The following is a 143,543-nucleotide window of genomic DNA, read 5'->3' as shown; positions in this document are numbered from 1 at the left end:
TATGTCTGTCCAGCTCCTGCACCTTCACCCTCCATCTCTCTGTGTCCTGAGCATGCTCTGTCTCCTTCATCAAGCAGGGGCTCCAGGAGGTGGACCAACACTGGTGAGACTGTGGAAGCTTCTGGACAGCACCCCATCTACCAGGGGCCTTTGAAGCTTCCTCCACCTGAGCTGTCCTGCAGCCCCAGCCAGCACCAGCTCCAGAGGCCTTCATCTCCACCAGATCCTGACTGTTCGCAGGTGTTTACAGCCTCTCTCCCGTGCTCCTGGCACATTGGCCCTCTGCCTGGATCCTGTCTCCTTTTTCATCCCCTGCCCCTGGTTCTTACCAACATTATTCCTCTAGTCCTGCTGGCAGCGAGCAGTCTAATCTAAATCATCTCACTGCAGTTTTACGGGCATGTCACCTTACCTGCCAGGTTGACAGCCTGAAGGACCTGGCGGGTAGATCTGACGTAGAACTATCTGGTCCAGGGGAATATTCTTATGCTAGTCCTAGAGTTTCCTTCAGTGCCTTCCCAAGGAGGGGATTTTTTTGTCTCCAAGAATTAGCTCATTGCCAGGAGAAAGCTTCTCTCCTCTTTACAGGTGGGAAACCCCGCAGTTTCCCCAAGAAGTCACCCTCGACACTATCCTCCTCCCCTTATGAATCCTCTGCCAACTCCTAGTTCAAGCCGGCATCAGCCCTCACCTGGACCACTGCTGTCACCTCCTGACTGGTTTCGCCATCCCTACTCCCGTTACCCCCAGTCTGCAGCCAACCTGAGTTGCTCCTATGACCCCCCAATACAACCCCACAATGCTAAGTGGCGGTCTCTGCTCTTAGATCAGGTTTTAAACATGACCTAGAAAACTCTGCATGGTTGGCCTCTGCCCACCTTTCACTCTACCCATTCCCCTCGCTCTTTGCACTGCAGCCATGTCTGTTTCTTGCAGCTCCTCAGAATGCTCCCTCCCACCACTGGACCTTTGCATATACTGTCTTCTCTTCCATTCCTTCAGATTTCAGCTTGGCCATCACCTCCTTGGGGAAGCCCCCCAACTTCCCTGGCTGCTCAAATGCTCTAAATATCCTCTCAGGGTATTATGTTCTTCCTTTTTCTTTGCTGACCACTGACAACTGACCACAGTTGTCACTCTGACTGCATCTGGCTGGCTATTTAACTGTGTCTGCTCCCCGCTAGATTGTGGGCTTCATGTGGGCAAGAGCCAAGTCGACTTTGCTCTCTCTGTATCCTCAGGCTAGCACAATGCCTGGCAGTTGCCGTATGAATCACAGTTGCTGTAGGAATGAGTGGGGCCCAGGCAAGTGATGCACCTGGTGGAAAGTCACCCAGTGAAGCCTTAGCCAAGCCTGGACTGGGGACTCAGAGTCTGTGGGCTAACTCCCAGGGGCTAGCTGGGGAAGCCATGGTCCCATGCCCTACTTTCCATATCTCTGCTCAGCCAGCAATTAGTCGCTATTTGAAAACAGAATTTGCTACATGGCAGGCAGTCTCCAGGGACTGGGGGTCCAGCTAGAACAATGAATCTCACCATAGTCCCCACTGCTGCTGCTCCCCCCTCAGTGGCCTGGCTCTCAACCTTTGAAGCCCAGTGCTTGCTACATATTTACCTTTGAAATGGTGCTCCCCAGGTCTATCCCAAAGTAGAGAAGTAGGAGACTTCAGTCCCTCGCTGCTAGGGCAGAGGAAGAGGAAGAGGAAGGATGGAAAGGAAGGAAAGGAAAGACAGAGCCTCCATGAAGTAAATGGGGTGGAAGGGCTCTTGGGAAGCAGGATATTGGCCATTTGTGGGGAGATATCTCAGGAAAGCAAGTTACCTTCTCTGGCCCTTGGGTTGCCTCAGGGTGTACATCACAATGTTCTTCTTTAGCATCTCTCTCATGGGAAGGGAAGAGGCAAAGAAAAGGTCATCTATTGTCCAGACTGAGCCAGAGAGGCCCCTCCGACAATCCTGGAGGGCTTCCTGGAGTAGAGGAGCTTTATGGAAGCCACAGGCAGCCTGGTAGGGTGGCTGGGAAGCAGTAGGCAACAGGCAAGGAGAAGTGGGGTGACCAGAGTGTAGGGGAGCATACAAGGGAGGCAGGAATCACCCTGTTGCTTTAATATGTCTGGTCATGTCACTGTCTGCTGAGAACCCTCCAGAGGCCCCCATGTCACTGAGAGAAAAACCAAAGACCTTGCTCCCTGCCTTCATCTCCTATCCCCACCACCCTGACTCCCACTGCTTGGCCACACTGTCCTCGTCTCCAGTCTTCCAGCACTTCACCATGCTTCTCAGGCTGTTTCTTCCTTCTGGCTTTATTCAGCCCCATAAATCACTCCCTCACCCCCTGCAAGGCTTTGTTCACATGTCACCTTCTCAGTGAAGCCTCCCCTGAGGATGTTACTTAAAATCACACTCCAGGTACCTGGGTGGCTTGGTTGGTTAAGCATCTGCCTTCCACTCAGGTCATGATCCCAGGGTCCTGGGATCGAGCCCCACATCGGGCTCCCTGCTCAGCAGAGAGCCTGCTTCTCTCTCTCCCTCTGCCTGTGGCTCTGCCAGTTTGTGCTCTCTCTCTCTCTCTCTCTCTCAAATAAGTATAAAATCACACCCCTTTCCCAGCCCCCTATGGCACTCCGCATTCCCTTCTTCCTCCCCACAGCACTTAAAACACCCTAACCGACTCCATGATTTACTCATTATCTCTCGGGAGAAAGCAGGCTCCACAGAGCAAGAATCAAACTGTCTGCTGTTTGCTGCTGTCTCATCAGCACCTGGGACAGTGCCTGGCACATAGTAGGTGCCCCTTACAGATTGGTTGAAGAGCGAAGAGGGGGCAGGCCAGGTGGCTCAGTGGTTGAGCATCTGCTGATCTCAGGTCGTGATCCTGGGGTCCTGGGATGGAGTCCCACGTCAGGCTCCCTGCATGGAGCCTGCTTCTCCCTCTGCCTGTGTCTCTGCCTCTCTCTCTCTCTGTGTCTCATGAATATATAAATAACATCTTTTAAAAAAATAGCAAAGAGGAATGGAGGGTAGAAGGGGCTCTGGCAGCCCAGGAATCAAGTGGGAAATCATTTCCTCAGGATCTTTGATCAGTTGGTGGGAAAGAGGCCCAGAGTGGTTGTTCAGCTCACGAGTAGTCACCCAGCATGCCTGTCCCCCTTGTTGTCAGGTCTAGCTCAGCTCTCCCTCCTCTCTCTTCAGAGTCCTCCCTGGGTGATGGCAGTGATGGCGCTCCTGGCATCTGGCATCCATCAGCCCCTTCCAGAAGTCCCTGTGAAATAAGGGGGAGTGGCTAAAACGATCCCAGATTGGGGGCAGGCAGGAGTGTGTGGGCGAGCCACTCCTGTCCCCAAACCGCCCCCGCCACCCTCAACAGCCCTGCCCAGAGCTGCCAGCCCACTGCCTTCACTACCCCCAACACCCATGGGCCTGGAGGAGGTTGTTGCCAACCACACACAACTCCTGGCTCCGTATTTGAGGGAGGAGGAGGGGAGCTGGCAGGAGGGAACCAGGGCAAGCAAATGGGACCTGACAGGGGCCGGGCACCTCGGGCAAAGAATGTAAATAAAAATCAGTAAATATTTAGGGGAAGTGGAACGGGAAGTGGGAGAGGGAGGGGTGGAGGGGACGTGTTGGATTTCCAACAACATCTGGAGGGCAGTCCCCTCCACCTCCTCCCCCACGTCCCACTCCACCCCACATGGGGGCTCGAAGCGTGAGAGAGGGCGCTGCCCCGCGGGTGTGTGTCTGTGCCGGGCTGTCTGGATGCATGTGTGCTTGGGGGCAAGTTTGATTGGAGTGTTTGTGCGGCCAAGCGCACACAAGGCCAGCCTAACCCAGTCCCAGACTGACTGCTTCCCTCTGGGTCATTCACGTTCTTCCTTCCACAAGGCCCTGCTGTGTGCCACGTAGTGGACTCTCTGGAATGAAAAGACGGGGTCCCTATTCTCAGAAAGCTTCTAACCAAAAGGATGTGGCAACACATGAGGAGGGTGTTGACAGCCCTCAGCTCAGGGAGTCTAGGAACCTAGGCCAAGGGAGAATGACATGAAGTAGAGATCAAGGAGGACTTCCAGGAGGTGGAGGATTATGAAAGTATAGGGTGACATGGATGAGAAAAGAATGGGCATATTGGAGAGAAGTTCATTTTCAAGGAGAAGTAGGACTAGAGAACATCTGTGGGCCAGGTGACAAAGAATGATAGAGCAGGGGGACAAGTAGTGTTGAGGGGTCGCCCAGCCCCAGGAGAAAATCTAAGCCAAGAACCCAGCTGTGCAACCAAAGACACAAGAGGTGACCCTGTAGGGTGGGCCAGGCTCTGTCTTACCATCCTTCTCTTCTATGACTTCCTGATGCACCTTTTCCTGGACAAGGATTATGTCTTTCCCATTCTCTGTAGCCTCCCCTTCCAGCCTGGCAACTATCTCTGGGCTTTGCCCCCAGCCCCTGTCCAACCCTGGGAGCAGAGCTCAGAACCCCAGAGCCTGGAGTATCCCATCAGCCATACTCTCTCAGTTTTACAGGGGAGGACACTGAGGCCCAGGGAAGGGAAGTGACCCGCCCAAGGGTCCACGGCAGTAAATGGTAGAGCCAGGGCTAGAATCAGGAGCCCCGTCTCATGTGGGAAGAAGTGGAGATGGGTGGAGAGTTCCTCATTGCTTTGTGACGCTTCAGGTTCTGCCCTCAGGCTCCCTCTGTGTCTGGGCTGTCGGCAGATTATGTGCCCTAACCAGCGTCCAACCCACCTCTGCACACTTGTCAGCTTGCTACTCAGCAGTCCCCACTGCTATCTTTTGCTCTGGGGACCTTGGATAGCTCTGGCATAATCAGGAAGGAACCCCTGATCTGGGGACAGACATGCCAGGATCCCAACTGTGTCCAGAGTAGAGACAGGAGAGAGGCCCCAGCCCAGGCTCTTATGGGAACTGAGCACAAAACCTCTTAGCACATAAGTCAGGGAACAGAGTTTATTTACCATCTAGATTTCAAGCACTTACTGGGGCCTGGCTCCTGGATGCTCGGGGAAGAGCAGGGAATACAAGTGTTTAAAGCGGTGGTTTTTAAACAATGCTTTGTGGGCTACCCACCCCCCAGATGCTGCCATAAATGGGGTGAGAGGGAAGATGGATGGGAGGTCTCTGTCTCCTGCTTCACCCTTCCCATCACCTTAACCAAAGTAGTTGCCACTTTCATCTGCTTTACATCAGAGTTCTAGGAAGATTTCATTTGAAGGCTCCCAATACTATTAAAAACAAAACAAGACAAAACTGAAAAACACTGCTCTTCCAGGGAACAGAAGAAGAGCCCTAATCCTGCCCCCCAAAGAGAGGTCACTGCTGGAAAACCAGAAAGCAGAGAGTGTCTGTCCCTAACTTCAGAGCCCTGGGCTTCAAAGTCTTGAGATTGAGGTGAGATTCTAGGAAGAACTTAACAGATATTCCAAGCTTGTCTCTTGCCATCCAAATGGGATCAGCCTCCCTTTTAAGGGCCTGCCCCACCGCACTGGCCCACCAGCCCCCACGCTGAGCCAGCGGCAGCCAAACGTGCAGGGTGTCTAAAGAGGGTCCGAGGATTGAAGTGTCATCCTCCTACCTCCTGCTTCTAGGCTGGGGAACAATCGGCTCTTTGTTCATCAGGAGGATGCCCAAAGGGTGAGGTCACCCCCAACATGGCTCTCTTTGTTTCACAGCCAAGGAGACACCAAAGCCGAGTCCAGGCCCTGCCCCTACCCCCGTCCCTAAGCCTCTGGGCACCTCCCCACCAAAGAAGGGCTTTCCCGGGGGGAACACAGGAAGGACTCCCGACAAGAAAGGACATTGGTGCGGCGGGCATCGGTGGAGAGGAGGAAGGTTTGAGATGGCTACACCTAGAGACGGAGGCCAAGAAAAAGTCCCAGTCTTTGAGGGTGACCCTGCCTCACAAAGCTCTCCAAGCTTTCCCATGGCTTGGCCTACAAAGATGGTTCCAAACCCAAAAGGCGAGACTAAAACTGATTCTAGAAGCCTCCGTAGCTTGCTTTGGCTTATGACAAACAGGCCTTTGAGAAAAGGGGGTGAACTGAAAGTCCCCACAGATATAGCCATGGAGAGGCCACCCCAGCAGCCCCTCCATAGAGGAAGAGTCTGGAGTCCAGAGAACAGGAAACCCTGGGGGTGGAGAAAGCAGGGGAAAGTGTTTGTGGCCCAGAAGAGCAACAGAGCCCAAGTTTGAACCAGAGTTCTTAAGTTGCTGAGATGGGAGGCCTCCGAGAGGCTCTGTTGTCAGGGTGGGGTGGAGGCGGGCCAGAGGAAAGGGTAGTCTAAAAGGAGTTTGAACCATATGTCATTGTGGTGTCACTGAGCACCAGGCTAGGAATCAAGGGCACTGGGTTCTAGTCCTGCTCTGTCTCTGACTCACCCAGGAACTCTAGACTTATTGTCTTCTCTGGGGGCCTCAGTTTCTCCCATCTATGCAATGAGATCCTTCTGGAGCCAAACTTCTAGTAGTCCTGACTAAGAAGTTCTAGGAAGCAGGGCACAGGAATGCAGATCTGAAGAGCATAATGAGGGAGCCTCTGCAGCCACCTGATGAGACAGGGCGTATGGTGGTCACCCGTGAAGGACCCCCTCCCCACCAGGGCTTCCCCTATTGGAGCAGCTGCCTGTGGGGAGGGAGGGGGGAAAGCTCCGCAGGAACCAACCATGACTGAGGAGGGCTGGCCAGGAAGACAGTAGTGCCATTGGTGGAGAGTGCAGTGTCTGGAGGCCACCAACGTTGGGAGTGTGGAGGGGTGGGTCCACCCTCAGAGCTGAATGAGTGGCCATAGAGGGCCAAGAGCATGCTGGGAGCAGGGGCCAGTGACAGGGCACGGAATGGTCTGACCAGGTCAGCCTCTAAATAAGGATTCTGAGACTTTGGGAGCCCCTCAGGCTTTGGGAGCCCCCTGCCTCCCCGCCCCGCCTCACCCGATTCATTCTGGATCAGGCCCCACCCCATCTTGGGGGAATGTTGTGTGAGCTGAGAATAGTCATTGCTGGGGTCAAGGAAGGGAGGGTCACCAGGGACTAATTGCCCTAAATAAATGAGCAATTAAGGCTGTTACAGGAAGTATCCAGGGCACCCCCCCTCCACCCACCACCCCAAAGTCCACCATGGCAACCACTGCTGGCTCCGCCCCAGGAAAGGCTGAGCCACTTGGTTGGCCCACGTGGTTGTCATTCAAACAGTGGAGGTGGAGGGGCGTGGCCTCATTCAAGGAAAGTGGAAAGGGTCAAGAAAACTGCACTGAAGGGGACACAGGGGGTTGACTGGGGTGACCTCTGGCTGAGGTCAGTGAGGAGGAGAGGAAGAACCTGGAGTGTGCTCCGTGACGGCAGCCCGCAGGACAGCTGCCCCCGTGGTAGGGGCTGGGGGTGGCCACCAGGAGAAGTCAACCTTGCCAGGTCCCCATCTCCCTTCTGCACCCCGGCCCCTCCCCCTACACTTCCTGTAATGGCGTCTCCAATGGGGAGGCCATTAGCCCTGCTCAGGGCAGCGCCTAAGTACTGTGGCTGATAAATATAACATGAGCCCATCGATTAGAATCCTCTAGTCCTGCAGCAACCCAGCTCCCTAATGGCTCCCCCTCCCCTCCACACACCAACTACCCACCCCCACTCCCCACCGGGGCGGCTTTTCTTGCTTACTTGGGGCTATGAGGCAGTCCTTGCTGGAGGAGCAGAGTGAGGGGAAGGAGGAACACCCAGGGCCCAGCTAGCCACTGTTTGGAGACAGGCTGAGCCAGCCTGATCCCTAAGGCGGCCTGGAAACCCCTCTGTCAGTTGGGCGAGCAAGGGGAGGAGCATCCCTGGCCAGGCCCACAGGACATGGAGTGCCCAAGGCAGAGCCAGACCCCCCACCCCCCAGGACAACAGCACAGATCCTGCTTTTGGGGCTCTCCTGGTGACTTTTAAAAGAAGTCTGCAGTGAAACCAACTTAAACCCTGTCACCATGCCCTCTTCTTCCCTGGCATCTCTCAGCCCCCCCAGACCCCCCCACCACACCATCACACCTGCTCCAGACCAACAGAGCTATCGCCTCTCCGTGTCGCCCAGCGCTGCTGTTCCTGCCTTCATTCCACCTGTCTTGGGAATGTCCACACTCCCTGGTCAGACTGGGAGTCCTGAGTGCAGAGGCTGCATCTCTCCCATAAGCCTGGAGCCCCCTGAGCAGTAGGAACTGTCTTCTCGGTGTGTGTTTGGGGGGGAGGTTGAAGTCATGTGCTCCCTGCCCAAACCCTCAAATCAAGTCTGGGAGCTGCATGGAGTGGCATGTGCCATCCATAAGGTAATCAGACCAATTTGCCCTCTAGACCATGTTCAGTATCAGTACCGGGAGCTGAGACAGCAGAGCCCAGACTCCACACACCAAGACAGCCCCCCCCCCCCCAGTCTGAGACCCCTCAAGGCCCTGACCAGCTGCTCCAAGACATCTGGAAGAGCCTTGGCAAGAGGTGCGGAAACAGTTTCTACCTGGGCACCAGAGGGGGCTTTGGTGGGAGAATGGGTGGCGGCCCAGGCCTGAGAGGGGGCTGTGGTTTTACAGAACTGTGTCTCTGGGCAGAGGCTGCCCACAGAATCCTCTAACAGGAAGGCTAAGCCAGGCTGGCTGCAGCCAGGAAGTTAATCCTTAATGTGCCTCTGGCCTCACTGCTGTGCAAATTCACCACTTAAACACTCCAGGCCGGTGGGGATGAGCCACAGAGCCCACAGTCCTCAGGGTGGGGTTTGGTACCAAGCTGAGTACCAGGGATATAGTACGTGCTACAAGGGTGCCTGGCTGCCTGAGTGGCTTTGTATAAGAGGAGTGGCTGAGCAAGAGGCCAGGGCTGGGTCTGGCCCCACCCTCCAGGAGGTGGGCAGCTGTGTCCCCCACCCCCACCTCTGTGCCTGTCCAAAGCCTCTGGTAGGCACTTCAACAAGGAAATGTGTTTTTAGGGGTTAGGCAGTTGAGCACCATTCTGCTTTCTGACATATCTAATTGTAGCTGTAGAGATGGTGGCTAGACTGCAAGAACTTCCTCATGTGCATTGAGTGGAAACCACAGTGAGTGTCCTTAAGGGATGTGAAAGATTCCTCTTTGAAGAAGTTTCTGGAAGGAAAGTTGACTCTGGAAGAAATGGGTGAAGCATGGTAAGGGGATGGGCAAGCAGGTTATGCTTCTAAGATATCTTAGCTCTGGAAGCCATGACAAAATACCACAGATGAGGTGGCTTAAAGCAACAGAAATCTATTTCCTCATAGTTCTGGAGAAGAGCAAGGTTCTGGCCATTTTGGTTTCTGATTTGGAGAGGGCCTCTCCTTTCCTGTGTGCATGCAAGGGGTCCTATCAGGGCCGAGCTATCTGGTGTCTCTTTTTACAAGGGCACTAATTTTATGGGAAAAGGGCCCCACCCTTATGACCTCATTTAACCTTGATTCCCTCCTTACGGGCTAAGGATAGATACCTCCAAGTACAGTCACTAGGGGTATTAGGGCTTCAACATATGAATGGTGGGAAGGCACTGTTAGGTCCATAGCACAAGGTGAGGAATGCCTCTCCTTTTTTCCCACATCCTACCCTCATTTTTGAAGATGAGATAACTCAGATCTCCCCTTTCAACTTGACAAGCTGACGACCTCCTACTCATCTGCTCTGTCTCCCACGGTCTGTCTCCCCGTCCCGACTTCCTCCTCTCCCAGCCTCCTCTTCTCCAGCTCTTTGCAGCCTGGGCCTGGGGCAGGGCCACAGAGAGGCCTGTTCCCTCAATAGCCTGAATTCAGCCCCCAGCCCAGGCTATATTTAGCTTTGGGCCTCAAACACTAGACAAAGCCACTTTCCATGGGGCTGGTGGGGACAGAGTTGAGAGGGGGCTGCCCTTCCTGCCCCTACCCCTTCCTGAAATGGATACCCCTTAGTTGCCCTTCTGGGGTTACCAGGAATGCTCTTCATGGGGCCATGGGCTAGGACTTTGTGTGGCTTGCATGCTATTTCTAGATTATCCGCTGAGAAGGGAACTCTGAACCTCTTGCCCCAGCCTGAATGGGCATATTCTGGAGCAGTTATTCTTTCATGTCATTACTGTGCACCAGGATCATTTAGGGAGCTTTAAAACGATGGATGCCTAGGCTCCACCCCGCAAAATCCCGATTTAATTGGTCTGGGGTGAGGCCCTGGCATCTTTTTTTTTTTTTTTTTTTTTTTTTTTATCTATGATAGTCACAGAGAGAGAGAGAGAGAGAGAGACAGAGGCAGAGACACAGGCAGAGGGAGAAGCAGGCTCCATGCACCGGGAGCCTGACGTGGGATTCGATCCCGGGTCTCCAGGATCACGCCCTGGGCCAAAGGCAGGCACCAAACCGCTGCGCCACCCAGGGATCCCTCTTTTTTCTTTTTAAAATCTCCCCAGGCGACTGTAATGTGCGACCAGGATGATGAGCCACTGTTTTAGACCCTTGCCACTCAAAGTGTGATTCCTGGGTCAGCAGCATCGGCATCAGGTGATCAGCCTCACAAGGAAGGGGGGATTTCACTAGAAATGAAAATTCTCAGGCCCCACTCCGCCTGCTAAGTTAGAATCTGCATTTTCACAAGATGCCCTGCGAATTCCAAGTCAGGTCAAAGTTGGAGAGTCACTGTTCTGGAACTTTCTGCAGCAGCAGGCAAGACTCCAAGTCTGTACTTCCAAGCTGTTTGGGGAGCAAATGATTCTATCAGGCTACAGAAGCAGAGGTGCTCACCATCCCTGTCTCTGCTTTATTCATGGGAGAGGATTCTGGTTTCTTGAGATTCATTCCTTGCAGAGAGATGGCTGTGTACACCTCCCTCCTTCACTCCCCCACATGTCCTCACCCTCATACATGCACACACACATACAACTCAGGTCGCAGTCCATATCCCCAAGGCAGACAGGATCTCCACTACCCACAGTCCATGTAGAGAAGTCTGGGAATGTGTCTCAAGTCAAACTCTGCTCCTATCAGGAGCAACTTCCAGTGCTCAGCTCTCATTTCCGCCAAAGAGCTGTCTACTTGCTCCTTCAGCATCAACAACAGTCTCCCCTCTTTCCCCTGTAAGAAATCCCTAGGGTCCCTAATCATCAGAAATTCTTTCTCGTGTCCAACCTAAATTCTCAGGATCTACTTCTCTGAGAGCATCTTATATATAATTCAGTCCTTGCCTATACTTAAAGCCCTTTGCTGGTTTCCCTCTGTCTGTAAGAGAAAATGTAGAGTCTTGGAGGAGCATCAAAGGCCCAGCAGGATCTCAGAGGCACTGCCCCTGTATAGAGCCTCACCTCTTGCTGCTATTCCTACCTCACACTTAACACTAGAGCCAGACCCGGCTCCTTCTGGCTGTAAAACCATGATGTTGTTTCTAGAGCACTTTACATGTGCTGTTCCCTTGCTGGGATGGCTTTTCTCTTCTTTGCCTAGCTCCCTGGCAGGCTTCAAATCCCAGATAAGGTCACCTCTCCCAGGAATCCTTCCTTAATCATCCAGGCACAGTAAATGTATCCAAAACTGTTTGTACAGACCCCTCTCCTCATAGCTATCACACCATGTCTGTCCATGTCTACTTCTTCCACTAGTCTCTTTCAGGAAGAGGCAGCCCATTGGTCTCTGTAACTTTGGCACCTTAGACAAGCACCTGACAAGGAGGAGAAGTAGCAATAGTTAACATTTGCTGAGTGTTCATTCTCTCCTAAGCACCATGTGAACCACTCCCTGTGTTGTATATCCTAGATTATGTATAACAAGCCTACTTTTTCATTGCTGCCTTTGTTTGTTTGTTTTAATGTGCCAGGCACACAATTAAATTTTGTTTTGTTTTGTTTTTACATGTATATGATGGTTAATTTAAAGTGTCAACTTGGCTGGCCCATAATGCCCAGAATATTCAGCCAAATGTTATTCTGGATGTATTCTTGAAGGTATATATTTTTTAGATGAGATTTAACATTTAAATCAGTAGCCTTTAGGTAAAGCAGATTATCCTCCATAATGTGGATGAGCCTCATCTAATTAGCTGAAGACCGAACAGAACAAAGTCAGACATCCATGAGCAAGAACTACTTCTGCCAGCAAATGGTCTTTGGACTTGAACTGCAAGTCCTCCCCAGGCCTCCAGCCTGCCAATTTTCCCTGCAGATTTTAGATTTACCAATTCCTTAACACAAATCCCAATCATTATCCTTCTCTTCCACAGAAACACACACACACACACACACACACACACACAGTTCTGTTTCTCTGGAGAACAGTGATTAGCACAATGCATCAGAGAGTACACCAAAAAAAAAAAACCTGTAAGGTAAATATTATTGATAGTCTGGATTTACTAAGAGACTATTTAACCAACCCAAGGTCACAAAGTTTCAATTTAGGTCTGTCTACATCCAAAGCCTAAACTTTGGTTGCTATACTATGTTGCAAAGTAAGCAAGTACATATATGAGTATATGTGTAAATGAGCAAGTGTGTGTGTGTGTGTGTGTGTGTGAGAGAGAGAGAGAGAGAGAGAGAGAGAGAGTATTTTATTCATGCAGAATCTGAGGCTCAGAGAAGTGAAGCAACTTGTTCGAGATCACACAGTGAATCATGGCAGAAATTTGGACTCAGTCTGTCATGTCAGGCTTCCAGAGCTCATGCTCTTTACCACTGTACCCTACTGAGCTCATTGGATGGATGATAGAATTAATGAACAGCTTAATGACCCCTTAGGCAAGAATTTTCTAGAATCACCTCTTTATTGATACACCATTCTTCATTGGTGTCAATCTCATTTTTCGGTCTTCCTTGTCATACCTTCATCAGGAGCCAAGCAACCATGGGTCCTGGCACAGTTGGCCTATTGCAGAGATTAGGACATCATCCCGGGGCTTCTGCTTCAGCCGGGTGAATCTCAGACTGCTTGGGTCCAGATCCCAGTTCTGCCTCTTTCTATTTGTATGACCTTGGGCGAGTTGCTTAATCTCTTTAAGCTTCAGTTTTATATATCAGGGATAATCATGCTACCTACCTCCCAGGACCATCAGAGGATTAAATGAGGTAATGCACAGAAGGCCTGGTGCTGCACAGTAACATCTTGGTAAATGTTAGCTAGCCACTCCCCAAGGGAGACGGTGCTATTAGGGGGAGGTGGACTCCCTGTTCAGACTTCTCTTTGCCCTGCCCAAGGGTAAGGAACGTGGCTATCTAGATGCTGACTTGGTGAGGAGAGAGGCTTTTCACATGTTATGGAATTCCTTTGCTAACACTGAGTAGAGCCTCAGGAAACCAACCCCTTGATTACTCCAGGAAGACCTGAGGGGGAGAGGAGAACTTTGAGAATGATGGAGATGGTGTCCAAGAGACGGTCCAGAGGCTGAGGACTGAGAATGCAGGGAAGGAGGCCAGGACGATGGGCCCTGGATGGCTGCCTGCCCTGTGTCCACCTCCCCACCACAGTGCTGTGGGTGCTCTATTCCAACCTGGAGGTGACCCCCTACCACACACCAATCTCCTGTCTTCCTCCTTGGCCCTGGGACAGACCCTTGTTGGCACCATTCCCTGGTGGGCGCCAAGAGGACAGAGAGCAGGAAGAGGGGAGCTTTGTCCAAGCCCCCTTGGGTCAGGGCCAGGCCGAGGGGCCAGTGTGCAGCCCCCTCCCTTCGTCCTTCCCTGCCCCTTGAGGAATGTGTCCTCTGAGGCTCACCAGCTTGGCGGTCAGCTCCAGTTCACAGAGGGGGCTGTGTCCTGCCACCCGTCCCCTCTGAAGCCCCCATTGTCAGCCTGGGGGGGTTGGGGGCAGGCTGGGGCCATGTCTCAAAGGCCTAATGTTCTCAGAGGTGGGAGGGCCGAGGGGTCTCCCGGAAGGACTAGTCCACGGGACACCTGGCTCTTCTCCACCTCCCTGCCTGAAGCCTGGGCTGGCCGGAAAGAAGGCTTCCCAGGAAGTGGGACAGATATTGGTGCATCCTCGGCACTTGCCTGCCTGGTGCCAAGCTGTTCCCATTGCCTGGCAGAGAGGCTAGAGAGAATTTTAAAAAACACAAAAACAAGCAGACAGCTAAAATAATACAAGCTCATTTCATAAAGTCCTACTGAGAGCCGGGCATCATGCTATGGGTTTTATAACCATACAGCCCACCATGAAGGAGATGAGATCATTACCATCATCCCTAGGTTGCAGGTGAGGAGAAGAGGCACAGAGAGGTTGGGTACACTGTCCAAGGTTATAAAGGCAGGAAGGGGCGGAGCCAGCCAAACCCAGGCAGCTGAGGTGCAGAGCCCAGGTCCACAATGACTCCAAAAGCCAGGAGTGAAAGGATGCTTCTGGGGAAGAGTAAGATGGATGATGCCCATTTAACCCCCTCAGCAGTTCCCGAGGCACCTCCAAGGACCCCACCTCTCTCCCAATCACAGTAGAAAACACTGTTCTAAATTTTTTCCCAGGATCTTGCCTTCTTTGTGGTCTCCAATTCATAGCTTTTAGATTTCTTTGGTCTGGGGCCTGCTTGGGGGCCAGGAACAATGGGCTCATCTGCCTTTACTGCAGCCCCACCTGCTTCTACCAAAGGCCCCTCCAGGCTGGGTGGAAAGCTCTAGTGCCTTTTTTTTTTTTCTTTTTTCTTTTCCTGGGGCACGAAGCCAGCACTGCTGGAGGAAATAAAGGCCTGCAAGGAGAGCACAAGATGTCACTGATGGTTTCGATAAAAGCGCCAGGACTCATCGAATCACGTGTAATCCCGTTCAAAGCAATCTTCCGAGTAGCCCCCCACCATTTGGGGGGAGCTCCTGTTTACAGCTAGCCCCTCAGGCCTCTGGCTCTCCTGGGCAAAGGGAAAGCTTCTGGCTATGAGGGGTGAAGCTGAGTTTAGGGGACAAGCAGGAGCCACTGGGGTCCAGCGTGGTGAGCAAGAAGGTGCCTCCTGTGTTTAGGTGGGCCAGCATCATTCATCACACAACCTTGAAGCAGGCACTTACTGGGGGTGTGGTCCCAGGTTGGGGCGGCCAGGGGGGTGGCCCAAAGATGACCAAGGGATCTGGGACACTCACCATTTGGTGGAAGGAAAAGACCCATCCCAAGAAGTCCAGGGCAGCGTGGACAATGGGTGTAGGACCTCACACAGGGCAGGTCTTCCCCAGCTAGAGGACTCCAGGACAGGGGAAGAGAGGAAGAAGTGCTGCCATGAGGTTCGAAAGCAAGCACACTTGACAAATTACCTCCAGTGCGTGGAGAAGCCTTACAAAATCCAGGATGACCTCCCAGAAGAAGCATGCTTTGCCCTGGCTTAAAAGGATGAATATGGGGATCCCTGGGTGGCGCAGCGGTTTGGCGCCTGCCTTTGGCCCAGGGCGCGATCCTGGGGACCCGGGATCGAGTCCCACGTCGGGCTCCCGGTGCATGGGGCCTGCTTCTCCCTCTGCCTATGTCTCTGCCTCTCTCTCTCTCTCTCTCTCTCTCTCTGTGACTATCATAAATAAAAAAAAAAAAAAGGATGAATATGATGTGGACAGAATTGTAGAGGGGAGAGGATTCCAGGTGGAGGAGGCAAGCTGATTGGTGCTATAATAATTAAGATAAATTAATCAGTAGGACAAACCCTAGCCCAGAATCATTGTCACAGGAGGGTAGGAAGAGCTCTAAAGTCAACTTTAATTTTTTGGTGGAGCAGTTAGACCTCAGTCTGCATCCAGTTTTGGTCATTTACTAGCTGTGTGGCCTTGGGCAAGTGGCTTAATCTCTCCCAGCCTCAATTTTGTCATCTGAAAAATAAAGGAGGAATAGCAGCTTCCTCCTGGGATTATTGGAGCATGAAAGAAGGTAAATTGAGAAGTGGGCACTTGGTGACTGGCCTGTGATGGGGGCCCGGCCAGCGCCTATTCTTGTGACAATGGCACCATTTCCTTAAGAGGCTCCAAAAATGATCAGAAAGATTGGTTCTCAAAAAAGAGAGGCCCAAGCAATTCTGAGTCATGGGAAACATCTGAGATGTGTCTTGCCCTGCTCCTAACAGGGCTATTGAGGAAGGAGATGACCCTTTGTGGGTCATGGTAGCATGATGTGGTCTCCATCGATGACTCCTGCTTATAACTTGTTCAAAAGTCCTTCAAGGCCTTCTAAAACAATTCTCTGCTCTTCTCCTCCTCTCTACTCCAGCACTGAAGCAGTGGTGCTCTCCTTTTCCTGGTCTCTCCTCTCACCAGACCTCATCCCCCCCATGGTCCCATAGTGACCCCTCAGAGGAGGTTAGATCATGCCTCTTCCCACCCAAAAACCTTCCATGGCTCCCACTGTCAGAGCATAAACTCAACTCCTTAGTCTGCTCCCCAAATCCAGTCCTCCACTATCCGATCCCCACTTCCCTACCCCGCTGCCTCTCCAGCCTCCCTTTCCACATGCCAGACCCTCTGGTCACACTGGGTCAACCACCTCTAGGTCCTCGAACAGCCTTCGTTCAGCCCTGCCTTGGAGCCTTCTTTTACAAGCAGCCCCCCGTCATTCCCTCCGACTGGAACATCTTTTCTCCCTCCACTGCTGGTTGAATCCTAGATGCACTCCAGCTCCCAGTTCAGCTATCTCGTCCTCCCAGGAGCCCTCCCAGACTCCATTCCCAAGCAAGGACCATGGCCTGCTCAGAGCTGTCTCCTATAAGCGGGGGTGGAATGTGGGTGAAAGCTGAGGACACAGTCTTCAGCTGCCCGAAGGACTGCTGGGGAGCAGCTCAGGGGCAGAGCTCACTGCTGGAAGAGGCTGCACCCTGCAGCCCTCCAGAGCAGAGCAGGGTGGGGCTGCAGAAACCCCCACGGAGGCTGGCACGGATGCCAGCAGCCCGGATAGAGCCCAGGCAGTGGTGTTGGCACAGCTCTGCTGCCGGAGATGAGGGTGAGACAAACTGCAATTAGCCAAGCACAGGCTGGGCTCTCAAGGCTAATTACCAATTAGATGGGGCCGGGCGATTAGCGACATGAAAGAGACAGTCAGCAAATAGTCACTGGCTTGGCAAAGCGGAAGGGGGTGGGGAGGTGTCTCTGTTCCTGCCAACAGGTCTGCGCTCCTAGTGGTTAGTGCAGTGCTGGTATAGGGTGCGGGTTCCCAGCAATGGGGGGGCTGACTGAGCCTCCTGGGCACACTGGGGCAGATTTGGCTTCTTTTGGATTCCCAGGATCATCCTCAGAGGAGGGCTCGAGGTATCTGTTCCTTGGTTGTGTTGGAGTGATGGGTGACGAGTGCCCTGACACCTTGGCCAGGTGAGCCCAGGAGGACCTTAGAGCAGCTAGGTGCCAGACGCCCAGTGCATTTGTGTCTGGAGCTTTGCCTGGCACTGCCTCCGGGCTGAAGGAGGGAGGGGGTGTGCAGAGAGCCTCCTCCCTCTCATCTCGTGGCTCCATGTTCTTCACTCTTGGTCTCCATCCCCCCACCTCCCATCCCTTCCCTCTGCTCAGTTCTTCTTCCTTTCCTTCACCTCCCTCTCATCTCCTCCATCACCGCTGCTCACCTCTCAAGCTTTCTGTCTTTGTCTCTGGTTTTCTCTGCTTCTAGCACTTCCCTCCCTTCCTGAACTCCACACTCCATGGTCCCTGCTTCACTTAGGGTGGGGCCTCCACCACAGCAGGAAGGGCTGAGATCCGAAGTCCAGTGACTCCCTGACAACCAAGGCCTTGCCCCTCTGGGGTGAGCCGTCCCTGAGTGGGAGAAGGTGGGAATGGGGAACGAGCCCCTCACTTTTAGGAAGCTTTCGGGGGAAATAGTAATTTGTGTGAATGATCCTGCAAGTGGATTGTAGAACCCTACGTCATCCAGAGTCAGGACCCAATCAAGTTCAACCCAAACCAAGTAAAGCAAGAGTTTGGTTACTAGACTACCCCCTGGTCATCCACTTCTCTCTAGTTCCTGGTCGACTTGAAGCTGATGGTCCCACCTGCTGAAATTCTGGTGATCAAGCCTCCCCACCTTACAAAAGTCCAGAGGATCCTCCCCAGCCTGGGTCCTCGTGGTGGTGGTGGTGATGGTGATGGGTGCACTCTGTGTATGTGTGTGTGTGTGTGTGTGTGTGTGTGTGTGTGTGTGGTTTGGGGGTTGGGCACGGGCAGACCAATATAACCTATCTCGGCACCATCTCTGGGCACTGTATTGTAGACTAGACCTTCTGGGGCCCCCAGAGTGCAGAAGGAAAGAACGCTACCCTCCCACAGAGAGGGACTCAGAGTTAGGGTTAGCATAGGGGGGAATTCAGTGAGGAAAGGGAATTCAGTGGGATGGTTGGTTCTCTACAGCTAGGTGCTCAGGGAGGGCAGAGAATTCCATTAGTGGAGGGGGTTCTGGAGGAAGATGAGGACCCAGATCTGGAAACACGTTTAGGAATGCAGAGCTGCCCAAAAGACCTGGTTTGCCAATCTCTGTTTACCTTGGCAGCCCCCACCACAAACACAGCCTGCTCAGGAGATCAGGCCACCATGGGCTCTCATCCCCGTGTGGGCGGGGCTCCAGGGGCACCCCGGCCCCCAGGGACAGGTGCCACAGCCCTGCTTCCCCTCGCGGGTGCTATGTCCGGAGCCCCGGAAGGTGGGGAGAATCTGCCTCACTAGCACTGGGAAGGAAAGAATGGAGCACCTGCCATCAGGAACGCGGACAGAGCCGAGGAGGGGCTGTCATCAGTTCTGCTGGGCTGTCCGGAGGGCAGGTGTGTGCGCGTGCACAGGTGCTTAGGAGAGGATAGGCCTCTGTGAGGATGGCCATGTCCGTCCCGGCTTATGGTTCTGGCTGTGCAATTATGCGCACCAGCCCCTTTCCCCAGCAAGCAGCCCAGAGATATGCCCTGTCTCCCTCCTGCTGTGGTCAGAAAGCCAGTGACCAGCCCAGTGGTCAACCGACGTCTCTGGGCTCTGAACTCACCCCTCAGCTATGCCCCCAGGACAATGGGGCTCTTTCTGTACAAGATGGGCATGAGGGACCTTGTCATAGACTTGTGACCTGAGGGACAGAGCTGCCGCAGGGTGCACCCCAATCTTGGTCACACTTGTGGACACTGACTGGCCTCAAGCCAGAATAGACCAAAGAGAAAGAGAGGCTCTCCTTCCCGCCTCAGGCTTCCTGGGGGAGGGGGTCCAGTGCTGTCCCCAAGCTCCCTGATACACCCTGGTTCTGGTTGGCATGTGTGCTGGGGCTCCCCTCAGTGCGATCAGGAGCCCAAACGGGCACCTGACCTGCAGCTGACCTGTCTCCCCCAGTGCCGACACCCAAGTGTCTGCAGGTCAACCCCATGTAGAGAGCTGGGAGGTTCAGCTAGAGGAAAAAGCAGAGCCTAACAGGAGACAGAGTGCTCTGCCCTGACCCTAGAACGCTGAGCTGCAGGGAAGATGTGTCCGCAGCCTCCCTGGGAGCCTTGATCTAATGAGAGTCTCGGCCCCTCTTCCCTTCCTTGCTAAGTATCCCCCCACTCTGAGAGCACCCCTCCTCACTGAAGGAAGGGTCAGTATCATGGGGGGCAATTGCACACATGAGGGCACAAACCCTCTGCCATCCCGCAAAGGGGAAGGGGCAGGTGAAGAAAGGGCCGATTAAGAGGGCTTCCTGGAGGGGGGAGGGCACAGCTGGGCAGGGAACTTGGGCAGGGACCATCCGGGCCTGAGGACAATAGTAGGTTCAGAGGGGGATGAGGGTGCAAGGAAGGGCTTCTGGGGTGATCTCCTTCCTGTTATCTGGAGCCCCTCAAGCCCTGGCACAGAGAAGCCAGTGTCTGTCCCCCAGGTAGCACAGCTCAAGAGGAGGACCCGTACAAGGTGTTAGCCCAGGTTTTTGACTCCACACCAAAGGCCTTTCCCTTCCTCTTCCCCCTTCCCTCGCAGCCCACATCCCCGGGCAGCCTGGAGAGATCAGTGGGGGGCAGGAAGCGAGGTTCCAGCCGCTCTGCGCCCTCGGCCGGCCGGACAGCTGTTCTACGCAGCTGCTGGGGGCTCTGGGGGCTGCGGCGGATTTGATTTGATTCAGGCCCCAAAATAGCCGTCCTAGCAGGAAGCAGCCCCCCCTTCCACCACCCCTCCAGGACTCTGCATCCGGGGGCTGAATTGACACCTTAGAGGTTCTGTCCCCCTCCTCCTCTCCTGCCCTCACCCCCTGGTCTCCGGACCCACTCTGTTTGGCCCCCGTAGCTCACAGCCATTCTCCTCCTCCAGGAAGCCCACCCTGGTCATTCCTTCCCTCCCGCTAGGCCCGTGGCAGTTCTTTGCCCACACACGATCCTCAGCCCCTCCCCCACTCCAGCCCGGCTCCTGGGGGTGGGGGGGTCTAGGGCTAGGGGCCTGTGGCCAGGCACGGGCGGGCGGCTGTGGAGGGCACACAAAGACGCGGGCTGCCCTGGCCTTTGATGAGTAATCGCTGTTCCCTGGAGCCACGATTCCACTTGGCGGCCTAGGCCCCCTGCCCCCGCCCCCCTCCAACTCGTCAAATAAGACTCGTTTTTGTTCTGAGGACACAATGCGAGAAAATGTCACCCAGGGGGCGTGCCCCCTGGCCCCAACCCTGACAACCGGAGCTCTTAATCATCTTTCCTTCTTCCTCCCCAGCTTCCCTCTCCAGCTGGCTGAGCTGGGGGAGGGGGTGAGTCTGGGGGTAGGGGGACAGCTACCACCTTCTGGGCCTGAGACTTCTTCCAACTTGAAAGTCTAAAGCCTTCATGTTTCTCCCCTCCTGGGGTGCAGCCCCTGCACCAGCCCCTCACAAAGGCTCCATTCTTAGATCTCTCTCCATCAAAACCTGCCAAGGTCCCTAAAGCAAGAGAGATGAGAGGAGCCTCCAAAATGCACCAAAAGCTCTAGAAGGGGACTGCCCCAGAGAACTAGGCCAATACTTTGATAAGTACAGCAAAGAAAGTAAGAGTATGAGAGCACCTGGGTGGCTCAGTGCTTGAGCGTCTGCCTTCGGCTCAGGTTGTGATCCCGGGATCCTGAGATCGAATCTGGCATCAGACTCCCTGCAGGGAGCCTGCTTCTCCCTCTGCCTATGTCTCTGCCTCTCTGTCTGTGTCTCTCATGAATAAATAAATAAAATCTTTTTTTTTTAAGTAAGATTATGGAAGCAAGTGATCCTTGGAGAGGAGGGCAGAAGTCATCTCTCCAGCAAGGCCCTAGAAAGGCTCCAACAAGGCCCCAGCAAGGTCTCAGCAAGGCAAGGGCCTTCTGTGCAAAGACCTTGTCGCCTGTGGCCATGTTTGAGCGGTTTGGAGGGACAAACCCTCCCCCTCCATCATCTCCAGAAGCATCCCTCTTCACCTGCTCCATATAAATGCAGTCTAAATAAAAAACTGTGCTTGCCATGCACACAGGTTCTAGATAAGTTCCCCACTGCCCTTTTTTTAAAAAAAATATTTTATTTATTTATTCATGAGACAGAGAGAGAGAGAGAGAGTCAGAGACACAGGCAGAGGGAGAAGCAGGCTCCATACAGGGAGCCCGACGTGGGACTGGATCCCTGGTCTCCAGGATCACACCCCTGGCTAAAGGCAGCGCTAAACTGCTAAGCTACCAGGGCTGCCCCCCCTTCTAACCAAATGACTGCCCCCCCCCCCAAACCTCTCTATATAGAAATTCTAGAATCTTCATTGTTAAGATCTTTTTCTTTCCGGATCTTCACATCTCCTACTCTGGCCAAGCTGATCTGTTCTCCCTCCAAACCTATGCCAACAGGTCTCCTTTCTCTGTCTCCACCACTACCCTTTCAGCTCACTCCATCTCTCATTTGTGCCTCTTCCACAGCCTCTGCCTGGTCTCCCAGCTGCACTATGCCCCCTACAATGCATTCTCCAGAGCAGACACAGCAATCTTTGAAAAATGAAAATCATATTATGTCACTCCTTTGCTTAAAAGCCTCTGAAGACTTCTCACTGCTTCAAGAATGAAACTCAAATTCTCCTGTAAGTACAAGTAGGCAGAATAGAAGATCTGCATGAGATAAATGTTTGGGGGTTCTCACTGTGTGTGAGGGACAGACCAAGAACATAGTCAGGTGTTCATACCTGACCCATACCACCTCACCCTCTGAGAGTATGAGCTCATTGATTAAATATGTGTCCCTGAGATTCCAGTGAAGGAAAAAAAAATCCAAACTCCTTATTTTGGTCTGCAAAGCCCAGGCTGGTCTCGTCTTCCTAACTTTCCTCACCTCATCTCCTGTCACTCTTGTTTTTCCCTTGCTTAGTGGACTCCAGCAGAGAAAAAGGGAAGATTTCAACTCAGTGTGCAGTCTCCCAGGCTGTTCATTCAAACTCATGCTTTGGATCCTACCACCCAACAATCATTGATCAGATATGGAAATAAGATCTAAATAGGGGTTTACAGTCTAGCGAGGGAGATAGTAGGGATGGAGAGAAGTGTGATGGGATACATGGAAAGGCTTCACAGCCTTGAGCTTTGTCTTCAAGAAGAAGTCCAATTCACCAAGCAAAACTCAGGGGCAAATTCTTGGTGGAGGGGATGATGTCTGCAAAGCCAATGACCCTGAATGAGCACAGGCTGATGGGGGAGATGAGGGATAGGGTGGTATGGATGGATCAAGGGGCATGCTGGGAGATGAGCTTGGACTGGGAAACAAGGGGTCGGACCATGAGTGCACTTGGAAGCCTTATTAAGGACTTCGGATTTATCTTTCGGCCACAAGGCTACAGCCAAGATTTTGAAGCAGAGATGTGCTTAATCAGATTTGTGTTTTAGAAAGAGCTCTCTGGCAGCAGCACAGATGGGTGATAGATTGGAGAGAGGACAGACTGGAGTCAGAGAGACCAACTGGTTCCGGAAAGAAATGATGCAGGCCTGAAGTAGGGCAAGAGCAGCCAGAGAGCAAGAAGTGGACACATCCAAAGTAAAGGTGTCTGGACTTTTGGTCACGTGATAGGGAAGGGGGATTCTCATGCATGAGAAGGGAGGGATTGATGTTAACACCCAGACCTTGGGCTTGGCTCATTGGGAGGATGTCGGGACCATGCCTGACATGGACAGCTCAAGCAGAAGAGCAGCCTGGAGTCAGGGTGTGTGTTAGTGTGCAGGTGCCTGAGAGATGTGCAGGCAGAGATCCCGCTTAAGAGATGGGAACCCCATCTGCACTTGGGTTGAGAGGCCCAGGTGATGTCAGGAGCATTGATCTTGGCAGAGGTCCCCAGTGTCCCAGAGATTCTGTCTCTTACCCCTACACACAAAGGAATGTCCTTAAGTTGGGGCAGGGAAGGCAGAAAAGGAGGCAGGGAGCTCTGTGGTGGGAAGGGCTGGTGTGCACCTGCAGAAGTCACTAAAGGGGGAGGGGCCAGGGGAGAGGCCAATGCTGGGAACATGCAAACTGCAGGATCCCCATGGTTATGAAATCCTTGCTTTAACTGGAGCATGGGGCCTCAGAAATCATCTCACAGATCGGGAAACTGAGGCTCAGGTGAGTAGAAGGCACTGGCTAAAACTGCCCCCCCCCCCCAAGCTGCTCATGCTCTGGGTTGGAAAACTAGTGTAGGCTGGTTTTGATTTACACACAATCTGCCTATTTTCATAGAACCTGAAACCGCACTCCCCATTCCAACCATGTGTGTGATAGAGAAAGAGAGCCCAGCGTCAACAGAGAGGTGTTTGGGAGAGGACTGGAGACCTGTGATGCCATCCCTTCCCCATCCCTAGAGAGCACCACCCTGGAGTCCACATGAGGACACTGGCTCCTCCTAGCGGCCATGAGGAGCACTGTTCCCCGTCCCAGGTCAGCTTGGAGTCCCAGTCCCTGGAGCATCCGACTCCATTCCCTCTGACCAATCTCCACGATGGGCCCAGTACCAGTTACCAGTCCCGGAAAGATTCTCTGCCTGCCCCTGTAGGAGACATTCATTCTTGAGGCCTGACCCCAGCAAGACACTGTCTCCTCCAGGTCAGATTCCCGGGCCATGATGGATATGTTTCCATGGCTGATGACAAGCGGGTAGGATCCACATCCCACACCATCATATCCAAATACTTCCCGCTATACTGAGAGCCCCGAGAGGGCAAAGAACCACGCTTACTTCACCTCTGTTTCCTTAGGGTCTGACCCAGAGCCTCACAGTTACTGGTGCTCAACAAACTTCTACCTGGACTCAAGGCCACCCCCACGCAGCCGTCCTGGGACTTGAAGACCCCTTGCCCCATGTGCACACTCCCAGGATGGGGCTGTCTACACCCCTGAACCACTCAGTTTCAGCTCATCATCAATTTCTCCGTTTTACAAAGAAGACTGGTCACACATCATGGCAAGTGCCAGGTCGCTCCAAGCTTCAGTGGAGATGGAGAAGCGCTTCTAGAACCGCAACCAGCTTCTTGTTGGGGTCTCTACCTGGCCCCCATCCCTCCAGGCCCCAGCCTCTTCCTCTACGTCCTTCCACACCCCTCCACCCCACCTGGGAGGGCAGAGGTGATTGGAGCCCTCCACAAGGCTTCCTCAGCACTTCCCCCGGAGCCCATCTGTTTCTTTTTCCAAAGAGTATTTTAGAAGCGGAAGTTTCTTGCCTCCTCACCTATCCTGGGGCTGGGGAGGTGAGGCAATCTCATGACTCTCCCTTGCTTCTTCATGTGAAGGATTGGTTGCGCGTGGCATCCGATTAGGGTGAAATCTCACTCCCGGCCGTGACTGCCCTACTGAGGGAACAAGAAGCAAGGGGCCTCTGTGAGGAGGGCAGCCTGCCTGGGGACGGGGAATGGATGTGGTCATAATGGCAAGTAACATCTGCACAGGCACAGAGGTGCTTTTGTGGACCATGTGAACACGAGAGTTGTGTTCTCCTGCCTCCATTTAGCAGAAGAGAAAACTGAGGCAAATGCCTTGCTCAGGGTCACGGTGATTGGCAAGAGTGACAAAGCTGGGACCCAGTCCGGGCCTTCTGATTCTTAAGTTCAATGCCTTTGCACTACAACAGAGGTGCCGCCTTTACACGATCCGTGACCTTTCAGAGACTACTTTGGTTATGACCTCGGGCTTGGCAATGCGGAGAGAATGGATAGAAGGGACTGCTTCAGACACAAGGTCCCTCTTCTCTCCTGCCCTTTCTTTCCTTCCAACATATGCACTCTATGTGTTGGGCATTAGACCCTGAGGTCCAGGAAAGTCTGAAAGGCAAGAACCATGTATTTGTCACATTCTCCAAACACTGTCCCAGCACCGGGCCAGGCACAGAGCCCCTGGGCAGTAGCTGTGCTGGAAGAAGGGAGGAGCCAGCCCACAGTGACTGCCACTGCCAAGGAGGCCCCTGGCGCCTTGGCCACAAGTTTGAGATCCTAGGATACTCAGAAGAGTGTCTTCCCCCAATCTGTGTGTGTTGGTGATAGGCGCAGGGGAAGATAGGACAGAGGAGTGTGTTACCAAAGTCTCTTGAGAACCAGAGCCATAAGGAGGAATGGACCTATAGAGGCTGCAGTTGGGCCACTGCCAGAAACACGGTCCAAAGCAAGAAGCAATGAAGGAACAATGAAGAAATACTCCAATTTCCCTCCCACTCCATCTTCTGCCAGTGTTTCCCCATTGGCCTCCCCAACCTAGAAGTAGCTGGTAAACAAGTTGGGTCAACTCAGGCCAAATAGATGGGCCTCCCTTCACCCTGCCTATAGGGCAGGACAGAGAATGGATCTGGGAATTTGGGGTTAAATCAAGATGGACAAGTTTCCTTGTGCCTTATTTCCCTCTTCACCTCCATCCAACCAGAAGTCACCTCATGTCACCAGGACTGTCATCCTTCCTGCTGCCTTATATACCTCCATTGCTACCCACTTCCCCCCCAAACCTCATCCCTTTTAGCCCTCTCAGCTTCCCCATGGGGCCCTCTGTGTTCTGGTCTATGACTGGCAACCCCGCTTCTATCTCTACCTCTGCCCAGAACACCCATCCCTCCTGGCAGCCTCCAGAAGCCTTTTCAATGGAAGAATTTCTTCTCTCAAACTGAATATCTTACACCTTCCTGGGAGCTTGGAAGGAAAAGAAAAGTACTCCTTGATTCTCATTGCTTTCTCTTCCTCTGTCCCTTCATTAAAAATCCCAGATCCTGGGGCACTTGGGTGGCTCAGTGGTTGAGTGTCTGCCTTTGGCTCAGGTCATGATCCTGGGATCCTGGGATCGAGTCCCTCATTGAGCTCCCCATGGGGAGCCTTCTTCTCCCTCTGCCTTTGTCTCTGCTTCTCTGTGTGTGTCTCTCATAAATAAATAAAATCCTTGAAAAAAATCCCAGATCCTTTGAAGCCCCTGTGATCCATTTACCTTCTCCCCACTTTGTTCCTATTCTTTGCCCTATCTCCCTGAAACTCATCTTTACCAAAAACTGTACCCCCTCTGAAATTTATAATTTCAAAAACCCCTTCCCAACCACCACCACCACCACCCTGTCTTTCCAGCTGCCTTGTTCGGGTCTACCTGTGGCCATGCTTCTGCAAGCTCATTGAGACCTCCTGGACAGATACCACTTTCCAACTACCATCAGCTCTTCCTGACATCCCCCTTCTTGCCCAGCCTACATTCTAGGATTCTAGATTCTTGCAATGCTTCTACCCATTTCTGCTTCCCCTCTTTCTGTTTGCATAACTCACCTGGCAAAACCCTAAGCCTGGATGCAGTCTTCTGTATGCATTCTCCATGCCTGGCCCTTGTGGGAGAGCCTCACACGGTTGACCAGGGTCACTTGCATTTATGTTCGCAAGCCTCATACGGGCTGGACTCTGCCTGACAGTCATGCCGTATTTCTCAGTCCTGCTTCCATTCCACAGAATATCCCTTCCCTCTCATCTCTCCTCCAGCTCTGCCCTCCTCTCAACTGATGAGGTCTTTTTTTCTTTTTTTAAGATTTTATTTTATCGGGCAGCCTGGGTGGCTCAGTGGTTTAGCGCCGCTTTCAGCCCAGAGCGTGATCCTGGAGACCCGGGATCAAGTCCCACGTCGGGCTCCCGGTGCATGGAGCCTGCTTCTCCCTCTGCCTGTGTCTCTGCCTCTGTGTGTATGTGTGTGTCTCTCATGAATAAATAAGTAAAATCTTTTAAAAATTTTTAAGATTTTATTTTATTTATTTCTCTTGGTATTTCCTTTCATTTACTGAGTTTTCAGCTGTAAGTATTACTTGCTGCCTTCCTGTAATGGAAGATGGAGATTAAGCTCATCTCCATGAGCTAAATTAGATGGGGATCCTTCCCTTCCCTCATCTTCCCCATGGAGCTGCCACCTCATATTTTGAGATCATTAGTTACTTATGTTATTATGACTATGAAAATATTATTCATAGCTGAGTCACGTAGTATACTATGATACTATTTCCTGTCTTAAATCCTATCTTAAATAACCACTTCTCCTGGAATTAAATTTGTCTTTTTATTTTTTTTAATTTTTATTTATTTATGATAGTCACACAGACAGAGAGAGAGAGAGAGAGAGAGGCAGAGGGAGAAGCAGGCTCCATGCACCAGGAGCCCAATGTGGGATTCAATCCCGGGTCTCCAGGATCGCTCCCTGGGCCAAAGGCAGGCACCAAACCGCTGCACCACCCAGGGATCCCTGTCTCTCTTCTTAAAAATGTGCTTACTGGGGCACCTGGCTGGCACAGTCAGTGGAGCATGCTACTCTTGATCTCAGGGTTGTGAGTTCGAGCCTCACATTGGATGTAGAGATTACTTAACAATAGAAATCTTTAAAAAAAAATGTGCTTATTTTTCTCTGTACTTATTGCTAATTAATCCCCACATTCTCTGACACTAATTAAAATTGTCAGTATTTTCAAACAAAAATTCTTTCTTTGCAACATCCTTCCTGGAACCCTGTTTCCTTCAGCTTCCATCTGGTCTGGATGCTTTCTGGGGTCCTCTAAGCCCCCTCTTGCCTCTCTCATGTTTGGCTTTCCTACTTCCTGAATCCTATGTCTTATCTTTAAATTTTTGCTCTCTTTCTTTTTACTCCTTAAGTAGCTTCCTGAGAAATAATGCATGGGAGATAAAGTCTCAGGGACCTTGTATTCTGAAAAGGTCTTGATTTTAGCATCTCACTTGATCATTTGGCTGGGTATAGAAAACTAGGTAGCAAACTAGTTTCCCTTAGAATTTGAAAGCATTGCTTCTTTGTATCTAAGTTACAGTAGGGCTGGTAAGATGTCCATACCATCTTGATTCTAGTTCTTTCCTCTCTGTATTTAGAATCTTTTTGTCCTCATTGTTGGAAAAGTTCATGATGATGAGTTTTGGCGTCAGCCTTTCTCATCCCTTGCGCTCTACTTGGAATGATCTTTTAATCTGAAATTCATGTCCTTATGTTCATATTATTTATCTGATCATATCATCCTCTGTTTTCTCTTTTCTTATTTTCTGCAACTCCTATTTATCACATTTTTTTTAGTCAAAGGTTTGTGTTTTTGAGTTCTACAGAAGAAATTTTTACCATGGCCGTGAAGATTTTCTCTTGCTTTTCTTCTAGAAGTTTTATGGTTTTATGTCATTATTATTATTTTTTAGTAGGCTCTATACCCAACATGGGGCTTGAACTTATAACCCTGAGATCAAGAGTTGCATGTTCTACTGAATGAGCGAGACAGGTGCCCCAGTTTGATATTTTTAGCTTTTATGTTTGAGTCTGTGATCCATTTCAGATTAACGTTTGTGTATTGTATGAGATAAGGGTCAAATACTTTTATTTTCCCCAGGTAGATATTCAGTTGGTTCAGTGCCATTTTTTGAAAAGACTATCTATTCCCCCACTGAATAACATTGTTAGCTTTGTCAAAAATCAATTGACATAAATGTCTGGGTTTATTTCTGAATTCTCTATTCTGTTCTGCTGAGAACCAATACCACACATTCCAGATTATTGTAGTTTTATGGATGAGTGGATACTATCCTTCAAGCACACTAAACCTTTCAACCTTGTTCTCTTTTTCAAAATTGTTTTGCCAATTCTAGGTTCTCTGCAATTCCATCTAAATTTTAGAATTGTCAATTTCTACAGAAAAAAAAAACTTGGCAGAATTTTGGTTAAGATTGCTTTGAATCAGGGACCCTGGGTGGCTCAGATGGTTAAGTGCCTGCCTTCAGCTCAGGTTGTGATCCCAGGGTCCTGGGATCAAGTCCCACATCGGAGCTCCCTGCTTAACAGGGACTCTGCTTCTCCTCCCTCTCCCTCTGCCCCTCCCCCTGCTTGTACTCTTTCACTCACTCTCTCTCAAATGAAAAAAAAAAAGATTGCTTTGAATTTATAGATCAAAGTAGGAAGAATTGACATTGTAACAATATTGAATTTTCTCTTCAATGAATATGGTGTACATTTCTCCACTTATTTCAGTCTTCTTTCATTTCTCTCAGCAATGCTTGTAGGTGTTTTTGTATTGCTATTGTTTGTTGTTTTAAGTAGGCTCTATGCCCAGTGTGAAGCCAAACATGGGGCTTGAACTCACAAGACCTGAGATCAAGACTTGAGCTGAGATCAAGTGTAGAACCACCCAAACACCCCAATGTTTGTAGTTTTTACTGTACAGGTATCATTAAATTCATCCCTGAGTATTTCATGTTTTTGATGTTATTGTAAATGGTATTTTTAACTTTCAATTTCCAAATGTTTATTACTGGTTTTTGTAAATTGACTTTATGTCCTGCATCCTTGCTAAGCTCATTTATGAATTCAAATAAGTTTGTTTTTTGCTTTGTTTTATTTAGTTCTAATAGCTTTTTTAGTTTTTTATTTATTTTTAAAAATATTTTATTTATTTATTCATGAGAGAGAGAGGCAGAGACACAGGCAGAGGGAGAAGCAGGCTCTATGCAGGGAGCCAGATGTGGGACTCGATCCAGGGTCTTCAGGATCAGGCCCTGGGCTGAAGGCAGTGCTAAACCACTGAGCCACCCAGGCTGTCCTCGATAATAGTTTTTTAAATATATTTTTTAGGATTTTCTACATACACATACTCAGACTGCTGGCTAGCTCTCAAATCCTTTCTTCCTGGCTTCTAGGCTGCCAGCTAAAGAACACATTTTTCAGCCTCTTTTTGTGACTAGATGAGGTCATGTAACCAAGTTTTCATCCATAAAATAGAGTGGAATTTATAGGTGCTGCTTCTGAGTCATTTGCTTAACAACAAAATTGCTGTCCTAAATTTGTTTCTCCTTCCCGCAGGCTGCAACACAGATGGCCCATGGTTAGGTAAAGACAATCTCTTTAGGGTATGGCCAACGAATGAGATGAAAGGAAACTAGGTTTGTGAATGGCCTGTGGAGCAAAGAGAAATTAACTTATATCTTTCTTTCATCTACGCATTGTGTTTGAGGATCTCCTTGGTACAGCAACTTAGACTTTATTCTAAATAATATCCCAACTAATTCAAGCACTGAAGAACTGGTCAGAAGCTTTATGTGCATTAGTATTCATCCAGTGGTGGTTTTCTCTCTAAGGCAGCGAGTGACTCTCCAGATGCCAAGCACTGTTCTTCTGGGAATAGACCAAGGAAGACAGCTAGCTAAACCTTCAGCCATCATAGAGATTGCATTCTGGCAGTCAGAGAAAAGAATGTAGTTGGTGACAGCAAAATTATACCACTTGAAGAGTGCTGCTGTGGCTATATCTCGTCATTTGATTGCTCCAAGTGAAGACAAAGTAAGAGGACAGAGAAGAGAGAACTGTAAGAAAAGTTGAAAGAATCCAATCCTACTAGAATCCAGAAATGGGTCTAGTTTTGTTAAAATTAAGTGTCCATACACCAGTTAGGTAGTACTTTAGTTAAAAACACAAAACCTAAATCTAATCATGAAGAAACATCAGACAAACTTAAAATGAGAAATATGCTTTTTGTTTGTTTTAATGTAATAAAATACAAGGAAGGCTGAGGACAATTTTCAGATTAAAGGAGATTAAAGAGACATGAGAAATAAATACAGTACCTAATATTAGACTGCATCCTGTATGGGGGTGGGGGTGTGTGGAAATTGCTATAAAGTTCATTATTGGGTCAATGGATAAAATTGGAATGCAGAGGATAGGCTTACTTAAGTTATATAAGAGGATGCCCCTATTCTTAGAAAATACACAGAGATAAGATGGGAAATGAGAGAGAGAGAACAAATTAATGGAGGAAAGATGTTAGGGATTGAAGCCGACAGCCAAGAAAGAATTCTTACTACATCTTTGGATATATGAAAGCACAGGGGCAGGACCTGTGGGCAGAAAGAGCTGTACTGGGGTCCTGAGGAGGGGCCCATTATATGCTTTCAAGTTGGGAGGGGGTTAGGGATAGCGTGCGTCTCTATGGAATTTTGGAAGCAGGGTTTCCAGGATCTTGAGGGGGCTGCCTATTGTTGGGAAAAGTCATCTATTATTGTCTAATAAACCCTTAGTCATGAGACCCTTCAGATGTGTATCGGTGGGTCATATGCTTGGGGAATGATTGCCAGCACATATCTTGGGGAGGGGGGAGGGGGGAGAAAAAGGAAATTTCCAAAGGAATTTTTATATGTTAAAGTAGATTTACAGAGTCCTGGGGGTGGAGCTAAGATTCCCTTTTGCCCTTAGCAAAGTATTAAGATGGAGATAGTAGAGCTCTTAGAGGAACATCACTCTGCCTATTTTAAGGACTTATCAATGGACTGCAGGTAGTAAGGAAATTTAATAATTTCTCTTCTGCTTTTGTTACCCACATCACAAATGATAGAATATATGAAACAAAACGTTAGCCATAGATGAATGTAAGGGATATATGTGTTGTTTTATTCTTGCCACTTTTCCATTTTTTTTTTTAATAGTGTACAGGGAACACAGGACTCTAAGCCCAGCCCCTTTGCTAAATTGGTGCATGACCCTGAATGAATCCCTTCCTCTTTTTCTAGAACCTCTTTTCTAAGGTAGTCTCTGGCTGTGGTAACCAATGTCCCGCGACTCAGGACACTTCCTGACAAGGCTTTGGAAAGGTGGCCCCGTGTGCTTCCCCTCAAGGTCTCTAAGCCCACCAGTTATCTACCTACAACTTTCCCCAGGGTGTCCACCCGTCCTCCTTCGTCAGCCATAAACCTGTCCCAGCCCATCCCTGCCGCCACCATCCGCATGCCCAGCGACTCTTCCGAGGGCCCTAAGGTCCACCTTCCTGCAGGCTCTAGCACAGGTTCAGGACAAGCACGTGCATTTATCCCCAAAAAACTACAGCCCCCAAAAGGCTTTGCGACAACCTTTCGACGTTACCCACCAAAGAGGAAAGGCTTTCCAGCGCGGGCCCGACATTAAATGGCTCTTTGGGAATTGTAGTTCATTTGCGAAGACCAGGGGAACCAGGGTGAGGCCGCAAGCCACCCTTCCCAGAATGCACAGCGCTCTTTCCCACCAATCGGAGGCCCGGATCTTGGAAAGGGGGCGGGGAAGAGAAGGGGCTGCCCAGCGCATGCGCGGTACGTGTGGCTGGGGAATTCATGTGGAGGTCAGAGTGGAAGCAGGTGAGAATGGAGGGAACGCGTTCGGCTGGTGTTCGGGCGCCTCTGCAGCTCCGCTCCGCGTTCCCGTTCGCAATTTGGGCGGGCAGGATGCGTGCGTCGGTCTGCCTCGCGTCGGAGGGGAGGGGGGTGAGCCCGGGACCAGCCAGGAATTGCGTCGTGTAAGGGAGGCGTGCATGGGGGCGGGGTGAGGAATAATCCAGAAGCTGTTGGAAATGGAAAAGCTGAGAGGTCCGAACTGTGTGTCCTGGCCTCAGGTTAGGAACAGTGAAGCACACCGGGAGCGATCAAGAAAGCCTCAGATCTGAGAGGGAGGGAGGGGGGAGGATTTGAATCTAAGTGGACGACGACGCTGGGGCGGGGCATTAATAAAGTTGTGTGCGGGAGTAGATTGAAGTTAGGTCCGTCGTGACCTTAGCCCCGCCCTCTCCCTTGCAGTGCATCTCTGGAGAGCCTTTTTGCCCCATTGGTTCTTCCGGTATCTTGGTCCCAGGATGCTCCCCAGATCCTGCTACCATCATAGCAAATCATTCTTTTTTTTTTTTTTTTTCTTCCCAAGACTTTAATTTCATGAGACACGCACAGAGAGAAGCAGAGACACAGGCAGAGGGAGAAGTAGGCTCTCTGCGGAGAGCCTGGTGCGGGACTGGATCCCAGGACCCCGGGATCATGACTTGAGCCAAAGGTAGACGCTCAACCAGTGAGCCCCCCAGGTGCCCCATGGCAGGTCATTCCTAATACTGGAGCGGAGAAATACTCCTCACAGTATGGTGAGGAGTTAAGTCATACCTACCCTAGACTTAGACCTCCAGGTTCTAGTCCTGGTTCCACTACGAAATGGCTTTGTGATCTTCCGCTTATCTTGTAAGTTTGCTGTGTGCCTCGGTTTCCTCATCTGTAATAACCTGCTTCATAGGGTTTGGTGTGAGGGTTAAATAATTGCCATTAGAAGACTGCCTCCTGGTATTAAAGGTAGCTGCTAGTGTCACTTATGCTGTTGGAATCACCATGTAGCACATTCTTTGAGTTACTTTTCCAAACCAGAATTGCACAGACCCTACCATATACAACCTTCGTCTTGGGGCCCACTTGTCCAGGAAGTGGAAGGGTGGTTTAGTGTGGTGTGAAATTCTCTGTGGGTAGCAAGCCCATACCTCATTCCTGTTATTGAATCAAGTGTCCCCAGACCCCTTTTCCTTAGTGGTAGAAAAAGAAAGAAGAAATGGAAAAATTTTGAAAGCAGAGGAATTAATACTGCACTTTTCCAAGCTGTAGAGTTATTTATTAGATGTCCCTCCATGCGAGATTTAGAGCTTTGAAGAATGGGGAAATAGGGGCACCTAGGTGGCTCTGTTGGTTAAGGGTCTACCTTCAGCTCAGGTCATGATCCCAGAGTCTTGGGTTCGAGCCCTGCATTGGGCTCCCTGCTCAGCGGGGAGCCTGCTTCTCCCTCTCCCTCTGACTGCCTCTCTGCACAATTGTGCACATGGTTCTCTCTCTCTGTCAAATAAATAAATTCTTTTAAAAAAAAAAAAAGTGGGGAAATAAATAGCCAGTTTGAGAAGTGAATATGGTGTCTCAGGGCTTTCTCTTAGAATTTTGAGATCAAGATGTTTTGTTTGTTTTGTTTTTATCCCATAGGTGTGAGTGGGTCCAGCAGAAGGAGATATGGCTGCCAAAGTGTTTGAGTCCATTGGCAAGTTCGGCCTGGCCTTAGCTGTTGCAGGAGGAGTGGTGAATTCTGCCTTGTATAATGGTGAGGTACTGGGGGAAGGGAGTCACTGCCCTTTGTCGGAGGATTTCTATTGGCTTGCACAGCCGATGTGACACTCCTGGTGGCCACCACTGTCTGTGAATATGTTTGTGACCCAAAGGGTCACCTGCTGCCATCCTACACCATATGGTTGCATTGTCACTTGAGCCTCTGTCCTGTAGCCATTGGTTCTCTCACAGCCTCTCTTCCCAAAGAGCTTCCCAGCCTACTTGTTGGTTAAACATTCCCAGTTGCTCTTACAGGTTTGAAGTGATGCTGCAGCACAGTGTCAGGATCTCACTGGTGTGAGGATTAAATAATTGCTGGCTAAATTAAATAGATTAAATAATCTCACTGGCTAGCTGAAATGGAGATCTCACGTATCCCCTTCTGCTTTGTGTGGTCACCTTTGGTGACCTTACCTGAGCAGGAACTTTTACTCTGCTGCATTTGGATCATTCCAGACAAAATACCTGCATTGTCCAGCCTGTTTTTTTTTGTTGTTGTTGTTGTTTTGTTTTGTTTTGTTTTGTTTTAAGATTTAATTTATTCATGAGAAACAGAGAGAGAGAGAGAGAGAGGCAGAGACACAGGTGGAGGGAGAAGCAGGCTCCATGCAGGGAGCCTGATGCAGGACTTGATCCCAGGCCTCCAGGGTCACGCCCTGGGCCGAAGGTGGCACCAAACCCCTGAGCAACCTGGGCTGCCCATTGCCCAGCTTTTAACAGTGAGGCAGGAGCTTAAGCTGACTTTTCTTCTGTGACCTTAGGCAAGCCATTTCCCCCTCTCTAGGTCTCAGCTTCTTTTTTGGTCAAACAGTAAGACTCAACTGGTTTTACCTCTAAGACTGCTTCCAACTCATATTTTCTGACTTTCATGGTTGGGAAGCAGCAGTAGATTGATCTGCCTCATGTGTGACTGTCTGGCAAGAGGAAGATTACTTTTCAGAGTGAAGATATTTGGAGCAACTCTGAAGTCTAATAAGGCAGAGACAGCAGCTGACAAGAAAAGCTTACTTGGTTTAAGTGGCACAGCTCTGTGCTCTGTGCTATCTTTGTAGCCACTCTGCACAACTAGACAGTAGTCACCATCATTAATTTCTTTCTGAATCAAAAGAACAGCTCTGTAATCCCTTAAAACCTGAGAGAAACCAAGCTCTTGGAAAGAGTGGGACCTTCTGCATTTTAGGATTTCCATGGTGAGGGTGCTTCTTCTGGGAACACTGACTTAAATTGGAACCAGGATGGAATGTGGTAATGGTGAAGACTTTGGTGAGTTTTGGAAGGAAGTTTTAGGAGGTGATTTCCTGAAGATTTGTTGGAGGATGGGATAGTTAATCAAAATCAGCAGCCAGTTGTTTCAAGGAGAAAGGATGCTGAAGAATAGATCCTATTACCAGAGTCCTTGGAGAGACATTGGGATAGGAGGAGGGGATTGCTGAGTTTTGTAGCTATTTAGAAGCTGCTAGAGATCAGAAGTGCGAGAAGACAGCAGGAGAGGGGAGAGTTAATAAATAATCGGAAAGCACCAAGGAGTTTTCAAAGAGAGGCTTTTTGGTTAAAAGATGAAGGGATTTTTCTGACTTGTCATTATCCTTCATTCCTAGTGGATGCTGGCCACAGAGCTGTCATCTTTGACCGGTTCCGTGGAGTACAGGACATTGTGGTAGGAGAAGGGACTCACTTTCTCATCCCTTGGGTACAGAAACCTATTATCTTTGATTGCCGCTCTCGACCACGTAATGTGCCAGTAATCACTGGTAGCAAAGGTGAGTCTTGTGTGTGGGTCACACAAAGTAGAGTGTGTGAAAGGGTTGCTATAGGATCCAGAAGAAGCTGAGCCTCACCTAATAAGAATTCCTTACATATTTTTCTAGAAAAGTTTAGCACAGGTTCATAGGAATATATGTTTAAGGCACATGCACAGACAGCTGTACACATTTAGAGAAATACACAGAAGTATGTTTCAAGAGGTATGTAGTGTTCCAGATTCAAAGAAATTTAAAAGTGCCTCTGCACCCTCAGTCGACCCTTCCTGTCAGTTCTCATACCCCAGAGTAACTATGTAAACCAGGCTCCAGCCATTCTGTGTGCCTTCATTGCCAACCTGCACTTTGCCTTGTTCTCCAAGGCCTCTGTCTCCAGTGTGCTGGCCTCACACTGTTATCTCTTCTTTTCTTTTCTTTTTTTTTTTTTTTTTTTTTAATTTTAAACAGAGGGGGAGAGAGAATCTTAAGCAGGCTCCATGCCCAGTGGGGAGCCCAGAACAGGGCTGGATCCCATGACCCTGAGATCATGGCCTGAGCTGAAATGAAGAGTAAGCTGCTCAACTGACTGAGCCACCCGGGTACCTCTCACCCTGTTGTCTCATAGGCAGGGACCTGAGTCCCTGGGAGCAGTCTCCTGGTGGCTGACATGCCACTGTATTTCCAGTGAGCCTAAAATGAAGAGCCGTCCCCATTCTCGCACCGTCATACACAAAGAAGTACACAGGCAGTAAACGGATTAGCAGACACTGGGCTCAGTGACATTTCTGTGCAGCAGGATGCGAGGGTTGTGTAGATGTTGGTTTAGTATCTCGCTAACATCTGATGCCTTTGGTGCTATTCTCTGGAAGATGTGTGCTTACAATGACCGTGCCTGCTTTTGTGCTGGGTTGCGTGGTGGGGGTGGTTCAAAGATAACTGAAGCAGGAGCCTCTGGGAGCTCAGTTTTGCTAGCGATGTAGACGTGAACAAGGAGTTATAGTAATTGAAGTGAGTTCTACAGCCAAGGACGTGGGGCCAAGAGAAGCAGAGAAGAGAGCAATTAGCCCCCACAGGTGACCGCACAGGCTCCTGGGAGGAACTTAGTTTGAGCTGGGACTTTAGTAAGAGATGAGTGTCAAGCAAAAGAGGGGACAGGTAAGTTAGCATTGCATAACCTGGCCTGTAGCTCCTGGCCCGTCAGGAGTCTGGCTTGCCTCCCATAAGAGATCAAAGGTGGGGTGAGGTTAATCGAGAAAAATAAAAATTTAACTGAAAAGCATAGTTCTAAACTTGGCGCCTCTTCAGGATTGCTTTCCCTGCTATTTTACAACTGTTGTAAGGATACATTACTTCCTCGTCTTCGAAACTGTTGATAGGAATTTCCAGAAATCAGGAACTAGTGTGTCTGCATTTCGCACTTTTCTGGGTGCCTGGTTCAGAACTATGCGGTGGGCAGTTGGTCCATATCTTTGATGACTGCAAGCGCATTGACTGTGCTTTAGCCTCAGGCAGGCCTGAATAGTCAGGGGAAGTAATTAATGTCGTTCACCCTCCTCTTTCTCCTTTGCTTGGGACAAGTAATGAGAAGCATGCTCCAGATGAGTCTGATAACCCCTTAACATCTGTTGCACATTTGACATGGTGCTGTTGTATCTCATTTTTCCTTCACTTTACCCCCAATGTTCCTGGAAGGCAGATGAGACCAGGAAATGTCAGGGGGGTGGGGGGAGGCAATAAGCTGAGATTGGCTAAGTCTTAGGTCACATAATTAGTAAACAGCAGGGTAGGACTGCAGCCCAGGCCTTTGGACTGCTGGTCCAGCCAGAGTGAACTGTTTCTGCTGGACCCATGATAATCTCTCCAAGACATACTTCTGACTGGGGCCTTGGAAAGGCTTCACCAAATATTCTTGGTATTGGCTTGTTTTCTTAAAACATGCTGTTTCAAACATCCCATGGTACAAATTAGACAAGTAAGCTGTATTGCTTCTATCAGAGCAGCAGGAGAAGACCTACTGAAAGCTGTCTTCACCATAAACCTTTAAGAATTCTTAACTCTGGTGCTCTGCTGAGTCCCTGTGCACAGAAGCTATGCATAGGGACTCCTGCCCTCTAGGGTCTTAAAATCAACAACTTTACTTTGCAAATTATAGCAAATTTAGCATAGGAGAGGTCATCTGGAAGCCCACTGTGGTTTTAATTTGTAACTCCAGCATTTGTCCCCTACCCTAAGATTTACAGAATGTCAACATCACCCTGCGCATCCTTTTCCGACCAGTCGCCAGCCAGCTTCCTCGCATCTTCACCAGCATTGGGGAGGACTATGATGAGCGGGTGCTACCGTCTATCACTACAGAGATCCTCAAGTCAGTGGTGGTGAGTGACAGGGCCTCAGCCTGGAGCCTAGAGCCCAGACCCTAAGAGATAGGTGGCAGGAAGAGTGTGGCAGTGGGTAGGTTGGCATGTGGCATGCAGTACTTTTCCTGGCCTTTCTGCTTCGTCATCATCCTGACTGGCTCCTCTGCCCTTCTTTGGAACCAGGCTCGCTTTGATGCTGGAGAACTGATCACCCAGAGAGAGCTGGTCTCCAGACAGGTGAGCGATGACCTAACAGAGCGAGCAGCAACCTTTGGGCTCATCCTGGATGACGTGTCCTTGGTAAGATCCTTGGGGAGCCTGGGAGGGAGGGGCTGTGGTTCTTGTTCAGGTGCTTGGCTCCATTTCCTTGTGGACACTAATGGTCCTGCCTTCTATTTTCCTAGATGTGAGACTCAAAACATAGAAACTTCTTGACTATGAGGCAGTCTCCTTGGGTTTGTTTTCAGATGAAGGTTCTTTTGCTTCCCCTCTACCATACACATTTCTCTTTTGACTTCTAACCCTACCTGATTTAGGGTCCTTAACCACTAGATTTTTCACCTTCCCAACGCTATGAGTGTGTTCTCTGGAGCATGCTAGGAAGTAATGTCGTTAGCCCTGTTTGATGCAAGAAGAAACTGTCTGAGGAGGCTAGAGAGGACTCAGAGAGTCCTCTTCCCTGGTGCAGACCTCCCAGCCTAACTCCTGGGAATTTCCTAACACTTACAGTCTGAAGCTCAGCAGAGTGACCTCTGGAAACCCCTGGTGAAAGGTGATAGAGTGTAAATGAGTGGTTCTACTCCCCCAAAGCTGGTGTGAGGGGCAAGGGGCATCTCTGAGGTGTAAGCTAGCCTCTGGAGACTGTATAGTGTATATATTTATAGGACGTTGAATGCCATAACTCAGAAAACAATACAGGCAGGATAGCATTTCAGATCAAGGAGGGTGAGAGGAAGGGGTCGTGTTTCTGGATTCTCTGGGAAAAATCATTTGGAGTGATTTGTTCAGGTAGTGAGGTAGAGTGTTTCCTGTTGGTTCTCCTGTGCATCGCTAGGGAAAGGCACCATTTCCCCCCACAGCATCTGTGCAGCTGTTTAAACAGTCCTGCTCCATAACACCCAGCACTGACCCTCAGGGTGCTGCTCCACCTCACGTCAGTGGTCGCCAGCGGTAGTGGTTGTGGCGGCCGCGGAAGGACTTATGCGCTCCCTCTACTGGCAAGATGCCAGGCTGCAGCCATTCGGCTCTAACGAGCAATTCCTCAGGCTGCTCTTCCACTCACTGTTAACCTAAACAGGTTGACTGTGAGAAAATGCTAAGTAAAACCTACGGAGAAGCTTGGCATTTTGCTAGACTTTAACCACATTCTCTATTCTGGGGAAATGTGGGCTGACCACAAGAAACCATATCTAAGAGGTGTGAGAAGAAAATCAGATTTCATGGGGAATTTGCTGCCCTCACCTGGCCCTTTTAGAAAGAAACTTTATTTCTTAATTACACATTTCATTTTTCACTCTCAGGACTGTAGTTTCTTCCCCAGACTTTGAACACGAGTCCAGAAATGGGACAGGCAAAGTAGAACAGCTGCAGTTTAAGAGTGAGGCATGATAAAAGTTGTGGAAGACAGACTAGGATTTACTCCTGAGAAGTTTTGAGCTGCTTATGTTTCTTTTCTTTTTTTTTAAAGCAAACTTTGGGAGGGTCAGGGAAGAGAGAGGAAGCAAATAGATTTGATAGCAAAACCAATACTATCCTTCCCTTCACTTCTTCCTTTTTAATAAAAAGTTGGATAAATGAGTAAATTGCTCTAGACCAGGCATCAGGAGTTGAGCTCTATCCCATTTCCACTGTCACTGTGGACTATCGCCAAGTCTCAGTGGTATATGTTAGTAGGGAAGGTCTGTGGGTAGTCAGAGTTGTAAACCCTCACCCTAAACAATAGTTTTCCCTGCTTTCCCTCTTAAACCCTTTACCAGAAGCACTCACACATGGGGAATACCATGATTTGCGTTCCACTGTCTCTCATCCTCTTCCTGTTTTGTGGTGGGGCTGCTATGAGAAAGAAGTGGACTGGTTAAGCCATAAGCAGAGAGCATCACGCCCTAGAATCCCTGAGAACCAGCTGTATCCTTCCCTCTCAGGGGCTCAGTTTTCCATCTGGCCTCTCTGGAGGCTCCGAACAGGCCATCAAAGGACTTTGGATGAGCACTAGTTAGAGGCGGGGGTCCTAGAACCCACAGTCTCCTCCCCTTGGGAGGTGGTCGATTGAGCAGGTACCTTCCGGTGCCCAGGGGCTCTTTTCTGCTTGAGATCTCCACACTGCGGACAACAGAATGACGTGAGGGAGGCCGAGGCTTCTGGGGTGTGAACTGAGTTTGGACACGGATGTGTAGGTGGAACGGTGTTCTGGCCTCACAGAGGCCTCCAGCTGCTAGAGCCATTCCTGGCCTCTTCCGTCCAGCGGCCATGGGGGCCTCGCGGCAGTACTGCCCGAGCAATTACACGGCCTCATCTCGCGAACTCTCCCTCCCCTTAGACGCATCTGACCTTCGGGAAGGAGTTCACAGAAGCAGTAGAAGCCAAACAGGTGGCTCAGCAGGAAGCAGAGAGAGCCAGATTTGTGGTGGAAAAGGTGAGCGTTCAACCAGATGGCAGGAGCCTCTCTCCCCTTTCTCCTGTGCTCGGCCTCCCGGTTTGCTGGGTGGCCTGGAAATTCATCATCTGTCATCTCTTCTTCCGGGATCATCGGAAGGGGATGGTAGGGACCGTACTCCTACAATTGGTTCCAGAGTCTTTGGGGGCTAGTCAGGGATATGTGAAGTTATGTTCCTAAATCACCGAAGGGTCATTTTTCTTCCACTTCCCTAAGATCAAAAACACTCTCCTGCAAATAAAAATGTTTTCTCCTGGAATATTTTCAGCTTCACTGAGAAATCATTTTTAACCGTAGTTACACAGTGAAAGCTGACAGCGGGAAAGGATCAAACGTTGCACCAGATGCGCTATCGTCACTGGATTTTTTTTTCAAGCACTAAATCCATCCAGATGTGGCAGAGTGTGATGGGACATGATGTATTTGCATAGCAGCCTGGTCTTGTGGTCTCTGCAAAAGTATATTCATTTCTTGCTGTCCCTTCTCCCCACTACTAGCTTCTCTCGGGTTCGTTCTAATCCAGAAACCCTTAGTCCTTTGAAGCAGGAAAAAGAGCAATATGTGAGTGGCCAACATTTAATTTTAGAGAATGTAAACTGTGCAGGCAGGGACTTTTTTGGGTTTTTTCTTTTCTCTCCTGACTCCAGAGCCTAGAACATGTCTAAGATTGTACCTGGGAATACCTACTAGCTGCTCAGTTAACATTTGTTGCTACTGTACCCTCTTCCTGCGACCAAGTTGTGCCTTGCTAAGAGAGGGCATCCTGTTGATACGGGGTAGGGAAATCCTAGAGCGCTCCTTCTCTTGCTGGGATTCCTGGTCAGGAACCAGGTTAGCTCTGGGGCAACTCCAGGGAGCATCACATGTGCCTGCTGCTCCTCAGCTGCTCCGTTTCCTCAAACACGTGTGTTTGACTTGGGACCTGAGGGAAAGGCGAGCCTGAGGATGGATCCTACCTTTTTTCTCTCTCCTGTTTTCTTCGGTTTGGATCCTCCTGGCTCAGAGTAAAGTGGCTGAGCCAGATTGCCATTAGTGTTAACAAGGACTTTGAAATAAGGCAGATACTTGCACAGCCAACAGAAATGCGTCCCTGCACTGGAGAGAAGCGGGCATTGCATTGCAGGAAAGAGGAGCGGTGGGTGGACAGTGCTTGTTGAGCTCAGTCTGGAAGAGGCGGAGGTAGAGTCCCAGAGTCCCTGCAGGAGCCCATGAGGGTGTGTAGCCTGGTCCTCCCAAGGCCGCTGCCTGCCATCCAGCGCCCTAAGGTGTGATCTTGGTCTCCCCCAACCCCACTTCTTAGGCTGAGCAGCAGAAGAAGGCGGCCATCATCTCCGCCGAGGGCGACTCCAAGGCAGCTGAGCTGATTGCCAACTCGCTCGCCACAGCAGGCGACGGCCTCATCGAGCTGCGCAAGCTGGAGGCTGCAGAGGACATCGCGTACCAGCTGTCACGCTCTCGGAATATCACCTACCTGCCGGCTGGGCAGTCTGTGCTCCTGCAGCTGCCTCAGTGAGCCCTGCCTGGCCTGCCTGTCCTCGGGCCCCCACAGCCCTGACGACTCTTTATACCACCATCCTTCTGCCCCCACCCCAGAAATCACTGTGAAATTTCATGATTGGCTTAAAGTGAAGGAAATAAAAGTGAAATCACTTCAGATCTCTAATCACTATCAGATGAAGCCTTTTCATTGTTCCTATTTCCATCCACTTTTTGATCCACCACCCTCCCCCCCCCCCCCCCAAACTGCCAAGTGCCTACGTAGCCCAGGGCCGGTTGGCACTTCAGCCTAGGTACTGGTGCTTGGCAGGGGAGGCAGGGCTGTTGCACGCTGGGCCAGGGAACTCAGTGGCTGGCCTGAGCACGCTTATAGCCTCCAGCCTGTCATCCATGCAAGATTTGAGGAAGACGGCACACGCCCCTGAACCAGAAGTGCAGGTCTCTGTGCTTCCCAGGGGTTCTTCACAGACCCAGCTGAAGAGCTGCCGGGAGGGTCAGAGAGGAAGTAATCTGTCTCTCACCATAAGGCTGATTCTCTCTTAACTGCGGGGCCAGCGGAAGCAGGTGTGAACAGCGGGGCATGGACTGAAGCGTCTGCCCCTGTGAAGGTGGGTGGGCCTGATGTGCTGCCCCCCACAGTCCTGCAGCCGGGATGGACTTGGAGAGTGAGCAGGCAAGCCTGGATGCTGACCTGAGTCCTGCTGAAGACTTCCTCTCCACCCCCCACCTCGGTGTCTCAAAATCCCCGACGGAATTCCAGCTTGAAGGATTGCATCCTGCCGAGTCTGAACACGCCTGCCAAAGACGTGTGCGTCCTGCGTTCCTGGCTCCCTTGTTCAGAGACTGCCCTTCCAGAGGGCTCTGTGCCTGGGCTTTGAAGGAAATGGCCGTGGGAAGAAAAAAAATGTGTGTAAACTGCTGTCAATAAATAACACCCAGAACCTTCCAGCTCAGTCTTGGGGGTTTGCTTTCTTGTTCGTGGGAGCCCTGGGATCAGAACAGAGCATTCTAGCAGTTTTGTGTGCACGTGTTTGCATCGCCAGCTGGGACAGAGCCTCCAGCAAGGTAGAAAATGCTTTGGTTTCAGAAAACCTAGCTTTGTGTTGTGTTCCAGATCCGCCCCAGCCTGAAGAAAATCTCCGTGGTGTTGGGTGAGGTTTGTCATGAGATGGGTTCTTAGGAGGCCACGTGAATGGAGATGAGTTCACCTTTGCTCTGGCTTTTGGTGCCACTACTCCTCTAACTGGTTGCTGTGGACTTGCCCACCACCTTGTCAGTAATGCCCAACCCTCAAAGGAGGGGAGAGAATGGCACAGGATATGCGTGTGCAGTTGCTTCTGGGGCACACCAGTTTGATTTTTGATGTTCACCGAATGGCTCCAGGTGCTCTGACGTGGGTTTATATTGCTTTCTGTTTTGCCTTGATGTAGAAATGATTTGGCATTTGAGGGGGCCAACTTGATGGGTTTTGGATGATGGTGAGGGAAAGCAAACCTACCACTGAGAAATGTACCAATCACCCACCTGAAATCCTTTTTGGAACAAGAGGGAAACAGCAGTGCAGTGAGCACTCCGGTGGACTATGCTTTAATCTCTGCACTCAATTTGATCCCTGGGCTCACCCCCTGGCTGAGGAAAACAGTCTTTAAGAGGACTCTGCAGGCTGGTCTCCGATCTGGATTCACGACCCCTACCCCCAAGTGAGGGCCACGGGTCAGCCAGGAAAGGCAGGGACCCAGTACCCCCATCCCTGCACCTGCTCCCCTCCCAGGCCTTCCAGCGGGGATGGGGGGGTGATGGGTATGTCTAATCCCCTCCCATCCTCCTGGAGCACTCAGACAAGTGTTATGGGCCTGGCTAAATCTCCCACCAAAGCCTGGTCCTGGCACCCGTGAACCCCTGTCTAGCCAACTCACCTGCCCTGCCACCCTTTATCTCAGGGTGTCTCTTCCTACTTGTTCTTTGCTGTAAGAACAGCAAAGCCTGCAAATGATGAGGTGCCTGTACTCAAAGCACAACAAAAACCTGAGCAGGGAGCATAATTTCTCAATAGCTTTCACGCTGCTGCCTTCTTCCTTTCCTGCTGTTAATTGCTTTAGACACCCCTGGGGGGGGTTGGGGGGTGAGGGCAGCAAGGGGCAGGGCAGGAGACTCCCTCCTCCCCAGGCCCTTTTTATGTATTTATATATGTATTTATTTATTTATTTTTAAAGATTTATTTATTCATGAGAGACAGAGACACAAGCAGAGGGAGAAGCAGGCTCCATGCAGGGAGCCTGATGTGAGACTTGATCCCCGGACTCCAGGATCACACCCTGGGCGGAAGGCAGGCGCTCAACTGCTGAGCTACTCAAGGATCCCCTCTAGGCCCTTTTTAAAAAGAGCAGTTGTGGAAAAAAAAAAAAAAAAAAAAAGAGCAGTTGTGTTTCTTGCACTAGGCGAGAGATTGGGTTTCCTCCAGGTGCCTGCAAGGGAGCCCTCCACAGCTTTTGGGTCCTCTCTGCCTCGAGGCCAGCCCTTCTAGCTGCAGACAGACCAGGTTCCTGCTGGATTGACCTTTCCTGGCCTGCCTGCCATTTCCTGTTGGGTTGGCCTTTTGCTGGCCTGCTGTGGGTGATGCCACTGGCAGCCCAGGGGCCTCATTCTGCCTTGACTTCCTCCAAGTAATTCTTCTCGTAAATGTTCAAGTGATGTTAACTGGCTCCTCAGCCCCAGAGCCCCCTGATGGCCTCTAGGTTTCTTCAGAAGCTGCCACAATGGGCTTCTATCAGCTCGGGATTCTCTGGGCCTTGGATCAAAAGCCATGTCCTGTCCTGGCCGGGGAAGGGCCAGAGTAGGGAGTGCCTTCCTCCTTCCTTTGGTCAGCCTGAATTGCTTCCTTGTTCCAGCACTGAGAGGTCACTTACTAAGAAGGCAGTGGACCCTGGATGGGCAGGAGAGAGAAGGATTCTCAATGGGTTGCCTTTTCCTTACTTCTGCTACTTTTACACAAATTCTGCCCTTGTAGACCAATGGAGAAGTTGCATCCCCAGGTGGGTTGATTTGAAAGGTGGGAAGAGGCAAAGGGAATGTTAGTCAAATCCTGATTTAGCAAATGCTAAATCCCGGCAATCAGCAGGGTGACAAGCTGGTAAGACTTCCCCTTGACCTTTGACATCCACCAATAATTAGTGAGCAAAGCAGCCCACCCTGACTGAAGATTGTTTGGGTGAAAAGATCTCAAGAGGTTGTAACAGATTTCTCTGCCTCTTAGGCCTTCCATTCATCCTGCACATTGCTCCAAAATTCATTTTTCTAAAGCGGATCTTACCTCCTCCCTGTTGGAAAATGTGCAGAGGCCATTCCTTGCTCATTTCCCAAAGGGCAAGGTCTTGTCCTGGTATTCAAGCCCCTCCATGGTCTGGCTACTGCTGGCTACCTTTCTAATCCAAGAGTTTATAGTTTCCTGCTTGCCTTCACAAACCTACTTAGTGGCTCCAGTGGGCTGGGGGGTGTTGAGAATGCCAGCAGCTTCTGGCATTAGGGGAGGACCAGGGGAAGTGGCCAGGATGCTACAAGACCTACTTTGTATAGGACAGACTCATACTATGAAGAATTGCCCCCAAGTAATGCCAATAATACACACACCCTCCCCCCGCATTGAAAACTCATGCCAAACTGAGTTCTTGTCTACACTGCCCCATATTTTGCCTGCATCCTCTTTACCCAGGGTCCCTTCAACCTGAAGAGCCCTTCCCCCACACATCACAGGTCCAGATAGGCCATCCTCCAATATTTTCTCTTCCATAGAATGTGACTGCGCATGTCCTCTGCCCCCTATTCATTACCTCTACCTTGCCTGAATTCCTATCCACATTCCCATGAGGCATTTAGCACTATCCTCATTGGGTTGTAATGTGTGTGTGTGTGTATTCTCTCTCCTACTCTACGTTTTTTAAAGGGCAGGACCTTTATGTGGTTCAACATTCTTCCTTCCTCTGCTTTCCCCCAACCATCCCCTGATATTTCCCTCAAGTCAAACATGCCTGGCTCTGGGTGGGAGCTTCTGGGTGTTTGTCGAAAAAACAGATGGAGGAGTCACCTGCATAGGACTGAGGTTTGCATGGAGGGTGGGAAGCCAGGCCCCTGAGCTCTCCTCCCACACCATCCTGTTAAGTTACCTTAAAGCTCATCTGGAAAAAAAAAAAAAAAAAAAGCTCATCTGGATCAGTTGCTGGGGATGTAGTACACCAATCCCTCCACTCATGTGCCACCCGGGCTGACTTCCCAGTGTCCTCACTTTCTTGCTTCAAATGGCCCCTGGGTGGGCCTCTCCCCTCACTGCCACATGCTCACAGCTCAGGCTCTCCTGCTTCTGTCTGGAACTCCTCTCACTCTCCCTCCTTCAATCCCTGTCCTTCTTGCTGTCTGGAGCCCAACTTAAAATCCCTCCTTCCCGAGAATTCACTTCTGGCTGACTTGCCCCAGCTTTCCTAGCATATAAGGTCTCCCTTTATAAAAAGAACACTGGGGGTGCCTGGGTGGCTCAGTGATTGAGCATCTGCCTTTGGCTCAGATTATGATCCTGGGGTCCTGGGATCAAGTCCCACATTGAGCTCCCTGCAGGGAGCCTGCTTCTCCCTCTGCCTGTGTCTCTGCCTCTCTTTTGTGTGTCTCATAAAATAAATACACAAAATCTTAAAAAAAAAAAGAATTCAACAAGATAAAAGTCACGAGGCCTGTCCGAGCTAGTAGAGGCCAGGATGCTCTGGCAAGGCCCGGTGCTCAGAGCTGGAAGAGAGAACATGGAAATGTGCTGTACTGGTGCGGGGCACCCACCTGACAGATGAAAGAGAACAACTTTGTGGGGGACCCTGGGTGGATGGGGGAGAGGATATCTTTCCAGCACCCTCCACTCAAGCTACTTTGGAAGAGAGCAAAAAGCCAAAAGGACAAGGCCACTGTGGGGGAGCTGAAAGCTGGTGTCACCCCTGAAGGCTAAGCCAAACCATCTTAGCCGGAAAAGCCAGGATCAAGCAAAGGCTTGGACCACCTGAGTTTGGCTGAATCAGCTGCAAACCATGCAGGGGTTCGCAAGCCATGCCTGCAGGCTAAGTACAGCCCAACTGTACAGCTCACAAGCTAATAGTGGTATTTACACTTTTTAAAAAGATTTTATTTATTTATTCATGAGAGACACAGAGAGGAAGAGACATAGAGGGAGAAGCAGGCTCCCCACAGTTACTTACTCTTCTAAATGGTTGGGAAAAGTTCAAAAAAGAAAGACAATTTGGTGACACATGAAAATTATGTAAAATCCAAACTTCAGTGTCTGTAAGTAACGTGTTGTTGGAATATAGCTATGTTCACACACAGGGCTGGAGAGTTCCAGCAGACCCCACACAGGCCTGCAAAGCCTCAAGTCTTCACTCTTCTTCCTTTTGCAGGAAAAGTTTGCTGAGCTCTGACTTAGGGGCTTGGACAACATTGGAGAAGAAGAGAAGAACCCTAGGATTTGGAAGTCTCAGGCTGTGGGCTTTAAGTCTGATATGGCATAATTGTCACCAGAGTTCTGGCTGGCGTCCGAGGCTTTGGCAATCTGGAGAGCGAAGTCACACAGGGCCCTGGCACACGGATTATTTATTTATTTATTTACTTACTTACTTTCTTACTTACTTACTTATTTACTTATTAAGATTTTATTTATTCATTCATGAGAGACACAGAGAGAGGCAGAGACACAGGCAGAGGGAGAAGCAGGCTCCCTACAGAGAGTCTCTCCATCTCAGGACCCCCGGGTCAAACCCTGAGCCAAAGGAAGACGCTCAACCACTGAGCCACTCAGGGGCCCCAGCACACAAATTTATAAGGCTCACCATTCTCCTTGGCTTGCAATGTTTCTGAACTAGACAGAAGGTGGGAATAGCGGTAGCAAACAGGTGGGAATTAGGAAGGAAGGACCCGATGGTCCCCTAGAGGTCTGAGAATCTCCAGACCTGGGGTAAAAAGTACTTCCTTTCCACCACTTTGCCCTCCAGGAGGGGTTTGCTGCTGGATTGCCCTTCCAAGGCCATGGGAGGCCACAGCTATGAAAGGGAGCCCAGTGCTCAATGACTCCCAGAAACAGGGGCCTCTGGGAGTTTAGCCATTGGGCAGAGAAGTCTCTTAGTTAAGACCACATCTATCCTGGTGGCGCCTGGATAGCTCAGTTGCTTAAGTGTCTGCCTCCCGCTCAGGTCATGATCATGGGGTCCTGGGTTTAAGCCCCATGTTGGGCTCCCTGATCAGTGGGAAGTCTGCTTTTCCTCTCCCTCTGTGTGCTGGCTCTCACTCTCTTTAAAATAAATAAAATCTTTTTTTTTTTTTAAGGCCACATCTAACCTGGATAACCAGAGACCCCAAGAGAACTACAGATGCTGGGGCACCTGGGTGGCTCAGTGGTTGAGTGTCTGCCTTTGGCTCAGGTTGTGATCCTGGGGTCCTGGGATCGAGTCCTGCATAGGGCTCTCTGCAGGGAGCCCGCTTCTTCCTCTGCCTGTGTCTCTGCCTCTCTCTCTGTGTGTGTCTCTCATGAATGAATAAATAAAATCCTAAAAAAAAAAAAGAACTACAGATGTGCCAAACCTAATCTCTACCCAGCGTTCAGCAGCAGATGAGCTTGCCATCTCTAGCCAGCAACTGCTTCTTGTCCTTGCTTGCCTTTGCCAACCTCTCAGTGTGAGCATTTCTTTCTTCCATGTCCCTAACCTTCCACTCTTCAAGATCCTGTCCAAAACTCACTTCCTCAGGGCTCCTTCCTGGTCTGACTCCGCCCCCACTGAAATTACAACAGTAGAGAAGTGAGCAGAAGACTTTCACATCCTCGGGAACAAGCACTTCATGTAAGTGAGGAGGGTTGGGGGGAACTGCCCGACGTCCCACAGGATGCAGGTTGCAAAGCCAGGGGTGGAATTCAGGTCTCCAGACTCTCTGTCTACTGTTCTTTCCATCCCACCTCTAGCTTCTAGGTGTTCTAGATCTGAGGCCCCCTGTCCTATAACCCCTATTTGCTGCACTCACAGGTTGGTGAGTGCATGTGAAGTCTTCATCATTTTCACCAGCACACTTTCTTCCTCATTTAGACTATCACAGGTGAGAGGCAGAGACGATGGGTTTTCTTTTCTGAGGCCCCACAGGCCAGCGAACTGCAGTAATCCTGACTGACACAGTGGAACTCTGGGCTGGGCTGGACTTCCCAGATTTCTTGCTCCAGAAGGCAACTCCACTCCATTTACTGGAAAGACATGGGTTCTAGAATTAGAAAGATTTGGAATTAGATTCTGATTCCGCCATTTATTAACTCGGGAGACCTTCGGTAAATTACTTAAAGACTTCAAGCATCTTTTTTTCCTTAGCAAAAAAATTGAGGAAATTGGAGCACCTGGTTGGCACAGTAGAGCATGTGACTTTTTTTTTTTTTTTAGGTAGGCTCCATGCCCAGCATAGAGCCCAATGAGGGACTTGAACTCAAGACCCTAAGATCAAGACCTGAGCTAAAAGTTGGGCACTTAACCAACTGAGCCACCAAGGCACCCCACACATGTGACTCTTGATCTGAGGATCGTGAATTCAAGCCCCACATTGGGTGTAGAGATTACTTAAAAAATAAAAGTAAGGGGTGCCTGGGTGGCTCAGTGGTTGAGCATCTGCCTTCGGCTCAGGTCGTGAGATTCTAGGGTCCTGGGATCAAATTCTGCATCAGACTCCCTGCAGGAAGTCTGCTTCTTCCTCTGCCTGTATCTCTGCCTCTCTCTGTGTGTCTCGTGAATAAATAAATAAGATCTTAAAAATAAATAAAATATTTTTTAAAACCTGAGAACACGAATATCTACACCACAGTGTTGTGGAGAACTAAATGAGCTGACAGATGTGATGTGAAAATGCTTAGCACAGGGCTCAGTGTGCAGTAGATGCTCAAAATATTCTCATTCCCTTCCCTATTTGTGGTCTAGGGGACTGCCTGCCTCTCCCAATGTCAGAGACCAGGAAACTTCTTTGGAATCCTAAGAGAGCAATGGGCATCTCTGTGCTGCTGATTCAATGCTGGCTGTTGGGGATCCCTGGGTGGCTCAGCGGTTGAGTGTCTGCCTTCCACTCAGGGCATGGTCCTGGAGTCCCAGGATTGAGTCCCATATCGGGCTCCCTGCAGGGAACCTGCTTCTCCCTCCACCTATGTCTCTGTGTCTCTTGTGAATAAATAAAATATTTTTTTAAAAGTGCTGGCTGTTGAGAAGGGAACAGAGGGGCCATCATGGGTCTGGTCTCAGGTTGATTCAAACAAGAAGATGCAGGAGGAGTTGGGTTCGGGGCTCCTCCTCCCCGGGAACCCAGATGTCTTGGGATAGGTGGCTTGACCCAGCACTCAGGAAGCTGCATTCGGCCTTTGTTTGAGGGTGAGGGTACAGTCAGCTAGGCAAATGTCCAAGTGCATTTTGTACAAGGGCTCTGTGCTTTGTTTTTTTAATTTTATTTATTAATGAGAGACACAGAGAGAGGCAGAGACACAGGCAGAAGGAGAAGCAGGCTCCCTGCAGGGAGCCCAATGTGGGACTCGATCCCAGGACCCTGGAATCATGCCCTCAGCCGAAGGGGCTCTGTGCTTTAGTCTTTGCGATGCTGCTGTTTGCACAAGTCACTTCAGATTCTCAAGGCTCCATCTTCCCCATCCTTAAAACGACAGCAACTGAGCTTGCAGGAGTGTCAAGCAGGTCCCAGGGGGCGGGGGAGGGGGTCTGAGTCCCTCCCTCCCCTGCTACAGCCAGAGCAGTGAATATATCCGTCTAACAGGAAGCCCTTAGTCATTGCTCTCATTTGAAGGAAGGGTTCCATGGCTGCAAAAGATTGAAATCCACAGTCCTGGAAGCTCTTGTCAGAGGCTCATCTCCTGTTTTCAGGCCAGCCGGGGAAGGCTATGGCCTCTCTTCTCCACCAGATGGCAGCAACCTGCCTGCTGCGGCAGGTGCCAAGCTTTGCCAAGTACAAGATGTTCAGAAAAAGATTTCAGGGAAGAGACTAGCAGGCTGTCAGCGCCAGCTCTGAGGATAAGTAAATAGGTCGAGGTGACCCTTTGCAGGTGACTTCCTGATATACAACCCCTGGGGCATCTGTGGCTGTAAATATACCAAGTGTCCTTCCCCAACCACCAGCCAAACTGGTGCTACACCTCTGCCAGGTGGGAGATTGCCACCCAGCTCAGCTTTACCTCTTTCTTAAACCCAGGAGGCTCCCAAGGAGCTGGGTACTGAGGTCCATCCCGGGAGCTCATCCAGTTGTTAATGAATTAATGAAACACAAGGGAGACATCAGATTCTCTTTCTGGGGCTCCAGGAGTTTCCTTCCAATTTCTCAAAACACTCATAAGGAGGAGCAAACAGACCTGCGGAAAACAAGTACTATTTCCACAAGTAGCTCCATTCGTGCATCCACCAATGATTGTTGAGTACCTACTGTTCACGGTCCTGGGATTAGAAGATGAATCAGACACAGGTCCTTTATTCAGAGCCTCCTACAACATAGTCCAAATGGCAGGTGATCGGGTCATGTGTATCTAAGTGCCTTACTTATATTGTCTTCTTCTTCCCTTCAGATTTCTCCTCCTTATTGTTTGATTTGAGTCAAAAGTTAAATGATGAAGCCATGAAATGGGGAATGAAACTGGGAATGGGGGTGATTGGAAGGAAGCCAGAGACAGCTCAAACGTTGGCCGTAAGGAGTCCCCAGAGTGGAATGAAGGACTGGTGACACTGCCCGTTACTGATGTGTACAGATCTGAAAGCAAAACATTCTTCTCATCTTCTCCCATAAATTTTCCTGGAGAATGTGTGATCTGAGCTCTACCTGCTTCATTTAGTAAATACATAGTGCCTGATTCTTTCTTTTATTTTTTTAAGACTTATTTATTTTATTTGAGAGAGTGCGAGTGAGAAAGAATGAGAGAACAGAGGGAGAGGGAGAAGCATACTCCCCACTGATCAGGGAGCCTGACATGGACCTCAATCCCAGGACCCTGAGATCACGACCTGAGCTGAAGGGATATGCTTAACTGAGCCACCCAGGTGCCCCTGCCTGAATCTTTAAATTGCCTTAAAAATAATACTTAGGGACGCCTGAGTGGCTCAGTGGTTGAGCGTGTGCCTTTGGCTCAGGGCATGATCCCAGGGGCTCCAGGACCAAGCCGTACATCGGGCACCTTGCATGGAGCCTGCTTCTCCTCCATCTCCCTATGTCTCTGCCTCTCTCTGTCTTTCATGAATAAATAAATAAAATCTTTAAAAATAAATAATACTTAGTGGTTCAATACCTTTTTTTAGTTGTTTATTATTATTATTATTATTATTATTATTATTATTAGAAATCTCTACACCCAACTTGGAGCTCAAACTCACAACGCCAAGGTGGAGATTTGCATGCTCTTGTGACAGAGCCAGCCAGGCACCCCAATCCTTTTTTATTTTAAATGATACCGAGACATCTAAATAAGAAAACAAAATGGACCAGAATTCCATTTCCCATAGGTAGTATTTTTGAAATATACAAACCTTACTAAAGAATGCAAACAGTACCAAAAGATAAATAATGAAAAGTGAAGCCTTCCCACCCTTTTCTCCCAGGTCCTCTCCTCAAAATAACCACTGTCAGGTTGCTTACATTTCTTTCCAGAAGAAAAATCATGCATTCTGTGAGCCTATATGAACATGTCCTCTGCTGTTCTAATTACACAAAAGGGATCACACTGTTTTGCACCTTGCAGTTTTCATTTATGGAAATACCTTTGGACATCTTGCCACTGTAGCACATACTAATCCACCCCATTCTTTTGAATGGCTACAGCATTTTCTCTGCTATTGATTTATCATTTTTTGTTGTCACCAGTTGGTTTTTGGAGGACTTGGTGGTGGTTTTCACGTATTTTGCTGTTACAGACAAAACCACTGTGCATGCTGCCTGATTTTTTTAAAGGACCTGGGGATCGGTGATCTCTGTACAAGATTTCCCTAGAGGGCGGAAGAGTTGTGCCCAGGGTCCTAGGAAATAATCTTTGAGGTCAGGAGATGGTAATGCTTGAGCCCCACTCCCCCACCTCCACACACACAAGCTGTCCAGAGGCTTTGTGTTATGAATGTGTGACTCTAGCTTTTTTAGGGAAGTTATTACTCCACCTCCTGTCCCTGCTCAGCTGGCATAACTGCTACTGGGCTAGCCATCTGAAGCATGGCCACCCTGGCATACAGTCCCTTCATCTCCCGGCTGTTTGAGGGCTTGCTGGGTTGGTGGATAGGTTCCCTGGCACTCTTGGCTCACTCAGGCCAAAGTTGCTCTGCTTAGCTGGTTGCTCTGCTCAGCTGGTGTTCATGGTTGCACAGGGCTGCTCTGAGATTCACAAACAAACAGGAAGCCAGTCCACTTCCTCCTTGCTGGGGCTGGTCCCTTGTCCTTATCGCCTGTTAGCCCAGAGGGGAAGGGGCAGCTCAGGATTCACAAGGCGGCTTCCTGGCAGAGGTGACAGGGGAATTCTGGGTCCCACTGCCAGAATGGACTCCCCTTCTCCGTGCTCCTCTGTGCCCAGCTAGCTGGGACAGCCTTATTGAGTCAAATTTAAGCTCAGACCTCTCCCCTTTGGGAAGTCTTTGCTGATAAATCCCACCATGTTTGACTCCCCTACACCGCTTTGTTCTGAGATGGAGTTTAATTGAACCTGTAAGTAAGCAGCAATCTAGGTGTTTGTGGTGGGAGAGTTTTCTCCCTGAAGGCAACACTGACATACTTTCTTTTGCCTTCTCCCAGTACCCGCCCAGCATGCCTCTCTCTGCCCAAGGGGGACACCCAAGAAATGTTTGTAGACCAGATGACGGACCAACTCCTGAAGGGAGGTGAGGGACAAAAGAGACGAAAAAAGGTTGCAGCCACAGCTCACAGTGGGGCCAGAAGGCTTCACTACTTGGGACCCTGGGACAGTTGAACAAGACAGAAGGGTGGGGACAGTCACCAGAGTGTGAAGCAGAGGTGTGGCCAGGACGGAGGCCAGAGATGAAAGGTGCAGATATCCTGTCTCAACAGCAAGTCCTCGAGGCCCACTAGACTCCGTGGAAAATCTGTTCCCTGATTTTCAATCAGTGGTACGTTGCACTGGGATGCTTGTTTTTAAGGAATTTTAAAACACGGTCAACGTAAAAACAAGGCTGAAGCTATTTGATCCATGGCAGTGACTCAGAGCGTGCAGTAGGACACAGCAGTGCCCTGGGCCATCATTAAGACTATCGCTTACTTTAGAGAACATTAGCCGTGGGCCCAGCAGCCTGCAGTGAGTCACTGTCAGTTGTTTAAAAAAAAAAAAAAAAAAAAAAAAAAACTCTGATACCAACTTGTTTAGTTACCACTGTTCTCTTTTTTAAGAAAGCTGGGTACAGAAACCCAACTTCAAAACAAACAATTACGACAAAACCCTGAAAGGCCAGTTATCTCCCCTTTGCAGTTGCTGAGGCTCCAAACAAAAGTTTCTCTGTTGAGCTCCTAGGATGCAGAGAAGCCTAAGTTGTGAGGTGAGATGGGTGGGGGCTAAGACCAGCAGGGGAGACCAGAGTGGAGAATGATTGGTGGGCCAGGCTGGGGGCAGAGGTAGGAGAACTAGGAGCACAAAGGGCTTCCTGTGGGCAGCCCCAGTGGCTCAGCGGTTTGGCACCGCCTTCAGTCCAGGGTGTGATCCTGGAGACCTGGGATCGAGTCCCATGTCGGGCTCCCTGAATGGAGCCTGCTTCTCCCTCTGCCTGTGTCTCTGCCTCTCTCTCTCTGTGTGTCTCTAATAAATAAATAAAATCTTTTAAAAAGGGGGGCGAGCTTCCTGGTAGCAGAGAGACCTTCCAGAAGTTCCAAGGGAGGCAGGGAAGGGAGAAGGAAGTTCTCAGAGTTGCATGTCCTAAGCTGAGAGAATTCCCAGAAATTCCCCTAAAGCCTCCAAAGGGCATCAGTACTGCAAGTCGCACAGGTGGCCTGGGAGATGGCTCCGGTGGCTGTGCCAGGGACGGGCGATGTTCTGGGGCTCCTTGCGCCTGGCTCAGCAACGCATGTGGTCCTCACAGCATCCCCTGGGGCTGAGCTCGGCTCACTGTGTGTCCCGTACACTTTCCAAAACCTCAACCCAACAAGCCAAGTTTGGGGTGTTTGCTCCCGAAGCTGAGGAGGGAGAGGTGGGGAAGGGGAGGGGGGCTCCAGGCCGCTGGCAGCCCGCAGCCCTGCCCGCTGAACCGGACAGTGACAGGTGAGCAGACCTCAGGCTAAAAATACCTGCTCGTGTTGTAAAGAGAAAGAACAGGAAGGAAGCGCGGGAGGCAGGAGAGACAGAGCCCCGGAGAATGAGCTGTCACTAGTGGCCAGAAGCTGAGCAGGTAGGACAGGTGGGGAACGCCCTCCAGGTGCCCGGCCGGTGGGCAGGGGAGCATCCCTGCCCGAGGGAAGGGGTGTGGTCCCGCTGAGGCCACTTTTCAGATCTCCCCAAAGAGCCCTGGCCCGGGAATGGAGCGAAGCAGACAGAGGGCCACCCCCAAGGACACCAGGGAGATAGCGGCGCCTGCCAAGTTTGCGGGGACAGACCCAGCTGAGCCCCCAGTCCTTCAGCCTTGCACGGGGCTGGAGGGCGTCCGGCCAGCCTGGGACGGGCAGCCGCTCGGTCGAGGGCAGTGAGGGCGAGCTCGTGCCAGGGCGCTGACTCTCGCCCTAGAGGTCACGGCCGGGGCTCTGGACCCAGGGGGCAGAGTTTGACTCCCGGCTGTGCCCCTTAGTGGCTGCATGATCTAGGACCGTCAGGAGGCTTCCTCATGCTTCAGTCTCCTCATCTGTAAAATGGGGACACCGGAAGTGCCAACCTTACAGTGGGCGCCGGGGTCAGGATTAAGTGAGCTAACAGACCCGAGGTGGCCAGGACAGTACCCAGGGTCAGGGGTAGGGGGTTAGAATAGAAGGCAGTACAGGTGACAACGGGAATGAAGTGCCTGACCCCTCAGGTCAGTGAAACAGCCCTTGCCAGAGAGCCTGCCACTGTACCAAGCTAGGAGGGAGAGGGAAGAGGAGGGGGGGGGGAGAAAGATTTGTGCCCAAGTGTTCCAAGTGTTCAGGAACCAACAGCAGAGGGAGGATACAGACAATTAAACCATCACATTTCAGCATACACAAGAGAGTTTCGGACCGAGTGTCAAGGTGCAGAGAGATGGGAGTCATTTTCTCGGTCTTCAGTGTTTGGAAGCTTCCAGGAGTGCCAGTCTCGGAGGTTAAGGAATAGAATTCAGCAGGCAGGGCACTGGGGTGGTTCAGTGGTCGAGCATCTGCCTTCGGCTCAGGTCGTGATCCCGGAGCCCTGGGATCGAGACCCACATCAGGCTCCCCACAGGGAACTTGCTTCTCCCTCTACCTATGTCTCTGCCTCTCTCTGTGTGTCTTTCATGAATAAATAAATAAAAACTTTAAAAACAATAATAAATAAAATTTTTAAAAAAGAAGGCAGAGAAGAAAGAACATGGAAAGCTATCTCAGTAAGAGGGAACATGGTATTTGGCAGCTCCTGGGTGGTTGGCTAGGGGTGACTAGTTTGGAAGCGTCAGTGGGCCTGGCCTCGCAACACTAGGCCAAGAGTTCATAACTTTCTCCTATCAGCACGAGGCAAATGGAGAGGCTAGGAAGAGGGGAGACCCAAATCTGACTTGTGTACCTGAAAGATTTCTCTGGCAGAAAATGGGGAGGGTAAATGAAAGGAAGTGCATAGTGGCAGGGAGGCCAACCGGTTAAAGGGCCCCAGCAATGGTCCGGGCCCTTAGACATTGGACTGGTTTGTGGTTTCTAGTCTGTACAACTAAGCATTTAGTGAGGCCCCTAAGGGACATAGGGAATAAAGGGAGAGACATGGGCTTTACAAAGACGGTTTGGAATTGACCTTGAGATGGCTGAGAGACCCAGGAGTGTCCTGGAGATCATCAACCCAGTACATGCGCTGATAGAAATGAGAGGGGGATTACACAAGAGCCCCCTTCAGCTGGAGTCAAGGAAGCTTCACTGTTGTTCTAACATAGGGCTGGACACCAAGCTGTGGGCCATGTGTACCCCATGGGGTCTCCTGGGGGAAGCAAGAGGGTGTGTTGGAGAGGTGGACAAAGCTCCCTCACTGTTTATAGATCATGGTTGAAAAACTGCAGAGTATCATGATTTACATTACCTGGTTAAATGACATTATGGATTGTGTAATCTAATTTGAACTAAACCTTCACAGAATGGACCTGGGTGGGGGATTAAAAAGATTCTTGGGGGTGCTTGGGTGGCTCAGTCAGTTGAGCTGCCGACTCTTAATTTCAGCTGGGGTCTTGAGTCATGATCTTGGGTTGGGGGTGGGGTTCTGAGGTTGAGCTCCTCGCCCGCCCACCCACCCTCCACACCCGCATAGGGCTCCCCCCTGAGTCTGCTTCTCTCCCTCTCTCTCTACCCCTTCCCCTGCTGACTCTGTCTCAAATAAATGGATGAATCTTAAAAGAAAAGAGATTCCTGCAAAGAAACCTCAAGGTAAAGATCTTCCAAATTTAGCACTAGAAAAAGTGGCAAAGCTGGAGCTTTTCGCATGAGCTCTTTGTTAGCACCCATCACAATGTGAAAACGGCAAAAGTCTGATCAGGTCTGACATAAAGAGAGCCACAGAACTGTTTTGTAATTTGTAATCAGCAATTATATTGAAATGTGAACTAACCAGGGTACCTGGCTGGTTCAGACAGTAACACATGTGACTCTTGATCTCGGGGTCATGAGTTCAAGCCTTATACTGGGGCTTGCTTAAAAAAAAAAAAAAAAGAATAAAAGAAATGTGGCCTTACTCTTCTACCATTGTTAAAAACGAACCTCACCCCAAGTATACATTGTCTTGAGATACTACTGATAGTCGGCCACAAATACAACTTGTAAATAATTGAACACATACTCGGGGTGCATGCTCAAATCCTACCACTGATGAGATGTAACTTCTCAGCCCAAGAGTTTGTCATCTCACACAAGATTTGAGTTGGGCAAAAATTCTGAAGTCACACGTTTCTGTTCCCAGCATGAATTGGTCTCCTACTTTATCTGTTCTATGCATCTGCAATACTACGCATTGCATTTACCTCTTAGAACAAAGAATGCTTATATTCAAAGCATGGCCGCAATGGCTCACTTCTCTTTCATCGCCCTGGTACCTCTCTTTCTTCTGGAGGCAAAGATTAGTTGAGCTCCCTGGAGAAAAGCATTCGGTAACTACAAGGTGTGGCTGAAGTCATGTTACTATTATTAACAACACTATAGGCAGCAGTGGTGAACACCGCTCCAAGGGTTCTAACAAGGATCCAGGTGAGAGGTCTCTAAACACATCTAACCATTCATCACTCATGACCCCAGGGGGCCTTCTGATGTGTAAGTCCTATGGAGCATGGAGGTTGCAGGGGGCGGGGGGCTTCAAAAAATTGAGGCTCCCAAAGGGTGGGACTGCCCATTCTCTGAGGAAGGAAGGGCTCATTTCCTCCTGGGCAAGATGCAGGGTCACACTGGATGGGCAACTGGTCAGGGGAGAGCATCCCACAGGTCAGCCCTGGAGCCAAAGCCTTGGAGCTTATGTCTTCATGAAAGACCTGGGTGCTCACACCCCACTAGAGAGGAAGCTGGGGGGAACGCACAAGCATACCCTTTTTTATTAAAATAATTATTTTTACTCTTTCAAAGCACATTTGCGTGGGGGAAGTTAATAGGGTGGGGATGATTATCGGCTACATTTAATGTCCAACACCTTTTTACTGAGCGCGTGCCTCATGTACAAGGTGCTCTGCGAGGCACATGGGGATACAGAGCTGAATGGGACTTCAGCACGGTGATGATCCACGGGGTGAGTTAAGATATGCACGCAGGCGGGGTGCATGGGCGGCGCAGTCAGTTGAGTAGCCGACTCCTGGTTTTCAGCTCAGGTTGTGATCTCTGAGTTCATGGGATCAGGTCCCATGTCTGGCTCTTCTCTCAGGTCGGTGTCTACTTGGGTTTCTCTCTCCCTTTCCCTCTGCCCCTCCCCTGCTCTCTCTTTCAAATAAATAAATAAATAAATAAATAAGGCAGCCTTGGTGGCTCAGCGGTTTAGCACCACCTTCAGCCCAGGGTGTGATCCTGGAGACCCAGGATCGAGTCCCACATTGGGTTCCCTGCATGGAGCCTGCTTCTCCCTCTGCCTGTGTCTCTGGTTCTCTCTGTGTGTCTCTCATTAATAAATAAATAAAATCTTAAAATAAATAAATAAATCTTTTTTAAAAATATGCAGGCAAGCACCACAGGAGGTGGGCACCAGAGCTTGAGAGTTTCACACAAACAGGAACCAGCGTCCCAAAGGGGGATGAGGATCAGGCGTACTCATGGAGGCAGTGAACTCTGGCTTGGGCTTTGAAGGCTAGGTGGGGGGCAGCCCGGGTGGCTCAGCAGTTTAGTGCCACCTTCAGTCCAGGGCCTGATCTTAGAGACCGGAGATAGAGTCCCTGATCTTAGAGACCAGGGATCGAGTCCCACGTCAGGCTTCCTGCATGGAGCCTGATTCTCCCTCTGTCTGTGTCTCTGCCTCTCTCTCTCTCTCCCTCTCTATCTCATGAATAAATAAAATAAAATCTTAATTTAAAAAAATTTGAGGGCAGCCCCGGTGGTGCAGCGGTTTGGCGCCGCCTGCAGCCTGAGGTGTGATCCTGGAGACCCGAGATCGAGTCCCACATCGGGCTCACTGCATGGAGCCTGCTTCTCCCTCTCCTTCTGCCTGTGTCTCTGCCTCTCTCTCTGTGTCTATGAATAAATAAATAAAATCTTTAAAAAAATAAAAAAATAAAAATAAAAATAAAAAATAAAAAAAAAATTGAAGCCTAGGTGGGGTCTGGCCAGGTGTAGATGAAGGAAATGACATTTCCCAAGGATTGGAGCCCCAAATGAAAAAGCATGGGATATGTAAAAGCAACAGTGAGTAGTTACTTCCGGCTGGCATCTTGTGGGTAAAAAAGAAGAGTGGAGCTGGAAAAGTGGATTAGAACCAGATTTTTTTAAAAGATTTTATTTATTTATTCATGAGAGACAGAGAGAGAGAGAGAGAGAGGCAGAGACACAAGCAGAGAGAGAAGCAGGCTCTGTGCAGGGAGCCCGATATGGGACTCGATCCCGAGACTCCAGGATCACATCCTGGGTCAAAGGCAGGCGCCAAACCGCTGAGCCACCCAGGGATCCCCTAGAACCAGATTTTAAACAGCCACACGCTAGACTATGAGATCCAGAGTTCATCTTCAGTGAGCAATGGGGGAGTCTTGGAAAGTTTTGGGGGCAGGCAAGGCAGTGAACCCAAAGAAATCAAAGCAAAGCTTGCCCATGGTCCTCTAGCGAGTCAGTCTGTGAGCCAACCAGGCCTTGAATTCAGAGTCGTATTGACACAGGCAAAGTTCCTGGACCTCTCAGTGACCAGACACGGATGGGTCTGTGGGAAAGCGCTCCGGGCCAGGCGCGGCAGGCCGCTTCTCTGGGAAAGCCCAGAGCCTGAGTTTCTGAGTAGCTGGGCGTTCTAGCCTCTGCTGGCTTAGGTCCGGTTGAGCCAAATCTTCCCATGGAACCTGGGTGGTGGATGAACCAGGGGCTGGACTGCGCTCCTTGGGAACCCAAATGGGTTGGGCTGGGAATGGCAGAGTGTGGGATCACAGCAATAAAATGAAGGGAGAGGAGCCCTTCGAATGTCGTGGGGTGTGAGGCGCACAGGGCGTGGGGCCTTGCATTCCTGGATGGTTAAGACGCCGCAGCTGATGATTATCATTATTATTCCTGCTCTGGCTTCTCCGAGCTTTCATCCTGCAGGACCCTGCCTGGCTGGCCCAGCCTCACCAGCTAGCGAGGCCTCCTGGGGCGGGGCGGGGCGGGCGGATCCTGGCTGCAAGGGAACACAACAAGACTGCAGGTTTCTTCCCCCGCGAGTTCAGGGAACTTGTTAGTGCTGAACAGCTTCCTAACCCTAGAACCATGTGCAGAATTTCCCACGGGGGAAACTGAGTCACAGAACAGGGGAACTTGACCTAGGTCTTATAGCAGAGACCCCTCCCTCCCCTCCCATCCGCTACTCAGTAGGCCATGCTTATCCTTCCCCAACTGGGGCAGATCTTGTCAGCTTGGAGGGGAGCCAGGGAAGGTGTAGATTCTAGCAAAGAGAACTGGACTGTGGCCAGGACAGCAGAGTGGGTACCCTCCTTGCCAGATGCTGCGGGCATCATGAGGTCAGGCTCTTGGTTTCGCGTCTCCCTGGAAGGTCCTGCCATATGGGTGGATCTTCCCAACCCCCTGAGGGAGGCCAGCACTGCAGACGTGCAAAATGCCCAGCGCTCTCACATCAGAGGCCATGTTCAGCATCCCAGGAGGGGAACAGTCTTGTAAAGATGGGCCAGGCCTATAGGCAGAGGGACAGACAATGGCTCAGAGACAAGGAAAGTGGTGTGTGTGTGTGTGCATGTGTGTGTGCATGTGTGTGTGCATGTGTGTGTGTGTGTTTGCATTTGTTCACCCTAGTCTCCTGTGGTGACATGCCACTGCTTGCCAAGATGAGATCAAAGAGAGAAAGACTGGAAGAAAATGTGAATGATGACCTGATGCTTGGGTGGGGGACTGAGCGGGACCCTATAAAATGCATGGACCCAGTCTAGCAGTTGGGAGCCCCAAGAGAAGTGAGGGCGTGGCCTGAAAAGCTGCAGGCTGAGACTCAGCCTGTAGTTGCCAGAGTCACCTTCTCTGCTATTTGCTGTCCACCTAGAGAGTAGCAATCTTTGGGAACATCTTTTGGCTTAAAACAGAGGTGAGATGACACAGAAGAATAGACCATGGAATCTGGAGCCGAGATTCCTGGGGGCCTCCACAGGCTCTCAGATCCTCAGTGCCTCCCAGAGTCAGCCAACCAGCCAAGCATTGCTTTATCAAGTGTTTATTTAGCAGCTATTATGTGCAAGGCACTCTGCTTGGAGCTGTGAGTGTAGATACATTAGACATGGCCTCTGTCTGGGGTCCCTGGTTGGCTCAGTTGGAAGAGCAGGCAACTCTTGATCTCAGGGTTGTGAGTTTGAGTCTCAAGTTGGGTGTACAGATTAATAAACAAATAAACTAAAAAAAAAAAAAAAAGACATGTCCTCTGTCCTCAGGAAACTCTCTCTGGAGAAAGACAAATCTTCCCTTTTGGCTTCACCTCCACTCCACAGAATATGACACCAGAATTCCCAAGGCATCTTCTTCCTCCCTGGCCCTCCTTGGCTGTGACTGCACTGGCCTCTGCTGTTCCAACGGCCACCTCTCCACATTCACATGGGAACTGCGCTCATCTCGACACCCACCCAGCTGAACCATTCAGCTTCCAGCCACAAAAGTCAGCTCTTGAGCTTGCCACAGTGATCAGGTCACTCCAAGAGGCACTGTTCTTTGGTGACCCTACCCTCTTCCAGGCCAAATGCAGCCTGTTAAAGCCTCTACCTGTTTGCCTGCTCCTGTGGGTGACCCGAAGAACCTGCACTGGCTCCCTATTGTTTAGCAGATACAATGTGAACTTTTGGGCTCTTTCCCAAGGCCTGCCACGTGTTTCTAACTATTATTATTATTATTATTATTACCCAACAGTGTCCCTTCCCATCCCCAGCACACCAGCGTTTGCAGTACAACTCTACTTCTGAACAAGAGCGAGGAGCTCTTTAAGGGAACTATTTCCAAGTTTATAGTTGATTTATTGAGCAAACATTTACTGAACGGCAGCTGTGTACCAGGCACTGTGACAGGTACTGAGCTGGCTCTGATGTGACTAGGATGCCTCCTGCCCTGGGGGAGCCCATGAACTCTCAGGGAGGACAGACACCAATGCTGAAACTAGAATGGGGTGTGTGTGGTCAGACTGGATGGCCACCCAGGGCCCGAGCGTCTGGGCTGGACTTCCACGGCAGCTTCATAGATCTCTTGTACTCCGGCCTGGATTCTTCACAGAGCAGAGTGTATCTTGCTGAGGAGGGGGGAATATTCCCACAGGATGTCCACGTGGTAAGACCCCAAAAAAAAGCACCAGCCCCCATTCTGTCCCCCCACCACCCCCACTGAGAGGTGAGATCCATCCAGAAAACAACCACCTTGTTGTGTGTGAAATCCACTCTCCTCTCTTCTCTGACGGCACTGCCCATGATGGGTTGTGCTATCCTGTCTCATTTTGAAACTTGTCCATGAATGAAGGCTCTGACACCTCATGAGGTTGTTGGCTGTTGAGTCAGTGTTTAACCACTATAATTGGTAGAAACGTCTTCCAACTGTCTCACCCAGACGAGACAGACACTGCAAATTCCACCCTCTTGCTTGTCGGCCGCCCTCTGCAGAATGGAGAAAACAAGGAGTCATAAAGTGCTCCCTACTCCAAATGCTCCAGAAAATCTATAAAACCGACATAAGTAAAAAGCCTTTGGATTCGATGACTCTACTCTCTTAGTGTCAACCTCCCAGGTGGGACTGTTTCAGAGGGTCAGAAGGGCTGGGGAGGGGTGTCTGCCTGGGGCACTCTCCTGGGTGACCATTTCTCCCCACTTGGTGCCTCTGTCACCTGGGGTGATATGCAGGGTCAAGGAACTGAAATGGGCCCCAAGAATGTTGGGGGTGGGTGGGGGACCGGGCCGTGCATATAAATTGTAGTGCTAGAGGGTTCTTTTTTAGGTGTGCCCGGTAAAAGTGAAAGTGGTTGGAGGTCTATAACAAGAAAAGCAGTAGAGAAATAAAATTTTCAAATTTTATTGATGTAAATCTGTGGGAGTTTCCAAAATGGAGGAGCAACTCACTATATTGGAAAGTTTCCTTCCTTCTTTCCTTCCTTCTTTCTTCCCTCCTTTCCTTCCTTCTTTCTTCCCTCCCTCCCTCCCTCTTTCCCTCCCCCCCTTTCCCTCCGTCCCTCTCTCCCTCTCTCCTCCAGAATCCAAACCAGTGAGTTCCTACAGAAGTATGTCTTCATCCCTCTAAAGCCACATCCCAAACCCCTTCCTCTTCTGTCCTCCAGCCTCAGCCCTATCATCCTTTCAGGTGGAGCCAAAGCCTAGCATCATCCTTCATGCCATCTTTTCCCTAATCTCTGGTCAAATGCTCCTTTCTCTGAATTCTCATTTAATTCCATTAAACTCCGTAGCCTGGTATGATTACACAGCATCTCGTGCTCCCCCGCTTTTTCATGCACACGAATCTTGTCTCCTCAACCAGGTTGCAAACTTCTACAGAGCAGAGGCCGTTCCTTACGTTTTGAACTCCTTCCGAACACTGAGCACAGGGCTGGGTACGTAATAGGCCTTTATCAAGACATCCATTTGCCATTTACTTCTCATTAAACATCCGAGAATTCATACAGGGAATAGTTTCATAAGTGTAATAAATGTGAATAAGCCTTTATTTGGGTGGAGTAACCATCATATACAACATCAGAGAATTCCTGCTGGAAAGAAATTTTGTATCTGATGTGTCCATGGGAGAGCCCTCAGGTGAGTTTGGAGGCTCGGTAGGTGCATCTGACTCAGTATTCCGGAACTCAGTTACATGAATGCAGTGACTGTGGGGAAACCTTTGCTCAAGACGATACCCGACATTGGCGTGCCTATTACAGAGAAACCATGAAACCAAAGAATGTGGGAAAGGCTCCCCCAAGATCTCCAGCAACCAACACCTGGGAATTCACTTGAGAGTGAAGAGCAGGGCCATGGATGGGGTGGTGGTGGGGGGATACTATGAGGTTTGAAGCCACTGCAGCTCCTGTTCCTGTGCTGCTTGTCTCTAGATCCATTTTCCAGCTGAAGAAATCGAGACCTGGAGAAGAAGCATTTTACACTGTGGATATGATGGGACTATTATAAAACTTTGATTTGTGCCTTTTTCTTTCTTTTTTAAAAAATATTTTAATTTATTTATTTGACAAAGAAGGGAAAGAATAAGCAGGAGATTAGAGGCAGAGGGAGACGCATACTCCCCACTGAGCAGGGAATCCAATGCGGGGCTTGATCCCAGCACCCCAAGACCATGACCCGAACCAAAGGCAGACCCTCAACCGACTGAACCACTCAGGCACCCCGATTTGTGCCTTTTTCTTTTGTGAATTTGAAACACTGCCATGCCTGATTTCCTTCATTCTTCATCTCTCACTAGGAAAGGGGAGGGAAGGGGAGGAGAGGGGAAGGAAGGGGAAGGAGGGGAGGGAAGGGGAGGGAAGGGGGAGGGAAGGGGAGGGAAGGGGAGGGAAGGGGAGGCGAGGGATGGGAAGTCTCCCCCAGTGGTTGTTATCAAAGGAGAGATGTGGCTGGAGGGGTTGCAACACATCCAAGGTGCAGGTCAGGATAAAAGCTCTAGTCTCTAGGGACCTTTATTTCACATACCAGGGACCATGCGGGATGCAAAGGGAGTTCAAAGGTGAGGAGAAAGATCCCGTGCCCTCAAATGGCTTATAGTCCAGGGAGGGAAAAACAGGTCCTTTAATGGGAGTGCATATGAAATGCAGGAAAGGAGCCCCAGGAAAGGCTCCACAGAGGAGGTATTGTTTGATCTGAGACGGAAAGGATGAGAACTTTGCCAGACAAACAAGTGAGGAGCCGGTGTTCCAGGTGGAAGAAACAGCACATGCAAATGCACGGGGAGTAAGAGAGACCTTGTGAGGCTCCTAGAGAAGTTCAGCATGGAAAGCTTGGCAGGCAGAGGGTAGGGGGTGGGGGGCAGATAATCCAAAGCCCTTAAATGCCTTAGAGAGTAGCTCTCGTTTCCCTGTAAGTAATGGGGAGCTGTATTAGTTTTCTACTGCTGCTGTAACACATTACAACCAACGTAGTGGCTTAAAACAACACAGATTTATTATCCTACAGTTCTGGTGGTCACATGTTTGGCAAGGCCAAAATCAAGGTGTCGGCAGGTGGTGTTCCTTTTGGTGGCTCTAGGGGAGATCAGTTCTTGGCCTACTCATTTCTAGAAGCTGCCCACACTCCTTGGCTCATGTTCCTCTCCCATCTTCAGAGCTGGCACTCACCTCATTCGGACCCTTGCTTCCATGCCACATCTCCCTCTCTGGCTCTAATGCTCCTGTCTCTTTCTTCTAAGGACCTTGGTGATTACACTGGACCCACTAGATAATCCAGGATGAAGTCTACATCTCAGGATCCTTAACTTAACCCCACCTGCTAAGTCCATTTTGCCAAGTAAAGTACCATATTCACAGATGCCAGGAATTAGGATGTGGATATCTTTAGAATACGGACATCTTGGGTGATGGCACTGAGGGGGGCACTTGGCGGGATGAGCACTGGGTGTTATGCTATATGTTGGCAAATTGAACTCCAAAAATAAAAAATAAAAAATAAATTTAAAAAAGAATACGGACATCTTTAGGGAGCCATGGTTCTGCTTACCACAGAAACCATTGAAGAATTTTGAGAAGGCTGGGGTGACTGAATTGGGGTCTTAGGCTTCAAGGTTAAAACAGCAGGCTCAAAGGTCTAAATCTGGGCTGAATCCTGAGTCCATTGTGAAAGAATTCTGTAACCTTGGATCATTTCCTACTTCATTTCTCTCTGCCTCGGTTTTCTTATGTATAAAATGGGACTGCCTCCCACAAAAGGGCAGTAGGAAGGATTATATGGGATAATAGAAGTGAAACAGGACAGTGGAAAGCACTCAACAAATTGGGAACACCTTGGTGCTCGGTAAGTGCTAAGAATAGCGACCTGATCAAGAAAAGGCCATTCATAGTCAATGTGATGAAAAACAAAACCTAGCCCCCTAGGGGGCCCATTTCCCCCAGGACCATCTGCATGATAGGGAAGGAGGTATCCAAGCACCAGGGGATTCTCGGGACCAGAGGAAACATGCAGCTCCTCGGAATGGCACACTGCTCTGTGGAACATTGCTTCTTCCTCTCTGTTGGTATAAAGACATGAAGGATAGAGGCTCCCCTGATCTGTTCCCATTTTATGCTGGGTTTCTGTCTGGGTGTTGGATAATACTAAAGAGTTGATGACAGTTTGTCTTAAGCGTTCTTCTGTGAGATCTCTGAAATGACCATTTAGTTCTATGTGAAATATTTCTTTCCTGCCTGTTGTTGGATATGAACCTCCCAGCAGTTTACCTACAAGTAGGGTTGCCAGATAAGATATAAGACAACCGGGCAGCCCGGGTGGCTCAACGGTTTAGTGCTGCCTCGGGATCGAGTCCCACGTCGGGCTCCTTGCATGGAGCCTGCTTCTGTCTCTACCTCTCTGTGTGTGTGTGTCTCTCATGAATAAATAAATATATAAGACAACCAATTAATCTGAACTTCAGATAAACAATGATTATTTTAGTATTTAGTACTAAGTGTTAGGTACTACTTTGTTAACCAGATTATTTTGTTAACCAGAACATTCTCTTCTCAACTTCACCGTGTAACACTTTACTGTATGCTCTTTGATGCAGTCTTCAAAGTTCTGAAAGTTCTAGTACTTGCAGGTGACTTTTTCTGAAGTGGCACAGGAAAGGGAAGGAAGGCTATGGTTCTGGAAGGATAGCAAGGGTCAGGAGAATGAGGTCTCATCCCTCTTATTTCACTGTCATGAACACAGATTCTTCTGCTGCTCAACTCTGAGATTCAGACAAGCTCAGCTCCTGCTCTGGATCTCACATGTCTCCTTTATTAATGGAGAGAAAAACCTAAAGACCACCAGGATACCTTGTTTACGTATATTGAGATTATTTGTTTAAAAATGTGCTGCACAATGCAAGGTCTAATTGTCTTTGATCTTGACTAGGAGAATGATGATGACTCTCACGGTTTATGGGATGCAAATGAAAGCCTGTCTTTGGACTGGGTGCATATAATTTGAAGTACTCACTGTTATGCAAAACACATAAAATGAAATAACAGTTGAAATCTACAAAGCTGGCCATTGTTGGCACTCAGGTATGCCCAAGGGTTTGGCTCCCAGGCTCAGTCCCTTGTGACCCCCCCCCCCCCCCAATGTAGGATAACCCTCCTTTTTTTACTGGCCTTGGGTCTTTGCTCTAAATTTCCCTCCTTGGTCTGTGGAGGGTAGCCACCTGGAGTCCTCCAATTTACCTTGTTTGCAGCAGAGGCTGAGCCTTGCCACTAGTTAGGGCTTCACAGATGGTCACTGGTCACTTCCAGGTCACTTCCTGGTCATCCCCAGGTCACTCTCCACTGTCAGACACTATTCAACCTGATGCTCTCAGGGAGGGCTTGAGTTTTCACATCAGGGGTACCTGGGTGGCTCAGTGGTTGAGCCTTCGGCTCAGGTCATGATCCCGGGGTCCTGGGATCGAGTTTTCACATCAAAGTTGGTTAGGCATTTCTGGTGACTGAGTTCTACATTTCTGTACTCATCCCGTTTAAATACCATTTCTAAATAAATGCAAAAACTTATTAAAGTTCATGAAGCCCTAAAGAACCTTGGATTTTCTCCCTTTGTAAATGAACTAACCTGTCCAGCCAGTGGCAACAGGCCCAACAGTGCAAAGATTGTGTCCTCTTGGATTCCCATTACTTCCAGAAAAAGGTGGCCCGAGGGGCCAGGGAATTAATGACTTAATGCCTACAAAGCTCTAGGAACAACTTGCTGCAGATAAGGTCTCATTATCGTTAATTGTTATTATTATTGTTATTATTGTTATTAACTCAACTCATAGAAAAGTTGCCACAGCTTTGTTAACCACCTCAGGTCAGGGGTTTAATTAATACTTCCTCTGAATGCCAGAGGCCCCAGGCTCCATGTTCCCGCCCCCACATCCGGGCCCTACCTCCTCGGAGCTCCACCCACAGGGTCCTCTCCACCCCCAGTCTTCCTAGTCCTTACCCGAGCAGGTCTGTCTTGCTTCGCTCCTGCCAACAGCTCCTCCCCCGCATCCCGTACCAGCCCCAAACACCCTCCTGCCCCTTGACTGCCCCTCCCCATCATCTCACATACATCCTTGAACCTTGTCTTCCCTTTCCGCAGTTCCCTAGCCACTCACACACACTTCTTTTGGTACCCAAACAGTTCTCGAGATTTTTGAGGGTTATGAAAGTTAAGAGAGGGTCCCCTGACTCACAGCCCCCTCCCCCAACTTCCCCCTTTGCAGCCCTCATTTCCTGCACCGCGTCCTGGGTCTCCCATCCCACCTCCGTGAGAACCTCAGGATTGTACCTCAGGTGGTGAGGCCGGTTGGGTGGGTTGGCTGGTTTAGGGTTACAGAGCTTGGCACTAACTCACAGCCCAGTACAGCTGCCTTCTTTAATTAATTAATTCCAATTTTTAAAAAACCATCACTTCAATTGGACCTCAGTGCATGCCTCTGGGGCACATGTCACATCAATTACAGACAATAATTAAGCTGCCTAAAAGAATCCGAGAGCCTCTTTAAAGACTCAAACACAATTCGGACCTAACTACCTTAGATCACAGTGCTGGAGACAGACCCTGAGGCAGAACCCCCAGGGGAGGAATTGGGCTGCTATAGTTCCAGATAGGAGGATGTTCTCCCGCTGGGGTTCCTGCCCTCAGCTGCCCACATTCCGTAACCTAAGTCCTCTCTGCCTTGGCTTAAATACGTGGAAGTTAAGCTGTTGCAGGTGAGGTGGTGGTGGCCTTGCTTCTCTGGGATCATACCAATGCCCCTCAAATTCCAAGTCCCCCTCTGCGCTGTCCTAACAGGCTGTCTTGCTTGGATAAAGATGAATCTCAGGCCTTCTAACAATAGGATGGGCACTGAGTGGATCTGTCCTTTTTCCAACAGTAGAGATGGTAGAGGCAGACTGAATGGAAGCTTTTGCTTTAGGAAAAGGTTTGAAGATGTCACTTAAGGGCAGAGATAATTTCATAGTAATGATTCTTGAGTCCCACCTTGTGTGACACTTGGTATATGTTCCGGGAAAGCTGACACAATGTGGAAGACAAAGAGCCAAAAGAATGAAAGAGCCTGCAGCACTACTACAGTACTTTTTCATATGCAAACCAAGTTAGGATAGGACGAGCCTAAGACTTTAGCCTCATTAACATTGCCCTTTCTAACAAGAAATTAAAAAAAAAAAAAAAAGTAGACCAAGTAAACATAGCTTTCCTGATCTATTTAACTCACTTATTTACTGGCATATGTGAATTGACTGTGAATAATTTTGTCCCTTCATGTTTGCTTGAATTGTGGCTGTCCATTGGAGTCCAAACTTCCAGAGAGCAGAGATCACATCTGTTCTGTTCATTTTGCTTTGTATGGTATCCAGCAAAGGGCTGCAGCACAGTGTCATAAGTCCAGGACTTGGATCCTGGAGACCCAAGTTTTAGTTCTGGCCATGTGACCCTTAAAATCCAGGCCTCGTTATTATTTGCTGTTAGAAAGAAAGAAAGAGAAAGAAGAAAGAAAAAGAAAGAAAGAAAAGAAAAGAAAAGAGAAAGAAAATGGGCAGGGGGTGCCTGGGTGGCTCAGTCAGCTGAGAATCCAACTTTCTTTTTTTTTTTTAAGATTTTATTTATTTATTCATGAGAGAGAGACAGAGACATAGGCAGAAAGAGAAGCAGGCTCCATGCAGGGAGCCTGATGCAGGACTCAAGACTCAATCCCGGGGCAGCCGGGGGGGGGGGGGGGGGGGGGGGGGGGGGGGGGGGGGGGGCTAGCGGTTTAGCGCTGCCTTCAGCCCAGGGCATCATCCTGGAGACTCAGGATCAAGTCCCACTTCAGGCTCCCTGCATGGAGCCTGCTTCTCCCTCCGCTTATGCCTCTGCCTTTCTCTCTCTCTCTCTCTCTCTCTCTCTCTCTCAAATAAATAAATAAATAAATAAATAAAATCTTAAAGAAAAAAAAAAAAAGACTCAATCCCCGAACCCCAGATCACGAACTGGGCTGAAGGCAGACGCTCAACTGCTGAGCCACCCAGGCATCCTGAGAATCCAACTCTTGATTTTGGCTCAGGTCACGATCTCAGGGTTGTGGGATAGAGCCCCGAATCAGGCTCCAAGCTCTGCACGGAGTCTGCTTAAGGATTCTCTCTCTCTCCCAGGCCCCTCCTCTGCTCACTTTTTCTCTATCAAATAAATAAAGTCTGTTTTTTTTTTTTAATGGAAACATCATTTTCTGCCCTTCCTACCTACCAGCATTGAGGGAAGGATGAAATGAGGTAATGTAGACTAAAGATTTGTAGAAATTGTCACATGAACATGGCTTTTAAAGAATTATAAAATGCATTTTGATGTACAGAGACCATAGCTGTAGAGGGCTATGAGCCAAATGATGGCCCAGGCCATGCTGCAGCTGAAACCAGGCTTTGACCAAAGGGACACTGGCTATCCCAATAGCCTCCCTCATCTCTATCCCCAACCAAAACAGCTGCATTCATGGATCTGGACTTTAGGGTGTCTTCTCTTTTTCTTCTAGGACATCCTGGCATTTATTTTGCTTCTTCACTAGAATTCAAGCAGGGGTGGTAGGAAGTGAGGGGGCACAGAGTGAAAGTGCCTTGAAAGTGAATCCCTTTAAGATTGGACATAAACATACATACACACTGCATGAGGGCACGTATGCATGCAAGCCCTATGGCAGAAAAGCCAAAAGTCCAGCTTTCTGAGCTATCTATAAACACCATCACTTAGAGAAAAAGTGGATAAAGCAGGAGAGTCCAGGCCAGCTTTATCTATTCTGTAAAGGGGGCAGTTTCTTGTAGGAAGGGCTAAACAATAGGAACTGGATAGTGATTCTTAGCAAAGGAGTGGTATTGCAAGATATTAGCAAACAAAGTCAACTTTCTAGAATAGAATCCTAGGTATCAGACCTGGAAGACTCTAAAAGCCGGATAATCCCATCTTTTTTTTTTACAAAGTGTAAAAGGTAAAGGGATTTGAGCAAAGGTTGCAGCACTGCAAGTATGAGAACCTATGAGCCCATGGCCAGGGCCCCCACCCCCAGTCTAGTGTACAGGGACTGGGTTATATTAATGAGGTGACAGGGAGCCACAGCCACTACCCCTGTTTAAATACAGGTGGTAAAAACTATCACTAACAGTGGGTTTACTCCTGCAAGTTTGGGGAGTGAGGAAATGCAGTGAGCAGGGAGCTTGTATCAGACCATCCAAGAACCATATATGTATACTGCTATTTAAATGAAATCTTTGAAGGTTTTCAGAACTGTCAAAGTGTGCAGAACTTTATACTAAAACTTTTTATTTAGGGGCACCTGGGTGGCTCAGTGGTTGAGCATCTGCCTTTGGCTCCGGTGGTGGTCCCAGGGTCCTGGGAACAAGTCTTGCAGGGAGCCTGCTTCTCTCTCTATGCCAATGTCTCTGCCTCTGTGTGTCTCTCATGAGTAAATAAATAAAATCTTTAAAAGCACATTTTTTAAATAAAACTTGTTTATTTATTTATGTATTTGAATATAGTTGACAATGTTACACTAGTTTCAGGTATACAACATAGCAATTCAGCTTCTCTCTACCTTATACTGTGCTCACCATGAGTGTAGCTAGCATCTGTCACCATACAATCCTATTTACAGCATCATTGACTATATTCCCTATGCTGTGACTTTTATTCCTGTGACTTATTCATTCCATAAACAGAAGCCTATATCTCCTACTTCCCTCCCTCCATCTTGCTCAAGCCCGCATTTCTTTCCCTCTGGTTACCATCAGTTTGTTCTCTGAATTTTTGGTCTGATTCTACTTTTTGTTTGTTTATTCATTTGTTTTGATTTTAGATTCTACTTCTAAGTGATATTATATGGTATTTGTCTTTCTCTGACTTAGTTTACTCGGCATAATACCCTAGGTTCCCACTTGTTATAAATGGCAAGATCTCATCCCTTTTATGGTTGAGTAATATTCCTCTGTGTGTGTGTGTGCGTGTGTGTGTATACTAAAACTTTTTTTAAGAAATGGCTTCTACTGGGTTTTGTCCACTGCCTTAATGAAGAAATCAGTGAAAAACAATCCAAGGCCAGAATACCGGGGATGACTGAAGCCTGATCTTACATCCAGTAAGGCCAGGTGTGGGTGCTAAATGTTGCTTGCAATGACTGTCAGGTGTCGTGCCAGCAGCTAAAGAAGAGAGACTTGGGATTAGCAGTCTGGCTGAGGGCAAATGCCCTCTTCTTATGACATGTCAAATGAGGACACTGATTGGCAGCCCCCTTCTGTGGGTAAACGCATGAAAAGGGAGAGTTGAGGGAAACAGAGGAACTGAGATATCCTTACCAGCCCTGTGGCCCAAGGCCTTCCAAAGTACTGGTCACCAAAGCTTCAGATACACAAGGGCAAGTCCTAGGGTCCTGGAGAGAAGAAAAGGGGGGAAAAACATGAAAGAAAGGAGATAAAAATGTAGAATTGAACATTAAAATTATTCTCTATCACATGCCAAGGCTACCTGTTTTTACCCACAGGAATATGTAGCAGTCTTTCAGAGTCAAACCCTCCATTGTTTTCTGGGTTGAGTGGTTGACTGAGCCATTTAACATTCCTTGGCCCAAATTTCCTTCATTGGGAATAATACCTGCCCTGCCTGCCTCACAGGGTTGTTGGAAGATCTCATGAGATAATGGACATAACCTCCCTGCAGAAATCATAAAGCACTCGTCAGGTGGAAGGTAATAATATTACTATTCTAATTACTAGGAGCCCTTCAGAGGGTTGGCCTGTGGGTGTAGAGTCATAGATACCTGGAAGGTTACCTTGCTTCTTTAGCCATAGCTCTGCACACTGGTCTGCCTGTCAGGGCAGAGTAGGGAATGGATTAAATGTCCTAAAAGCACAAAGAGGCGAAACTACCTCTCAGTCAGATGTTTTGGGCTCACCAGTCCCTGTGGAGGCCAAGTAGTTCTTTCTTACATTAAATCTAAGTCTTACTTTTAAAAAAATTTTTTTTTTTACTTATTTATTTAAGTAATCTCTATACCCAAGGTGGGGCTCAAACTTACAACCCTGAGATCAAGGGCCGCGTTCTCTACCAACTGGGCCAGCCAGGCACCCCTAAGTCTTTCTTTTTATTACTTATGTATGCTTATTTCCTCCTGCTCTGCCTGAATATTTCTCTCTACCTGCTGAATTATGATGTCACTTTTAGTGTTTATCCACCGAAGACACTCACTATTGAGGAACACAACCCAAAGGTGCCAAATTACACTCCCTGGAGTGTGGAGTCCAAGTATAATAAAGACCGAGCATCTGTTTTCGGAAGGGGCCAAGGACAGAGCTAGCTAGCCCTGGAACCCTTCTGTGTATCAAGTTCCAATCTCTTCCCTAACCCTATCCCAGATTCAGGTCATCTTACTTGCTACAGGGATTTTTTTAAGGGAGGGGGAGGAGTGGCTATTTTAGAGAAGTAGCCGCATCTGTATTGAAAAGGTGTAGAGAGGTAGGTCTTAAGACAGAGATATTTGTTAAGGGTGCTGCTAATAATGGAAAGAGGATGAGGAGTTCCAATGGAGAGAAGATTTAGGGAACATCAGGGAAGTATGGTTTATGGTGGGAGAGGGTCATGCTGACCCTCCAAGTTGCTGTCTTGGGTCCTCTCCACCCCCCTAAGGCCTTCACCTTGCCTGCCTCACTTCCCCTCTCTGTACTCCAAGCACTTGCAATTATGGACACCCTCTCTTGGCTTGGAACTCGGACAAATGCTACCTTGTTAGCTAATAGTACCATTAATTATATTAATGATTAATAGCTAATTAGTCATAATGCTGTAATACTTTCAATGGAGGGTTCCTTTCTTGCAGCAGCTCAATGTCTCAAGCACACACACATATCCCCTTTCCTATTCCTGGCCACAGAACAAACGCGGCTCTAAATTTGTTTTTCTGATCACTCTGGCAATCTCTAAATTTCTCTAGTTTTTATTAGCTGTTCCATTTCCCCGGCGGATGACCCCCCCCACACACACACACACACACACTCCTGCTTCTCTTTTGCTTCCTTCATTTCTGCCTTCTGTCACTCACCCTACCCTCCAGCACCAGAGGCCACAGTCAAGATTTTTTTTTACATTTCGCTTCATAAGCCGAAGAAGGCTCCTCTGCTTCTAAGTCTCACTCGGGCCCACTTTCCTACTTCGTCCCCCCCTTTTTCACTTCACCTTGCCTTAATCCTACCCCGCCCCTACTTCGGGGAGGCTCGCACCCTCCGCCCCAGGCTCCCTCCCACTCGGCGTCTTGGCTTCCTTTCAGCAACCACGCCCCCAGACCCAGGGCGAGCGGCGCGCACGCGCAGTGCACGCCTTTACCTGGGCGCTCGGCAGTGGGCGGAGTGGGGGAGGGCGGGGGTGGAGCGGGAGTCGGCGGTTATCTGGGCGGCGGGGCGCTCACATTGTGGCAGCGGGGAGAAAAGGTGCGCCGGGGCCGGCCCGAGGGGCTGCGCATGCGCGCCGCCGCGCCCAGCGGCCGGGATGCCAGGGGGGCGGGCGGAGGGAGGTGTCGGCTCCCCGTTGGGCGGGGGGGGGACGCGGGGGGGCGGGCGAGGGACGCGGGCGCGCGCGCGCTCTCGCCGCCGCTCGCCCTCCCTCCCTGCCCCCGGCTCCGCACTCACAAGCACACACGCACACCCCCTCCCCTGCCTCCCTGCCTCCCTCCCTCCCTCCCCGCGCGCCGCCCGCCCGCCCCGCCGGCCCCGCTCGCCCTCGCGCGCTCGGAAGGGAGTCGCGAGACGTCGGAGCGGCGGCCACGTAGCGCTGCGGCGGCGGCGGCGGCGGCGGCGGCGGCGGCGGCCGAGGCCGGGTCTGCGGAGCGGCCCTGAGGACAGACGTTGGGCGGGGGGGAGGGGCCGGCCCGGCCGGCGGTTGTTACTCGAGCGCCGCGGCTGCAGGCCCCCCGCCGCAGGGATGGACCGCCGAGGCGGCGGTCGGGGCGGCGGAGGCGGAGGCGGCCGGCCAGGGTGAGTAGAAGCCCCTGCCCCCCACGCACACGCCACAGTCGCGGCTGCGCCCCTTGCAGCAGCCCTTCCTCCCCGCTGCCCGCCGGGCCGGCCGGGGCTCGGGCGCCGGGTTAACCCTTCGCCGAGGCAGCTGCGTGCACTAGGCCGGAGCAGCCCCCATCCGGCGGGGAGGCCCGGGGCGCTGCGCTCCTCTGGCCGCGAGCTCGGGCCGGGGGCGCCCGCTTGTGCCTCCCCATCCCGGACCCAGGCGGGCTCCAGTTTTGCCGAGAGCCCGCTCGCCTCGAGACACGAGGGGAGGCTGGGGTTGACTGGGTTAGCGGGCCGAGGGAGGCTTTGCACCGGTCCTCCTGCGAGCATTCCCCTGCCCTGCAGCTGGCGGCTTGCACCCTTTGCCTCCCCGGCCCTGCGGTTGCGCCCAAACCTCCAACCCCTGGGAGTATTGTGCTGCCTGAGATAAAATGCATCCAGTGTACACCCGCCCAACACTCACCCCAGAGGGTAATGCAGACCTTTCTCCACCCCCCACCTTCTCCTCCCCTCCAATCAGACTCTACTTAAGATTCTTAGATGGGAAACACTAAAGGTAGTGACACCCCCGTTACATCTGCACATAACATGTTCATTGTAGAGGGATGTCTCCTGTACAAATGATAAATGCCCCTGCCTCATCCTCGAAGTCTTGTCTGCACGATTTGAGATCCCATATGCTCTTCTTTGAAGAGGGCCAGTCTTTGATCACATTTAGTACATCCCTCCCCCACAACACACACACACTTCCTGATTGCCAGAGCAGCCCCTGTCATTGCGGATCCATTGTCAGGAATGGCTTGTGCCAATCAAAGGAATGTGCTTTTGCTTTTGGGGAAGGGTTCTTTCCATAACCATGTTCTCAGGATGGCCCTGCGTGAGTCTGTCTTTGATTATCCCCATGTTCAAGCATCGTTATCATAGTGTTTTCCTGATCTGCATCTCCCGTGTACCCTCAGTAATACCTGAGTGGTGCTTTTTTTTCCTCAGTTGATTAGATACATAATGGTGTGTGGGCATTTCATTTATTTTGTTGTAATATTTAACTTCGATCGTCAAGACATAGTAAATAAATAGGGTAATGTTTTGGGAAGAAGGTGTATTTTTTTTTTTTTTTCTTCTAGAGATGGCCAGGCCTGTATTGTTCTGGGAATGGCAACTAGCACATGCTTTGTTGACAACATGTGTCTGCTCAAGGAATGAAGAGCTGCTGTGGCTGGCATGTGTGTGTGTGCGCTGAATGCAGGGGATGTTCCCGCGTAGGGCTGATTTGAGAGTGGTCAACTGCACTGTGATGGTTAGGACTGGCAGGCAGGTTGATTGCCCGTATCAGGACTGTGCACATGTATTCGGATAGGGACTACCTTTAGTGTAATTTTGTTGAAAATGTTCACCTCTGAGTTTTAGTGATTCTGGAAATGTCTCCTTCAGTGGTTCCTAACCTTTCTTTGGGATTATGGAAGCCTTTAGGGTCCTCTTAGTGAGGACACATCATTTTGTATGCAGTTATACCCCTCTTGAAGCTAGTCCTGGGACATCAGGTTGAGATCCATATTATGCAAAAGTGAAAGGAAACTTGAGTTTTGTTTCTTAAGGATTGGCATTACAGTACTTTGAGCAGTAAGCAACAAAGTAGATTATATGTATCGTTCCTTGTGTTTTGTTCTTTGATTACAGCAGGTTAGGTATTTGTAAGGTATCATTCCCTGTCTTCCTATAAAAAGGAGATGTATGTGAGAATTTCAGAAAAGGTTAAAACTGGAGTCAAAATAATTTGTCTGAATTTGACCAGTTGATGATATATGTTCCTTGCACTGTATTCTAAATGTAGCAAATTTCAACAGCAAAGTCAATGGTCTGTTTCATGATGCCTATCCATAATGTGTTGATTGAGGTTGATTTGATTTCTTAAAAGAAGGGTTTATCATCCCTGTAGTAGAGCACCTGCTTTGTGCAGATTTTTTCAACTTTATTAAATATGATTTCATGTCTCTATTCAAGATGACATTGCCATCAGAATTATCCATTTTAAACTTTGTTCTAATGGAAAGATCTTAATTGTAGTTAGGGAATTCTGTCTCCATGTTTAGGATCTAGAACTAGGGATGAACGTTGCACTATTCCATCAACAAGCAGAGGATAAATATCAGCTATTCTTGTTTAAATCACTCTGCATCCAGCTTTTGCTGTTTGATTATATTTCAATCAAGCGAGACTTATTCCAGCTTGTGATAGTGTTGTGGTGGGCAGTGACATTAAAGAAACATAGTCTCCAGCTCTTCAGGAGCTTACAGTTCTGACAATACTTTTTACCTAAGGAATCCTTTGGGACCTTTTTTTTTTTTTTTTAACGTTTTTGGGGTTCTGAGAGGCTAAGGATTTCATGATATTAACAGCTTTTTGGAAGGCAAGGGAGCCTTGGAATCTTGCGTAGAACCTATTCCACACACACGAAGAATAGCATTTATTCTGATAATTATGCAGTGTATCCTATGAAGTTTGAAAGCATGCTGAGATTGCAAATATTGCATCTTTTATTATCTAATAAACATGCTTGAAGTGGCTTGTATTACAGGTTATATTTTTTGTTCATGTCATGCCTGAAGTTTTACTGTCAGAAATTATTTGCCTATCCTAAACCCAAACCATTTCAAAGTTGCAAATATGTTACTTTGTCAGCGTGGTATAGTGATAGATCACTAAAATCTCAGGGGACAGTGTGCTTCCTTGATTTAATATTGCAGAACCTCTTGTAACCAGTCACTTACCTAGTTAAACACCCACACACCACAGAGCAGCTGATCATATAACATGTATGGCTGTGAGAACAGCATTCTGTCTGCCAGATTCAGAGCTTGGAAGCTGGAAAACAATTGCATGGCAGTGAAACACTTCAGGAGTAGTAGTGCCAGCAGCTCACTCATTAATACAAACAGCTTGCTTTAGTTTCTTCAACACTCTTCTTCAGACACCCTTCCCTTAGGAGGTTTCAGAAGAGCGGCTCCTACTCAAGGAAACAGCACCTACTTTCTGCAACTGTGGCCTCAAGATCTGATTCGTGACGCCCAGAGCTGTTTCCATTTCTGCTCTAAGTATGGGAAGTAATCTTGTAGTGTGGTAAGAAAATACTTTTCAAGTTTGTAGGGAAAAAGTTGATTAGTAATGCTACTGATGTGATTTTGTTTTGGAATGTCTGGAGCCTATCGAAGAAGTAAACTGTAAAAGTGAACTGTTAAAAAAAAAAAGTCACCCTTTACTCAGGGTTTTAGATAATTTCAACAAAAATGTGAATATACTCTGGAGTTTCATTTCCCTTGTTGTAAAAAGTCAGTTAAAGAGACAGCCAACAACAACAATAAAAACCCCTGTGGATTCTCTTATATTTTGTACCATTGCCTTTGGAACTAGTTACTCTAAAGGAGGTGATTGCATTTCCTTGCAGGGAACTCTTGGATCTTGTGCTCCAGCTTTAGGTATGATAGTCTTCTCAGCTACTGTCCCTATTTCTGACAGCACTTGAATTTACTTTGATAGAAGGAAACTGTGTTGCAGTCAGTGAATTTAGCTGAAGGAGGATCAGGAAGCCTTTGGAGCTAGGCAGAACAAGATTTGAATCAGCTCCACCAGTTACTGGCTTTACAGCATTGGGCAAATCACCTTGACCTCTCTGGCCTCAGATACCTCAACAGTAGAATGGGGTTTGTTATAGGGATTAGAGATAATATATGCAAGCTGCTAGCATGGTTCCTGGCACATGTATATATTAAGGACTCAATAAATGGTAGGACATGGCTGATGTGGGAAATAGAGATCATTTTGGCTAATGAGAGATCTGGTGCTGCGATCTGCATACTTTCATTTGTGCAGATTTGGGATGAAAAAATTGCAAATATTTGACTTGGAGCATACCTAAGTCTTGCAGGTGCAGCGTGCTTATGGGAACTTTGATTTGTTGCTCTATGGCTGGCTGGACGTGGTGGAGACAGTAAAACAGCTCCAGATTCTGCAGTGATACCCACAGGCTGTGCTTGTTTCAAGCCTATTCAGAGCTTGTGTGGTGAAAAGGGTGTTTTAGGACATTAACGTATCTCAATGAGTTCTGTGTCCAGAGTTGAATCACGTGCAAAGCCTTGTGTAAATTTTCATGGTTAATGCAAGCCATAAAGTGCTTGGTAGAATCAGTGAAGACATCAGATGCTTATTTTAGTTAATCTGTTTGTTTATATAGCAGTTATGTTTGATTTAAAAAAAAAAAAAACACTTATCAACATTTTCTCCCAAAGAATTCCCATTGCTCTTCTGAGGTTTTGATCATAAACTGTTATTAGGGTTATAAGTTTGAGTGCCTTAGGCATTTTTGCTTTGGTGGATGAAGGAAAGAAAAGTCTCCTTACCTGTCAAATTTTATCAACTCTCCACTTTAGGCCTATACCTACAGATTGTGTGTGGTATCCCTAGCCTTGTTTTTAGTCTGAAAAGTAATTTTATGGTAAAATATGACTTTTTCCTCTTTAAAGCATAGTTTAAGAGATTCTTTTGGAAAGTAGATTCAAGGCCATGTATACAGTTTTTTTTAAATTTTTTTTAATTTTTATTTATTTATGATAGTTACAGAGAGAGAGAGAGGCAGAGACACAGGCAGAGGGAGAAGCAGGCTCCATGCACCGGGAGCCCGATGTGGGATTCGATCCCGGGTCTCCAGGATCGCGCCCTGGGCCAAAGGCAGGCGCCAAACTGCTGCGCCACCCAGGGATCCCCATGTATACAGTTTTATTCAGTGCAGAGAGCTTTTAAAATAGAATTTATTGGGTCCTGTAGAATTACTCTGTCATTTTTGTAGGATATCATTGTGATAAGTCTGTGAACCCACAAGAGTTACCTAGAGACTTTTCAGATAAGGTAGACACATCAGTAATGCATTAGGATTTACCTCAAGGGACTCTGCTAATCCTTATTTTCTTTTATTGTTGAGCCACCTCGGGGCTTTCCCATCAATGGAATCAGTCACTAGCATTGGATTGCTGATAAAGAGGGATTGGCAAAGAATGGTTTTAGACTTGCCTTAGATTTTGCAGAACACTTGAAAAAAATTAATCTCGGCCACATGTATAATAATAATAAGAGCACTTATGCTGCGTGAGCCCAGACTGACTAAACAAATAAAATTTAGATGATTGAGCTACATATTTTTTTTCTCAACTATAATACATTTTGCTACATAAACTTTTTCTGGGGAGGAGGGTTCTATTTGTTTCTTAACTTATTTGTTCTGGTTTACTAGAGTCAAATGGCCTAGCAGAGATTTGGTTGCTTCTGTCAGTTTCTTGATAAACTCCTCAGTGTGTGGTGAGAAGGGATTGTTGGAAGAGAACAGAAATAGAAATGATGCAGAGTATGGCTGTAGGGCCTTATTTCTTGATCTTGCTAGGCATGTAGCATCAGAGGGTTCTTACTCTTCACTGGATTTCACAAAGATATACAGTGTTGGGTGATTCCTTTTGTCGTTAATGCTAGTGAAGAATAGAGTCTTTAACTGCTTTGGAATTTAGACTTTTCAGCTTTGGAATTTTGATTCAGTTTTGGAAATTCAATGGACTACAACTTTTTTTTTTTCAAAGATTTTATTTATTTATTCATGATAGTCACAGAGAGAGAGAGAGAGGCAGAGACACAGGCAGAGGGAGAAGCAGGCTCCATGCACCGGGAGCCCGATGTGGGATTCGATCCCGGGTCTCCAGGATCGCGCCCTGGGCCAAAGGCAGGCGCCAAACCGCTGCGCCACCCAGGGATCCCTGGACTACAACTTCTTAATTACACTACCTGGCTTACAAAATGAGACTTACCCTAGGTCCTTATGAATTGTTTTCACCCTTTCAAATGTACTATATTAATGTATTTTAAGTAATGTCTGTGGCCTTTGAACATTGAAATATATGGTGAAGTGTTGGGTTTTTGGGTTTTTTTTTTTTTTTTTTGAGGTGATGAGAAGAGTCTGTGTGTGCTCTTAATTGCATAGATGAATCTGTGTTTTTCCCCCATTTCCTCTTAAGATTGTGGCCCAGGAACGCCTGGGTGGCTCAGCAGTTAAGCATCTACCTTTGGCTCAGGGTGTGATCCTGGACTCCTAGGATGCAGTCCCACATTGGGCTCCCTACAGGGAGCCTGCTTCTCCCTCTGCCTATGTCTCTGCCTCTCTCTTTGTGTGTCTCTCATGAATAAATAAATAAAATCTTTAAAAAAAAAAAGTCTGTAGCCCAGATGCCCAGAGACTTTTCCTGTATGTAATATACTATTAGAGCTGGGATTTGAAGTTACCTTGCCTGAAAGATCCTCCTTGTAGAACCCTACAGTTTTCTTTCTAGCATAAAAAGCATACAAATTCATCTAAATAAACTCAACAAAAGTTTGGAAAAAACCTAAATGTGTATCAGTATAGAATTGGATAAATAAATTAGGGTACATTCATGCAGTAGAATACATTTTATAGCTGCAAAAAAGAATGAGGAAACTACTGTTGTGGAAAAATTTCTAAGCTGTGTATAAGTGGAATGCTTTATATACTCATTTGTGTATGGTGTCCTTCGCTCAGAATTAAGTTTATACAATTCATATTTTCATGTGTAACAATAATTAGTTTTCCCTCATATAATAATCTGTTGTACACATATAATTTATTTGTCCATTCTACCATTGTTGCGCATTTGGATTATTTCTAGTTTGGGCTATCATGGGTAATGGTGCTCTATTCACTGTGTTTTCTTCTGTACTTAAAATTTTTGATCCATGTGAATGTATACCCACCGAATATTTTTTTTGTTTAAAAAGTATTGCTCAACAATCCATAGGGAAATTATAATGTCCTGTGTTTTTTAATTTTATTTATTTATTTATGAGAGACAGAGAGAGAGAGAGGCAGAGAGGCAGAGACACAGGCGGAGGGAGAAGCAGACTCCATGTAGGGAGCCTGATGTGGGACTCAGTCTCTGAACTCCAGGATCACGCCCTGGGCCGAAGGCAGGGGCTCAACCCCTGAGCCACTCAGGGATCCCCCTAATGTCCTGTTTTAAATTAAATATTGAAATAGTTGCTGGGGCAAAATAGTTTTAATTTTTTTTTGAAGTACATTCTTAAAGACCTAGCCTGGATTTTTACAGTACTAAGAGAATTTCCAAGTCCATCTGAGAGCAAACCCTATATACTTTTATCCTTAGAGAGGGGTTAAGTATGACAGAGAATGTTTTTAAAAATAGCTACAGGGACGCCTGGGTGGCTCAGGGTTAGGCGCACCTGCCTTCGGCTCAGGGTGTGATCCTGGAGTGCCGGGATGGAGTCCCACATCGGGCTCCCTGCATGGAGCCTGCTTGTGTCTCCCTCTGCCTCTGCCTATGTCTCTGCCTCTTTCTTTTGTGTGTCTCATGAACAAATAAATAAATTTTTTTTAATTTTAAAAATAAAAAAATTAAAAATAGCTACATATTTTGAAAGATTTGTCTTTGTAACTGCTACATGGTTCTTTTCATTGCATCATTTCATAATAATGATATGATAATCCTTCCTGAATTGCTAATTATTAAAAATGTTTACTTAATATTTTTATAACTGTGGTATACTTAAACTTTTTGGGAACCCAAGGTTTTAAACAAATAGCAACATGAGAAATTTACTTAAATATAGTTAACTGATTTGGAATATTGTGAAGTGCCTTGGGTCTGCCGCCCAGCGGGGGCGAGAGGAGTTGGGGCAGGTAAGGTGCTCCTGTGAGCCCAGGCTCTGTAATCATGGCTGGGCGCCATTACTTCTATTGAAAAGTGCATTTGGTCACTTTTTTTTTTTTTTTTTTTTTTTTTTTTGCTGTACTTGCACTATTGTCATTTTTTTCCCTCTTATTGCCCAAACATGGAAATAATGATTAAAATATAAACCTGTAAAGCAGTGGTTCTTGGGCAGCCCGGGTGGCTCAGCGGTTTAGCGCCGCCTTCAGCCCAGGGTGTGATTCTGGAGACCCGGGATCGAGTCCCACGTTGGGCTCCCTGCAAGGAGCCTGCTTCTCCCTCTGCCTGTGTCTCTGCCTCTCTCTCTCTCTCTCTCTCTCTCTCTCATGAATAAATAAATAAAACCTTTAAAAAAAAAAAAGCAGTGATTCTCAACCAAGTGCAATTTTGCCTCCAGGAGACATTGGGCAATGTCTGGAGATATCTTTGTTTTTTTGTTTTTTGTTTTTTTTAATTTTATTTATTTATTTATGATAGTCACACAGTGAGAGAGAGAGAGGCAGAGACATAGGCAGAGGGAGAAGCAGGCTCCATGCACCGGGAGCCCGATGTGGGATTCGATCCCGGGTCTCCAGGATCGCGCCCTGGGCCAAAGGCAGGCGCCAAACCGCTGCGCCACCCAGGGATCCCAATATCTTTGATTAACACAGTGGGATCTGGGGTGTGCTTCTGGCATCCAGTGGGATCATCCTACAGTGCACAGAACGATCTGGTCTAAAACGTTGGCTGTGTGGAGATTGAGAAACACTGCTATAAAACAACTTGCTAAGTTGATGCTACAAGGCAGGTAGCAGTTTTAGCATTGACTTTGTTAGATTTGACACATGAAAGTCATATTTAGTTTAGTCTAGAGAAGAAATAAGCTAGGATCTTGTCTAAATTGTAATAAGGTTTTAAATATGAAAACTGATTTTAGTATAAGCTTTAGCAGACAAGTCATCTTTAAAAAAAAAAAAAGATTTTATTTATTTTTTCATGAGAGACACACACAGAGAGAGGCACAGGCACAGCCAGAGGGAGAAGCAGACTCCATGTCGGGAGCCCGACGTGGGACTCGATCTAGGGTCTCCAGGATCACACCCTGGGCTGAAAGCGGCACTAAACCACTGAGCCACTTGGGCTGCCCTACAAGTCATCTTTAAAAAAAAAATTTTTGTTTGTTTTTGTTTTTTTTGTTAAGTAAGCTCTACCAGCAACGTGGGGCTGAAACTCATGACCCTAAGTCTGAGAGTCACATGCTGTACTGACTGAGCCAGCCAGGTGCTCCTAGTTATCTTTTTAAAAAATAGACTGCTTATAGTCTCCTAGAGGGTAGAACCAGATGATTTTGGAAGACAGTTTTTGGGTTTTTTAAAAAGATTTTATTTATTTATCTGACAGAGAGAGAGCACAAGCAGGGGGAGCAACAGAGGGAGAGGGAGAAGCAGGCTCTCTGTTGGGCAGGAAGCCCAATGTGGGGCTTGATCCCAGAACCCTGGGATCTTGACCTGAGCTGAAGGCAGATGCTTAACCAACTGAGCCACCCAGGTTCCCCTGGAAGATAGTTTTTATTTACAAGATTATTCAAAGAGAAAAAGTATTTATTATATGTTACACAGCATGAAGACTTCTTTTTTTTTTTTTTTCCAAAAGCAGATATATTTGAACTTTTATAATCCTAAGGTATATCTTGTTCTCCTCTAAAAGAAGATATTTGGGGCGCCTGGGTAGCTCAGTCGCTTAAGTGTCTGCCTTCCACTCAGGTCATGATCTCAGGGTCCTGAGATTGAGCCTGGCATCACTCCCTGCTGGGTGGGGAGCCTGCTTCTTCCTCTCCCTCTGCCTCCCCACCCTGTTTGTGCACGCACGCTGTCTTGCACACTCTCTGCCTCTCTCTCTCAAATAAATCTTTAAAAAGAGAAAAAATATTTGGTGGTTTGACATAAAATGTATTTAAATCTTGTATAATGCGGGACACCTGGGTGGCTCAGTGGTTGAGCATATGCCTTTGGCCCAGGGCATGATCCTAGAGTCCCGGGATAGGGTCCTGCATCGGGCTCCCTGCATGGAGCCTGTTTGTCCCTCTGCCTGTGTCTCTGCTTCTCTATCTGTGTGTGTCTCTCATGAATAAATAAATAAAATCTTTTCAAAAAATTAAATTTTGTATAATGTAAGTTAAACAATATTGGTAAGAGATGCAATGTTTTAAATTTGGAATATACATGCATAGTACAAAATTTTTCTACTTTCAAATAGCTACTTTATTTATTTATTTATTTATTTACTTATTTATTTATCTATCTATTTATTTATTTATTTATTTTTTACTTTACTACTTCCTGTCAGGTTGTGGTAAAGAATGTATACACTTCTGGGGCACTTGGGTGGCTCAGTTGGTTGTGTCCAGCACTTGGTTTTGGCTCAGGTCATGGTCTCAGGGGCCTGATGTCAGGCTCCCTGCTCAAGGGAGTCTGCTTGAGAGTCTTTCTCTCCGTCTCCCTCTGCCCTTCCTCTCCTTCCATATCACACGCACACTCTCTCAAATTAATTAATAAATTATTAAATTAATAAGTAAATAAAATATTTTTAAAAAGGAATGTATACACATCTTTTTTAAAAGATTTTATTTATTCATTCATGAGAGACACACAGAGAGAGGCAGAGGCATAGGCAGAGGGAGAAGCAGGTTCCATTCATGGAGCCCGATGTGGGACTCAATCCTGGAACCCCAGGATCATGCCCTGAGCCGAAGGCAGATGCCCAACCGCTGAGCCACCCAGGTGTCCCAGAATGTATACACTTCTGCATCTATTCCACCTTGTCAAGTATTAAAACAATATCCAAAAGACAGTTTGTTCTGCCTACTCGTCTCTCTTGAACCTTTTTGTCCACTCAAATGTAAAGTTAAATTTTCTTTTTCTTTGAAGATGACTTCTGTCTCTAAGATCAGGTGGTGCAGTGAGCACTAAAAGATTTGTCCACAGAAGCCAAATATTGCAGAATTGGTTGTTTTCATTCCAGAACTATTTATTGAATTCCCTATAGGACTGTTTCTAAAGCATTTTGACTGTGACCCACAGTAAGAAGCAGTGCACACATGGTCACGTATGTTCTCTTTCATTCATACCCCCCCACACCTGAAACAAAAGCTATATGAAACAGTACTTACCTTTACTGTTTGTGAGGCAGTCTGTTATTTTTTTATTCCATTTCATTTTTCAAAATTAGGGTGGGTCAGGCAGTTTGAAAATCACAAAAAGTATTAAAGTAGATGCTAAGCAAATGCTTACTGGATTAAATAAATGGGGGTTGGGAGAGTGCTAAAATTAAAAGCTATGCTTAGAGGTATAAGTTTGAAGTAGAAATCCAAGAAATGTGGCATGAAGAAAATCATTGTGTTTATGATCTTATTCCATGTAGAAAGGTAATTCTTTTTATTTTTTTAAGATTTTATTTGTTTATTTGACAGAGAGAAAACACAAGCAGGGGGAGTGGCAGAGAGAGAGAGAGGGAGAAGCAGGCTCCTGCTGAGCAAGGAGCCTGATGCAGGGCTCCATCTCAGGACCCTGGGATCATGATTTGGCCGACGGCAGATGCTTAACTGACTGAGTCACCCAGGTGCCCCTAGAAAGGTAATTCTTAAAGACTGAAAACTTTAGAAGCGGGCAGCCCCAGTGGCGCAGCGGTTTAGCGCTGCCTGCAGCCCGGGGTTTAATCCTGGGGACCCTGGATCGAGTCCCATGTTGGGCTCCCTGCATGGAGCCTGCTTCTCCCTCTGCCTGTGCCTCTGCCTCTTTCTCTCTCTGTGTGTCTCTATAGATAAATAAATAAAATCTTAAAGAAAAAAAAAAAGAACTTTAGAAGCCTTGAGGTTGAATCCTCATTTTGCCTAGTGTTTTAAGCTATGGTATTCCAAGAGGGAGTACACCTACCATTGCTTAGTACACACAGACATACACACACACGTACACACTATCTACCTGTTTATTAAGTTAGGTAGAACTGGGGATTAATGAATATAGGGAAAGATTTTTTTAACTCTGTAGTATGACCTTCTTTAACACTGACCCTGATTTAGACAATAATTTGCTTATGTAGAATGGTTATAGAATAAAAATCTATCAGGGACTCAGTAGTGAGTGTTTACTTCTGTGTAAAAATCCAATTCCAGGGTTGTACTGTATTTCAGGGACAGCTCTGAAAAGCACTCATCAGAACCTGGTTTTCCAGAAGGATAAAACTTAGAAGTTACTTGGTTGGCATTGTATTTCATTTCTATCTTCAGAGTTACATATACAGTCTGTATTTTTGTTATTCATCAAACTTTACAAAGCATTTACTGTTTAATCCTTGTATAACCCTTTGAGATAGTGTATTATTACTCCATTTTACCAGCAGGGAAATTGAGACAAAGTGAAGTTATGTAACTTGCCAAGTTAAATATGTTCTTTTCTTGATAATGAGATTTTATAAGAAAGGACACAAATCATTTTATCTTGTTAATTAAAAACTGAAGTTTAGGGACACCTGGCTGGCTCAGTCAGTTAAGCATCTGGCTCTTGGTTTCAGCTCAGGTCATGATCTCAGGGTTGTGAGATCGAGCACCTCGTCAGGCTCTGGCTCCACAGGGAGTCTGCTTGAAGATTCCTCTCCCTCTCTCTCTCCCTCTCCCCCTGCCTCCACTCACTCAAGCACACATACTCTCTCTCCAGTAAATAAATCTTTAAAAAAAATTTTAAAAGTTTAAAAAATAGAATTAAAAAATCTGTAAGTACTTCTGGACTTTTGAAGCCAGGGACTGAGTAAAGCCTTTGTTTTAAGTTTTAAATTAATGCACAGTAAAATTGACGTTTTGGTGTGTACAGTTCTGTGAATATCAGTACATGTTATAGATTCATGTAACCACCATCACAATCAGGATACAGAACAGTTCCATCACCTGAAAAACCTCCCTGCTGCAGCTCCTTGCCTCCATACACTCTTCCATGCAGCATCCGTGGCAAGCGATGACCTGTTGCTCATCTCTGTCCTGTTCTCTTCTGAGAATGAGAATGTTCTTTTTTTCCTTTTTTTAAGATTTTATTTATTTATTTATGAGAGACACACACAGAGAGAGGCAGAGACATAGGCAGAGAGAGAAGCAGGCTCCACTCAGGGAGCCCAATGTGGGACTCAATCCTGGGACTCCAGGATCATGCCCTAGGCCGAAGGCAGACACTCAACCACTGAGCCACCCAGGCATCCCGAGAATGTTTTATAAGTAGGATCATACCACATGTAAGATTTTGAGACTGACTTCTTTCTGCATAATGCCTCTGAGAGTCATCCTAGTTTTTGTATGTATCAGCAATTCCTTTTTATTGCCAAATAATATTCCATTATGTGCATGGATTACAATTTGTTTCTCCATTTACCTATTGAAGGACATTTGGATCATTTCCAGTTTCTGGTGATTATGAACAAAGCCTCTATAAACATTCATGGACAGGTCTTGGGGTGAATGTGAGTTTTCATTTCACTAGAGTGAATAAGAATGGGATAGCTGTGTCATGTAGTATGTATCTCAATCTGTCTTCCAGAGCCAGTGTGCTCTTGTGCATCTCCACCAGAAATGTGAAAGTTCCAGTTGTTCTGGATCTTTGTCAGCACCTGATATTGTCAATATTTTTTATTTTAGCTGCTCTAACAGATGTATGGAAATAATTCACTGTGAGCTGAATGACCAGAATCTAGGGGGTAGGCCCAGCTCTGCTGCCAACTAGCTGTTGACCTTAAAGGAGCCCTTTATTTTTATTTTTTTTTTTAAGATTTTATTTATCCATTCATGAGAGACATAGGGATGCAGAGACACAGGCAGAGGGAGAGGCAGGCTCTCCCTGGAGAGCCCTATGTGGGACTTGATCGTGGGACTCCAGGATCACACCCTGAGCCGAAGGCAGACCCTCAACCACTGAGCTGCCCAGGCGCCCCAAAGGAGTCCTTTAAATAACTTTCTGAGCCTCTTGTTTCCTTGTCTCTCATGTAATAGGGAGTATTGAATGTGCTGTAAGTTCTGGAATTCCCAAATTCATTGATACGGAAAGAGAGATCCTTGGCAAGAGGACAGATTTATGTTTGCCTGTGCACCAAAAGTCTGTTGACTGATATTCTGAGCTAAAGTAAAAATACTGTAAGCAACATACATATTCATAAACAGAATCCATGGTGACATTACTTGATTTTATAACTACAGTTTTTTTGGAGCTAAACATAATATTGTGATGGTGTGTGTCACATCTATAAGCAAAAATTACATAGCTAATGTTACCATTAACATTGACAACCTGTAATCTTTTGGCTAATGTCTAATGTTTTTATAATATAACTATTTCTTAGCTTTCTAGGGTTACAGTTTGTAAAATTTAATCACAAATATTTTGCCACTTCCTGTCATGAGTGGGGGATCACTTTTTTTAAAGATTATATATTTAGGAACTAGCCCTTAATGCCTTTTTTGAATATGAGACAAATTACTTCTATATAGCATTGAGAAGCTTTATTATTTTTCTAAAAAATTATACATGCTTATTTAAAACTGTTTAAGAATTACAGAAAATTATAAAGAAATAAAGTATCTCCTTCCCCACCCTCACCTCATCCTGACATATGCATATATAAAAAGACATATGTAAGGATATGTTTGACATATAAAACCATGTCCTTACAGATGACATGATACTGCTTTTTAGTCTTTTTTTTCCTCAATGTGGACATATTTCTGTGTCAATTAATATAAAGTCTATCATAATTTGGATGTCTGCGTAGTATGCCAATGTCTGTGTGTACCATTACTTGTGTTTCAAGTCTTTTGTTATAATAAATAATGCTTCAGTGAATGCCCTTGTATACACATCTTTTTATGCTTGTGGCATTATCTTTTAATGGTGAATTCTTTGATGGCTGTATCCAAAAGTATGCATACTTCACACTTAGGAAAATAGTACTGAACCCCTCTATGGAAGGTTACTCCATTCTTAGGTAATTAGCTGTGCCAGGTAATTTCATACATCAGTCAGGCTACCTTTGTGTTAGCCAGTTTGGGATTCAAGCCAGGAAACATATGTACACATGTTTGTACCTGGATTTCTGCTGGAAAAAAAAAAAAAACAAACAGCCCATTTGCTAATTGATAGTCTTTACCAAGTAAACCTGAGAATGTTTTTTTTTTTTTTAAGATTTTATTTATTTATTTCATGAGATACACACAGAGAGAGAGGCAGAGACACAGGCAGAGGGAGAAGCAGGCTCCATGCAGGGAGCTGGACGTGGGACTCAATCCCGGGTCTCCAGGATCACACCCTGGGCTGAAGGCGGCGCTAAACCGCTGAGCCACCCAGGGATCCACGCCCCCTCCACCCCTCACCCCCCGAGAATGTTTTAAAACATCAAAGCTTAAAAAAACAAAGTCCGTTTTTAAAAAATCTCACTTTGGAGAAAAATAAACAGATAAAGCAATCTACTTTAAAAAAAAAAAGATTTTATTTATTCATGAGAGACAGAGAGAGAGAGGCAGAAACACAGGCAGAGGGCAGCCCTGGTGCCTCAGCGGTTTAGCACCGCTTTTGGCCCAGGGCTTGATCCTGGAGTCCCGGGATCAAGTCCCACGTCGGGCTCCCTGCTTGGAGCCTGCTTCTCCCTCTGCCTCTCTCTCTCTCTCTCTAATGAATGAATGAATGGATGGATGGATGGAGCCTGCTTCTCCCTCTGCCTCTCTCTCTCTCTCTCTCTAATGAATGAATGAATGAATGAATGAATGAATGAATGAATAATAAATAAATAAATAAATAAATAAATAAATAAATAATAAATAAATAATAAGAGACACAGGCAGAGGGAGAAGCAGGCTCCATACAGGGAGCCTGACCTGGGACTTGATCCCAGGTCTCTAGGATTACGCCCTGGGCCGAGGCCAGGCGCTAAACCACTGAGCCACTGGGGCTTCCCTACTTTTTTAATTCAAAGAAAATCTTTTAATTAAAGTGATTATAACTCAATTTGTATTATCCCAATAAGCTCTCATTTTAAACTTTTTAAAAATATTTTAAAAATAAATGTCATTCAAACTTAAAAAGATAAATTAATTTCATTTGAAAAAAAGAAAAAGGTTTTGTTCTTAAATAATCTCTACCCCCAATGTGGGGCTTGAAATCACAACCCCAGGGTTAAGAGTTACATGCTCCACTGACTGAGCCAGCCAAGTAACCCTCTTTTTAAATTTTTTAAAATAAGTTTTAAATTTTGGAATAATTTTAGGTACAGAAAAGTTGCAGAAGGAGTATTTGTATACCCCTTATCCAGTTCCCCTTACTGTTAAATTCTTACATAATCATGTTAAAGTCTTACATAAACTGAAGAACCAACATTGGTATATTACTGTCAACTCCAGAGTTAATTCAGATTTCACTAGTTTTTCAGCTAATATCCCTTTTCTATTTGGAAACATCCTAAATCAGGCTTTTAAACTCTATGCTTAAAAAATAATAAAAAAATAAACTCTATGCTTAAATGAGCTTGAATATCTATTCATAGATTAATTTTAGTGATACATGGTATGCACCGTGTATAATGTGTCTGGATCTCTATTTAGACAAATTTAAGTTATCTTTAACAGTAATAGTTCTGAAAGTTATCTTTTGACATTTATAGACAGTTCTCCCCAAGGCCATTTTAGAGTATGCTTGAAGATTTTTTCTGCACCCCTCTGTGTTCCATATAAAAACATGATCTATAATATGGAAAAGTGTAACTCTTGCACAGTGGTACCCGTTGCAATATAGTTACAAGTTGCTGTCTCCAGGAGCACATGGGAAATAGCCACCTTTTGTTTACTGGGAAATTAACTTGTCTGTTAATCACAAGTGGTAGTCACCAGTCTAATATATGCTGGATGGTTTCACACTCTTGTAATGACTGGCTCTGAGAGAATTTAAGTGTTATGCGAGAAAAACGTGCTGGCCTTGAGGCAGGATACCATTATAAATAGGGAAGTACCTGGATATCTTTCACTCCACACTTGGTAATGGAAAGATTCTTTCCTGAGACAACCCATGACATCTAAACTCATGATATTAATTTGAATCATTCCTTGAAATTGTTTGGTTTATGGAAGAGGAAGAAGGAATTGGCGACATCAAGTATATGTGGATTTTTAAGAATCACTTTCCTCCCAGAATAAGTGGAACTCTTTTGAGCGTTTCCTCCATTAACATGCCATATTTTTTTAAGATGAAAAAAATACTCTCAAGCATTCTAGGAAACAAAGATGTCAAGAAAAAGGAGAAGGTGCATTTGAGCTAGGTCTTGGAAGATGGCTAGAATTTTATAATCAAATGATGGGGGAGTAGCAATGTTTTAGGTAGAAGGAAAGAGTAACATAATCAAATGTTTAGAGGTAGGGAAAATCAAGGTGTGTTTGAGAAATAGCACAAGGACGGTAGGTAGGAGAGGAGGCCTTTGGGAGCTAAGACTGAAAAAGTGGGGCTCAGATGGTGGAGGGCTTTTGGAATGCTCTGCTGAGGAGTTATATTTCATTCCAAGGCTTTAGAAACCAATAAAGACTTTGTAGCTGGGCAGTTATATGATCAAATTCTTTAGGGAAATGTAGTTTAGAAGATGTCTGTGTAAAGTGTCTTAAAAGAGGGAGTCAGAGAGACTGCTACCTCTGCATTAGATGATTAAGGCCTGAACTGGGAGGTTGTGTTAGCAAATGGAACGGGGAGGACAGGGCAATTTGTAAAACTAGAACTGGCTGGTTCATTACATAGTGGGGTAAGGTAGAGGGAACAGCCAAAAATGAGCAGGATTTTTGGAGCTCAGAGACTATAGCTGATTCATTTGGATCTTCCACAGACTTGACCATGAAATAAAAACTTAAAATCAGGGGATCCCTGGGTGGCTCAGCGGTTTGGCGCCTGCCTTTGGCCCAGGGCGCAATCCTGGAGTCCCAGGATCGAGTCCCATGTCGGGCTCCCGGCATGGAGCCTGCTTCTCCTTCCTCCTGTGTCTCTGCCTCTCCCTCTCTCTGTCTATCATGAACAAATAAATAAATAAATCTTTAAAAAAAAAAACTTAATAGCATCCTTGAACTGAAGGAAAATATGTAGTATTCTTGTATTAGAAGCAATAAAATAGGGCAGCCCGGGTGGCTCAGCAGTTTAGTGCCGCCTGCAGCCCAGGGTGTGATCCTGGAGACCCGGGATCGAGTCCCACATCTGGCTTTCTGAATGGAGCCAGCTTCTCCCTCTGCCTGTGTCTCTGCCTCTCTCTCTCTCCTCTCTGTGTATTCTCATGAATAAATAAATAAAATCTTAAAAAATTTAGAAGCAATAAAATATGTGGCTTAGAGTTGAGGATACATGACATTTGCTGTTTTAGGATTGAGGCAGCAAACCAGGAAGGGAAGAAGGTGGGTTTTGTTTGTTTGTTTTTTTAGAAGGTGGGTTTTTATTTAACAGTGAGAACCGTGGTTATCACCTGTGTTTACATCTGACTTTTGTGCAGTGAAACACTTCAAACGCTTTTGCTCACCATCACCACTACACTGACTGAATAAGAAGAGACTCCTGGTCATCTCAGTGTGACAAATTTAGAAAACCATCTAAAACGATTGTTTCTTCGCACCTACATGTCTATAAATGTGTGTGCACTGTGTTTGCATAGCTGTCTCTTAGTTGGACCTGTATATACAAAAGTGGCAGACCCCACTGTATAGTGTATCAGCTAGAGAACACCTATAAGTCAGCTTGCAAGCCAGTTCCTGCGGAAACATTGACTATGCACTTGAGCAATATAGATCTACAACCTTACCTGAAGCCAGGTCTGCATTTGGTTTTATTATTCTGTCCTTGAAAAATTAAAAGCAAAATATGGTGGTGGCTACTGTCTAGAAGGATGGATTTTGACCTTGACTGAGTGGTGACCTTCCTAGGTGAATTGTTTTACTTCTAACATGTTTAATTTTTCCTTTATATTTGATCGTTACATGTGAGCATATTTGGGATTAAAGTTTCATTGAATTAAAAATATTACCCTATTGCCTGCATTACAGTTTTTAGAAACATGAGTTTAAGTTGTATAAACAGCAATAAAATATACAATAGTCCTAATATGAAGGGATTTTCACACTACATTTTACTTCCTCTATAATTCCTTAGTCATACCAAAAACTTAATTTAGATTTAATTGTAGTCATTTTGGTGTTTTTTTCCCGCATTGTCAGGTTAAGGTCCTATTATCTTGTTTTTGGTCTTTCAAAGGAGATAGTGCTGTTTTGGGATGGGGGGGAACCTTTTTATATTATAGAAATTCTCAAATATAAAAAAAAAGTGTGATAAACCTAATATGTTCATCTCCCATGATCAATGTTGTTTCATATATATATATATATATATATATATATATATATATATATATACACACACACACACACACACACACACACGTATATATATACATTCACCTTCACTATACTCCCTTCTGTAATTAACTTTGAAGTAATTCAAGGGACACTGGGCTGGCGCACTTGGTAAAATATCTGACTCTCAATCTCCAGGTTATGAGTTCAAGCACCATGTTGGATATAAAGATTACTTTTTAAAAAATTCTATTATTTATAAATATTTTTTAAAGATTTTATTTATTTATTTATAGAGACACAGAGAGAGAGAGGCAGAGACACACAACACAGGGAGAGTGAGAAGCAGGCTCCATGCAGGGAACCCGATGTGGGACTCAATCCCGAGTCTCCAGGATCACACCCTGGGCTGCAGGCGGCGCTAAACCGCTGTGCCACTGGGGCTGCCCCTATTATTTATAAATATAAGAATTTTTTTCTTTAAAAGACAACTGCAGTACCATTATTACAAAAAAAACCTCCTTGAACATTCAGTAAGTATTCAGTTGGTGTTTATATTTCCCAGTTGACTCAAAATTGTTTTTTTAACCTGTTTTTTCAACAGACACAGGCTAGAATGTTGAATTAGGGTTCAAAGAAGAGTGATTAGCAGGCCGGCCAGCTGGCCGGCCGGCCTTCCTTCCTTCCTTCCTTCCTTTCTTCTCTGTTTTCTTTTCTTTTTTTTTTTTTTTTCTTGCAGTTTTAATTGAAGAATCCAGATCATTTGTTGTATAGTTTCTGAGAGTCTGGATTTTGCTGATTGCATCCATGTGGTGTCATTTAACATGTTCCTCAGTCCCTTTTATTTTTTAGAAATAGATTTTTAGATCTAAAGCTTGACAGATTAAAGTTCAGTTTTTCTTGTGGCAAGGCTATTTAATAGGTGCTAGCATACAGATCTGCCAGGAAGCATAGTGTTGGTTGTTTCTTTTTTGGTACTGTTAATCAGCCATTGAGGATCTTTGCCCATATCAACTCATTAGGGGTTGCAAAATGATATCTAATGCTATAATTTCTTCTTCAACTATTAGCTGGAATACTTCTTTTTTTTAAAAAAAAAAGGATTTTATTTATTTATTCATGAGAATACACAGAGAGGAGAGAGAGAGGCAGAGACACAGGCAGAGAGAGAAGCAGGCTCCATGCAGGGAGCCTGATGTGGGACTCGATCCTGCAACTCCAGGATCATGCCCTGGGCTGAAGGCAGCGCTAAACCACTGAGCCACCCGGGCTGCCCAGCTGGAATACTTCTAAAAAATTTTCCCTTCAACAAGTATTTAGTTTCTTTAAGGTATGTATCAGATAGGAATGACAGACTAAATACTTGATTCTTGCCCTTCACTTACCAGTTTTCAAACAAATGAATTGATTATCGTAGCATCCTGTAAAGGTGACCAGTGGATTTAAGCATATTCAATGTGTTTAGTCCACTACTGTTGTTAATCCTTGTTGATGACTCAGTTGTGGTATCTTTGTCCATTAGGAGCTTATCAGGCTGGCTCCTGAGTCTTGTCTTTTTTTAATGTTCAGTGTCACAGAATTGCATTTTATTTTTTTATTATTATTAAGTGTGGGGCTTGATCTCACCACCCTGAGATCAAGGCCTGAGCTGAGATCAAGAGTCAGACAACCAACCGACTGAGCTACCCAGGCACCCTCATAGTCTTTGATAGCTCCCTTGCTTTCCATTATGACAAGATATGAAGTTTTTATTTTTTATTAATTTGATTTATTTGTGTACATTTTTTGATGTGATAAAATCAGATTTTGATTTCCTCTTCCTTGATTAAAGCCAATCTTTGACTTCATTGTATAACAAGTACATATAGGAAAGTTGAATGTCTAAAATAACTTACTTTTTTATAATTTAAGAAAATTTAATGTGTAATAAAAAGAAATAAAATTAACTTAAAAAAAGATGAAACCTTGAAATGATACACATTTTACAAACATATTACCATATAGGAAGAGTAGTTTGTTTTTGCATAAATAGATAACCATATAATTTATTGTCCAGACGGGGGGATACATGAGAGGGGTATTATTAATAATTACTTTGTGAGAAAAAGGTATAAACCAGGACTTTGCCCAGCAAAGTAGAACATATGCTCACCTTACTTATAAACTAATTGACAATATCCATACCAGGGATTACTGGTATGTTCTGTTATGTTCACAGTAATGTGTATGGTATCTCATGTATTGTTGGTACTCAATAAGTATTTGTTGACTATTACTAAAAGCTTGCTGATATTTGGGAGCTTGGTGTAGATTTTAAATGTTTTTGTGCTTAGTTAAATTATGATTGCACTTTTTTCCCAACTTTCTTTCATTAACACTTGCATCTAAATGATCTTGTATATTGAGTTCTGAATGGGTATGATAAATTCATTTTTTTTAGTATAGTATTATTAAGTGCTTTGTTATAGGAAGAATACATGTTCATTATAAAAACATGAGAAAATCTAAATAATCTCCTTCCCACCACCTCTCCCTTTCACTGCCCCCCCCCCCCCAAGGTCATGTGTCTTCTGCTTGGATTTTAAGGGAGAAAAGAGCAGAGCAGTTATATATTCAACTAGTTCTTGTTCTTTCAGAATCTCTCTGACTCACCTTTTAGCCAGTGGGCCTTAGTTTCCTCCATTTATAAAAGAGACTAGTACTTATCTGACAGGAACTTTGTGACTCTTAGATAAATGTGGTTTTTTTAGTGGGGAGGAGCTGAGGAAGGAGGGAGTGATTACTTGAACAATGTTTCTGTGATCAGAACTATTTTTTGGTCACCCTAGCCACATTTCTTAAAGATATTGCCAAATGTAGTGATAGAAAATTTGCATTGATGTGAATTACTGTGAAAATTCTTTGATTGTGGTAAAGGAAGTATATGTGGAGTCAGAGTCCACATTACTGACTAAAATCTTTTCTTCAACATAAATAGATGAAGGGGAATTAAATTTAGTCATACGTCCTCAAGCCTCTGGGCAACATGCTTGGTCATTTTGACCACTCATCGGATTTGAGTAATGACAAAAGTTATTTAAAAAACAAAACAAGCATGCAAGTAAATATTTATTCAGAGTTTTTATTACATCTATTTATAGTACATATATTGTGAAGAGCTGTGGTTTTCTTTAGATTAAGAAACATTATATAAAAATCATCTTCCCCACATAAATGTTTCCTCCACCCACCTACTCATTTGTCTGCAAGCCAGGAGTCTGTTCACTTCCTCTTGAGCTCCGTGCCTTTGCTGTTCATAGGCTCATTTTTTTTAGACATTCCAGTGCAGTTAAAATATAAATCTCTAAAGTGTGTATTGTTACTAATTAATTTTTCATACCCTAAAAGTAACTTCTCTGGAGTTTATGAGCAGATAGTGTCTTAAAACAGGTTATTCATTCAGAAACCTGGATGTTTGGGATTTTTGTCCTAGTGAAACATGTACAGTTGTTCACAGTTCAATACAGAGAATTGTATTTTGGGGAAAGGTAATTAAGATTTCTATGTGGAAAAATACCTTTTGTATTTGAACATCTTTCACAGCTTTTCCTGCCCAGGTTATTACTGAACAGTTGTTGGGCCAGGAAGCAAATAGCCAAGAATAATTTTGTGTAATGCTGAGGGGTTTTGTATTTTGGGGTTTTTCTCCTTAGAAGCAGATTGTTAAATCGCTACATGTTTTATAGGTTAGGTTAGCCTAGAATTAAAGTTTCAGTGTTTTGTCACCAGTAACTAACAGAGGTTTGTCAGTGTGAAGTGGATGTGTGTGTGTTCATGAGGAATTGGGTCTTTCTTCCCTAACCTGAAGAGTTAAGATGAGTTGTAGCATGAAGATGTATTGAAATCCACCCCCCCCCCCCCATACTTTACCTGTTATCTGGCATTTAATGAAAAAACCTTGCTCGAAAGTTGTAGGTCCCTTGAGGGCAACAAACACTACACTCAAAATGAAACTAGGTTACTGTTTCTGTAACATGCAGTGGTTTGTATCAAAAGCTGTTTTGGTCTTAACTTTGAGATTATCCCTTATTCTTTGAAGTGGTCATATTTTAAGTTGGAGTGGTTTTAAATTTTAGAATTTCCTGAAGTGAACATAAAAATGTTTTAATATTTTCTTATGTGGTTGTTGTACACAAGTTTATAGAAAGCTTATCTCCAGACAACACATTTCTTCCATAAGACCAAAAGAAAAAAAAATACTTAAGATTTGAGAAAGTATTGAAGACTGACTGTTTTAGGAGTGTATTCCAAATGGTTTTATGTAGCTGTATTATAGATTTCCTTCGCTTTTGTTACCTAGATTTCCTTAGCTTTTGATATCTGGATTTTTGTGGTTTAGTACTTCCGGTTTGTGTTTTAACATTAGAACCATTTTTATAGTATAACTAAGAGAAAAGTAGACACTTTTCATTTACTATTTATTATTAACTACTTTTTGCAGTGTACCATCTCTTTTCTTTTGGTTGATAGGTTCTAAAATGAGGTGGAGCTTAAGATTGTGGTTTTATCATATCTTTTCTTCTATACACAATTTTTAGAAAGCTTAACAAACCAACCTCCCACTATAACAAATTGCAGAATGTTTTCTTGTAATGGGTACCCTATGCTAAGAAGTGTTCCTTCCCATCAGCATTCAAGCACACTCAGGTCTCTTCCGTCTTTAAACACCAAATTCAGACCTTTCCCCTGTCTTGACTCCAACCCCAGCTCTGTTCCTCAGCTTCTGTTCCCTCATCACACCCTCGCCAGCTGGTTAAGGAGGCCCCTCAGCTAGGGAGTGGGAGCTCCAGAACCCTGCCCAAGTCTGAGCCCTGAGCCAGTATACTAATTAACTCAAGACTGCTGTGTTGTTTTTGTTTTTGTTTTTGTTTTCAGGGAAAAGGAGTCTCTCTGAAGGACCAGGGGCCTTCAGGTTAGGGAATGATTCAGCCACTAAATTCAGTGGTCAATTTTCTCTGTCTTACTCAGTGCTTTAGCAGCTTTGATACAGTTGACCAGTTCTTCTTTCTTGAGAAAATGTGTTTATGTCCCTACTTCCTTGGCCTGCAGTTTAGTGTTTCCTTTTACCTGTGTGTTAATTTCTCCTCTCTTCTTTGTTGGTTCTTTCTCCTCTGCCCTGAGGGTGCCCCAGAGCTTTTCTTTTCTTTCTTTATGCTGTCTTCCCAGTCCCCAAATTTAAATTCTTTCTGTATGCTGATGTCTCCCAAATATTCACCTCTAGACCTGACTTCCTCTCCATCTCCACATTCTTGGAGCCAACTGACTACTTGATATCTGTACTTAGATGTCTAATTTCCATCTTAAATGTAACCGTATCAAGTAGGATGCTTTGGGTTGGAACTGATAATCCAATTCAAAATAATTTTAAAATAGAGAAAATGTATCATTACAAGTAATAAGATGCCTCAGTCTGGGATTGGTTTAAGTCTGTGGTTTAGTGACATCACCAGGGACCCACGTTCTTCCCACCTCTCTGCCATCTAGGAAATGTCTACTTTGTCCTTTGGCCATCTTCCATTATGGGTACGAGATGGGCACCTCCATTCTAGGCATCATATCTAGATAAGAGGAGTTCCAGCAGGGTGTGGTTATTGCTTTCTTATGCTTTTTAAGAGTTTGGAAATCGGGCAGTCCCGGTGGCTCAGCGGTTTAGCGCCGCCTTCAGCCCCAGGGTGGGATCCTGGAGACCCGGGATTGAGTTCCATGTCGGGCTCCCTATATGGAGGCTGCTTCTCCCTCTGCCTGTGTCTCTGCCTCTCTCTCTTTCAATCTGTGTCTCTCATGAATAAATAAATAAAATCTTTTAAAAATATAAATAAATAAATAGTTTGGAAATATTTTTCAGAAGCCTTCCAGCTGACTTCCACTTAAATCTCACTAACCAAAACTTGGTCAAGGGCCCACCTCTAGGGCAGCCCCGGTGGCTCAGTGGTTTAGCGCCACCTTCAGCTCAGGACATGATCCTGGGGACCCCCGGATCGAGTCCCATGTTGGGCTCCCTGCATGGAGCCTGCTTCTCCCTCTGCCTGTGTCTCTGCCTCTCTCTCTCTCTCTTTCTCTCTGTGTGTCTCATTAATAAATAAAATCTAAAAACAAAATAAATAAATAAATAAATACAATCTATAATTTTTTTTTAAAAAAAGGGCCCACCTCTAAGCCAATCACTGGCAATGTGAATATGGACAGGTAAACAATTTTTATACAAAGTAGAATGAATAAGTATACTAGAGGTAGTAGAGGCAGAGTATAAATACAGGAGAAGTGATGATGGGGTTGGAGAATTTCAGAAAGAATAAGTTGTGTTTGAATTGAATATTGAAAAATCAGTGGAGTTCACTTGTTAGGGAGAGAGGTAAGGGCATTCTTGGCTGATGGGACAGGATACACTGATAACTGACGTAGAGAAATTCTAGAATGCTCAGGGAACGTTGAGTAGACCCGCAAGCTGGTGCACAGGGTTTGTGGGGTGATGTGGAGGGAAATGAGATTAGAGAAGTAAGGTGAAGGTTCTATTCTTGAAGAAGGTTTGGCCTTACCTTTTTTGGCAGTAATCGTCATTGTAAAGGAATTTTAGCAGTATTTAGCAAAAGACTTCTCTAGTCATTGTGCAAAAGACATACCCTCTTTGAATTTGAGGCTGATTGTCTTATTTATATTTTTTGTTTTGCCTCTCCCACCTGTGTTTTCTTCTGAGCTCTAGGAATGGAAATTCAGATTGCACACATCATCTATGATCTTGTTCTTTATCCATCACGTCTAATAAGCAAATTCTGTCAATTCTCCTTTTTTTGCCTCTCTGCCACCTTTGGTGTTGCATGGATTTCTCAGCCCTGCAATCAGAACCCTCCATTTTCTGTACCTCCTCTGTATTTACAACCTTACCACCTCCTAATCCCCGGCAAGACTCCTTTGGCTAGGTCTTTGTCTCCACACCCCTGGAATATACTGTGCTCATTCCTGATGACAGTTTACTCACATAGCCCTCTCCTCCACTGTCTTTTAATTTCCTCTCTGCCTTTTCAGATCCCTCCCATTTTCAGGATCTAGTTCAGATCTCAAGCCTTCCATAGCCTGGGTATCCTACGTCTTTCTTGCCCTTTTAAATAATTATATGGCAGCGTTTTTTTTTGTTTTTTTTTGTTTTTCTTATCTATTCATGAGAGACACACAGAGAGAGAAGCAGAGATACAGGCAGAGGGAGAAGCAGGCTCCATGCAGGGAGCCCAACATGGGACTGGATCCCGGGTCTCTAGGATCACACCCTGGGCTGAAAGCATACGCTAAACCACTGAGCCACCCAGGCTGCCCTATATGGCACCTTTAAAAGAAATAGCACTTGTTTTATTTGGCAGTTGCGACTTATTTTTTCTATATAGTTGCTAGCTCTCCAAACACATTTTAAGCTTGCGAAGGTTAGGGCCAACAGTAGTTATTTGAAGGAATGGGTAAATAAATATCTTCTTATATTAGATGCTTGATGCTTTGCATATAAATAGATGATAGAGCTTGTGAATAAAGAGTAGAGTGTGAGAATTGGACAGAAAATGCTTAGTGGGGGTGCCTGGCTGGCGTGATCAGTTGAGCATCTGACTCTTGGTTTCAGTTCAGGTCCCTATCTCAGGGTCGTGACATTGAACTCGCTTGGAGCTCTGTGCTCAGCGGGAAGTCTGCTTAAGACTCTCCCTCTGCCTCCGCCCCCCCCCCCTTTTCTCAAATAAATAAATCTTTTAAAAAAAGAAAGAAAATGCTTAGTTGTATAAACCCTTTTTAACTATAATTGTTACCTTTATAATAAAAAAAAAAGCTATTTCTCTCTTTGGAAAAACAGGAGATCTGGGCATTCATAAATAAACCTTGTGTTTGAGTAACAGTTTTACTAAATAGAGTCCCGTCACTTCCAAGACTGTGAGATGCTGGATCTACTGTCTTGTGAAGATTCATAACCATAACTCAATGTGGTGAAGTCATCCCTTTTTTCTCTGTGGTCATCTCTACTTCCCAAAAAAGGGAGAGAGAATCCATTGGGTCATTTTACTAGCAACCAATGTAGAATACCTCTACTGAGTAAAGTTGTGCTCTATGCCACCACTTTTGCCTTTAATTTTGATACAGTTGTGGCATTGTCACTTGGTTTTGTTTCATTCAGCCTTTAACTTATTTTTTTTTTAAAGAGGACCATTAAAAAAAGGAAAAGGTAGCAATGAATATTGGCCGGTATCTGAGGCTTCATGGATTTCTTCCACATCCTGTTGGGCATCTTGCCTTAAATGCTTTCTTACTAAGGCAAAGGACTGAATAGAATCATCCAAGGGATGACGTTAAGCGTAATCCTGTCTCTTTCCGCCCTAAGAAAGTGTGGTGGACCCAATTTTGGAAAAACTGTTTTTGGAAAAACCTAACCTATACCATGGATAAGGTTGCAGGATTGATCTCATTTGTATTATACTTATTTCAAGACCATACATAATATATTCCCTTAACCCAGGCATCCTCAACCTGAGATTCATAAGCTACTTTAAAAGATTTTATTTATTTATTTATTTATTTATTTATTTATTTATTTATTTGAGAGATCAGGAGAGAGCACAAGGGGTGGGGGGCAGAGGGAGAAGGAGAAGCAGGCTCCCTGTTAACCTGGGAGCCTGATGTGTGGGACTCAGTCCTAGGACCTCAGGATCATGACCTGAGCTAAAGGCAGATGCTTAACCAACTGAGCTACCCAGGCCCCCCATAAAATAATTTTAATGTTCAAAAGTGCATTGGAAATATGGGAAAGCCAGACAATCTAACAAAACATTTTGATGGCTGTTTTCATATTTGGTTAGTAAGAAATAAAAAAGTATGATCTAAATGTAAATTCTGAGACAATATTTTAAAAGCAGTGCTCCATGGGAATGTGGCAGGGGATTTAGGGGTGGAGAGAAGAGTGTGTGACAGCCCTTGTTGAAAAGTTTGGGAATGGCTGTGTGGCAGTAAGTGACCAGATGAATTAGACAAAAGAATGAAAACATAATCAACACAGTCAATGTCAGTGCTGGAGGGAATCCTTTAGCTGTCTGGTTGAGGAAACCAGGGCCGGAAAGGTGAAATAGCCTGCCCAGCAGTGTAGGACATGTTGGCAATTACACTCAGTGTCACTGCATTACTGCTGTTAGAGCCTAGCCCTTCGTTTCCGGCCTACTAGGTCATCCAGTAATGTCATTTTTATGTAAACTATCACAATTTGCAGATAATCTTATTTTTTCAGTCCACCTTGAGACTATTTGTGTCCAGATAGTCTGTTTCATTTTATCTCTTTTTATTGAGATATAATTCATCTCCCACATAATTCTCCACTTAAAAATGTATGGTTCAGTGGTTTTTAGTATACTCACAAGGTTGTGCAGCCATCACCATTATCTAATTCCAGAACATTTTCATCCCTCAAAAAGAAGCCTGGAACCCATTAGCAGCCCTTCCTGCTCCTCCTTACCCCCAGCTCCTGTCACTCATTGATCTACTCTCTGTCACCATGGACTTGCTAGCTACACAACATGTAGCCTTTTATGTGTAGCTTCCTTCACTTAGGGTGATTTTTTCAGGATCCATTTATATATGTTGCACTCTATCAGTACTCCATTCCTTTTTTTTGACATTGTATGGATATGCATTTTCTTTATGCATTCGTAAGTTCATGTATATTTGGATGGTTTCCACTTTGGGGCTATTATGAGTAATGCTGTGAACATTGATATGCAAGTTTTTTTAAAGATTTTATTTATTTATTCATGAGAGACACAGAGAGAGGGGCAGAGAGACAGGCAGAGGGAGAAGCAGGTTCCCTGTGGGGAACCCAATGCAGAACTTGATCCCAGGACCCGGGATCACATCCTGAGCCAGAGACAGATGCTCAACTACTGAGCCAACCCAGGTGCCCCTATATGCAAGTTTTTGTATGAACATTTATTTTCAGTTCTCTTGAGCATATACCTAAGAGTGAAATTGCTGGGTCATATGGTAACTCTATGTTTAACTTTTTGAGGAACTGTCAAACTGTTTTCCACAGTGGCTGAACCAGTTTGCATTCCCACCAACAGTACACAAGGGTTTCTTTTTCTCCACATCCTCGCCAACACTTGTTGTTTCTTGTGTTTTTTATTTTAGCCCTTTTGACAGGTGTGAGGTGATACCTCATTGTGGTTTTGATTTGCATTTCCCTGATGATGAGCAATGTTGAGCATCTTTTCATGTGTCTGTTTAGCCAGTTTCATCCTGTTTATTTCTTTTTAGAGAAGGGAAGAGAGAGCAAATGGGAGAGTGAGAGAGAATTTTTTTAAGTTTTTTTTTAAATTTTTATTTATTTATGATAGTCACACAGAGAGAGAGAGAGAGAGAGAGAGAGGCATAGACATAGGCAGAGGGAGAAGCAGGCTCCATGCACTGGGAGCCCCACGTGGGATTCGATCCCTGGTCTCCAGGATCGCGCCCTGGGCCAAAGGCAGGCGCTAAACCGCTGCGCCACCTAGGGATCCCCGAGAGAGAATTTTAATCAGACTCTATGCTCAGTCTGGAGCCCAACCTGAGACTGTATCACAACCCTGAGATCATGACTTGACCTGAAATCAAGAGTCGGACGCTTCACTGATTGTGCCACCCAGGCACCCTTCATATTTCATTTTTCAAACTTACTTTGCCTTCCCTATCTTTTGCTTTTTTTCATCTTCATTACCTCATGTTCACTATGGAAAAATGCATGCAACCAACTAAAATTACATAAATCTCTGCTCTACCACCCATAATTTACAACCTCTTTAAGAAAGAGTTTCTCAAATAAGAAGGAGAAAGAAGCCAGCAGTGAAACACCCCCTGTACTGGGAACTTTGCCTGTTATCAGATTATATAGGTGTGGGTACTGTTATTCTAGTTTTACAGGGGGACACGGTGAAAACGGGTGAGGAACATTCCAAAAAAAGGAATGGGTGAGATCAGCTGCCTTGTCCAAAGCTGTAAACTGGGTTAAGTAGGATATTGGCCTTCCCATCTACCATCAAATATTTTTGTTTTAGAATTCAACTGCTGGTTGAAGACTAGTTCAGTTAAATTTACTTTCCAAGTATTAAATTTTTGAAGTGTAAAAAATGCTCTGTTAGTTAGAAAATAGTAACAGTCTTGATGGGTCTAAATTCTAACATTTCCTGGTGTTGTTTACGCATTTGAAATATTTGTTGTTTACACATCTAAAATATTTGTGATTCTTATTTCTGTAAAATATAAGAATGTAATGAGGACCTTTCTCAGTTATTTTCATTTTCTGAATGAGTTTTTCATTCAAGTTCATGATAATCTTGTCATCATGACAAGACATATAGATTAGATAGGCCTCCCATAAAGGCTTACATTATAGGGAGCCACAGTGTGAACAAGAATGATTCACAAGGCCTTTAGTCTCTGATTTTTCTTAAAGCTAATAAGCAGGATATCAGGGTTCATAATGGTCAGGGTACTCACACAGATAGCCATTTTGAAAACAGACTAGTGCATTAATTAGTTGCATTCCGTAAAACAACTTTGGTCAAGGCTAGACTGAGACTTTCCAAGATTATATATCTACAAGAGGGGATATGTTCTGACTGTTTTTAAGGGTACAGAATCTCATTTGAGCATTCCTGCAGCCAGGGCTTTGTCAGATTTTAACGGAAAAGATAGCAGTAATACAAAACTCTTACTCTTCTTTGAAAAAGAACTCCTTTGTTTAAATTACATTCTCCTGTCTCTAGATGACGTTTGTGAATTGAATAATGGAAAGATGTTCTGAATATACTGTGTGATCATCCAGGTCCTGCAGTGTAGCCTACTTAGTATTTGATTTCTTCTTTGGCCCTAGGGGGTTCCGGGTGAAAGCTAAGGTTGCTTAAGCCACTGTGATGAGTAATGCACATTCATTTTTATTGTCTTCTACGGAGATGTGGGGACTGTTGATGCTTGAAGGTAATTAGGTAGTACCTTAGGAGGAGTACCCCTTCTTTGTCCTCTTTCTCCTAGCTTCTCCTGCGTATTATTGAGGAAACACAATGGCAGTCTCATTTAAATGCATGTGAAAAAATAACTACAGTGAAAATTTATTTTTATAAAAGCTTTGTCTAAAACTGAAGGTGACAGGAATTTCTCAGTTCCATTTCTTACAGATAATGGATTAGGTGGACTGCTTAAAAAATAATTGACATGTGAAATTGTATTAGGTGAGATTGCATTAAAATTAGTTGTATTTTTCAACTATACAAAATATAGGCATCTGAGAGCACTTTATAATATTTATCTAAAATATGGCCGAGTGATGTGTGTCATTTGAGATTTTGCTTGTTGTAAAGTTGACTTCCACATGCTATGTTTGTAGCTTTTCTAGTGCAACCTAGGTTGATTTTGTGCGCACCCTTGGAAATGAAGGACATTTATAGTATGCTACTAATCTTGTGACACAGAACTTTTTTCACTGTCAATTTTATATCTGTAACTTGCTCTTTACACATCAAGTTTAAAGTCCACAGTCTTCGGGATCCCTGGGTGGCGCAGCGGTTTGGTGCCTGCCTTTGGCCCAGGGTGCGATCCTGGAGACCCGGGATCGAATCCCACATCGGGCTCCCAGTGCATGGAGCCTGCTTCTCCCTCTGCCTATGTCTTTGCCTCTCTCTCTGTGTGTGTGTGACCATCATAAATAAATTTAAAAATTAAAAAAAAAATAAAGTCCACAGTTTTCTTTAGGTTTCATCCATTGAAAACTTAATGATTTTGTTGCAAGAAAATAAACTGAAACATAATTTAAATCTTTACTTGGTCAGATTGGTTACTGTGAAACACCAAGTGCAGATGAGTCACACTGAAAACTGAAATGTATCCATGTGAATTTTTTTTAGAGATTGATTGATTGATTGGGGGGAAAGAGAGAGCATACATAGCAAGGGAAGGGGCAGGGGACAAGCTGGCTTCCCGCTGATCTCAGAGCCTGATGTGAGTGAGGCTTAGTCCCAGGACCCCAAGATCATGAGCTGAGTTGAAGTCAAATGCTTAATCGACTAAGTCACGCAGTTGCCCTTTCATGTGAATTAATCGAACATTCAAGGCATTGTGGAAAGAAGTGGGCATTCACTAGCTAAGGTTAAAACTTATACCCTTGAACACTAGTCTAGAATTTTATTTTTTACTTTGCGTCATTCAAGATATGTTTTTGTTTAAGGCCTAAATACATCTTTTGAAGTAATTTTATTTAGCTCATAAGAGATGATTGGTAAACTGAGGCAAAGAGAAAACCAGATTTCCAGTGCTTGCTCCATCACTTAACCAGCAATGACAGTGGGAAAGTTATTAAACTGAGCCTCAGCTGTGAATTAGGAACAACAGTCCCAAGTCATTAGAGGGCAATGATGCTTAAATGAGATAAACAAAACCCTATGTGGTTTCATTCCTGTCTTTTTCATGTTGAGTTTCTTGCATGCAACTTTCCTACTTCCCTTCTCCATCTCTCTGACTTCTGCTTGTCCTTTTAAAACCAGCTCTAACTTTTTCTTATCTCTGAAACTTCTCTGAGAGATCCACCACATTTTACACCAGTTAATCACCTCCTTTTTCCACACGGCCTTTGTATCTTGCGTGTATAGGTGAGTGTGTTTATTCACAGAACACTTAGAACAGTGCTTACTGTTGCTTAGTACTCTTATAAGCGTTTATATTTATTAACTCATGTAATCCCAGTAACACGCCATGAGGCAAACATAATTATTATCCTCATTCTACAGATACAGAAAATGAGACATAGGTTAAATAATTCAACCAAGGCCTCCTAACTCTGGTATGTGTTGGAGCCAGATTTCTGATACAGACAGTCAGGCTTCAGTTTGTGCTCTTCACCGCTGGGCTGTGCTGTGCTGTCTTTTGTAGTTGTTCTTATTACACTATACTGTGATTATGGGTTTTCATGTCTGCCTCCCTACTTAGACCTTTGTTTTTTTTTTTTGTTTTTTGTTTTTTTTTTTTTTTTATTTACTTATGATAGTCAGAGAGAGAGAGAGAGAGAGGCAGAGACACAGGCAGAGGGAGAAGCAGGCTCCATGCATCGGGAGCCTGATATGGGATTCGATCCCGGGTCTCCAGGATCACGCCCTGGGCCAAAGGCAGGCGCCAAACCGCTGCGCCACCCAGGGATCCCCTACTTAGACCTTTGAACACCTTGATGGCTCCAGCTCCTACAATGCCAAACACATAGTGGGCACTTCATAAATGTTTAATAAATGCATGATAAATGTGTTCTATTCAAACTGTAAAACATCATATAAATGCAAATTATTATCACTAATACCATGTACACTTTGTAAATTAAAGAGTAGAATTTACTGAGCTTTCAGTTTTGCAGTTTGTTTTCGTGGCTCCCACTTTTCATGTTGACAGACTGAGGTATAGATTGGTAACATTTAACAGTTGACAGTACCAAAACTTGGGTTAAAAATGAACTATAGTTATTGGTCCCCACTAAGCCTTTTTGGTCACACATTCTTTGCCATAATAATATAGTTTGTCTTATATAAAAGAACAAGATCAGAGAGATCTAAATGATTCTTACTGTACTTATTAAAATTATGTTGTAGCAGTTTAGGATCTTAAGTCGTGAGACTTCTATTGTCCTCTATAGGTATTTTGGAAGTTGTCTTACTCTTAGAGATTCTTTTTAAGAAAAAGACAAGGACACAGAGAAATTTCATTTTAGACTAGTAGAATCTACTGTATTAAGAAAAAAATTAGGGGTGCCTGGATGGCTCAATCAGTTAAGCAGTCAGCTCTTGATTTTGGCTCAAGTCACAATCTGAGGTCCTGGGATTAAGGCTCATGTCATGCTCTGCACTTTGCAAGGAATCTGCTTTGAGGATTCTCTCTCTTCCTCTCCCTCTGCCCCTTCTCCCGCTTATGCATTCATTCTCTTTCTCTCTCTTTCAAATAAACTAAATCTTTAAAAAAAAGAAAACAATTAAGCTTTTAGTGTAGACATGAGTTTTAAACTCAACTTAATTACCAGGTAGAGATATTAAATAGTTATTTCATAAAGTACACATTCTTGTAAAATTTTTAAAATTACAAGTCAAATATTTAAATTTTTATTTTTGTCAGTACTGATAGAATATTTAGTATGAGATGGTTTGTGCTTTTATTTTATCCTGATTCCTGGTATTATCTTTCCTACTTCAGTTTTTTTTACTTATTTTAAATTTATTTTATCTTGCTCAATTGTGTGTTTGTTTTATTACATGTAATATGTTATACATACATTCAAGCTTCTCTGAAATCCACGGACTTTCACAGACTTTTTCTGAGTTCTCTAACTAGATGTGATTTTTATCTTCTAAATTTCCAGATTTCTCCTTTTTTTTTTTTTTTACTCAAGTGTATATAGTTGTTAAATACTATTATTTGACTGTCCAGAGACATTGAGATTAGTTGTCACTTGGCAGATGTATCACTAACATACTTTCCTAATAGGAAAGAAGTGAGTAGCCTTCTGCAAAAGCCATAAAGCTTTGAGTAAAGTATCAGACCATTATTATCACAGACCCAACTGTCATCCTGTCCACTCTTCCTAGTGAATTTGGAGGGGGGGAAGAATTTTGTTGATATGCACTTATCTTTCCCTTCTTGTTCCTTTCCATTTCTTGGTAGTTTGTACTTTTGGCCTGATCCTCATGGATAGTTGTCCGCTTCAGAAAACTTTCCATTTAGCAGGACTCATGGTCTGGCAGTGCATAGATAGTTTGAGCTTTGGAAACAGGTTAATGGAAGTGGTTCTGCAAGTAGGATAAGCATAGGTGGCAGAGTGATATGTTTTACACAGTTACCCATTTAACTTGAAGAGACTCGCCCCAAATAGCCTTTTTAACATAAAAAGAGAATGAATAGATACATATTTTTATAGAAAAAAAGCCCTGTTGGATTTGTCAAAAATTAACTCTTAAAACTTTTCAGGGAACGAAGTTATTTTTCCTTAAAGACTAAACATAAATAAACATTCTAGAAGACCATGTAACTTGGTTTGTAGTCTACTTGGGGAAAAATGGCATGAGAAAAGAAGCACATTCTGGAAGTTGTACTTGACTATAATATGCTATTATATTTTCTAATTCTTTTTTTAAAGATTTATTTATTTAAAGATTTTATTTATTTGAGAGAGCACAAAAGTGGAGAGAAGGGCAGAGGGAGAGAGAGGGAGAAGGTGATTCCCTGCTGAGCATGGAACCTGACATGGGGCTTGATCCCAGGACCCTGAGATCATGACCTGAGCTGAAGTCAGATGCTTAGAGTCATACAGGCACCTCCCCCCTTTTTTCTGAGAGGGACAGAGGAAGGGCAGAAAGAAAATCTCAAGCAGACTCCCTGCTGAGTACAGTGCCCACGTGGGGCTCCATCTCAACCCTGAGATCAGCGCCTGAGCTGAAATCAGGAGTTAGACACTGACTGAGCCACCCAGGGGCCCCTGGTTTTTTTTTCTTAAAACTGTATTTTCTTCCCAGTAGCTGGTCAAGCATGTAGAGTGCCAGAACTGGTTGCTTCTCAATTTGTATACCCTTTGACAAACATACCACATTTTTTCCTAAGTTGTATAATATTAATTATAACCAGACACTAAAGAATGACCCACTTTAGTTTGGAATTTATTTTAAGAAGCAGGAGAAATGATCTCTAAGAACTTGTTTTAATACCAAAGAGAGATGAATTTAAACAGCTTTAAATATCAATGAGGGCTATTTCTTATTTGCTGCTTCTGTCTGCTTTCAGGTTCTTAGAGCTCAGTGTATTCACCTAGAGAGTATTCTAAAAAATGAAGTTAAGATTATATGTAATGAGTAAGTTAGAACTGAGCATACACATTAAGAGTTGGATAATGAAACATGGAATGTTCTAATTTCCCTAATGTGCTTTTGGTTTTGTAAAGGTTACTCGATTATGCTCTTAGGAGATAGTTTAAACCTTCTGGAAAGAGAATAAAGGAAGATTATCATCAAAACTGAGATAAGATAAAAGGTGCCAAAATTGAGTGAAGAAAAGTAAAATGTGTGCAGAAAGCTCATGTGTGTTTCAAAGTGAACAGTTAGACCACATCTTCTCTTGTGATTGTGTGGTTTATTGATGTTTGTGAATTTCCCTTAGATACCAGTGTCAGGTTCATATGGGAATGCATGTATGTACACATCATTTAAAATAGAATAAAGCACTTATTTTTTTAAAAGAATGGTCTTATTTTCTAACTAAGTAGAGAACTCCCCTGTGAATTTAAGCCCTTTGTCTTTCTGATTGTTTAACTTTTGACTTAATTTTTCTGTTCATGCTATCTAGCTGAGGACTGGGATAGCGGATACGTGTAATATGTATACACGTACATATTCATGAAGAACTATATTAGCTAGGTTATGCTGCCATAACAAATCACTCCCCAGTCTCAGCTTAAATCAGTGAAGGCTTTCTCACTACATGGCCGTGATAAATCAGCAGGGGAGCTCTGTTCATATCACTCAATGATGCAGGTTGATGGAACAACCATGTTCTTGTACATTACTGGTTACCATGCCTAAGAAAAGAGGTCTGGAGGGTCTTTCATTAGCAATGAAATACAATAGCTCAGAGCTGATGTACATCTCTTATTTCACAGCATCATGGCTAGAACCAGTCAGGTATTCCCGCATGACTATGGTAGAGGCAGGGAAGATACCACTGCCTTCACCAGAGAGACAGCTGGAAGTACTTGATAAACAGCACCATCCTTTTGTCCATCAGGCACTCAGGCTGCTGTTTCTCATAGGCAAAATACACTCACTCCCTTCACAAGGTAGGGAACCCAAGGGCCTATCCAGTCATGGCACGAAGCTCAAAGTCCAGGATCTCTGAGTGACACAGGGTATGATGATGGTAAGTAGATGATGTGCAGATGTTGGATCCAGATGTTGTTTTTCTTGGCTCACGGACTCATGAAAGAAACTGACACATGGTCCCTACCCCCACATACAAAACGCAGTCGTGACTACCGGCAGCATAATAAAAATCCTTCCATTTGTAAGGGGGAGGAATAGATATGTAGGAAATTCTGAAATCTCTGAGCAATCATTGAGAGGGCCTCTTCAGGGTTGGGGAATGTTCTTGAATAGACCCTGGTTAGGCTCGTTAGGAATAGCTCACTTGTTTTTTTCTTTGCTCCCTAGCTTCATCCTCTTGGTCCCTCCTTTCTTCTTTTCCTATTACCATCTTTGGTTGTATGTGAAATGGACAATGAAGAATATACCCCCTTAGGGGAATGGTCAAGCTATCCTGCTTCCTGCCATAGACGCTTGAGAACCCAGAGACCATTTTAAGTCTTGAACAGTAACTGTCTCTTTTAACCCAGTCTGGAGGGGTTTTTTGGCAGTATAACTCTCAAAAACTTTTTCTTTTAAGATTTCATTTATTTATTTATTCATGAGAGACACAGAGAGAGGCAGAGGCAGAAGCAGGCTCCATGTAGGAAGCCCGATGTGGGACTCAATCCCAGCACTCCAGGATCATGTCCTGAGCCAAAAGCAGATGCTCAACTGCTGAGCCACCCAGGCATCCCAACTCTCAAAAACTTAATTGGCTTTTTATTAGTTTCCAGTCAGCAACATGGGCCTTAGCCACGTCCACAAAAGATCCTAATCATACTTAAATTTGCTACATAACTCTGTCTTAGTGGTCCCATACTTCTCCCTTGACTTAATTTTGAGTATAGGTATTTCTCCTATAATGTCATATATGCCTTCCTGGATTCTTCAAAATTGTACATTAAAAAAAAACAAAAAAAAAACAAAAAAAACAAAATTGTACATTAAAATAAGTGGGGGCTTATGGAAAAAATCAGATTGAGGCAGAGCATTCAAAATCTGTGAAACACTGTAACCAGTACATTAATAAAAACAATAATTATAAATATAATAAACATATTAAATATATACTATAAGTATACTAAATCTCCATTGGCATATGCACCCAGTATCAATCAGTTGAATCTTTACAGACTTAATCCCCTGGGTGACTGTTTCCTCCTCTGAGATTAGGGTCTTGAAGACATTTGCTTACAATAGACTGCTCAGTAGGGAGTCTGCTTTTCCCTCTCCCTCTGCCCCTCCCCCTGCTTGTGCTTGTGCTCTCTCTCTTTCTCTCAAATAAATAAATGAATATTAAAAAACAAAACTTTTTTAAACACAGGAGGGGAAACATATTTAACTTCACCAGATTTAACATGGAAAGTTTAATGGTTCATGAAGCAGCTGACCCAGCCACTACTTGCATTAAGGAAAGTACAGAAGAAGTAGGATGTTCGGCTTTTTTCTTAAAGTCTTCATATATTGCTAAGGCTATCTTGTTCATTGTGAGAAAGCTTTCTCTTGATCCCTTTAAACATTAACTTACAGGGGAAAATATCATTTTTAACCAACAGGACTTTGGTGTTACACGGACATGATTTCCCCGTCTACTTTTTTTTTTTTTTTTTTTTTTTTGATTTCCCCGTCTACTAATAGCATTCGAACCACTTCACGCTAGAGAAATAGGCTTTGTAGCAAAATACACCAAGAAACTGCTTTGGTGAAAGCACCTCCTCCTTGGTCTCTTTTAGAAAAGCTATTTTACTGGGTACTGCCTTGGTCCATTGGGAGGTTTTATCAGTGGTTGTGGACATCTTTGCCTTGATTCTGCCTCAAGACTGAATTCTAGTTGGCATTTGTAGCTCAAGACCTTCTCTGTTTTTATTAAGCATCTATCTGCTTCTTCTAACCCTCCAAGTCACTGACTTTCTGAACTTCTTTAATCCTGATTATAAACGCATCAGTCCTTTTCTGAATCCATCCTTTTCATGTAATGATTTGTCAGATACAGCCACTAGTAGCCAACACACTGTCCTAACAGTCCATTTTCCTGTTAGAGCTGTGAGTTCTCTATCTTCTGAGATAAATAGGTGATAGTCTCACCGATAATTGCACCACTGCATAATAAGAGTTGCTGTCCCTTTAGCCTCCGGTAACTGTTTCCTTGCCCCTTTTCACCAGCTCCTAAGCCTTTGCCATATATTTGAGTTTTTTGGGGGTGAAGCAGCACCCCACTCCTGGATTCCATCTGCATCAGCTAGGATAAGGCCAGATTGTGCATGATTCTAGAGTACTAACCAGTGCAAGATATCAGAGGTTTTAAAAACACACTCTGTGTAAAATTAAATGAAAAATAAAAATAAAATCCACTGCACTTTGCATATCCTGTAGGTCATTATAGTCACTCCGGGACCCAGGGTGATAGCAGTTGTCATCCTGAAGATTGGTGGTTCCTGGAGCAGAGGGAAGAGCAGTCTAGAAGGTCTCATCAGTTAGAAAATGTCCTGTCCTTCTGCTTGCCACTTCTACTCGTGATGTACTACCATCCAGAAGTAGTCCCGGGGCTCCACCCAACTACAGAGGAGGGGACAGGGTCAGAACATGCAGTCCTGCCACGTGCCCAAAAGGCTGAGAGCCCAGAGGTCTTTGGGAAGAACATATTAATTATGACCACAGAGGATTTCCCCTCAATTATTTTTCTTTGTCTTCCTGGTTTTTGTTTAATTCCTAGCTTTTGCTGGTTAATTGAATTTTACTGTCTCTCCTCCCTTGCTTAATTTGAGATAATTAATGTGAGTAAGTTTAATGGTATTTGCAGTAGTTTAGATTAGTTCCATGGGTCAGAAGTTTTGGCATAGGCAAAATAAGGCTAAGTAGAACTAAAAGCTACTAGGATCTTCCTACTTAAAATATGAGGTGTGAAATTTTGATATGTGCGAAAAGATATTTGGTTACAGGGACAACCAAGTTTAAATTCTTTTGGAGTGTCATTTGTCCTGGTAGAAGTAGACTATGAGCCATGGAGGCAGACAGCCTGGGTCAAACACTGCTTGTCATTTATTTATTATTTTTTCTTTTAGATTTTATTTACTCATGTGAGACACAGAGAGAGGCAGAGACATTAGGCAGACGGAGAAGCAAGCTCCCGGCTGGGAGCCTGAGGTGGGACTGGATCGCAGGACCCCAGGATCACGACCTGAGCCAAAGGCAGATGCTCAACCACTGAGCCACCCAGGTGCCCCTGCTTTTGTCATTTAAAAGAACATTTACGTCTCTCACCTACGGGATCAGATAGGATGGAGTAGGTGGAGGACTCTTCTTACAAACCTTGCCATGTATGCAACTTGGACAACTATGTGTGCTTTTCTTTTTTTAGTGACCACTTTGATAAAAAAAAAAAAATCGAAAATGAGTTTAAAAGCCAACCCCAGGACACCTGGGTGGCTCAGTGGCTGAACATCTGCCTTCAGCTCAGGGTGTGATCCCGGGTCCAGGATCAAGTCCTGCAACAGGCTCCCTGCAAGGAGCCTGCTTCTTCCTCTGCCTATGTCTCTGCTTCTGTGTCTCTAATGAATAAATAAATTTTTAAAAAATGTTTGAAAAAAGCCAACCCCAAAGTCTTGTGGTGGCTGCTAAGTAGGAATAAGAAGAGGCACCCTTGCCTGTTGAACATGGAAGGCACTCAGTAAATACTAGTGTCCTTCCTTCTGCTGGCTGGACGAGGTATGCGCTTGCAGGGATAGTCATGACCCAGGGATGAAGTGGTTGGCTAAACGGCAATGTGAGGCATGTCACAAGGCAGGTTAGGTGCCTTTCTCTCTCTTTTTTTTTTTTAATGAATGGTTTCATTTTTCTTGGAACTATATCAACCTGATGGTTACTGTTTCTTAGAATTTAGACTTCTGTGCAACTGACACATGAAAAATTCCCCAGCTGCCGAGTGGATCTAGTGAGGTACATCTGGAACAAACTTAGAAGTACTTAGCAACTTTGAAATTAATGAACCTGAAACCAGTAATATCTATAATAAACATCTATACAGAGATTTGACATTATGTAAGGCCAACTTTGAAATTAATGAACCTGAAACCAGTAATATCTATAATAAACATCTATACAGAGATTTGACATTATGTAAGGCCATTTTCTGCCTCTTCTGTCATTACGTCAATCAGCTGTCCTATTTCCCTGGTCCACAGTGCCTAGCTTATGCCAGCTTAGTTCTTTGAGCCCTAACTGTGGTGGGTATGGTACTGACTAATGTTGAAAACCAAGCCAGCCAGCGTCAAGCTGTGGTGTGTTTCACATATTGCCCATGTTCTTTTTTTTTTTTAATTTTTATTTATTTATGATAGTCACAGAGAGAGAGAGAGAGAGAGGCGCAGAGACACAGGCAGAGGGAGAAGCAGGCTCCATGCACCGGGAGCCCGACGTGGGATTCGATCCCGGGTCTCCAGGATCGTGCCCTGGGCCAAAGGCAGGCGCCAAACCGCTGTGCCACCGAGGGATCCCTGCCCATGTTCTTATGACAAGACTGTAAATTTTCTGTGGACAGAGATGATATATTCTGCTGTATCAATGTGTCCTATAGCATCTAGCATAATGGATGCCATGCAATCGTACCTATTTGTTTTGTCATTGGATACATACTGAATACCTACCAAGTGCTTGGCACTGTGCTAAGCTCTAAGGATATCTCATTGCACTGGACAGATGATCACTCCTGCTATCTTAGAATTTACATTCTAACAAAATACATGTTGAGTTTAATAAACTGGTAGCCCAGTAAAATAATAGCCCACACTGGACCACTGAAACAGGATAAAGAATTATCTCTGTAAATAATTCAGTCATCTTCATCTGTGTTGTAGGATGTACGTGCATAGGCTGTAGGAAGGAAATAATGGTATCTGACCTTTTCTCCTCTTCGCTTTTCTTTGTAGATAAGATGCTCCAAGTCAATCGCAGCTCTCCTCGAAAGAAAAATCACTAGTGCTCTGCTCTTGCCATAATACCAAACCTTTTGACTTCTGCTTTGGTGCTGCAACACTGGAAGAATTGCACACAGGTTCCAGGAATACCTTTTTCTTCACTCGAGTGCTTTTTTTTTTGTGGATGGAGGGAGATTTGAGTTGTAATAATTACCCTGTTTGAAAGCTATTTCTCTATAGTCTGAACTGCTTACTAATTGGGCCACTTACCCATGAGCCACACAGCCAGTTCTTGTCCAGAGCTGGTTGAAAACCGTGCTGCGCATGTAGCAGGAATGGCACAAGAAGATAGTCGTCGCGGTCAAGTGCCATCTACCTTTTATCATGGTGCCAACCAAGAACTTGACCTGTCCACCAAAGTGTACAAAAGAGAATCGGGAAGTCCTTATTCGGTGTTAGTGGACACCAAGATGAGCAAACCACATCTCCACGAAACAGAGGAACAGCCGTATTTCAGGGAGACAAGAGCAGTGTCTGACGTGCATGCTGTTAAAGAAGACCGGGAGAATTCTGATGACACAGAAGAGGAGGAGGAGGAGGAGGAGGAAGTCTCTTACAAAAGGGAGCAGATCATAGTGGAGGTAAACCTTAATAATCAAACGTTAAATGTATCTAAAGGGGAAAAGGGTGTCTCTTCTCAGTCCAAAGAGACTCCTGTTCTTAAGACAAGCAGTGAGGAGGATGAGGAGGAGAGTGAGGAAGAGGCCACCGATGACAGCAATGACTATGGGGAGAACGGAAGGCAGAAGAAGAAGGAGAAGACAGCGGAGAAGGCCATTGTCACACAAAGGAGAACCAGGAGAGCCGGCTCCGTGGCTGCGGCTACCACTTCCCCGACTCCCAGGACTACAAGAGGACGTAGGAAGAGCGTAGAGCCACCTAAGCGGAAGAAGCGGGCCGCAAAGGAGCCTAAAGCACCAGTCCAGAAGGCTAAGTGTGAAGAGAAAGAGACTCTGACCTGTGAGAAGTGCCCCAGGGTGTTTAATACTCGCTGGTACCTGGAGAAGCACATGAACGTTACCCACAGGCGCATGCAGATTTGTGATAAGTGTGGCAAGAAGTTTGTCCTGGAAAGTGAGCTGTCCCTTCACCAGCAAACAGACTGTGAAAAAAATATTCAGGTAGGTTTTTCATCACCAAGAGGGCAAACTTTCCAGGATAGAACCTGGCTGTTGAGACTCACCTGGTATCTGCCCAAGAGAATAAATACGGTAGAGGCCGAAGGGACAGTTTTCACCGATTTATCTTTCTAAAAGCTCCTGCTTTGGTCTTTTCAAAACCCAGGCTTAACATTTTATTTCAAAAGCATTACACTCACCTGCCGCTGGACTAGTGGGAACCCGGGCACATTGGAAGGGGGAATCTGTTGTGGGTGATTGATTGCCCGGGAGGTAAAGTCAACACCGACTTTGCACTGAGATTCACTGTTGTGAGACATGTCATATATAATTCATTCTGGCATCTTCTCTGTCAAGGTGGGAAATTCCAAGTAAAGGTCAGGAATAGAGAGAGGTCCCCTTTTAGGTTTGAAAGGGTGCCAGATTCTAGTGCAGCTGATGGGGACAAAACCCATAATGACTCAGACCGGTGAAAATGGACGATCTCCAGGAGTGAGTTTGCTTTTTACCAGTGGAGAGATGACAACATTAAATTTATCAAGAGGCTGAGCCCATGGGAATATGCAAACTTTAAACAGAGGCTGAGCTGGTTGAAAATGTTGCCCTCCTGGCAGTAGGGTTATATAATGCTACTGTACAGTATTATTAAGGTAACAGAATGTGGTTTTCAAACCAGGCTAATGTATTGAAAGGACTATATTGTGATAGGTTAAGAGGTGTGTTAATTATATTATGTCAAGTGAATTCTATCATGTTGAGCTGTATTGATTCATCCATGTGAATGCATATTAATAAGTATTCATAAAAGGTAAGCCTATTACTGTTTCCATAAGATACATAATATACAACTGTGTTGTACCATATTTAAGCCAGACTTCTTTTGAAAAATGAAATTGTTTTTGGTTTGTTTCTTGGAATGCGCTTGATCTGGAGTGCTCCTTTTTCACTTTACCTCTCGCTTTTAATCAACAATTGATATTGCTTTACTTTAAAGAGATTTTTTAAAATATAAACTATGTTTGCTAACAACTCACTGCTTTTTGATTCATCAGTTGTGACTTGATCTCTTACACACTTGGTAATCAAAGAAGGTTGATTCATGGCACCCAGACCCTCCAGTCACTACCACTGCCCTTGCTTGATTATGAATTGGTTGTGATAGTTCAAGCCAAGGGTAGTGTGAAGTGGTGCTGCACCCTAGGGGTCAGACTTGGGTTTTCTGATGACTCATTGCTAAAAGGTGTATACAGTGGAGTGTTTGTTTTTTAAGATTTTACATATTTATTTGAGAGAGAGGGAGCATGAACATGAGCAGCAGGAGGGGCAGAGGGAGTAGACTCTCTGCCAATCAGGGAGCCTGATGTGGTGCTGGATCCCAGGACCCCGGAATCATGACCTGAGCCGAAGGCAGACACTTAACTGACTGAACCTACCTGGACATACCCGTGTTTGTTTATATGTTTTACTTAAATTTGATTCGTTAAGTTACAGAAAGAAAACATTTAATGCATCCTCATTCTATGACTTTCCTCACTGTTACTCACTGTAAGGCACTTAAATTTGCATTTATGTTTTGTGGGTTCTGCTAAGAGAGCTCTCTCTCCCTTTACATTCCTAAAGAACACTGCTTTGTTCATACATATAGATCCTCATAATCCTGGTGACCTAATAACAAGTAACAATCAAAACCCTGCCCTGGTACAGTGGCTTGTAGGAGTAGGTCTGTCCTTCTCTCTCTCTCTCTCTCTTTTTTTTTTTTTTTTTTAGTCTGTCCTTCTCTCAAGCAGGTCCAACCAGTGGCTAATTTTTTTCACCCTCTCAGAGGCCTTGTTTCCTGAAGTGACCATGATGTTCAGAGATCTTTACTTCCAGTGAATAACTAACTTGTAACTTGTTCCCTTAAACGTTTCAGAGTCAGTGGCTACCTAGAACTTTCTAGTACTGTTTTGCTTTAACCAGAAGCACTTTATTCTTATATGCTTTATACCTCATATTGTAGACTATTAGTGATTCATAATATAAGGAGCTAGGTGCCATTGCGTGTGTTTTCTATAGATGTGTGTAAAGAGATTTGGTGCTGGCCATCAGGGGAAGGGAGGAGGATATTGATGGCTTAGAAGTTACAGGAAATTGGGATCCCTGGGTGGCTCAGCGGTTTGGTGCCTGCCTTTGGCCCAGGGCGCAATCCTGGAGTCCCTGGATCGAGTCCCACGTTGGGCTCCCTGCATGGAGCCTGCTTCTCTCTCCTCCTGTGTCTCTGCCTCTCTCTCTCTCTCTCTCTCTCTGTCTCACTCTATGTCTATCATAAATAAATAAATCTTAAAAAAAAAGTTACAGGAAATTCTGCCAGAGGGAAATCTTTCATAGAGTACATTAGATATGGGAAAATATAATAAAATCTCAATAATTTGTGTTAATGAAGGCTTCAAATGCATTCTTAACATATGGAAACATTGTTATGCTTCCACAGACCTATATAACCATTAAATGTGTGTTTCATCTCATTTTTATTTGTGCTAACTTAAAATTAGTTTGTACTCTCTGGTAAATACCTGCTAACTGCACAGTGACCTGTGTGTAGGAAGCAGCTGCTCTTGGTAATCCATTTATTTTTAAGAACTTGGTTCTTCCCTATTGGTACCATACTAATCTGAGAAAAGTAGAGAAGTCTTCTACATTGGTGGAACTTTCCATTTGTTTTTGTCTGGCTTTCTGCCATTGTTTTCATATTCCCAAAGCATCTCTAAAAGATGCATCTTGAAAAGTAGAACATCCAGATGTTGATGTTGGCATCTGGACTCCTTGGAAGATTGGCATCTGTTTGGATTCTGGTTCTTGTGCACGAATCTAAAGCATGCCCATTTCATCAGCCCGTAGGCAGCTGTGGGTTTCTGTGAGCCCCTGTAAATAAAGATTATTTCTATTTATCCTGCTCAGTGTGTTTCCTGTAACAAATCATTCAAGAAACTCTGGTCCCTTCATGAACACATCAAGATTGTCCATGGATATGCAGAAAAGAAGTTTTCCTGTGAAATTTGTGAGAAGAAATTCTATACCATGGCTCATGTGCGGAAACACATGGTTGGTAAGTTCCTCCTGCTGCTTTTCCCTCATGCTTATAATTGTTTCTTGTCCTTTGGTGTGTTTTATGCTGCAGATCGGGCAGGCTCTGAGGAACAGCCTTGGTTTCATCAACTGTGACTTGTTGAGACCAACTGCAGCATGTCCTCACTAAGTGTCACCCACCTGCACGGGACAGTCTTCCACCCCAGGTTTCTTTCCCGACGATGTTCTTTTTCTCTTCAGAACGTTACTATTAAGGCCTCACAAATTAAAGTATAGAAAGTTCAGATGGCACAATTACCTTGCAGCAGGACAGAAGTCTTTTCAGTCAGAGCTTTTCTTTTCTGTGGGCTTATTTTGAGTGTAGTGCGTTCTGTGTTGCAGCACACACAAAAGACATGCCATTTACATGTGAAACCTGTGGAAAATCGTTCAAACGCAGCATGTCCCTCAAGGTGCACTCCTTGCAGCATTCTGGAGAGAAGCCCTTCAGATGCGAGGTAAGGAATGCGCCGCCCCCCAGGCCCAGGGCTCGGGACAAGCTTTTATCTCCTTGGTGAAGCCCTGAGGGAGAGATGTGTGAGAGACAGGCATGAGGCTGCGTTTCCACAGACCCTCTAGATGAGTTCCAGGTGCTGTGTGTCCCCTCGCTGCCAGGTAGAGAGAGGTCATCTTTAACCCGCTCCTGACCCTCTTAGGCTAGGTTAAACCTGGGAATAACGCATGAAGAATCCTTTTTCTTCACTCAGTAAACCAGAGAAGTTGGGTGTACTTCCATGATAATCATTTGAGAAAATTTCCCTTTCGTTAGTAACTGACGGGCAGACAGCAGAGCCAAGTAGTTGACATAGCACGTTCTGTTCTAAGTGTGGAAAAGAACCCTAATCTCAGAGACTTCGTAAGGGTGGGCTCAAGTAAAGCTACTATGCTTGGCACTCAAAAATCTCCACTGTGTCCAATGCAGAACTGTGACGAAAGGTTTCAGTACAAGTACCAGCTACGCTCCCACATGAGCATCCACATCGGGCACAAACAGTTCATGTGCCAGTGGTGTGGCAAGGACTTCAACATGAAGCAGTACTTCGACGAACACATGAAAACACACACTGGTAAGAATTTCTTGGGAAAAGTTCAGATATGTCTCAAGCACCTGTTGATGATCACCTGTAGGTCTGTTTATGTAAAAAAACAAAAGCGCATATTTGCACTCTGAGTGCAAATTCGACTTGAAATAAACCTAGTGTATAAAAATACAGATTTATTATCCTGAAAAATTGGGTTTTCATAACTCTGTTCATTTTTTTAAAAGGATTATTTGTGAGACCTTTTAACTGGGGGTTCCTTCAAGACATTGGATTATTTACTTAGGGCTCAGGATCTTCTGAAATTGTACACAGCTTGTTTTGTGTATGTGCCTATGTGATTTTTTTTAATTTTTATTTATTTATGATAGTCACACAGAGAGAGAGAGAGAGGCAGAGACACAGGCAGAGGGAGAAGCAGGCTCTATGCACTGGGAGCCTGACGTGGGATTCAATCCCAGGTCTCCAGGATCGCGCCCTGGGCCAAAGGCAGGCACTAAACCGCTGCGCCACCCAGGGATCCCTGATTTTTTTTTTTTTTTTTAAGGAAAGTCTTCTGGACTTTAAAAACTGAAGAACACTGCTTTAAATAGGATACCCTCTTAGTTGCTTAAAGTTTGATTGAATTGGGTTTCCCCCAAATTACCACTTTTCAGGAACAACTCCCATCAGATGAGGTTAAATCATATTTTAACCGTTTAGTGTTTTAGAGGTTTTCGTCCTAGCATTGATGTGAATCTTGTAGCTTCCCCTGTAAACACTGTGTCGTTGTATCTCAGCCTTAACTTGATATTCCGGGATTAGCTATCTTTGTACAAATTGAACAGTATGAGCCATTTTTCAGGTTTCTAAATAAAATCATAGCCATAGGAGTCTACATTCTGTTAGTCCACAGAGTAGCAGAGCTAGAAAGAACCACAATAGATTATCTTGCTTAGCCCCTTGCTCTTTTTTTTGCCCAACCAGAGGTGAGGAAACTCCGTCCTGGTTCCTATCCAAGGAAGAATGCCTGCCTGGTGGGCTTCTTTCCCATTCAGAGAAGAGAGCAGGGCACCCTCCAACTTTAAGGATTAGTCTAGATGAAGAGTCATGAGGGGAGTTTAATTAAATAAATTAACACCTTAAAGGGTAATGAGAACTTTGAAGCCTAAGTGGATGGACGGCAGGATATATCAGAGTTATTAACATATTCTCCTCTTATAATTTAAGAGTTCTGAGTTGCTTTTAGGATCCCGTTTTTTGTTGTAAAGTAGGAAGCTGTGGAACTAGATAGAAAATCAGCTTTTTTGAAGGCAAAAGCTGTGTCATTTTCACACACGATTATCGGGACGTGGCAGGTGCCCCATGAGTGTTTGCTGTATGATTGGAAGGAGCGTGGAACCACTGAAACCTCTGCCTCGGCAGTCCCCTCCTCTCCTCTGCGTGTCTTCTGGACATCTCTTTCCCGGTTCCCTCTTCCCTCCTCCTTCTGCCTTTTGTTCTCTTTCTTCCTTCCTTTATGTCCTTCTTTCTTTAGACCCTTAAATGTCCATAATATGAAACCAGAGTATATATTTTGTGATTAACACATTTGTTGAATAAAATTTTATTTTAAATATTCTTCTTTGACCAAATTGGCAAACTCAACATTTCCTATTTCTTCCAAGGAAATATTGCCATCTAATATCCTTCTCATTAAAAGAGTGTACATACTTAACAAAGTATATTAGAAAATATGAAAGTTGAAAATAGAATAAAAATGATCATCACTGGGGGCACCTGGGTGGCTCAGTGATTGAGCGTCTGCCTTTGGCTGAGGTCGTGATCCCAGGATCCTGGGATTGAGTCCCGCAGTGAGCTCCCCACAGGGAACCTGCTTCTCCCTCTGCCTATGTCTCTGTCTCTGTGTCTCTCTCTATGTGTTTCTCATAAATAAAATCTTTTAAAAAATCATCACTGAAAAATCATTACTGTTAACATTTTGGCATACATTTTTAAAAAATACTTTAGTTTCTTTATACACATATAGATTGATACTATGTATAAATGTTGATGTATTCATGTATATAGACATAAGACAAAAATTGGGTCTTTATTGAAACTGGCTTTTCCTTTTTACTGTATTATGTCCTTAACAGCAATATTATTTTAATGGTTGTGTGATATTCCTTCTGGTAAATTTGTTGTAATAATAGCCACCATTTATTGTGCACGTATGTGCCAGGCCCTATCTTAAGTGCTTTACATACATTGCCTCATATAATCAATGCAACTTTTACAATAGTCCTATAAAGTAAAGGATGTTGTTTCCATTTTATTTAGCAAGTTCCTTATTGGACATTTAGATGATTTCTGTTTCCAATTTTTCTACTGTTATAAATAATACTGTGATAAAGAGGTTTGTGGTTAACATGTCTGTGATTATTCACTTAGGACAAATTCCTGGAAATGGGATTATTAGGGCAAAGAGATGTACACATTTTTAAGACTTGGTGGTATGTATTGCAAAATAACATCCACATGCACTCTTACTAGCTGTGCGTGAGAATACCCATTTCCCCAACCCTTTCCAGTGCTAAATAAAATCCTTGCTGATTTGATAGGTGGAAAATGGTTTCTTATTGTATCAATTTGTATTTAGTTAGTAGCTAAATAAGATTGGAATTTTTAAAAATACTTTATTTATTCATGAGAGATATATAGAGAGAGGCAGAGACAGGCAGAGAGAGAAGCAGGCTTCTCACAGGGAGCCCGATGTGGGACTCAATCCCACGACTCCAGTATCACGATCTGAGCCCAAGGCAGAGGCTCAACCACTGAGCCACCCAGGCACCCCAGATTGGACATTTTTTCATGTGCTTACTGAATGTTAGTATATTTTCTTTCCTGAATTGCTTGCGCTTTTTTTGTATTCACGTTTCCATTACAGTGTTTGACTTTTTTGTATTGTTTATAGTAACTCTCTCTGTATATTTACATATACTGGACTTTGTTTAACACCAGTATTGGGCAGCCCCGGTGGCTCAGTGGTTTAGTGTTGCCTTCGGCCCGGGGTGTGATCCTGGAGACCCGGGATCGAGTCCCACGTTGGGTTCTCTGCATGGAGCCTGCTTCTCCCTCTGCCTGTGTCTCTGCCCCCCTCTCTCTCTCTCTCTCTCTCTCTCTCTCCCCTTCTCTCTTTCTCTCTCTTTTTTTGTCATGAATAAATAAATAAAATCTTTTTAAAAAATCTTTAAAAAACAAAAACACCAGTATTAAAGTTCTTTCCCCTGGTTTGTCATCTGCCTTTTAATATTGCTTGTAATGCTCAAATGGGGAAAGTAGCTGGCTAATGGGGTTGGACAGACCTGGCTCTGCCATTCACTACAGCCTCTGTGAGTCTCTGGTTCCTTGGTATTAAGTAAGGATGACAGTACTACCTGGGAAAATACAAGAAGTGTTAGCATTAAAGAAGAAAAGAGATAGCTCTTTTAAGGCTGGATGCAACCACATTTAGAGTATGTTTTGTTGGGGATTAAGGCCATCACAGGAAATGCCATTGAGTGGGCTCTTTCTTTACAGTTAAAGAGAAGTGAGGCAGACCTTGTCTAGGGAGTCTGCCCAGCCCTGAGGCAGTGTTTCCTAGGATGGTGTGGACTGTGGGATGAATTCAACATAGAACAATTGCTGATTGATCTTGTACCAGGTATAGCGCTAAGTGCCTGGTGACACAAGGATGAATTCAGACCTGATTTTTGCTCTCAAGGAGCTTACAGTCCAGGGACAGTGATGGCGGTGATAATAATCATAATCATAATCATAGCAGTACTAAAATGTATTGAGTGTCTCCTATGTGCCAGATACTATTCTTTTTTTTTTTTTTTTAAATGATAGTCACAGAGAGAGAGAGAGAGAGAGAGGCAGAGAGAGAAGCAGGCTCCATGCACCGGGAGCCCGACGTGGGATTCGATCCCAGGTCTCCAGGATCGCGCCCTAGGCCAAAGGCAGGCGCCAAACTGCTGTGCCACCCAGGGATCCCGCCAGATACTATTCTAAGTGCTTTCCTTGTATTTTCAATTTATCACAATCACCTATTATTATGATCTTCATTTTTCAGATTAGGAAACTGAGGCTCTGAGATTAAATCACTTGTCCAAGGCAGTCTGACTCCAGAACCACATATTTTAATGATTCTAATATAATTTAACATAGCAAGCCATAAAATGGAGGGATATGCAGGACATCATGAGGGCAAAAGCACCATCCCAGAGTCTGCTTTTCAGCTTCCAGAATGTGTCCATGCACTCAAGCAGATCAGGATCAGAGGAATTGATGTGTGTTAAATAGTCTTAATGATATATAAATAAAATTTCTGATTTCTTAATTTACAGTGAAAAAGCTGAGTGGCAGATGGTTCAGAACTCTTATTTCTTTGGTCACCATGTTCTTTGCCTAAATAAAAATCTATATTAGAAGCTAAATTATCATAAGATTGGTAGGAACAGGGCATTACAGCAGAGGAAGATCATTGAATGATCTTAGTGGTGAGTACCATACATCCTCAAATCCAAGAAGCCACCCCTTGTAAGACAAACTTAATTTGTATACTGCTAATAAAATGCTGCAAATAAAAAATGGCATGCCATCAAGTATAAGGTATGTGTCAGTTTCAGAGATGTCAATATGCCAGGGAATGCATGTCTTAGAATTAATAAATATTTATTTATGAACATTACTAAGAATTACTAAATTGGGCTACTGTAGTGAACGAGACTGAAACATTGCTGGGCTCACAGGGCTTGCAGACATGCTGCTTAGACATACAAGGCATAACACTGGTTCACTGAGGAGCACATAGCAAGTACACAGAACTAAATGAAGTTGGCTAGAGTTTGGTGGATGTCAGAGTGGCCAGGCAGGAAGTATGATGAGACATGATACTGGAAAGCAGTAGGCAGGTGCCAGGTCACCCAAAACCCCATAAGCCACGTAAAAAAGTTTGGACTTTATCCTAAGGACAGTGGGAAGGTTTTGAGTGGCTTTGAACAGATTGTGACACAAGTCTGAAAGTTCACTCTGGCTACCATGTGGAGAATGGGCTAGAAGACAGGGAGCGAGAAGAGGTGGTAAAACCAGTCAGATGGATGTCGCAGTAATCTAGGGGAATGAGGATGATGATATGGACTGTGGTGATGGCAATGGATGAAGTGAGAGCAATACACAAATAGTGTCAGATGAACGTAGTGACTGACTGGATAAAGGTGGTACGGGAGGGGGAAATCAAGGGATAGTCCCAGGGTTTGGATCTCGAATGCCATTTGTCAAGATAAAGAACAGGAGAGGAAGGGGCAGATTTGCTAAGTAGGATAATGAATTGAATTTTGCACTTGTTTGTTTTGAGACCCCTACAGGACCTTCAAGTGGAAATACTATGTAGGCAGTTTGCAAAATGGATTTAAGCTAAAGACCTGAGAGTGGTTTCGGCTGTATATATAGATCTACAGAGTTCTGATCACTGCTCGAGGATATTTGTACTAAGCAGACTGGAAGTCAGCACTTATTCGCTGTACCAAACAGTGCACCAAACAACTAACTAGCCAGCCAAATTCTTGTTCTTTTCTATCTTCCCTATAGACTCTCTGCCTTCATGTGTAACATTCTTTCTTCAGACTCATTACAGTACTGTTGCTTACAATCAGCTTCGCTTTGTGTATAATGGTTCGGTCACATCCTTAGATGTATTGATGTTGATACAGATACTTTTCTAGTTACTTTCATAGACTTAGCTTTCATGTATCTTCCAGCAACCCATTTACCAGCTCTTCCTAAAGTAGGACATTGTGCAGGTGGTTGGTTGCAAGTGTCACATCTTTATTTTTCCTGTTTCAACCTCACTGTAATTTTACCTTGAGGTTTCCCAGAGACCTTAACATCACTCATTAGTATGATTAGGAGATGTGGCCTGATGAGTAGTGAGAGTTAGAGGTAAGTGGGACTGTAGGCTTACATCTGGAACAACAAATGCAGAAATTTTGGTAGGACTTCAAGAAATGAATAAGAGATTACTGAGCAATAAAAAGGACCCACTTTTAATTTGAATCCGTGGATTTGTGGTAGGTGTCTTGTTTTTTAAAGATTTTTTAATTTTTATTTATTCATGAGTGAGGCAGAGACATCGGCAGAGGGAGAAGCAGGCTCCCCACAGGGAGCCTGATGTGGGATTCAATCCTGGGACCCCAGGATCACGACCTGAGCCAAAGGCAAACACTCAACCCCTGAGCTACCCAGGTGCCCCTCTGGTAGGTAGGTTCTAATAGTTTTTGGCCTTTCTATGGCAAATCATTATAGCCCAGAAGACTACAAGTGAGTGATGACTAGAAATTCAAAATTTGGTCCAGGTTGGAGCAGGCAATAGAAAGTTAATGTCGGGGCAGCCTGGGTGGCTCAGCGGTTTAGCGCCACCTTCAGCCCAGGGCCTGATCCTCAAGACCCGGGATTGAGTCCCATGTTGGGCTCCCTGCATGGAGCCTGCTTCTCCCTCTGCCTGTGTGTGTGTGTGTGTGTGTGTGTGTGTGTGTGTGTGTGTGTGTCTCATGAATAAATAAATAAAATCTTAAAAAAAAAAAAGAAGTTAATGTCCATAAATTTCAGTAAGTTTACAATGAATATGTACTGTTTGTGAATGCAGGGTCTCGTGTGCCTGAGAAGTGATTAATGAATCAAGTGGATCAAGTGGAGAGTCTTTGCTCAGATTAGACTAATAATTCAGAGAGTGAGTCCTTTGGCTGTGTTTCCATACAGCTGCTGGGAGTAGAGTACTAACTATGGGGAGTCCAGGAGGGAGAGGCCCAGTGGGATTAGAGAGGTTGTCAAATTTAGATGTGCTTTTAAAATATATATATATAGGGATCTTTGGGTGGCTCAGTGGTTTAGCTCCTGCCTTTGGCTGGGGCCATAATCCTGGAGTCCCGGCATCGAGTCCCACATCGGGCTCCCTGAATGGAGCCTGCTTCCCCTTCTGCCTGCGTCTCTGCCTCTCTCTCTCTCTGTCTCTCATGAATAAATAAATAAAATCTTTAAAAAAAGTACTGAGTCTCTGAAAAAAGATGCTAAATAAATATAATTTTAAAAAATTATACATGGAAATCGTGTTTATTTGAGAAAAACAAAGTGCACGTAAGCATAAAAAAATAAAATATCACTCATCATCCCATTACCCAGAGAGAATCAGTGGTATTTGTTGTAGTTCTTTCCATATTTTTTATGTCCATTTTTTTAGATTTCATTTATTTATTCATAAGAGACACAGAGAGAGGCAGAGACATGGGTAGAGGGAGAAGCAGGCTCCCTGTGGGGAGCCTGATGTGGGACTCAATCCCAGACCCCGGATCACACCCTGACTGAAGACAGATGCTCAACCACTGAGCTACCCAGGCGTCCCTCTGTACCCATTTTTTTCGTGTTAGTAATTCTATTTCTATACTTCCATAGTACTGTTTCTAATCGCGCTTTCCATCAGATGGGTATGCCATGTTGATTCAGTTGATTCTGTTTAACAGAGATTTGAAATTCTTAAGGTAATTGGAGGAAACGGATAAAAAAGGAAAAAAGGTGAGCTCTGAAGTTATCAAGAAAGTTGAATATGAATCACAGTGAAGAGCCTACCACCAGCAGCAAATGTATAATGAAAAGCTGAAAGATAAGCAAAATATGTTAGAACCTAGTTCTGGTGATTACAGACAAGACTAATTCCTCCTGACTGCACAGTCTAGTCTCTGGAGGAAGCAAGGAAAATTCTAGCTTCCACTGAAGAAGGGCAATGGGAACTGTCAGTTTTCAAAGGCAGAGAAAAGAAATGAGTACGATATGGGTGAAGAGGTGTTCTCTCCTCGCGTACGGAGGGGTCCCAGAATGTAGAACAGTAGGGATGTTATTTCCCTTCATACGCACAGGGATGCACAGAGCTTCAATGTGGGAAGTGCCTGTATTTTATGTGTCAAAAGCACACTTCAGGGGATCCCTGGGTGGCGCAGCGGTTTGGCGCCTGCCTTCGGCCTGGAGCGCAATCCTGGAGACCCGGGATCGAATCCCACGTCGGGCTCCCAGTGCATGGAGCCTGCTTCTCCCTCTGCCTGCGTCTCTGCCTCTCTCTCTCTCTCTCTCTCTCTCTCTCTGTGACTATCATAAATAAAAAAATTAAAAAAATAAAAAATAAATAAAAAAATAAATTTTCCTTTAAAAAAAAAAAAGCACACTTCAGGATGGAACCAGACTGCAGTTTGAAATCCTGGCTGTCCTCTAGCTGTAGAACTCTGGGCAAGTTTCTTAATTTTCCAATCAGTAAGATCGGGATGACAACAGCTACCTCATACAGGCTGTCGCTGTGAGGATCACCAAAGTTCATAGATGTAAGTAGTTAGAATGGTACTAGGCACACAGGAAGGCTCCAGCACCATAGCTATTATTTATACTGAGTAGAGTGAGGACAGAACGAAAGGGAATGGTAACTGAGGTGAGGTGCCAGCCTCTTGCAGCTGGAGTTACAGTAAAGGTACAAGCTACATACACTGAGAATTGATGAAGGAATTAATAAATGCAAGCATATGTTACTGAAGCACATGTACAGAGGTACTCACCACAGCAATCTGCATGAAAATGATTAATGGTTGTATATGTTCAGAAACCATTTTGTTTCCTCCCTATAGCCCAGGTAGAAAAGCAGGTGGACAGCATGGAACCGTATGGTGGTCCAAAGGAAAGTTAAGGGACCCTAAAAATCAAACCCTTATTTCCTGTCTAGATGCCTTCAGAATTATGAAATATTGTTTCCTTTTTGACTCATAGATCCATGCTTCTCAACCAGGGCCAGTAGCGCCCCTGCCAACCCTCCCCACACCCGTGAACATTTGGGAGTGGTGTAGGAACATTTTTGGTTGTCAGAATCTCTTAGAGGCAGTCAGTAGGCTGGTGCCAGGAATGCCATGTGTTCTTCAGATATGCCAGGTAGTCCCAAATAATGAAGAAATTGCCTGCAGAAATGCCACTAGCTCTCCCACTGGGAGCCACTGCAGCATAAGATTCCTGGTGACAATGAGCCATCCAGCCTTTTCCCAAGTCCAATACCAAAAAGTAAGCCACATGCTAAGGATTATAGGCAAGTAGACACAAAGAGACTTATTTGCTCCACAGGACATTTTAGCAGTCTTTCTTTTGCTTGGAATTCAGAAATTGCTAACAGACGAACTTTGCCTAAATTTAAGAGGCAGAGATACATCCGTAGCCTTAGCTGCCTTGCGTGCAGGAGAACAATTTGAACAGTTCTTCATGTCGGATGTGAAGGATCACTACTGCCTGAGTCTTTTTTTTTTTTTTTTTTTTTACCATGCCCAGATGGTAGGTTGTATGTAAGTTTTACTCCTATCTGCTCTTATTTGTTAAGTCCCAGCTTTGGGGGAGACTCTTTTTATGACCCTTAGAATATAATATACCATAAAGGAGAGGAGAGGTAATCTCCTCGTTAAATATGAGGACTAGCGTGAGCACATAATCACCGCCTAGGATGTTAATCATTTTTTTTGTGTCTGTGTTCATCTCAGGAGAGAAACCCTTTATCTGTGAAATCTGTGGCAAAAGCTTCACCAGCCGCCCCAACATGAAGAGGCACCGCAGAACTCACACAGGCGAGAAGCCCTATCCATGTGACGTGTGTGGCCAGCGGTTCCGCTTCTCCAACATGCTGAAGGCCCACAAGGAGAAGTGCTTCCGGGTGACCAGCCCCGTGAACGTGCCGCCTGCCGTCCAGATCCCACTCACGAGCTCCCCAGCCACCCCGGTTCCTTCTGTGGTGAACACCCCCACCACCCCCACCCCTCCAATCAGTATGAACCCTGTGAGCACGCTTCCCCCGCGGCCCATCCCCCACCCCTTCTCACACCTCCACATCCACCCGCACCCTCACCACCCACACCACCTTCCTATCCCCCCAGTCCCACACCTGCCCCCACCTCCAGCTCTCTTCAAGAGCGAGCCTTTAAATCACAGAGGCCAGGGTGAGGACAACTTTCTGCGGCACCTGGCAGAGAAGAGCAGTCCAGCACAGCACCATTAACACCCACCTCCTTCCATGCACAGTTCCCCATGAGCTGTGCCCCCGTGTGAGTGTGCAGAGGGGGAGTCGGCGAGCCTTTCGGTAGCTGTCAGGCTCTCCCTCGCCTCCACCGGGAGCCCCGTCATGGTCTTGGGGAATCAACACATCAAGAGTGAACGAGACTACCCTTGAGCTCACGGAGGGAACGGTCATCTAAACCAGGGGAACCGCGGCACTAAAGCCCAATATGCGTGCATTTTCTGGTGACTTTTATAAATTTCAAATACTCAGACTTGTGGAATTTTATAATTTCATATCAGCTGATGAGGTATGCTTGCTTTTATATTCCGGACTTCTCCTCAAAGAGGGGACAGGCCCGGTTTCCTTTGTACTAATCGGGAAGGCTGTGAGATTAATCCAGAGCATTAATTGTATCACTGTGTATCGTTAACAAATTCTTTGCAGCTTTCGGTGCTGGCTTCAGAATTGAGCCGGCTGCGTTTCCCAGTATATCCAGCATTATAGAGAAAGACGGGAAGTTTCTTTTTGTGTAGCTCTCCTAACGCACTCTTTATTTTACTACAGAAATTATTTTAGAGTTTTTGTATAGACTTCTTTAGTGGTCTGTTTCTAAAATGAAATGTATTTCAATAAGCGGTGTAATTTTTTCAGTGTAGCTGGGCCTATGTTGTAAAATAGGAAAAAAATTTTTTATAATCATCAAAATGTGATTCTTAAAGATGCATATAACTTCTATCGTTCAAAGTTATTCTTACATCCGTACCACTCAAAGGTGCTTCAGAGACTAGCTGTATCTGAAAGGGTCTCCAGACACCAGCTTACTGCACAGTGAGGCTTGGCTTGCAGAACGTGGCGAAGTCCTTGCTAGCTTTTAAACCTTGGCTTCACACTCAGTGTGTCAGCACGTTAGGCTTGTTGACACGCTCCTGTCCTCCATGTTTCACTTGGTTTGGTTACCATGTTAAATGGGATGATTTGCAGGGAGCTGGACCTTTCCCAGGGAAGTCACCTAGAGCTTGCAGGTATTAAAAATCGGTGTAGAGCTGTTCCCCATCAGGAGGCGGCAGCAGTGGGGATTGTTTGCTCTCACTCGTGTCCGTTTCTCATTCTCCCCAGAGCTTGGTTGCGTTCCACCCGTGGCAACGACAAGTGGAAGTCTCAGAATACACTGCTCGCTTTGAGGTTGCTGTATTTTCCTAGAATGGTTGTGACATGATAAAATAGTACACTAAAATCACAAACATGATGTTGCTGACAGTAGCTGAGAAGCTGGGATGAGAACAAATTGACTATGAGCTTTTAAATATCTGTTCACCTATGGATAGATCCACGACTTTGACTATCCTATCACGGTTTAAATTGTAGCAAGGGAAAGAAAATTCCTACATTGTGCTGCCCTGTTCTCTGCAGATAATTATGTGACAGTGGTGTTCACAGGCAGTGAGAGCAGCATCTCTAACACCGTTAAGATAAGTTACTTTTTCAGGTTTGAGAAGCTTCAAAAGAGCATGATCAATCAGGAGCTTACATAGAAAAGGCTGACTAGAAGGGCTAACCTATTGCTCATATTTAACTGATTAGATTTCTCCAGACTCTATATAGCTAAAAATTGTGGTTTGGTTTTTTTTTTTTTTTTTTTTTTCCATCTCAGAGAATTGAGTTCCAAAGCTGGGTCTGCTTTTTCTCCCTCTTCCTCTGTGTTTTAATGTGGACATTTCTTCATTCTTCTTTCCTCAGGCTCTTAGATCGTTGCCTAAATCAGAACCCTGGCTTTATTTATTTTTAATTTCTAATAGTAAATGTGCAGATATGCTTCAAGCACTTTCTGGCTGATTAGCTCTGTGGTAGGAAAAAATGGAACTCTCAAGTGAGGTCAAGTCCCTATTTTGTAAATATCACATTCTCTACTAGCTTTTTGGTTGAAAATTTCCTCATTTTTTCCTTCCAATTACTGCCTTTCGTCCTCTGTAATGAGCATAGGAAAATTTTTGGAATGAGGCAGAAAAGTATCTCAAGACCTACTTTTCTTCCTGTTTTTGGATGTAATTTCTAAAGAATGTTATTATTTTAAATCTTTGTATACAGTTTTTGCACCCAGGTACCCAAACTAATAAGGAAAGTTAATTTCTTGTTTGTGACTGTTACTTCTTTAGTGGCTGCTTCCCCTTAACTCCACAGCCTCCTTCCCGTTCCATGACAAGTTTGTAGATGGATGTACACCTTCATGTAGAGATATCATTATTCAGTGGCCAAGCCTGTAATGTTAAAATGGTTTTTTTAAAGATGTAAATTGCAGCTTAATTGGCTATAGTACCTTATTTTATTCTACATAAACTTACCGTATTGGGCAGCAATTCTGAATTCTAGTCTTGAGACCATTAAATCAACCATTTTATGAAGTGTACTATAATCATAAACTGGAAAATTCAGGTAGTCATATTTGATTTTTCATCCAAGTGAATATAGCCATAAGAAAATGCCTACTACATAGGAAAACCAGTATTAAGCAAATAATCACCACCACCCTTAACAGAAGCAAAAAAAGATTTTTTTTTTAAATCAGCATTGTCACATAATACAGTTCATAGTGAAACGTATTATGGAACAATCTGGAAACTTCTCGTTTCTTTTTTCCCCCTACATAAGTATCCCTTCCCTGACTTGGGATTTGTGGTCTTCAGGAACACTGCTCAGAACATAATGACTCCTCGCCAGTGTCCTATCACATATAAATAATGAAATGCATTAAGAATATTCGCAACATTCATGCTTCTGAATACAACAACTGCAGGATTAAGCCTTAAACATATGTGCATCAGGTTTAGCACGCTCAAGACTCACACTCAGGGTTGGAAATTTGATTGGGGTCCTTCACTAAGAAGAAAGTTGCATTCTGTGGTATGTTCCCTCCGACATAGAGTACAGCAACCTGTTACTTCAGAACTTCATGCCTGCTCACCATCCATTTATGAAAAAAAGAACAGGGGAGTTTGAGTGCTTAGCCCTTACCTGTCCTTCGTCTTTTAAAGACAACAAAGGCCGCAGTTCAGCGTTATATAGATATCCAGTTGAGGCTTTTTCTCATTACTTGATTTTACCATTCTTTAAAGGCTTGTATCACTGGTAGGGTTAAGTCTTACTCAAGGAAAGTTCTCAAGGGCTTTCTTGAATTGACATTGCATTTTTTTATTATTCTTTTTCTGTTCTGTTCTCATAGATTGGTCATTCAAGTTTAAATTCTTCCTTAGCCTTAACGAAAGGCTGCTTGCTACTTTCTCAGACTGAGGCAGGTAGGCTCATATGGAGTTAGATTTTTTTTAATTTGAATGAAGAAAATAAGATGAGCAGTTTAAAGCCACGTAGCTTCATCTCCGCATATATTTGTGAATTGATTCTTATTTTTAGCAAGCAGGGAGTCTCCATGTAAGACTATGGAAGTTCAAAGAAATCTTTGCAAATCAGTTATGTCTACTTTCACAGTCTACCATTTACATGAATTGTCCTAAATTAATGACTGAGCATGACATTACCATGGTTGTACCACCTTTTTAGAAACTACATTTGTTGGAAGTACCTTTTCATAGTGGTTAGAAGGCTCCCTATAATTTGATTGTCCCTCATATACTAAGTGAAGGCAAAATACGCTAAAGAGATGCTTGTCAACTTTGAATTTTCTAGTTCTTGAAATTTTTCTCAGTACTTAACGTTTGTCGAATGGATATATATGTTTAATTTTTATGTCACTGGAAGTTTTAAATTATGAGAAGATCGGGCAGATAGAAATCCATTGCCAATGATACTTATTCTCCCCATCTTGCAGATTTCAGGCAGTGAAACAGAATGGTAGGTGGGATTTTTTGTAAAAAGAAGAGGAAGATGAAGGAAGAAAACAAAAGTTAGGGAAACCCTTCTGTTTGAACTACTGTATAGAAGTGACAACCTTTATTACATTGCTGATCCATATGATGAACATTTCAGTGCTGTTCTAGACTATGTGGGAAGTATTTCATGAAAAGGGTATAAGTTACATTTAAGAATTTTATCAACTATTCTACCATTACAAAAAACAGCTTGTTTAGAATTCTTCAGACAATAAAATTGAGCAGATAAATACTGGATTTTAATTTCTCTTTGCCTAAACCAAGATAGGAAATTTCCCAAAAGATCTTTTTTCTTTTTTTTTTTTTTTTCAGGAATGAAAGGTCATTAGCCACTAGAGACAGTGGCATTTTTATGCAATAAGAACAACCGAACTACCCTGCTCCTGTCATCTGTAGCATTTATACTAAATAACAATGGCCTTCCAGCCCTGGACACTACCTCGATAAAGCAAACCAGAGATCCTCTCCACACTTTCTATGGAAGCCATAAAAGTTGCCATCAATATGTCCACTTTCATAGTTCTATACTTTTATACTCTTTAGACTTTTTATAGACTCTATGATCAGATCTTTTTGTCTTAGAGGATAGGTTTTGCAGGATTCAAAGGAAAAGCAAACTCCTTGGTTGTCCCAACTTTGAAGCTTTTGCTTCAGTAAATTTGTTTAAAGAACCAGATAGTGTACCGTTTTTCCAATTCTTGATTTAAATCACAGCTATTTTGCAGAGTGGCATATCCAGAAAACAGACTTCTCTTTCTTATTCCCTAAGTAGAAGCTATATTTGTTGTAAGAAACTACTTATGAAGTGGATTTCTACTACCTTGTTACTCTATGTATTACTCGATAATATATGTATTGTCACATCATTCCTGGAGTTGTGTTTATTTCCTGTGACAGATCAGTGAGTCCACACCACCCCACAACTCCCCATTAGCTCACTGCAGCTCCATCTTTCACTCTGTTCTTGAGTGCCTTCAAAAAGCCAGCATCCCGGAAACATTCTTTCCCTGGTCTAAATCCTACCTCTGCTTATTTCATTCTCCTGAAGTGTTGGAAGTCACCCTTATTCCAGTTGGTTGGGCTCTACAAACTAGCTAGACCCTTGGATGTGAATTCTGGACCTACTCCTGTTCTGTCTCCCTACATCACTTGTAGATTATGTTTTACACTTTTGCTTCTATCTTATTTCTTGACCTATTAAATCACTAATGATGAAAGGTTTTATCCTTACTCCTCACTTTCTTTTCTTTCACCAGAAGTGAGATGTTCCTTTAAAGTTAAAGGTCACAGAGCACTTCTCTTGGATATCATCTCCTCATCGTGGGTCTCCCTGAATGCCTCCCCTTTCTGACTAAAGGATCTTGAACGCTGCTGTTGCTGCGCCCTGCTCCTACATGCCCTCTCTCTTCCAGGAACGTTCCAGAAGATTGTGCCCATAATTCTAGTTTAGTCCAATGAATTTAAAATCACTCTCTGGGTGTATCAGAAGTCTATTAGCTGTCCTTCTGCCTTTCTCACCCACCTGTCCCTCAGAAATTTCCAGTTACCTTCTTTCCTGTCCCTCAGAAACTTCCAGTTACCTTTTTTTCTAACTTGTTCTCATTAATTTTTAAAGTATGACTAATACATAATATATGAAGGATGTAATAAAAAGGGGTTGCAGTGTGTTCTCCATGTGATATGAGCACCTTATTGATAAACCATTGTAGCAGTCGGCTAATCTTTCACAGTCAAAACTGATGTGTGTGTTGTTGTGCGGGTCTCTTGCCTCCTGTTCAATTCTCCTCCAAAGCTGAAAACAAATAGAAAAAAGAACTCTTTAAAATGAGGAAATTGGGTTGCATTTTTTTTTCTTTCTTCTTTTTTTTTTTTTAAGGAAATGAAAGCTATTGAGTATTTTGGTCTTAGAAATTTTTCCTATCTGACCAAAAATGCCATGTCCCTTTTTCTTAAAGTTAATAATACTAATACTCAGGTTTTCAAGACTAATAACCACACAAAGTGGGAGTCTATGAAGGCAGCTGTTAATAAATTCCTAACTCCTTTTGTCTAGCAGCAGTATGTTATTTGATGAGATAGTGCAAAATTATGAGAATTGGTTATGTTTGGTAATGAATACATTCAAGACACCTGAAAGCCTCCCTGGCTCTTTGGAATTTAAAGACCAGCTTACAAAATGCAAAAAGTAGACTACAGAAATAAGCAACAAGAGTTTTGTGTTTTAAATACTTTTTCATTTTCATTTGCCCTGACAGCCCCCGTTACTGGCCTGGAAGTTTGCCTCTTTCCTTGTAACTGGCTACCTAAAGTCTCTGCTTTGAAATGTATGGCTTCTCTTCAAAGTCACAGGCAGTACAGCCAACTGGGGAGAGGCATGGCAGGCTTTCACCTGGATGGGCCACATCCCTAAGACTCACTGTTGGCGTGTTTCAAGTCTTCTCTAATAGGGCACACCTGGTGCAGGTATCAAAGGGCCATTGCTCCTGAGAGGTGTCTGGGTCCATTTCACAATATTCGAGCTTCTCTAGTGAGATCAGAGAGGTTACAAATTACTTAGAAACAATTTGGGGGGATGCATAAAAAATGGTGGTAGGGCAGAAAGGGATGGAAGCTGAATTTTGCTTCAGTCCTAAAGGAAATTTAATGCTCACATTCGTTGGTTTTGATCAGCCAGAGAGCCAATCTCTGACTCGAATGTGCCAAAGAATCAAGTTGTTTTTGAATATCCATCTCCTCTGAGCGAACACAACTTCCTCCCTGCCTGCCTTTTACAGGTGAAAAGGGACCAGGTGATCACAAGGGCAGAGACAGAGAAGTCACATCACATCCTGCATAGGACTCAAGGCTGTGTTTAATTGCATTTGAAAGTTCATTATTTTAGAATCTCTTACACTCCTGGAAATATCCTTTCCTAATTTCCTATTAGGAAATATCCTAATGAGTTGATTATCCAACTCATTAGGTTTTTCCAAAACGTAAAAAGAAGGAGACTGTGTGGCATGATTTTGGTGTTTACTTCTAAAGTTGTATCCCAAAGGATATATCTGCAGCCTCTGAAAAGCGGATGAATCCCTCTCAATCTTCATTAGTTTCAATATGCATCTTACTCTTTTCTTGTCAAGGGCTGTGGGATTCTCTTCCATCAGCAGTACTGGCTTTGTCCACAAGAGAGCAACAAAGTACTTTAGCTTCTCCATTCTCAAACTTTGAAAGATCCTGCTGTAAAGTCTCTCATAGACTATCCTCTCTTGGCTCAGTGCTTATTTATAGATCTTTGTTTTTAAGACATCTTCCTTTATTACTAAGTCCAGTAGTTGCTCAGCCTTCAGGATGCAAAGATTGTTGAGCGGTCACAGGTCCTTGTGGGTTCCGCATCTTAATTATCCGCTTTAAACAATGATGCCCTGAGATGGAAAGCCCCACCCTTGGGGGCACAGAAGTGCAGAGCAGGAAGGCAGCCCTTCTTTCTTACACATCCTGCCAGCAGTGCAGGGGGATCACATCTCTGAGAGGGACAAGAGCAGCAGGGCTGACTGGAGGTTGAAGGGGGAAGTGTCTCTCACCTCTGCTCCAGGGGATGTCTGGTACACCAGGGAGCAAGTCCTGGGTTAGGACTTGTCCTGGGGCCCGTGACCTTCATTGGTGCCCTTACTACGAGGTTTGTTCTCACGGCAACATCTTCCTCTCAAGGGGCTGGCTGGTCAGTAGTAACTGGGGGCAAACACCCGATAGAAACCGTTTACCCTGTAGAGGCAAGAGGCATCTGCACCTGGAATGGCCTTCTTACCGAATCTCTGCCTGGTTCCTTTTCCTGCCTGGCTAAGTCTGACCCACTCCCACACTCAACAGCAAAACTGAAGCTGTGATTGGTTTAGGTAACAGGTGGTCAGGTGTAACTTGTTGGTTATTTTTGTTTTCCCCAACAATACTGAAATCACTTGCACTTTTCCTCATTTCTTAAAGAAAAGAAAATCCAGTTTGCTTGCCAGGAATCGTTTAGCGTTAGGTTTACAAAGCTTGTTGTTGAATGTTGAACATTTGTCCAAAGGAGTTTGACAAAACAGAAGCTGCTTGGTCCCTGTTCCGCCTGCTAGGTCGCAAGGATTAAGACCATGTGGCTGGGGTACTCGTGTCAAGTCCAGAAGGGGGCAGTGTCCCTCTCCTACCTCTGCGAAGACGTAATTGAAGGTCAAGTTGGACTCGCGTTAGGGCAGGTACCTCTCTTGCTGCAAAAAAAGTTTAGAGGAGTCTTTCAGTTGGGGAGGTGACAGGTAGGTAAGATGGGATCTCTTCAGATGGGGAAGATACGGGGGAGAGAAGAGCTCTTGGCCCCAGGCAGCTGTGGCGAGGCAGAACCAAACTCCCCCTGAATCCCCAAGCTAGCCTAGCTTCCCTGAGTCATCTCTATTCCAGCATCCTGTCAGATCCCTCAACGTACTGATTTTCCCCTTGTGTTAACTATACCAATATTATTTTTTTAGCAATTGAAATGCACTTTTTTTATTTCAACTCAATCATGATTTTAAGTATAAAAAATTTATAGACTGTTAAAACTACTTTTTTTGTGTATTTTTAACCACTCAATGTAGCATTGTCTATTTTATTCTTGTGAGACTCTGGTACAAGGTGTGCCACTTCATGATATTTCCGACATGCTGGGCCTTTGGATGTGTACGGTAACAAACTTAATGCTAATGTTCAAAGTAAAAAAAAAAAAAAAAAAAAAGTAACCATATCTGTTTTGTGTCTTTCTTAACTTCCTTTCTTCCTCACCCTCTGTCAGCGACATTCTGAGGTCTCCTTGCTCAGCGAATTGTCCTTCCCCCCCCACCCCCACCCCCGCCCCATGAGACAAACAGTCCTGATCTGCTGTCATCCGTGGCCTTTGGTCCCGCCCAGCTCACAAACCCAACAACCTCCGACTTCCGACCTCCATCTGAAGGATGACATGGTTCCAGGTCTGCAGGCCACAGTTAAAGTGACTGGTTCTCATCTGCCAGGGTTGCTTGCCTCAGTGCCTATTGGCTTTGGTAAACACTACCCTGTCCAGTTGCATGAAAGTCTGAACATACCCTGGAAAACAGTATTTGAGGAGATGATCGTGTTGAGATTTAAAGCAGTCTGAAGAAAAGGAAGCCCAGATGGAAAGAGCTTATTACCAAAGTAACTTTGGTGAAAAGCAAAGGATCAGAATTACAGCACTTGGGCTGAGGTTCTTCTTCCTCCACCTACCCCCATTCATTCGTCCTTGAATGTTCGTTGCATGCCCAGTATAAGCTGGGCACTGATCTAGCCACTGGGAGTTCATGTGGTAAACAGGAGGGAGACCCTGTGCTCTTGGAGCTCATGTCCCCAGTGGAAGAAACTCAACAATAAACAAATAATGACCTAATACAGCGTCAGGTAGCGAGATGCTGGGTGAGGCTTCCCTCAGAACTATTACCTTGGCCAACTGGAAGATCAACTGTTTTGGGTCACAAGCCTTTCCCGCGGGGGATCCACCCTGTTTTGTTCCCGCAGGAGGATTCCAGGAGGGAGTAGAAGGATGTAGGAAAGAAATCTTACTGTTCAAGTTCCCTTTGTTTAAGGCCTCATAGAATGGTACAAAACTGTCCTAAATCATAGAATTACCATTCTTGCTCTTTATCATCTCGAAACTCTGACTCATGAACTAAACACACTTTTTTTTTGTAGATGTAGATACTCCCCCACCTCAACATATACTAAATCAGTGGCTTTCAAACATTGACTGTGACCCATAGTAAAGAAATGTGTCTTTTAATTACTTAGCTAATCAAATATACAGATCTATAAGTATATTTATTTAAGTGAATTAAAAATTCAAGATGAATCTCATTAAGTCCCACCTGCAATTTGAAGAATCCTGTTCTAGAGCAGTGTATAATGTGTATTATTTTATTCCAACAGCAGC

At 45.4% G+C, this 143,543-nt stretch overlaps 2 protein-coding genes and 1 long non-coding RNA gene across 6 annotated transcripts; 2 read left to right on the top strand and 1 right to left on the bottom strand.

Moving 5' to 3' along the window:
- Positions 1-32,359: 32,359 nt before the first annotated feature.
- Positions 32,360-43,355, top strand: PHB (prohibitin). Its single transcript, NM_001110179.2, is given in 7 exon segments — positions 32,360-32,396; positions 34,035-34,149; positions 35,753-35,914; positions 38,126-38,268; positions 38,434-38,550; positions 40,787-40,882; positions 42,204-43,355. Coding segments are annotated over 6 exon segments (819 nt in total). The 5' UTR covers positions 32,360-32,396; positions 34,035-34,061; the 3' UTR covers positions 42,417-43,355.
- Positions 43,356-62,389: 19,034 nt separating this feature from the next.
- On the bottom strand, positions 62,390-75,796 carry LOC102151806. The gene is made up of 3 exons (XR_005364041.1): positions 75,670-75,796; positions 73,650-73,723; positions 62,390-63,801 (listed from the first exon to the last, which is right to left on the bottom strand). It is a non-coding gene; the product is annotated as an uncharacterized LOC102151806 (long non-coding RNA).
- Positions 75,797-76,189: 393 nt separating this feature from the next.
- ZNF652 (zinc finger protein 652) lies at positions 76,190-142,336 on the top strand. Of its 4 annotated transcripts, none has more exons than XM_038547616.1 (6): positions 76,190-76,316; positions 118,354-119,522; positions 122,457-122,604; positions 122,967-123,082; positions 123,547-123,691; positions 133,219-133,730. In XM_038547616.1, exons 2-6 carry the CDS (start codon positions 118,614-118,616, stop codon positions 133,728-133,730), a joined length of 1,830 nt encoding a protein of 609 aa, XP_038403544.1. In that variant the 5' UTR covers positions 76,190-76,316; positions 118,354-118,613. The 4 variants fall into 4 exon arrangements, with proteins under 4 accessions (XP_038403544.1, XP_038403547.1, XP_038403545.1 ...); XM_038547619.1 differs by lacking the exon at positions 133,219-133,730 and adding an exon at positions 127,517-128,349; XM_038547617.1 differs by lacking the exon at positions 76,190-76,316 and adding an exon at positions 116,586-116,645.
- Positions 142,337-143,543: the final 1,207 nt, after the last annotated feature.

The sequence above is a fragment of the Canis lupus genome, chromosome 9, assembly GCF_011100685.1.
Source record: "Canis lupus familiaris isolate Mischka breed German Shepherd chromosome 9, alternate assembly UU_Cfam_GSD_1.0, whole genome shotgun sequence".
NCBI classification, from domain to species: domain Eukaryota; kingdom Metazoa; phylum Chordata; class Mammalia; order Carnivora; family Canidae; genus Canis; species Canis lupus.
Note: the sequence above shows the minus strand (reverse complement) of the source record. Positions and strands in the feature narration are given on the sequence as shown.

Excerpts from the sequence above, each read along its gene's own strand:
- ZNF652 (XM_038547618.1), top strand. The coding sequence starts at position 118,614 with ATGAGCCACACAGCCAGTTCTTGTCCAGAGCTGGTTGAAAACCGTGCT. Across the intron at positions 122,605-122,966 it reads TGTGCGGAAACACATGGTTG|CACACACAAAAGACATGCCA; the intron begins GTAAGTTCCTCC and ends TCTGTGTTGCAG. Across the intron at positions 123,083-123,546 it reads AGAAGCCCTTCAGATGCGAG|AACTGTGACGAAAGGTTTCA; the intron begins GTAAGGAATGCG and ends TGTCCAATGCAG.